The sequence below is a fragment of the Micrasema longulum genome, unplaced genomic scaffold (genome assembly GCF_059751315.1).
Source record: "Micrasema longulum isolate JH-2025_06_02 unplaced genomic scaffold, ASM5975131v1 h1tg002420l, whole genome shotgun sequence".
NCBI lineage: Eukaryota > Metazoa > Arthropoda > Insecta > Trichoptera > Brachycentridae > Micrasema > Micrasema longulum.
This window is the reverse complement of record NW_028279567.1, coordinates 14,129-158,307: the sequence shown is the minus strand read 5'-3', so window position 1 is coordinate 158,307 and position 144,179 is coordinate 14,129. Positions and strand designations below refer to the sequence as shown.

The following is a 144,179-nucleotide window of genomic DNA, read 5'->3' as shown; positions in this document are numbered from 1 at the left end:
TAAGAACTAAAAGCATACGTATATTTACACAAAATTTATATAATATTTGAGTTTGTCCAATGTTCGTAGACAAAAGACTGGATTTCAACATTTGGACAAACTCAAATATTGTAATGAAACCAACTGGTCCAAGAAGAAGTTTAAAAATTGAATAATTGTTTTCAGACGTTGCCTAGTATGCAAAAAAATTCAGTCCGGTGAATCTCTTCACAACGATAAAGGTTTCAGCTCTTTAACTGCATTAAAATCAACGAATGGAAGAATTGAAGAAATATAGATGTTCAAACATTGGCAAAATGGTGAATGTTACACAGTGTGTAAAATGGCCACTTAAACCAGCCAATGACAGATCATAAGCCCTGTAAATGCTAGACCGCCATATTCCCTTATTTAAGGTATTCTCTATCCCTGTTGTAATTTGTTTACAAAATTTATATACAAAAAATTAAATAGACGATTGATAACATAAAATAATAATCAATATAAAGCCTTGTTACATATGAGCCATTTAATTATTTTTTCCTTAAAAGTTTTGTACACATTTTCTTTTAATATCTGCTTAGGAATCTTATTGAAATTTTTAGTAATTGTATAATGAAGTGTTCTTTGGCCATACTTGTTTACATACCTCGGTACTGACAAGCTTTCACGTTGTGCTAGCCTTGTATTATGTGTATGTAATAATACAGTTCTTTGTGTGAAATAGTTAAAACCATGGCATTCTAGACGAGTATTTTCTACTCGATAGCTTCTCTCAGTTGAATACCGCGAAAATAAAAAACCGAGTCGAGATAAGTCCCTTCATTGTCTAGCGGTTGACGAGTTTGCTTTATGTATTTTTTTATTTTATTTATTTATTTTATTTAAGTCTACTATAAAAAATGGACACAGAATGCCATTATATACCTACAAGCTCCTGACGTCACTGCAACCTTCGAAGATCTATTGTGATGGGGTGAACAGTTCTCACCCTCCAAGCCCAGATCCGTATAAAAGCTTTTAAATTTCATAAATATAATTCAAAATCTCGCAACTCGGCGTATCAATTGGATATGAGCTTTCTATATAAATTTGTTAATAACCTAATCGATAGGCCAGAAATTGTTAGAAGCATTTCATATCGAGTCCCTGTTCGGAAAACTCGTCGATATTCCGAGCTCATCGACTAATTACATGAAGAATGGCACTCTTCGAAGAATACAGACTACCTATAATCACAGTTTTAGTAATTTTTTTACCTATACTTTTATATTCATCTACTACCTGTATCTAATTAATTATTGTTGGTTGTGATTTTTTTGGTAATAAATATAAATGTTCATGGAAGCTGAGAGAGAGGGAAGGAAGGTATAGTTGGAACTATACCATTTCTTCTCTCTTTTATGTACTCTTTATTCAAGTTTTATGTATCTTTTTTTTAGTATTTATTAAATTTTATTCCCCTCTCCTTCTGTATTCATAATAAATTAATGTGAAACCTGTAATTGGTCTTACTTTTTAAAATTGTTTTCTTGTGTCTTGATTTAATTAAAAGAATTAATGATTTCTGTAATATTGTTTTTGTTTTGTTATAGTTTCGGGCATAGAATTAAAAATAGTCCAGAAGGTGCATAGAGTCATATTTAAATACATCGGACTGTGTCCAATAATTCCACCACTATGCCCCACTTTCGCCACGCGCATTCGTGATGTTGCCGCGTAATGTTGCGTAATAAAAAATATAATTATAACACAAATGTACGGTAAAAAAAAAGCAATCTGTTAATTTCTCTAAAATGTTATTGTGCACGCGGAAATATTGATTGACACAACAGAGTAGATAAGTAAAGGGTCATTTAATAAAAGTAATTAAATTAATGAACTTTTAACTTTAAAGATAGAACAAATTTTATTTTACAAAAAAACAGCTATTTTTATATCATGTTAAATAATATTTGATGTTTGAAAGATAATGTCAGGCAAATGCCCACGATAGAGTTGTTTAATCCGAGATCCATTTATTAGTTCTCTCATTAGATGAGCAAATTAGGGTAATAAAATTTACAACCCTGGCAACACTAACGAAATGGTCATTTTGTTTCTTCGACAATCTGACAGATGGAAAAATAATTCAATTTTTAAGTAATGCATTTGCAACATACACATTCATTTGCTAATTACACATGGAATTTGATCACATCCTGTTTCTTTAAGATCCTAGCAGTATTTCTACACTTTAAAAGGACACAACACGGCATAGTTGAATTCAAATCAGGAGTTGCGTACTGAGCGACGTCTACAAATAAACTAATAGGTCAAAACGTAAACCTACTCATTTATGAGTAGTTTAGTCGCCTTCTGTTTGATGTGCGTATGCGGTTTCTAGGCTATTCTTAATTCTATGGTTTCGGGTAATAACCCGATACGTAAGAGGCGAGCTTTTTAATATCTTCAGGTTTAACCAGCGGTTCCCCGAGAATGAGGCTCCTTTTGTGATGTTAAGCATCACATTCACATATAATGTGTATTTGTGTTTCCTCATCTGCAATACAGAAACTTCATCTACATAGAAGCTTCGGAAAAGTTCATTCTAGCAAGGTGTTTGTTTAATTTTCAGTGCCCAGTAAGAGCGTTAGAGCAGTTAAAAATATAATTTATATTATATTTTATTTTATTTTATTAATTTTTCACGCCCATAAGGCTTTTACATACATGAAAGTTATATAAAATATGAGTATATAAACAACCTTAAATTTAAAAATACAATATAAAGCAACAAAAGATAGAACTGTGTTTAGAAGTAAAGTTGGTTTAAAAAAAAAAGATACGTGTATGATTCATATCATTAATTGTAGTGCTTTCACACTTATAGAATACGAAGACAGGGTATAGTCTAACCTTATAACCGAGTTACACAGTTTAAACCCGCGCTGTGCCAGCGGGTACCCTGCAAGACATCGAACCCTCCCAGATGAGTATATAAACAACATAAATTTATAAAAAAATACAATATAAAGAAATAAAAGATAGGAACAGTGTTAAGAAGTATAGTTGGTATAAAAATATAAATAAAAAGATGAGTGTATTAACAACATAAATTTAAAAACAAACAATATAAAGTATTAAAAAAAATTACAATAATATATTAATATGTATATTTTTTTTTTCGTTTTTTTTTTTTTTTTAAATAAGCTAAAGAAATGCAGTTAAAAGTTTAAAACAGCTAGGTACATAATGTTATAAAATACAATATGAACAAACTATTAGGTTCTATTTGATATGGAACATATACATTGATATTTAAAATTTACAAGATTCACGTTAAAGACATCGATGTTGTTAGCATATTGGTTCGCGAGTACATGCATCCGCATTACTGGTAAATTCGCGCTGTAATTGGTCGATGATGGACCGCAGTAGACCAGAGTATTACATCGGCGAACTCGACCAGGCACTCGCACATTAATCAAATTGGTAAGTTCACAACAATCGAACTCGAGATTATTATTTTAAACAAAAAAGCAAGTCATTTAACTTTCGTTTGTTTTCTAATGATGTTTAAATAATCATTTAAGTATGTGTTATTTATGTATTCAATCGGTGTACTTAATTTAAAATTGATAAAACGCAAAAATTTATGCTGAATTCTTTTGATGTCCTTAACATGAATCCTGTAATACGGTGACCATATAACTGAGTTATACTCGAGTTGACTTCGCATTGGGGCAATATACTATGGCAATATACTATATAATAGGGAATTTATAAATTCAATTGTTTAAATTGCCCAAATTTCTATATTGGAAAAACTTCACGTAAATTTAAAGTTAGAATCAAAGAACATATAAGATGTCTGAGCAATAATAATTTTTCAGAATTCGCAAATCATCTTATATCCGAAAACCATGAATTTAATCAAGAAACGTGTGTAGAAATTTTGCATGTCAATAAAAATGGTGTACGTTTAGATAATTTAGAACGATTAGAAATTAGTAAAGCCATTAATCAAAAACTTCAAATAATAAATAATCAATTCAATTTAACTTCGAGTCCTCTTTTAAAACTATTCCCGTTATGATTTATTTTATCTTCTTTCTCTCTCTTTCTTTCAATTTTCTGTCTCTTTCATACAATATTTTATTATATAAATAGCAACGCGTGTAATTATAAGTTAGTTAAATTCCCGACGATGAGGTAGTAACCTCGAAACCGGTCGAAGTGTAATTAAAAAAAAAAAATTAAGTGGTTTACACAAATTTATTAACAAATAAGTGTAAAATGTCATACCACAAAGTGAAAAATGTTTTTAATAACAATAATACAATATACAGTGGTGCCTCACACAACGAACTTAATTCGTTCCAGGAGCAAGTTCGTTATGCGAAAAGTTCGTTATGTAAAACGCGTTTTCCCATAACAATACATGTTAAAAAAAATAATTCGTTCTGTAGCATAAAATATGGTAAGATGACATAAAAAAAAGATAAATTTTTTGTTATTATTTTTATTTAGATACATCTAAAAACATAATGAAAAAAACACACATTTTTTTATTTTAAGAAATAATCGAATCTTGCACATCTTCATCCATTTTCCGCTTTTTGGCCGATGGTGCAGTGAAAAACCTGTCCAAAGTCGTTTGTTTCTCTCTTTTCTTCAACATCTGCCGGAAATAACGGACAAGAGTATCGGAGTACAGGTCGTTGATCCTGTTTGCTTCAGCGGAATCCGGATAGTGGGCATTGGTAAACTCCTGAACTGCTTTCCATTTGACCAGGATGTTCTTGATGTCAGCAGTTGGAATTGGTTGATTGTTTGATTGTTGCTCCTCGTTATCAGATGACGCTTCCCTTTGAGCATTGTCCTGTTGTTGGGCCAGAAGTGTTTGGAGCTCTTCAGTTGTCAGCTCTTCTTTGTGTTCCTCAATAAGCTCCTCTACATCCTCTTCAACGATTGCTGCGACACGTGCGTAAGTTAAGCGTACTGCTCAGTGACTAACGACTGCCTGCGCGGAAGGATGCAATAAATCGGCAGTGATCGTGTGAAGTGGGCGACTTCGTTGTGTGAAGCGAAGTTCGTTGTGTGAAGCGAAGTTCGTTGTATGAATCGTGAAATGAACGAAAAGGAAGTTCGTTGTGTGCAGCGTTCGCTGTGCGAGGCGTTCGTTATGCGAGGCACCACTGTACTATGTTTTCATTATGTTTATAGACTCAAAATCCCGTATCGTTCGCAGCAAAAATCCCAAGGTTCTCATCTTATTACGCCTAATAAGCAAATAAAACTTTTCCCAATTAAAAAAAGGTTTTTTTATTTTCTATAAAACTAGAAAATGAGATTAAAATAATAATAAGGCAGGGTTCGAACTTCGAAACTTTGAACCGTAAATCTGTGACTCTATCACGGAACCAAAGCGGTCACCGAATTAATAAATTGATTGCTTCCAACGCATACCAATTTTATTGATTGCTTGGTAATCAGTAAACATAAATAATTAAGTGGATTTTATTTAGACTACTTTTCGAATTTTAAATAATGTTTTAATTTATTTTGCATAAATAAATCAGTAAAAAATATGTCATAATATAACGCATGCCAATTATTCAAATTTATTCACAATCCAATGCTCGCATTATTTTGCTATCACAAATTAAGATATACTAATTTGAGGAACTACATTATAAAATTATTATGCACATTAAATAGTTGTAAAAATGAATGCTATTTTAAAAGTATTTATTAGCAAGACATGTTAAACGCTATTTCAAAAAATTAAATTTAATGACAGATAGTTTGCTATATTTTAATTGTGTATTTTCACAATTGTTTTTTTTTCTGTACCTTAATAATAATAATAATGTTTGGATAATTTATATAGCGCCATTTTTGTGAAAATCACCTCAAGGGCGCTGTACAATAAATAAATATCCCAACACGTCTTGCAGCTACAGAGCGCATGGACGGTTGGGATTCTAGTTCTTCGTCTCCAATTATGATATATTACAATTGTGATATATATGAGCTAGATAACAGAACGTCTTGCAGCTACAGAGCGCATGGACAGTAAGAAATCTAGCCCCTATTTAAATTTTTATTTTTCAATTTTTATTTGACAATAAAGTTTAGAGTTTAAGTGATATTTTAAAAACGAAATAAAAAGCAGATTTATAAAATTAGAATTTAGATAACAACAAGTCTTGCAGCTACTGAGCGCATGAACGGTCGAAATTCTAGACCCCATTTACTAAATTTAGATATTTGATAGCTACTTACATCATCATCATTTCGCTACCCGGCTTTAGAGGTGCGTAGGGCACTACATTGGGACTTCAGTTCCAGTGTATCTACATATTTTTTGTTGCATGTAAGATAAAGTAATCAGGATGTTCAGTGCTTTTTTCAAATAATAAAAATCGAACTGGAAAACATAGTTAAAAGGGTACAAAACTTTTGTTTTTGTAATTTTTTTATTAAAAATAGCTTTGCTCGAAACCCTGGAGTATCTTTTTCACGAAGCGTTTTCTTCTGTAGTTTTCAACTAAGAACAAAATTTTTTTTTGATAAATACATATGAAAAGCTATAGAACTTCGTATGGAAATTAGAAAATACCATTTTATAAAAAAAGTTCCGGTTTAAATGAAGACTTAAATTTTCAAGCAAAAAATCAAATGTTTTATTGTTAATCGATCAATCGCAAATTCCGTACGATCCCCCCCCACCCCCTCGGGAGTCATTAAGATTAACAAATTACAACAGGGATGGAGAATACCTTAAATAAGTTTATAAGCCTTGTTAATACCCAGACTTCCATAATCCCTTATTTAAGGTATTCTCCATCCCTGTTGTAATTTGTTAATCTTAATGACTCCCGAGGGGGTGAAATCCAGTCTTTTGTCTACGAACATTTGGACAAACTCAAATATTGTAATATTTTGCTAATGTTAATTATATTTCATTACAATTTCACACGCTAATGCTAATTACAACTGACTTGCCAACCCCCACTTAAAAGATAGCAAACTTCAGTTGTATAAAGACTCAGAATTCCCTTCGAAAGATTACAAGCAGTTTTCATCTTAGAAAAGGCTAGTGTAGAACAATCATGAACACTTTGGTGAGTACTCAAAGTGATAAGATTAACTATTTTTAAAACGAATATTTTACTATCAATGTAACTAACCTTTTTATATTAAAAGATTAAGTCGGTGGAAAAATGGCTGAATGATATTTATTTATATAGAAATTAAATTTTGAACGAGAGCAATTAAAAAATTTGATGGGCTCAGAAAAATCTGAATTTTACAAGCCTAATTCTTGTATCAGTAGATGCATTGAATGCTTGTGCAGATTTTTTTTTACCATAGCGTGTTAAAACAAAATAGTAAAATTTTTTTTCTCCAGACTTCTATGATATATCATATTTTGCCATCTAAAACAAAGACGGCAAAACAAGATGTGTTTGACACACCATATTTAGCCATCTTTCTACAGACATGACATACCATCTTTAGAAATAGAGTAATGGTTCACAAAACAAAATGTGTTTGACGTGTCATATTTTGGCATCTAAAACTAAGACGACAAAACAAGATGTGTTTGACATGTCATATTTAGCCATCTTTCAACTTACAAAACAAACTGTTTCTAGAAATAGAGTAATGGTTCACAAAACAAGATGTGATTGACATATCATATTTTGGTACCTAAAACAAAGGCAGCAAAACAAGATGGGTTTGACATACTATATTTAGCCATCTTTCAACTGACAAAACATACTGTCTATAGAAATATAGTAATGGTCCACAAGACAAGATGTGTTTGACATATCATATTTTGGCATCTAAAACAAAGACGACAAAACAAGATGCGTTTGACATACCATATTTAGCCATCTTTTAACTGACAAAACATACTGTCTTTAGAAATAGAGTAATGGTTCACAAAACAAGATGTGTTTGACATATCATAAATTTTTAATCATTACTCTATTCCAAAGATGTATTTCCCCATTAAAAATTAAAATTTATAAATATTTTTTTTTAAGTTGGCAAATAATAGTGCAAATTCCAAAAACTAAAAATTCAAGTAAAGAAAATTACAGAGATAAAAATAATGTGTAAATAAAATTAATACAAAGCAGACATTTAATGATGAATATTAAAGGCAGCATTAAATTCTTATTGTTAGAACCTCATCCAGCTGACTTTTACACACTCTTTTACTTCAACTGGGAATTTATTTTTGGAAGAATGAGTAATTTTTTATGTAGCTTATTATAGCATAATTATAAAAATAAAAATGAGTTTATAGTTTTATTTCACTTTTATTTATAATTTTTTACCAGTGACCGGGTTTTGTCGTGACCGACATCGTCAGACTGGTGGGAGACTAAACAAATTTATATGTTAGATGCAAGTGCAAGCAGGGGTTGTAAATCATGATTTTCTATAATTATGGAAATAAAAGAGTTTAAATTAAAATTATTTTAGTATAAATTAAAAACAGTTGTATTTATTAAAGTTTCGTTTGAATGTATATAATAAAAACCGGTGAAAATTAAGTAATTTTTCCACCAAGAAATGTCAGCAGAAAAACTATATCTATTATAATAGCATAGCTTCAAGTATCAAACTTACTGTGATTTCTACCCCAACTGTCTGTATAAATGAGCTTAAGCTGAAGGGCGCGTTGAAATTTTAATAGTACAGCGCCCTTAGGCGATTTTTTTGAAAATTGCGCTTTGTAAATCATCCAAAATAGTATTTATTTATTGAGTTCGATTTCTTATTTGCATTTAATTTAAAGCGAACTTAGCTCGTACACGAATTACAACATATCTTGATCACATAAATAAAATTTGCCGTAATAATTTTGTGATTTTCCATATCAAAAAACAAATGAGTATTAATTTTATTTAAAATTACAAAATGTATTTTATTTGCCGACCGGTTTCCCCACATAATTTTTTCTTCATCAAGGCATAAAATAAAAATAAAACTAGAATATTTTACTTCTACAAAAATGCATTTTTTTGTAAATGTATTACCTGTTTGTCATGTTTTGAAACCAGTCGAAAAATAAAATATATTTAGTGATTTCAAACGAAGTTAATATTTATTTTAATGCCTAAGTACTTTAATTTAATTAACACATTTTTTAATATTTACTTCTTCAAAAATTACATATATATTTATTTTCTTACGAAAACATAGTAATTCCAGTCAGAAGTTAAACTGGTTTGAATATTTTATGTTCTGATTATGTTAAACTTGAAATCGGTGTTTATATATTTATCAATGTTTAAAAAACTTCCCAAAAAGTAAATTCGATTCAACCTTTCTACAAATGTAAAGACATTCTTAAAATACTGTTAATAAATTAATCACACCTGAAATAAATTGTATGTTTTTTTTTTTATACAGGTATTCGCAACCCTCTTGTGCGTGGGAGTCGCCTCCGCCCACTACTATGGTGGTCACGATGATGGACAATGGAAGGGAGAAGGTCTAGCCGAGAGCCAGGACCATGGACAGTGGGACCATGGATACGGCGCTTACTCCGGAGCCTACGCTGGAGCTTACGCCCACGGAGCCGCCCCTCTGGGTCATGACGGTCGCGTTATAGACACCCCCGAGGTCGCCCACGCCAAGGCCGCCCATTTCGCTGCTATTTCCGGCGCTTCTCATGGTACCCATGGATACGCCGGTCCCCTAGCTCATGAAGGACACGCTCACGAAGGACTCGCCCATGCTGGGTACGCCCACCACTCTTATTCCCATGGATCCTATGCCCATGGCGCCGCTCCTCTGGGACACGACGGTCGCGTTATCGACACCCCTGAGGTCGCGCACGCCAAGGCCGCCCATTTCGCTGCCATTTCCGGTGCTTCCCACGGGGCTCACGGACTCTATGGTGTTCACGCTCACGGAATCCCTTCTGTCTACGCTTCCCATGGATCATACGCCCATGGCGCCGCCCCCCTAGGACATGACGGTCGCGTAGTAGACACCCCTGAAGTCGCTCACGCCAAAGCAGCCCATTTCGCCGCTAAAGCTCATGCTGGACACCATTATTAATGAAATAAATGTTATCTCATAAAAGTTGTGATGCCATAAATTCTGTTATTGTTGTTATTTTAGTGCAAACAAACAAAACATTTTTTTCTTTTCACGTTTATTTTTCACCTCTATATCTCTAAATATTTTATGTTACCAGAAGTATATGAAATAAACCGTAATCTTAATATTATGATTTGTTATTTACCCTAGTCGACATAATAGTCCTGCATATTAATAGAAATAAATAACTATAAGCCCGAAGGGTAGTCGGCAAACGGTCGGGATTTCGTGGGCAATGGTATAGGGGATTTTGGGACGTGATCTCTCCATAATCTATTTACTATGCACTGGGTACCGCGATTCCGTCTAACTTCTTGACTCTGGATTCTGCCTTCGGAGAGTTTCCTTGCCATTGCCTTTAGTACTTTCATCTCTGACGTTCTGAGCAGTTATTTGATTATTCTATTTAGTTTTTTGTATTTTTTGTTTTCTCTCTATCTATCCTCGCCTCTATTGTATGCACCATGATCGGTCTGACACACGTTTTGTAAATCCGAATTATGTTTCCAATAATCATGTGTTCATTGACTATACGAAATTTCTTAGGCATCCAGGTGTTTATTTACTGAGATGGATATGTTCTCATCATCACTATGGCTGCATCATCTGCATGGCATGTGATATTAATGACCTTATCTCCCTTAGTAGATTCACTACTTTTTTATTTATTCTTGAAGGCGTTTTTTTATATATTTATCCTGCTTGTGTAAGAAAAGGTTTTTGGCGTATGTATTGTTGTGTTATATTTAGTCATAAAGGTGGTAAACTTGCTTTGTCTTCTTGTTGTTCTTAATATGTGTTATTTTTTAAATGTTAATATTATTTATGTCCCAAATCCAGTTTTTACAACTCCTGCAAATGTAATTCAACGTATTATACTTGTAAAATATATAAAAAAATAATAAAACAATATTTTGAGTTTGTCGAAATTTTTGTAGATAAGGACTGGATTCAACTCCAAAAATTTGGACAAACTCAAAATATTGTTGATAAATTACCTGGTCCATGAAAAAGTATAGAAATTGAAAAAATAATATTTTCAGGAGTTGCCTAGTATGTAGGTGAAATAATTCAATTTGATGAATCTCACCCGCATAAATAAAGGTTTCAGCTCTTTAACTTCACAAACATCAACAGATGAAAGAATTGGAGGAATATAGATGTTCAAATATAGGCAGAATGGTGAATGTTACACAGTGTGTAAAGTGGCCACTTAAACCAGCCATTGACAGGTCATAAGCCCTGTAGATGCCTGGACTTCTATATTACCTTCTCTTAAATGTTCTTCATCTCTGTTGTAATATGTTAAAATAATAAATAGTCAAATATCTGGTTTAGGAGGATCTATCAACTTACAAAAGGAATCAAAAAAGAAAACAGCGTATGGACTAAAATTTTAGGATCAAGGACCTTTGTCCTAAGATTTTGAATACGAGTTCCATTTAAAAGAGTATACAGGATTTTAAAAAACATTATCATTTTAAGCAGGAAATAAAAACAAATTCTGTACGCAAGCAATTATGATCATATGACAACAGAGGTTGCTGCCTCCGTTTTTTAAGAACATTTTATTATATTTCATTTGGGATGTTTACAGTTATTGCATAAAAAATAAATAGAAATATATTGATAATACTAGAGCCAATTGAAAAAATCCACTGTTAATCTAATAATACATAATGTATAAGAATGGAAAGAAAGAAAAGAGGTCAAACACTCATATATAATAAAAAATAATTATTTCAAACTTGTATTTATATTGAAAAGGATACAGAAAGGGTGGAGTAAGAAGTTCGATTATTAAATATATATATATAGTTAATACCTACTGTCAAAACCTTTTTGAAAACACTTTAGTCAAGTAATATTATAATTGTATTTAAAAATAGTGTAATAAATTTTACAACCTTATTCTGAAATAATAAATTTATACACACTGAATTAATAATGGGCAACAAGTCCCATATAATACGGTAATCGAATTTACAAAAAAGATATCTTGTTTTATGTGTCAAATAAAATTGCACATTTCAATAGAAGTTTTGTTTTTATTGAAGTATTCGTAAATGCATATCACTAAACATTTTTTCTTATATAACATTTAAAAAAGTATTTTTAATTTAAAATTATATATTTTTAACATTTGCGGTCCACATTATTTTCAAACAAAATATTATGAACCGTAAATGACCAAATTTGTAAAAAAATACATGAGCCTACCATATTTCAAAATAAAATACGAAAAAAAAACTATTGTACATATTTTAAAAGTTATTTCCAATTGTTCTGAATAAATTTTAATCGGGCTGTGGTCCTGTGGCTAGTGTCTCGGACTCGCGGACCAAAGTTCCGTAGTTCGAATCCCACTTTACCCCAACTTGATTCCATTTTCTAATAGTGAGTTATTTACAACTCGTTGAAAATGGCCCTCAAAATGAAATATTTGGGTAAATCATAAGAACGCAAATATTTATTTAAAAAAATAAATAAATAAACAACCTTGGCCGTAGCGCGATAATGAGCGAATGAATGCAATGAAGTAATCACAAATATGTACGATTATATTTCTGGGTGCAATCATTAGTAAACGCATGAATTAGTAAAACCATTTGAGCATGCATTTTTCAAGCTGATTATCCTGAAATATTTTCACGACGTCATCGTCAAATTCTGAAGTGAATTTATGGCGTCTAGTTTGTATGAAGCTAAACAATGTCCGTCGTAAAAATTTAAAACTTCATTTATTTTTTTATTTTTTTTGTTTTTATACAATAAACATAAATGATAAAACAGAGAACTAAAAAAAAAAAGCATAATTACATAGCAATGAAATACATTTTAATAGTAAAAATAGTAAACAAAAAAATCCCACAAAGGCATGGTCTGTTCGTGGGTATACAAGAAAATGTTAATGAATTTTTGCTCTTATAATAAATAATGTACAGTTATAATATTTTTGTGGAACATAAGAAAGAAAGAATAAGATATTCTGTAAAAGAAAATATGGTATTTTTTTATAGTAATTAAAAAAGGAAATAAAAATTATTAAAAAAAACACAAAAATATTCCTAATTATTAAAGGGCAACTAAATAAATCATAGAAAAAAAGAGTTCATATCTTTAGTTTGAATCCAGGATAGAGCAGGTTTTTGAAAAGAAAGAAAATTTCGAAAATTTGAAAGAATAAAATATTATCAGTAAAAAAATAATTAAAAAAAATTGGGTTTATAAAATATGCATGTCTCTGTGCGTGCCTCGTTTTACAATGTGGTATTTCTAACACACGATTCCTTCTTTGACTTGATCTATTTGAATTAAAACTAAAAGTTTAGCTTCTTGGAACAATTGAAAAGAGGGAAAAGTGCGATTTTTGTGAAGCATTATTTTTAATATAAATTTTTGTACAGTTTCTAATGGTTTAATATGATTGTTGTAAGTTTCCCCCACCCAATTATTCCATAGGAAAGCGATGACTGTACAAGTGCATAATATACCATTTTAATTGTATTTAGCTGGGCGTAAATACTTAGTCGTTTTCTTCTGCTTATTGTGTGATGATATACGTCAGAAAAATACACCTTTCATTATTAAAAAACATTTTAATATCTCAGTAAGTAGTATCAAATGCTCTTGAATAGGAAATGGTATTTGTAAATAGGTGTGGATATCTTTGAACCTTACAAGGTTTTTACTGTCAATACCGCAAGAATTTTTAAAAGGTGCTTTACTATCGGTGCCTCGTCGTGGCGCAGTTCGATTCCCACCAGTTTAAGAAAAAAATACCGGAAAGTGTTTTTTTCAATGAAGAAGTTCGGTGCATGTTTTAAGGGCAAATTATTCTAATATTTTTCTTATGTATTTAGGTTTTGTGTCGTTGTTTGATTTGTTTGTATAACTAAGTTCTTCTTCCTTACCGATTCGGGATCTGGAGTATGCGGCTGCGGCCTCAATTTGGAATTTACGCTTTATTCCTTCACTGTTATACTGGGAAATTAGAAAAAGGTGTTTGTACTGACCATGTGTATTTGATTGATCACAAATTGACAATACTGCAGTGAAGGGTACAATGAAAGCTTTTAATGATACTTTATTTTGTTATTTCTGCGGTTTGATTTTTAAAAAAAATCACTTTATTAGCTTTTAAAAAATTGATACTGAATATGCAAAACTGAAAAAAGACACCAATCTTTTGAAATTGTAGGTCAAAAATGTTTTCATCCACGCGATAAAAATTAGAGCATTTTATTATAATGCGAATATTCACAAAAATGTTTGAACAAAATAATAAAAACTGTTTTAATACAAATGAAACGTTATATGTTCTTATGAACAGTAACCAACCAATAAAAGCGTTGTCATGTGTCGCGATTTCATAGTAATAACGCGCACAGTCGTAAATATGGCTTTTCGCTCTATTGCGTAGAACAAAAGTATTGCACTTTTAAAATTTACAACAAAAGTATAACGGACTGTTTTGGTTTGCGCTTGCGCTTGCGATTCTCGACCTGAGTACCGACGGCCCATTGTGTTTTGTGAAAATTATAGCTTACTTCGTGATTGATAATTGAAAGATGATTTTTGTCCGTATGGCCGGCTCTACAGCTGTAACGCCTTAATATTTTGAGGTCGTGGTAGGGATCCGGTTTGCAAATACTCATTTTTTTCGAATTTTAGTGTATATTTCAGTTAAGGATTATACTTATTATGCCACAGGTAAGATGAATAAATAATAAAATTTAAACTGTTATGTGCAACCACAAAATCTCTCGATTATTAATATTATTCGTATAAAGGAATTTTTATGCTGCTCTAAAAAGGAAACATAAAAAAGAGCATTGATACAGAATGTTCCATTTAGTAACAATATTATTTTTTAATATTAAAAGCATTTTCGTGCAACTGTTATTATTATGGATAACTTATATAGCGCCATTTTCGTAATATAATACCTCAAGGGCGCTTTACAAAGTGATTTTATAAAGATATTTATTTAATTTCTACTTTTTTAATTTAAGAAAAACAATGTACTTTGTCACCACATGCTACAGATTTATTCAAATGATTTAGAGAACAAGTGGGTTTTAAGTTTCTTCCGAAACATCACTTCACTCTCACAGTTTCGGACCTCTGCTGGGAGAGCATTCCATGCCGTAGGGCCTGCGACCGCAAATGCGCGTTCGCCGAATTTAGTCGGCTGTAGATGTAGCTGATCTAAGCGTAGGACGTCTGTCTGCTAGTTCATCCGGAATGCAGAGTTCCCTAGGATATTCTGGAGCAGAGTTGTGCAGTACTTATACAAAAGCCAACTGAGTTTGTATTCTACCCTCTGTGGAAAACGTAGCCAGTGTAATTCCCGAAGTAGTGGAGTGATATGACTGAACTTAGAGATTCCAAAATGTAGGATTTCTACGTCAGTGTAATTGATATCCTGACGTAGAGACGGGTACGTCTTGAAACTATTTACTAATGTTGTAAACTATTTGTTAATTTTGAACTTTGTTGTCAAACATTTCTATTAATGTTACTAAATATTTTTTAATAAAATTTAAAAACTTCAACAATCCGGATTATTGAGTGCCAGACTTTATTGGTTTTGAAATACTAAGAGGAATCGTAATCACATAAAAAACTTATTGTCCAGAAAAATTAATTGCACAATTGAATTTAAAAAAAAATTAATTCATAATTTTTTTTAATTTCCTAATAATAATCTGGATATTGGACTGGAGTTTGGACACACGGAGTTCTACTATGATTACTTACCGAGAAGCCGATGTCTATCGGCTTCGAAACGGACCCATCTCTTCTTCAGGCAAATTTTAAATTTATTTTATTTAATTATTTAAACTTTCTACTGAATATGCTGTATAATTTTTAGATTAATTTGAAAATAATTTTTAGGTTTATTTTTTTTTATAAATCTTGGGTAAAAGGAAATTTATGTTTAAAAAAAAAAAAATATTAAGCCAAATATGTTAGTATTAGTAAGTATTAGTAATATGTTAGTATTAGTAGTATTAGTAATGTTTGAAAAAGGCAGATTTGCCGTTTATGTTAATAAAATAAAATAATACCACCTTCGGACAAAGGGATTTTGAGTATTATGCAATTAAATCTTTGACCTATTTCCACTGTCCATGAAAACAATAAGTAACAAGAAAATGTTCAAAAAGGCTATAAAAAATGGATAGTTTAGCTGGGTAGAAGTAAAATTAATTGTCTAATTCGATTAAACCAGTATTAAATCACCTCACAAATGAAGATTTTGTTTATGTTATGATTTTGTTCTTTTACTGTGCGTTTTTTAATACAAATAATATAGGTAAACATCAATTTAGTATAAACATTAATATGTAGTGTTTAAAACTGTCGAAACATTTGTTTTTTCTCTCTGTATATTGAGTCTTCTTTGTAAATTCTCACATGTAAAAATATTTTTAAAAAAAGAATATTTTTAAGTGACCTTGGCACGGGTAGCCCCAGGACAAATCATATTATTATTATTTTTATCAGTAATCATTGTCAAAAAAAAAAAAGAACTCAACATGGTTCTCAGCACATCACCCTATAAAAATGACTTGGAATCTGCCTGCTGCCGACTGCAACACCGTACAAATTACTAGAACAGAACACATTTATTTTTCTAAAAAATATACAGTTATCCCTGAAGACGGCTCCTGCAATGGGTAGCCAAAACGTTGGAACAAATCCAACTTACAGGGGATCAGCCAAACAAAAATACATATTGATAGACCATCTACTTGATTTGTAACACGCTGTACATTCTTTCACTAAACATTTGATAGATGAAGGATAAATAATCAGAAAAAAATGAGTAGGCAGTAAATTGTACTATAACCGTAACAGCATGCTAATTTAATATAGAAAAAAGGAAGCGGTGCACCGAATCTGACCTTTAGTCTGGTAGAATAAGACCTTCGGTGAAGCTGTACTTACGCCAGGCATGCGGTATAGAGAGGCTGTTTCGTTTATAGGAACTGTGTAATTCCTCGGTTATTAATGATTGCTATTTGTAGTGAATTACTAGCCGCGTTGAATAATGGCTTAAACAATATCTTAATCAAATAGTACTCCGCGCCTTTAAAAGCATTTATTCTATGACGTGAATTATTAAATGTCATTACATCATTTTTAATGAAAATATTACACTCACGAGGTTTGTTAAAAAAATGTACATTTGAATTTCGAATTTTGAATTTACGTACGTAATTGGACGAATATATGCAGAAAAGATCCAATTGTCAAATTACAGTTTTGAGATATTAGAGGAAATATAAGATCGCTCTTATATAAAAATGCTAATTTCTAAATTTCAATGGCGTTTTACTCAAAAACTTTACGCGTCAATCACAGAATAATTATTATATAAATAAAAAACGAGTGATACTTTAATCCATACATTTGGAATATCCAGTAACCGGTTTCATCGCTTTCGCGACATCTTCGAGACTGGTATCTTTATTAAGAAGTTCAATGTGTTTATACAAAACAGAGGTAAGGATAGATAATTCAAAATTATATGAAAGTAAATTAAATAAAGTTATTTTTATCTTAAGGATCATTTTCGTTTTTTTTCGGGTTAACTAATGAGTTGATAAAACGCTATTTTTATGAGTTTAAGTATTTTATTTTCAGTCTCGAAGATGTCGGAAAGCGATGAAACCGGTCACTGGATATTCAAAATTTGTGGATTAAAGTACGAGTATTACTCGCCTTTTATTTCTATAATAAATATCCTTATTAAAAAGAACAAATTGTTGCTTAGTTCTGCAGGGGAGAAACGAGGGGGGCGCGGCCGCGTGGTTAACGGTGTGTCAGACTCCCCCTCCCCTCTCCTCGTTTCTCTCCTGCAGAAGTTAGCAACCATTTGTTTATTTTAATATTTTATTTTAAAAAATGTCATTCGTTCTAAAAATTTATTTTAATGTGCCAATATGTCTTCTTGCTCATATTGACTATCGTGGTTTTGGATGTGACAGGGTTTAAAGAACACCCTGTAAAATAAATAACAATGAACTTCCATTAAGAATTTTTACTTACAAACGATATTTGTTTTTTTAATTTTTAATACTGGCGGGTGAGAGAGAAGTAATATTATTTCATATATTGAGTTTCTCTGTTAGTGGTCAAAACGCATTATATAGTATTTTTTTAATCATTTTCATTAAACCTCTATCTTCATCAGATGTTGAAAGGGCTCTTTATTTTAACAACAAATTAAGCGTATAGTGATTCGCACCCTTTTCCGCACCCTAAAACTGGTCCTATTATTTTTTTTTAAATGAAAAGTACAAAAATAATATTTGCTGTATCGGTGCGTTTTCCGTTTTTTCAAATGATTTATCATATTTGTATGCCGTACGTCCGAAGACGGCAGGTAAAACCTTGCACTTTTTTGAGTTTTTGGATGGTTCTATCTCCCATAAGTAACAATTTATCAAAAAAGAAAAAAGAGTAGGGCCACGCTGATGGTAAATATATATAATGTGTAAAATAATCACTACACTGATGGCGTTATCCGCGGAGAAAATAGAGAAATACGTTTGTTTGAAGAAATATTAGACCGCTTTTCCTGTTAAACCACATTTAAAATAAATATTTCAGGTCAAACCTGCCAGAAATCGAGATTAGGATCTCAAGCATAGTAGGCGAACAAGCCACCACTACACTATGGACCTATTCTCACACGATATATTTAAGATTTAAAAACAAAATAATGAACGAGTATATTTTAATGATTTAAATAACAACAATATTTTGAATTTATCCAAATTTTTGTAGACAAGGACTGGATTCAACTCCCTGGGGAGATATTTGTTTATTTAATTATTTTTCCTTGTTTTATTTTTGCACCACAACAGGCCATGAGGCCTAATTACAGTGGTGAATTACATCACAGAACACCCAGGCTTGAGAAAAATCACATATTATTTTTTTGTTTTCTCACCGGGAATCAAACCCGGAACCGTCCGTCTGTGAGTCAAGCGTCTTGACCACTACACCACGGAAGCCGCCATGGCTGTTAGTTAGTTAGTTAGCTGTTAATATAAACCTATTACAACAGAGAAAAAAATATTTTAGAGGAGGTAATATAGAAGTCTAGGTATCTATAGGACTTATGACCTGTCATTGGCTGGTTTAAGTGGCAAATTTACACACTGTGTATTATTCACCATTCTGCCCATATTTAAACATCTATTTTCCTTTAATTCTTTCATTTGTTGATGATTGTGAAGTGACTTCTTACTACCTTTTCTTAAATGTTTTTCATCTCTGGTGTAATATGTTAATATTAACAGCTCCCTAATAAATTGAATCCAGTCCTTGTCTACAAAAATTTGGACAAATTCATAATATTGTTGATAAATCCACCCGGTCCATGAAAAAGAAAAGAAATTAAAAAATAAGATTTACAGGCGTTGCCTATCATGTAGGCGAAATAATTCAATTAGATGAATCTCACCTGCATAAATAAAGGTTTCAGCTCTTTAATTTCACAAACATCAACAAATGAAAGAATCAAAGGAATGTTTATGTTTAAATATGGGCAGAATGGTAAAAGTGTGTAGATTGGCCACTTAAACCAGCCAATGACAGTGCATAAGCCCTGTAGATGCCAAAACTTCTATATTACCTTTTCTTAAATGTTATTCATCTCTGTTGCAATATGTTAATGATTTATATAAAATTATCAATAAAACTAATTGGTTAAGTTTCACTTTTATTTCATTTTGACCAACGAGCGCTTTTGCCTCAGAAGGCTTCTTCAGGACTGAAGACTGACAGTATTACCTTAAACACTCGTTAGTCAACATAAAATAAAAGTGAAATTGAACCAAGAACTTTCATTCATCCTTTTATTTCTAATTCTATCTCAATCATTTACTATATTTATTTATTTATTTGTGACAAAATACAACGTTTATAAATTTGACATGTTATATTACATTACATATTTTGTTTGAACGAAATATCCCCAATCAGCAAAAGTGCTGGTACGGGGGATATTATATAAAATAACACAATAGTTTAAATAAAAAGTAGATGAAATAACATTACATATCACTCGTCACACGGGCTGTAAGAACTGTTTTATTTAGGTGTTTTTTTAAGTACGTAAATGATTTGTATATTTTTTAGGTCATTAGAAAGTGAATTGAATAATGTGTTTTTTAAAATAAATTATAATAAATAAATTTTACTAATGTAATGAAGCATTTTTCATTAATAAATTCAATCAAAAAACGAAATTACTCAAGGAAAAGCGTATTGAATACGTACAGAACCCATATTAGGAAAAAATAATACGTGTTACGAATAAATTCAATTTTAATTCAATTATGGAGTTTTATCAAGAAATATCTAAAATAAACATCATTCTTACGAATATATTTTGTTTTTATTATAATAATATTTGATTTGGGGGTGGACTGCAATATTTTTTTATTAAAAAACAATAGATAGTCAATAACATTCAAAACAGTGAAACGAGTAGGCTTGAATTTAATAATATGGAATTAAGTGTATCGCAATGCATTTTTAAACTCACCTCCCACTCCTGTGAACATTCAATAAGGCTTTCTGCTGGTATAAAACCTTCAAGTTGTTTCTTTTCTAACCACAAGCAGTTTTCACCTCAGAAAAGGCTCACACAAGATAATCATGAACGCCCTGGTAAGTTATAAAATATTACAAATTCAAAGAGATATCGTTTTAAAACAAATATTAATACTACAATGTCAGAGTATGTCCAAATGTTTACAGACTTGCTGGATTTCCTCACTAGGGAGTCATTTTTTATTTTTTTTATTTTTTATTTATTTATTTACACTCTTTATCAAAATACGATTTTAAGTTCACTTTGCGCTGCTAACAAGGGTACATACCCGTTCCAAGCTAGGCAATTACATTTTAATATATTATAACAGTTAACAAATTAATAGAGAGCACAGATAAATAAAATATAAACTTATTCGTATACTCATTTTGATACATATACATACACACATACACATATATACACATATATATACACAAATATATACACACATACATACATACACCCATGCGCATACACATACATACATGCATAAAAACATAGACAATTTATTTATGCGAAACTTCATGGTTGCCATCTACAAATATATTTTTTAAATTATTCCTTTTTTTTATATTTTATTTTCGACACCCAGTAAGAATCTCCAATCTGTGGCAAGCATCACCTTTTCTGACTCCCTACGACCAATGTCATGAAAGAGCATTTAGATCTTAATTTGTTGCAACAGAGAGGGAAAACATTAAAAAAAGTAAATACGGAAGTCTAAGAATTTACAGGGCTTATAACCTGTCATTGGCTGGTTTAAGTGGCTACTTTACACACTGTGAAACATTCACCATTCTGCCTATGTTTTATCCACATTTCCTTAACTCTACCAACTGTTGACTTTTGTGAAGTAAAGGAGCTGAAACCTTTATCATGTGGATGAGATTTATCCGGCTGAACCAATTCTCCTACTTGGCAATGCCTGAAAACAATTTTTTTTATTTCTTTTTTTACCAGTTAGTTAATTCAACATCAACATATAGAGGAGTGGAGGCAATGTGGATGTTTAAACATAGGCATAATGGTAAATGTATTACAGTTTGTAAAGCCTCCTCGGCGGCCTCCACAGTGTAGTGGTCAAGATGTTTGACTCAATCACAGAAGGTCCCGGGTTCGATTCCCGGTGAGAACCCAAAATTATATGTGATTTTCTCAAGCTCGGGTGTTCTGTGATGTAATTCACCAATGTAATTGGGCCTCCTGGCCTGTTGTGGTGCAAAAAAAAGTGGCCACTTAAACCAGCCAATGACAGGTCATTAGCACTGTAAATGCCTAGACTTCCATATTCCCTTCTTAAAAATGTTTTTTCTCTCTATTGCAACAAATTTAGATCGAAATATTAATATTTCACCATAATTCTCTTTTCACACCTAATGGCGCCTAGGGCACTGCATTGGTATACCAATCGCAGCGTATCTTGATATTTATTTTTTTTTTTCATTTTTTTCAATATGATCAGTCTTACGCTTGAGGTGCCAGTCTGGGAACTATGAAATATTGTAGTGTAAAATTACTTTTTTTAATAAATAAATCTCGAGACCTCTTGCATGGTAGGCAAGCGTGCTGACCAGTACACCGCGAGGGCAACATCAATATTTATTCTACCGTAACCCAAAAGAAAACGCTGAGACATGCATTATCGACAGAATCAAGAAAGGCGTGCCGCGTTGGTTTGGACATTTAGAGCGAACGGACAGCGAAAGAACGGCTAAAAAAGAATCTACGGTGCAAATGTTAATGGGTGCAGAAAACGTGGAAGACCGAGAAAGACATGGCACGATCAAATCCATCAAATACTTGAAGATAGACATGTCAAGAGTAGAAATAATTGGCGTGCGTGCATGAGAAGATGTATGAATGTAGAGGAAGCGAAGTCAGTATGCAAAGATAGAGATATGGCGTTTTATCCTTTCTGCCTACCTCTACGATTTTTTTGTTTGTAATCTTGAATTCCCGCAAAAACAGTCATTGCGTTGGCCACGCCCTTAATACGTCACAATTCATGTGTTAATTTTCAACTTTGTTCCTAGTATTTTAAATTTTTATAAAACATCGTCATGAATCTTGACGTCACAATTATCAATGCAAAATATGTCGCACTTTTTGGTCTATATTTTTTTTATAATTTCTTGTTTTGAGTTATATATGAAAACATTTATCCACAGTATCCATATTGATTTTGAAAATACAATTAACTATTCAAAATCAATTTCATATATTTTTATCGGTATTTGTAGTATGTGATTATCCCTTTTCTCTACCTGAGTACCAACGGCTCGTTTTATTGGTGTAAAGGAGAATGGTTTTTCTCCATATGGGCGACTGGTATTAGGTTATTACTCTAAGCGTATTCCCGTATTTTCGTACTATAGCAGTTATAATTTAAACCATTTTCGTGTCCCTGTCGTTTTGTATTTTAGGTAAATTGTTTCTTATGGAAGCTAAGACCATCTAAAAATCCATTAAAGCACACAGTTTCATATGTCGTCTTCGGACATACGTTTTCGGGTGTGGAAAACTGGACAAAACTGGCAATTTCAGTTAAGCATAATTAGTTCCACGTAGAGTTGTCTTTTTTGCACAATATCAGGGAGGCATTTACTGGAGAGTAAAAAAAAACAATGTTCAAATATCTATTCTTCAAAATTTTCGTCCATAGAATAATCCTCTTAAGGATGGTTGTTTGTTTAGTCGTGAAAAAAGTTGAATTAATTTTCATAAAGTACAAAAATATATATATTTGATTTACTGAGCGACGAGTGCTTTCACCTAAATAAGCATCTTCAAGTCATTACTAGTCTTAAGTTTGTCTACTAAGGTTGTCAAAAATAGTTAATCTTATGAGGTTAATCGATATTTCGTAAGAAAATGATTAACTATAGTGTTTTATCAACAAATACATACAAAGAACCTCAATATTACGTTATTTTGAAATGCTTAAATTTCTTGTAAATGCACCAAAACGTCTTTTTAAACGTGAAATACGTTTCACAGAGTTTAAAAAAAGTGTGCTAAAAATAAAAATGGCAAATAAGGATCCTAGTATAAAAACATCTCGGGATTCAAAAAAACATATTTCGAAATATATTGTAACTTAATTTTCCCAAAAATAAAACTTTACAAAAAAATCGTAAAAAAGATAACTCACTACCATCTTCCTTTGCGCAAACCTCTGCGCCCGGTCAGTAAAAGAGTTATGTAGGGTATTCCAAAAGCTAATGCTTAAAATGTTAAATCAATATTACGCATTGTTAATAACATATTATAAAAGATATGAAGAACATTTTAGAAAAGGTCTAGGCACATCTACATTCACCATTCTGCCCGTGTTTGAACTTCAGTCCTGTAGATGCCTAAACTTCTATATTACCTTCTCTAAAACGTTATTTGTGTCTGTTGTAATATGTTACTATAAACAGCGCCCCAGGGAGTGGAATCCAGTCCTTGTCTACAAAAATTTCGACAAACTTAAAAAATTGTTGACGCATTGTTAAATTTACTTTTAATCTTATTTAATTTCATTTTGGTATTGCGCTATTTCAAAATCATGTAAAAAAACCGTGTTTATAGGTGTTCGATTCTGAGGACATTAAAAAAATTATAATTCTCTTATTTCTCAATACAAGAAATTGTAAAATGATCTTTGACAATTAATTGTTTATTGGCAGTAGTTAATTACCTGTGCATTTATTGTATAACATTAAAAGAAAGTTACTGAGCAACGGCAAACGCAACATCAGAGCAGCTCAGATTTTTTTATTAGAAAGAGCAATTAGTCATTTCTCAAAATTTGAGAAGATATACGAACTTGACTTATTTAATGACTCAGCTCTCCGCTACAAGCGGAAGCAGAGTCTCATTGAGAATAATATTGTTTAGTATTTTTTTAAATACATATAGCCGCTTTAAAAAAAAAAAATAAAGATAAAAAATAAGAAAACCCTGTACATATAAAACAAGCACTACATTTACACTCATCACCCCATAAGCCACACTTTTATTCACAACAATGGAAAAACCCACACAGATAGAATCACGTGTTATACATATTCTCGTTGCATTTTGCTGTTCTGTCAAGAAATTATATTAAATATTGTGTTGTTTTTATTTTATTTATTTATTTTATTAGGGAAACAAACAGTATTTACACAAATATTGCCAATTTCTTTGTATGTGTAAGAAACTCATGCACACACCAAAAAAAAATTTTTACACTTAATACAATAATTTAAATTATGTTTAATATAATAAATATAAAAGAAACGAAATGAAAAAAAAAGTATATAATATCTGCTTCTCTCAAAATTTCTAAAATTTCCGACCTAAATTTACATACATTGTCACAAAAAGTATCAGCCTCGGTAGATATATTGTTATATTGGTCGCATATTCTGGGTATTGTAGATTGTTTAAAATAGTTTGTTGACGCGTTTTCAGTGTAAAACAGAAGATTTTGTCTTGTCGGTCTAGATGGCACACGGAATGGAAGTATTTTAAGTAGGTTAGGAGAACCAATTTTATTATTTATTATTTGACTAAAAATAACTGGTCTAACATTATTCTTAGATTTTTCAGAGAGTTTATTTCATGGTATTGCATACTTTCAGCATGGTTAGAGAAGTTAATGTTTAACCGGTGTTGTGAACGTAAATAGTGCTTAGTTAGGTTAATGTTTTTTTTGTAATCATCATCATCATCATCAGCCGTCTTTTGTCTAATGGTGAACACAGGCTTCCCTCCTTCAGTCTCCAATCTCCCTATCCTGAGCCAACCGCATCCAAACACTTTCTACAACTCGTCTTATGTCATCAGACTACCTTGTCTGAGGCCTGCCGACACTTCTTCTACCCGTTCTGGGTCGCCATTTCAGGACTTTTTTGGTCCATCTAGAGTCTGTGTTTCTGGCTTTATGACCAGCTCGGCTCCATTTCTGGTTGGCAGCCCTATGGACCACATCGGTGACCTCTGTTCTTGCTCTAATCCATGTATTGGTTTTTCTGTCTCTCAACAAAATACCCAGCATTCTCCTTTCCATGGCTCTCTGTGTCACTGATAATTTGTGTAAATTTGAGTATTGTGAGTACTTTGGAGATTTCAGGATATACGAGAGCCTACCAAAGGCAACCCATGTTACACCTCGTTTTCTTCCTTTTTCTACCCCATGATTATCTTTCCGAGGTTTATTTCGTGTCCTAGGTTTATATAACTATCAACATTTTTAATGATTTGTCTATTTACCAAGATGTTACATCATTTGTTTGCATCACTCATTTCTTTAGTTTTTGAAACCATCATTTTCAAGCCTATTTTTGTAATATTACTGTATTATACCAACGCAGTACCGTGTGCACAACAAAACATAAATAAATTATGATAAAACAAAAAAACATTTATAAGAAAAAAAAATTGCAATAGTTTATTAACCGTGCTCTTGATAACACAGTGCTCAAACGAACTACATGTCGATGGTGGAATGGCAAAAATTACTCTCCGACCTGTAGCCAACTTTACAGAAGATCCAATTAAAGTTTTTTTTGTTAATTTTTTAAAAAATACGTATTTTTTATTATGTTGGGGTGGTTCTCACGTTATTTAAATATAAATGTAAAATACCAGATTTTTTATTAGAAAAACACTTTCTTTAGATGTTCTGTAAAGTTGGCTTCATGTCACTTAGGAATTTTTGATTTTCCACCGTTGATATGTACACATTTTTAAATAAAATAAACTCATTTCATCGCTTGCCTGACTCGTAACGAATATTAAAAAAATAAAAACATTTTTATGACAATAATAGTATGTGGGCAAATTATGAATTTTTTGGTAAATTACAGTCTTTGTGTGTCATTGTTAATGCAAATAAATTGTCATTTTTAATTCAATACTATTTAGTAGAATAAAATATATTTGTAAACAATCATCGTCAACTTATCATAAAAATATGCTCAATGTTAAATATTTATAAAGTTTTATTTATTTTATGTTATTTTATAAGGTAATTAAATAAAGATACTAAATACATACTAGAAAACATTCAATTTGAAAGCATTTGTCAATACAATTTTACATGCATATATCTTCAATTATAAAATTACACAAAATGGATTTATACATTAAAATGTAATTTATATTTTTTAATATTTTTTTATATATATATACACGATACAATGCAATAAAAGATAAGTTGTACGTTTGTACTAATTAAATAACATTTATTCCTAAGTGATTATTCGCAAAAGTTGAGAGAGTATCATGAAAAATGACAATTTTATTGTTTCGGCTGTTATATTTTGGGCATTGAATCTATTGAAGTTTAATATTTTTTATTGTTCACGTTTCTCACTAATGAAACTGTTTGAAGCGATGCTCACTTGTTAATTGTTGTAATATGATTGAAATACCTGTATAATTTTTCAGTTTGTTGCATTCCTGTGCGTGGGAGTCGCCTCCGCCCACTACATCGGCGGTCACGAGGACGGGCAGTGGAAGGGAGAAGGTCTGGCTGAAAGCCAGGACAATGGACAGTACGACCATGGATACGGCGCTCACTCCGGAGCCTACGCTGGGGCTTACGCCCATGGCGCCGCCCCTCTGGGACATGACGGACAAGTTGTAGATACCCCCGAGGTCGCCCACGCCAAGGCCGCCCACTACGCCGCTAAGTCCGCCGCCGCCAGCGGCGCCCATGGCCACTACGCCCCAGCCGCCCATGCCTACGCCTACGGAGGACACGAAGACGGACAGTGGAAGGGAGAAGGTCTGGCCGAGAGCCAAGATAACGGAGATTACAACCACGGATACGGCGCTGAATCTTACTCCGGAGCCTACGCCGGAGCTTACGCTCATGGCGCCGCTCCTTTGGGACACGACGGTCGCGTTGTAGACACCCCTGAAGTCGCCCACGCCAAGGCCGCCCATTTGGCTGCCCTCGCTTCCGCTTCTCACGGGTCTCACGGTGCCTACGCCGCCCCTGCCTACTCCGCCTACGCCGCCCCCGCCTACGCCGCCTACGCCGCCCCCGCTCTCTCCTCCTACCACCACGCTGCCGCCCCCCTGGGACACGACGGACGCGTAGTAGACACCCCTGAAGTCGCACACGCCAAGGCCGCCCACTTGGCTGCCCTCGCTTCCGCTTCCCACGGAGCCCATGGCCACCATTATTAAATCCTCGCCTCCGACCGACGCCGTGGAAGACCTACAATATTGTACGTCGCAGCAACCTCGTAGTTTTTGTGATTGTAGTTGTTAATTTATCTTATTATATATGAATTATTTTTATCATTTTCCACCTTAATTGTTTATATTCCTAAATTTTGCTATGGTTGGCAATACAACATCAATGAAACGAATAAAATGATTAGAAAATTACCTTGTTTGTTTAAATCAATTACTTCTAAAATGAATTAGATTCTAAGGCAGATTTTAAAATATTATTATTGCACACTCTTATAAAGGTAAATATAAATTCATATTGCTTCTATTTTTTTTTAAAGATAGAATAAAAAAAATGGTCTAAGACCCTTGAAATATTACGTCCCGTTGGGGAAACAAGGTTCTATGTAGATTCATATTTTTTTTGAGACATGAAAGTTTCAAATGAATACTTTACTTAACTTAATAATTATAAAGAATTGATTTCGATTGTTTTTAAAATGTTGATGAAGATAGAACCAATATTTAAATAATAAAAGTAAAAAAAACAAATTTTGTTAGTTAGAACCTTGTTTCCCCAACGCAACGATTGGTTACCAATTATCACTCAAATTCTTATTCTAAGTTTTAGTGGTGCGGGTCAGTGCTAAGCAAGTTTCTGACGTCACTGAATAGTTCATACCCTCCAAGCGCAGGTCTATAAAGAGCCTGGCTACTGTGTGGAAGGCGAGAGTTTACATTTTGCTAAATCTCAGAATCGTTAAATATCGGGCTATATTCAGGCGTCTATAAATAAGGCTTATAGAAATCTGAGCTTTATTATGCGCACCATTTAACCATTCAAAACAACTGTATCCCTCAAAATCTTATATAATGCATACGTTCGCCGCCATCTTGAGTTAGCATCTTTTGTTTGGAATCCTCGATATACAATTTATATATCTCAACTAGATAGAATACAGAAAAGATTTCATAAACTTCTGGATCGTAAATCTCTTACATATTTTGACTCGTATGAAGACTCTTCTTCCTTTCACAGTTTAACTTCCCTTACTAAACGTAGAAGCATTTCTGATCTATCTTTCCTCTTTAAAATTAAAAACAATTTTATCGATAGTCCATATCTCTTGGAGCGTATTTCAATATTTTGTCCCGTAAAGTCAACACGACAAGTTCATTTTTTTCATAATTCATTTTCCAAGAAAAAATTATGTTCAAAACTCGTTTATTTATCGTAGCTGCTCCAAATTTAATTAACTTTATCCCTATTTAGATATTTTTAATACAAAATTTCGTGAATTAAAAAAAAACCTTTTTGAAACATTGTAAAATGAAACATTTGTCAGTGTGTAATAAGTTTATGTTCCTTTATATATGTTTATTTTATCATGATATCAAAATTTTGAATTAGTCAACTATATTATGAAAATCCCTCTCGTCCACTCCTCTACTCTATTTCCTCATCCTTTAACCATCTTACGAGCTTTTTTTTTTTTCTCATGTCTTATATAATATTTTATTTTTCTCTTTACTGTGTAACATGTTCTCTTACTATATTTGTAAAAAACTTCAACTGGATGTATGTACTATTTTTTATATTTTGTATTTTTGTATAACAACTGTTGTTTTTCCTTAATAAATAAAAATAAAATAAAATTAGGTAGGGGGCGAGTTCGTAAGCATCCTCAGATTAAGCCAGTGGTCCGCCGAGGAGGCTCCTTTTATAATGTAAAGCATCACATTCACATAGAATGTGCATAGGTGTTTTCTCATCTGCACTGCAGAACATACATCTAGAAGTTTTGGAAAGGTTCATTTTAGCAAGGTGTTTGTTCAATCTGCAGTGCCCTGTAAGGGCTCCAGTGATAACCCTCACTTGATTTAGGCTGTGTTTTGTTTAGGTCAAAGGCAAAACCTTGCGAGTACCCTTTTATCAGTTCCTTAGCTTGGTGCTGACCAGGTATTTTTTGCCAGAGCTTCACTCTTACTATCTATGAGTATATTGGTTCAACATTCTCATTTAGTTGTACATTGGCAAAAGGTACTACAACTATTACAACAATAACCAATGAACCAAAAATTAATCTTAATTTTATATTTGAAGCACTGACTTTGAAGCTACTCGTATCTTTATATATATAATTATTCTGTATGTGTGATGTTACTGAACTCCTCTTAAATGTCTTAACCGACTTACGTGCGGTTTTCAGAGAAATGTAGATCTTTGCACTGCGCGTGTTCATTGATATTAAAATCTTCAATCTAATACATTGCAATTCTTCTAATACATTGCAATCTAATACATTGCATTCAATCTAATACATTATCTAATATATTGCCTCTACTCAATATAACCTCCTGCCTATTCACTTTAAATCAATTTCTTACCAGTCTACGAATGGAAATCAACTAACACTAAAAAATCATTTCCTCAAATTATTTCTCGATAACCCTTGACCCATGTGATTTAATGTTAAATAATATATTATAATTTGTTTTTAAAAAGGTCTCCGAGATATGTCCATTTTTGTTTTAATTATGTTCAACAAAATGTATTTTTATTTTTATCTGATAATCTTTAATTGTATCAATCCCAGAATGAGTTTGCTAACTCATGGGAATACAATTTTGTTTTTGTACATTTTTGTATTTTAAAATAACAAATAAAAAAAATAAATACGTAAAAAAGAAGTTAGTAACATAAATGTTTTATTCATCGATCTATCAAGGTTGCATTTAAAGAGGTTGCATTTACAAAAACAATTGAAGGGTGTTGTTTTTTCGTGTATAAAAAAGTTTGTCTATAAATGTTTACAGACAGCATTCGTTTTTTGTGGATCTCAATCAGATTATTTCTTTAAATTCCTTATAATTTCTACCCATTCATTTCTTTTTTCTGAATTTTTGGTAATACTAAATTAATATTAACTGATATTTATTACCTTAAAAGAAATCGTATTACTACATAAGTGCACCCCTGTTGGTGAGAAGAGCAAAGCTAGACATTTAAAAAAAGAATTTCATGGTTAATTTTTTTTTTTTATGTTTTGCAATTCAACCATTGAAAAGTACCTAGGTACCCACTTTAATTCAATATTTGAATAATAATAATTCATCAAACAAAATTCACCAAACTAAACATTGGACAAACTCAAAATATTGTTGATAAATCCACCTGGTCCATTAAAAAGTATAGAAATTGAAAAAATAACATTTTCAGGCGTTACCTAGTATGTAGGTAAAATAATTCAATTAGCACCCGCATAAATAAAGGTTTCGGCTCTTTAACTTCACAAACATCAAAAGATGAAAGGACTGAGAGAATAAAGATGTTCAAATATGGGCAGAATTGTGAGTACAGTGAGTAAAGTGGCCACTTACACCAGCCATTGAGAGATCATAAGCCCTGTAGATGCCTAGACTTCTATATTACCTTCTCTTAAATGCTCTTCATACCTGTTGTAATACGTAAATATAAACAGCTCCCCAGGGAGTTGTCTCCAGTCCTTGTCTACAAAATTTGGACAAAAACAAAATATTGTTGATTTATGATCAGCTTTAAAAAAATGTGTGCTTATTAAGTAGTTTATGTATGTACTATGAGTTTTCGTGAAAAATAATAATGATTTTTAAAAATTTAGTCAGTTAAAAAATGTAAGTTAATAAATAAACAAATATTGTAAAAATATAAAAAAGTCTTATCAATGTCGACCCAAAATAAATTTTATTTTAATCTCATTTGGTATATACATAAATGTTTTACTTATTGGCTCCAAGCAATATTGTCCATATCAGAAGAAATGGATAAATATTGCATTTTCTGTCGAACACATTTTTAAATAAATACAACTACAATCACAAACAGATGGAGGTTCCAAAACACGCAAAGGAAGTTGAGGAATTAATAATGGTGAGCTCCGTGAGAAGCGGAAGCGAGGGCGGCCAAGTGGGCGGCCTTGGCGTGGGCGACTTCAGGGGTGTCTACTACGCGTCCGTCGTGTCCCAAGGGGGCGGCAGCGTGGTGGTAGGAAGAGAGAGCGGGGGCGGCGTACGCGGAGTAGGCGGGGGCGGCGTAGGCACCGTGAGACCCGTGAGAAGCGGAAGCGAGGGCAGCCAAATGGGCGGCCTTGGCGTGGGCGACTTCAGGGGTGTCTACAACGCGACCGTCGTGTCCCAAAGGAGCGGCGCCATGAGCGTAAGCTCCGGCATAGGCTCCGGAGTAAGATTCAGCGCCGTATCCGTGGTTGTAATCTCCGTTATCTTGGCTCTCGGCCAGACCTTCTCCCTTCCACTGTCCGTCTTCGTGTCCTCCGTAGGCGTAGGCGTGGGCGGCCGGGGCGTAGTGGCCATGGGCACCGCTGGCGGCGGCGGACTTAGCGGCGTAGTGGGCGGCTTTAGCGTGGGCGACCTCGGGGGTGTCTACAACTTGTCCGTCATGTCCCAGAGGGGCGGCTCCGTGGGCGTAAGCTCCAGCGTATCCTCCGGAGTATGCGCCGTATCCATGGTCGTGCTGTCCGTTGTCCTGGCTTTCAGCCAGACCTTCTCCCTTCCACTGCCCGTCCTCGTGACCGCCGATGTAATGGGCCGAGGCGCCTCCTACGCACAGGAATACAGCGACCAATAGAGCGTTCATGCTTGTCTTGTGTGAGCCTTTTCTGAACAGAAAACTGCTAATGGCCTGTAAAGGAACAAGCAGAAGGCTTTATACGGATAAGCAGCCTTCCTTTGATTTTGCACTAAGAGAAGGGGTCTATTATACATTATACGTAATACCACGTTATTAGAGTTATTGAACTTGAGAGCGTTTGCTTAATTTTGGAGCAAACTTTCTAAAAGGTCAGATTTGTATCAAAGAAAAAATATTTAACAATAGAATAAGGAAATACGAAACCACGTAGATTTAAAAAAATAAAAATAATTAAAACTCCACCCATTACTAATTAGTTTTATCTTGTTACATTTTCAAACTGCTCACACCTTTAACACTTTCATTGACTGATTTTTCAAATGATTTACGAAAACAAAAATCATTATTTGGTCTTTAAAATGTTTTTCACACCAAGACCTTTTATTCCTTTTTTAATGAATAATAAATAGCCTAAATAGGTTTTCCTATCTGTTGCAAAACAATTAGGTTATTTAGAAGGCGGCCTCCGTGGTGTAGTGGTCAAGACGCTTGACTCACAGACGGACAGTTCCGGGGCTGATTCCCGGTGAGAAAACAAAAAAATAATATGTGATTTTTCTCAAGCCTGGGTGTTCCGTGATGTAATTCACCACTGTAATTGGGCCTCCTGGCCTGTTGTGGTGCAAAAATAAAAAAAGAAAAAAGAAAAAAGAAAAAGTCGTTTTTAAGCCCTGACCGAGGAACAGAAAAGTTCTGAAAGGGGTCGGAATAATTATTGATTTTACTGTAGTGCACAAAATGAATACGTAAATACGTTATTCAAAATGAAAAATAACAAAAACGAAAAAAAAAAAAAAAAGTATGTATAAAAAAATAAAAATATGTGCACATAAACAAGTTTAATAACTACTCTTATATGAACCTTTGATCGAGTAGCCACTTTCTTAATTTGCTCTTGTTACATCGTGTGTTGAATTTAAGTTCTTTTGGCAATAAATAAAAAATTCTAGGTACTTAATAATTAAAAGTTCTATCACCATACTTATTTAATATTTTTAGTACTAAACCGCCATCATACGTAAAGCGTATATAATGGTTATATTTATACAAATGATCTATCCTTGCCCTTATTTGTATATAAAACTGAACTCCTTAATAAAGATACTAGTCTCGAAGCTGTCGCGAAAGCGATGAAACCGGTCACTGGGTATTCCAAATTTGTGGATTTAAGTATCACTCGTCTTTTATTTCTATAATAAAAATTGTATAATTTAATGATAATTAGACATTCATGAATTATTTACGTACAAGTTAAAAAAAAATAATTACTGCCTAAAAGAAGTAAAATAAATTGACCCATTCAAACTTTTCCAAACACCATTTTTTGTTGTGCTACTGACTACACGTTGCTTAATGAAGATGGAATTTAATTGTGATTGATATCTATTATTACCGTACAGGTATTTTCAAACAACTGAAATTATGCTCTACATGTACACTGTACACAACAATGATTGCACGAAATGTACCGCACGTGAGTAGGTTCTCACTGTGGGCTGGTACAATGACCTATTTTTGTTCAAATATTTTTATATATTCATTTAATTTCACACGACGCCCGAAAGGCAATAACAAAAATAACACGGGGAAGTACAAACAAAGTAGTTATAAATAAAATACATAAAATAAAATACAAACCTTACTATGTATATCGAGCCATAATCGGCAAAACAACGTAAGCGGCATTTTTGGCGAATCGCGTTTTTTTAAAGGAAAAGTATTTCTTATTGCCCCTTGCACAAGTTTTTTTTTGTTAATAAATAGCATAATTATACATTTTTACAATTTTAAAAAAAGTTCTCTTTTTATATTTTTACTAAAACTAAAATCCCACCAAGCCACTTTTCGTAGCTTGTTGGTGAAGATTATATTTATACTGACTTAATAATATTATTTACATTTATAAAAACAATGAATAACAGATAAAAATTAACAGCCGGAAAGATCAGAATACACATGTTTATACAAATAATAATATATAAATATTTTTTTTTAATACAAGAAAATGTTTGAAAAATTAAAATATTTACACCTAAGCTACTATTCATATATAAACTCTTGATCGAGTAGCTACTCTCTTATTTTGATCTTGTTAAGTTCTTCTGGTAATAAATTAAAAAATTCTAGGTCCAAATATTTGAGAGTTCTTTTTCCATATTTATTACATACTTTTGGTACTACCAAGCCATCATTAGACGTGAAATGTGTATTATGTTTATGTTTGAGAGTAAACTACACATCATAGCTCTATTAAATTCACTTGCTACATTTGAGGGTATTTATTTTTATTTATTAAAAGAAAACAACAGCCATTGTAAAAAAAATATATAATTTATTTATTTGTTTTTTATTTTATTTATTTAAAGAAAACAATAGCCATTACAACAAAAAATTAATATTTGTAAATAAACCATAATTATAGGCCAATTGTACTTTTCTATACATTACTAAATACAATGTCAAAAAAAAAAGAAAAAAAGCGTACATTAAAAAAGCCACTCCGCATCATTCCAATCCCAAATAAAAAACTCCAAGTAAAAAATAAATAAAATATTACAATAATAATATTTAAAAATAAACCAAAATTACATTTTAATAATAGTTTTCTTTGTATTACTCCGCATCATTCCACTCTTTAAAAAAAATAAAAAAATGTTAACATATTATTTTTAAGCTAAGCAAAACATGTCACCGTTTTCCTAGGAAACCACTCTCTAGTCACCGTTACGACGGCTGTCCACCGCATCACCGTTTACTACGGCCGATAAGATACGGGCACTGCTGTCCTAGGAAACCCTAGCTTTACGCTAGCTCACACCACTGTCAGAGTTATGGGCAAAACAGCGTGACCGCCACTATCTTAAAAGCGGAAAGTATTTAAACAATTTGGCCGTCATTTCAGTATTGGCATTAACTAACCATTATAAATCCCATTTACAGAATTACTAAAAGATATATACATGGAACAAAAATTTTTAAAAAACCTTCTCCTGCACAATTAACTATTTGTCGCTTACGTTGTTCTGTCGATTATTGCTCGATATTTTTTACTTTGCATTTTACAATAAGGTGCAAATACAAAACAATAAAAGCACAAAAGCATGTCCTATGTGTGGGTTTTATTTTAAATTTCTAAAAAGGATACTGAAAAAATACGATAGATATATTTTTGTTTTTTTACAGTATACATAAGAGGTAAAACAGAGTACTCAGTCTTTTGTCTACGAACATTTGGATAAACTCAAATATTGTAATGAAACCAACTGGTCCAAGAAGAAGTTTAAAAATTGAAAAAATTGACTTGAGGAAGTTTAGTGGTATTTTAACATTATTTTTTTGTTAATAGACTATCAAACTAAATCAAAATATATATTTTTTCGTTTTATACGTCGTTTTATCATCGCCATTATTTTTTTATTTTGAAATTACTCCGTCCGCGACGTCACGAGTTGTCGTCGATAAGTTGTGTTGACATTTAAAAATATAACCCCGTGGTTGTCAAAATACACTTAAAGTTTTTAAAAAAAAGCTCCTCGGAAACCATAAATCTTTTACAACACAAAAAAAATGAAAAATTGTTTTCAGGCGTTGCCTAGTATGTGAAATAATTCAGTCAGATGAATCTCTTCACAACAATAAAGGTTTCAGCTCTTTAACTTCACTAAAATCAACAGATGGAAGAATTGAAGAAATATGGATGTTCAACATATACACAGATAGTAGAGTTAAGGAAATGTGGATAAAACATAAGCAAAATGGTGAATGTTACACAGTGTGTAAAGTGGCCACTTAAACCAGCCAATGACAGGTCATAAGCCCTGTAAATGCCTTGACTTCCATATTCCCCTTTTTAAGGTATTCTCCATCCCTGTTGTAATTTGTTCATCTTAATGACCCCCGAGGGGGTGAAATCCAGTCTTTTGTCTACGAACATTTGGACAAACTCAAATATTGTAATTAAAATATTCCTTATTATTAAAGGGCAACAAAATATATCATAAAAAAAGAGTTCATATCTTTAGTTTGAATCCAGGGTAGTGCGTGTTTTTTAAAAGGAGGAAAAATTTGAAAGTTTGGAATCAATGAAATATTATCAGTAAAAAAAGAATTAAAAATTTTTGGGCCCATAAATTTATGCATGTCTCTGTGCTAGCCTCGTTTTACAATGTGGTATTTCTAACACACGATTCCTGCTTTGACTTGATCTATTTGAATTACTTGTAAATAATTTTTGATTCTTAAATATTTATTTTAAACAAACTTAATGAATAATAAATGCTTCTTAAAAACTTAGAACACAATTATAAAGTAGGTATATGCTATATTTAATATTTAAAACATTAACTTTTTGGTCAAACATTTTACTAAATGTAATTGAATATTAATTTGTATACGAGTATAACCACTTATCGACTGCTACGTATAACGCGTATGCTATTCATTAAAAAAGGAAGCTATTGAAATCGAGTTTTATATCGATAATTTCAACGACAAATTAAATCGAAACAAATTCAAATAATTCATCTCCATCATATTCTCCTTCAGAAATGCATTGAACAGTTTTGAAGCTATGAAAAATGAGTGTCTTTGCTCAAGTCTAGAGATACAATAAGCGATTTCAAGTTAACTATTCAATCTAGCAAGAATGTTTTAAGTCTGTCAAAACTTTTTTAGACAAGGACTGGATTCAACCCCCGTGGGAGCTGTTAATATTAACATATTACAACATAGATTCAACGATGGAAGAATCGAAAGAATATAAATTTTCAAAAATAGGCAGAATGGTGATTTTTTTTATTGAAAGAAATATTTGCATTCTTATGTTACCCAAAAATTGAATTTTGAGGGCCATTTTCAATGAGTTGTAAATAACTCACTATTAGAAAGTGGGATCCGAACCACGGACCTTTGAGCTGTGAGTCCGAGACACTAGCCACGGGATTATAACACGATCAAATGTTACACAGTATATAAAGTGGCCTATTAAACCAGCCAATTTTTTTATTTTATTTTATTTCAAAATACAAAAATGTACAAAAACACAATTGTATTCCCATGAGTTAAAAAACTCATTCTGGGATTGATACAATTAAAGATTATCAGATAAAAATAAAAATTTATTTAGTTGAACATAATTAAAACAAAAATGGACATATCTCGGAGACCTTTTTAAAAACAAATTATAATATATTATAAAACATTAAATCACATGGGTCAAGGGTTATCGAGAAATAATTTGAGGAAATGATTTTTTAGTGTTATTTGATTTCCATTCGTAGACTGGTAAGTAATGACATAATGAAGTAATGACATAGCATAAGCCCTATAAATGCCTAGACTTCCATATTCCCTTCTTTGAAAATGTCTTTATCTCTGTTGTAATATGTTAAAATTAAATCGACTAGATCTTTGAATTTTTTTTAGGAAATAAATGTTGGCGCATTAAATCATATTTAAGACTCTGCTGGCAAGAGATTTCTTGTGGCTTCAAAAGTTCAGCTTCCTGAAAAAAATGGTTAGAGGGAAAATTAAAATTTCTACGATATAATATTTATTAATGAATTAGTTTTTGTACAGTTTCTAAAGGCAAAAAAATTCAAAACACATAACACTTTATTGATCACTAGTTCGACCCCATCTAGAATATGCTTCTACAATTTAGTATCATCCTAAAGAAATCATATTGACCATATCGCATGGGCGAACCGTGTATAGAAGCCCCTAGAATTATATTTGACTAACCATAATAATGTTTTAGGGTAACTTTATTTACAGAAAAACAAATAAATAATTAACATTTATTTTAAATCATTTCTACCATTTGTATTTTTATCCTAATAAAATGTAAGTACGCGACCTAGAACAGGTGGTAATATCTTAATTCCTAAATTAAAAACAACCACTGCACAACATCATTATACTTACAGAAGAATATTTTTCTTTAATGAAATGAACAAGGATACAAAAAAGTACAGTGAGGAATACAATATATTTAAGAAAGAAATTAAAAATTACATCTATAATTCTTCTTTATGATACACTGATTATAAACATCGTTTATATCTTTTTTGTAATTTATTTATATTATCCTAAAAATATTATGAATTAAAATAAAATAAACTATTGTAAGACGTCACTCCCCATTATGTACACAAGAATTGTTTATTTATTTTACGTAATGGGAAACGTTAATGTATATATATGTATTTGATAAATGTAAAAAATTGTATTTAGTTGTTTTATTGTATTTTAATTTGTTATTGATAAAGAAAAACTAAAAATATAAATTTTAATAAAGCGCGCCCAGCGCCTGCGGTGAGCTAACAACTAGCCGATTATTCCGGCTTATTTTTTCATACAAATAAGTATACTATATTTTGAATGTATTAACCCCACCCCAGTGCGGGTTTTTTCTCCTAGATTAAACTTGCAGAAAACACAAATTATTTGAAGATTCTTGATTTGGAAAACAGTATTTCAAATATTGTTTCTTAAGGACTATTTTTCTTTCAAATGGTACTTTTGACATAAGACTATAATTACTTTCATGCGTCATATTGCAGGACATATAACACTTCACGCGGCCTTTTTCAACATTATGAATTACTAAAACAATGCGGCCAGTTGACATTTCAATTGAATACCTAATATCGACTGAATTCTTAGTGGTATTTTTTAATGAATTATATATTAAAGTAATGCATAATATATCTATATAATATAACATATCACAAAGTTACATCGTTTGAGTTAATTTCATGGATGAGAGTTGTTGTATCATACAAAACCACAGAAAAATATCAATTTATAGTACATATTACTTTCATTATATTATGGACCTCCTGTGCAGGTACAAATATATGATATTTTTTTAAAGCTTACCTGTAAATAAAATCACCATTCGCCACTTCCATATCGAGTCAGTCCAACTCCGTTTTCTAAAGCTAGGGTTTCCTAGGACAGCGGTGCCCGTATTTTAACGGCCGTAGTGAACGGTGATGCAGTGGACAGCCGTCGTAACGTCGACTAGAGAGTGGTTTCCGAGGTAAACGGTGTTAAATGGTGTCGATAATACCGTTTTCCTAGGAAACCACACTCTAGTCACCGTTACGACGGCTGTCCACTGCATCACCGTTCACTACGGCAGTTAAACTACGGGCACCGCTGTCCTAGGAAACCCTAGCTTAAGAAAATTCGCATGATTGCTCGGTTTGCAAAGGAATAACTAATACTATTTTGAAATAGATTAATCTCTAAATCTGCTTTTATTGGAGAAACGTTGAACGGAGATAGACCTAACATTCATTTTGAAAATACTTAATGCTATAAGTGATGTCCCATCTCTGTTGCAATACTTTTTTTATGGTTCACAACCACGTCAGAAGAATTAAAATTTTACTATTTATTAAGTCTTCAAGAGTAATTTTTGTTTTTATGCCCCAGTGTCCAGAATGTGTAGATTAATCAATTTGTCCCACGACTTGGAATTCTTTGGGATAAATATTCCCGCCTTTGGTAGATCTCTTCGCCGTTAACACAGTGTGGGACAAATATGGATTGGCATGGCTCATCTCAAAATCTTGGGTGTTAATCATGTATGTATCATTGTTGTTGGTCATGTATTTTTTATACGTGTATGATTCATATCATTGCTTGTAGTGCTTTCACACTTGTAGATTACGCAGACAGGGTATAGTCTAAGCTTATAAACGAGTTACACAGTTTTAACCCGCGCTGTGCCAGCGGGTACCCTGCAAGACATCGGACCCTCTGTATTTGACATGTATGCACCTTGTCAAATAAAACTGTCCTTTAGTGACATTAAAAGACAATTTGAAACCTGAATTCACATGGGGCAGGGCATAACAATTAAAATATTTTATGGAATTTGATAAATGCAACGTAAAAAAATATTATAAAAAATTTCAAATAATATTTAATAAAGTCTCATTTGGTAAAGGTATTTTCATAAATGTTTCATGTAATATTTTGACTGATGACAACACAACATATTAACAGGTGAAGGAGTGTCCCATAGCATTGCAGGGAAGGCATGTTATTAAATTAATAGTGGTGAGCATAAGCTCCATGGGAAACGGCGGCTACCGCAGCAAGGTGGGCGGACTTAGCATGGGCGACTTCAGGGGTGTCTACAACACGACCGTCATGTCCCAGGGGGGCGGGAGCGGCGTAGGCGGAGTAGATAGGGGCGGCGTAGATGGAGTGGATGGGGGCAGCGGAAGCAATGTAGGCAGGAGCGGCATAGGAACCATGAGCTCCATGAGAAGCGGAGGCTACAGCGGCGAAATGGGCGGCCTTGGCGTGAGCTACTTCAGGGGTGTCTACGACGCGACCATCATGTCCAATAGGGGCAGCACTATGGGCATAAGCTCCAGCGTAGGCTCCAGAGTAAGATTCAACACCATATCCATTGTTGTAATGTCCATTGTCCTGGCTCTCGACTAGGCCTTCTCCCTTCCATTGTCCGTCTTCGTGTCCAGCGTAGTAAGAAGGAGCGACGTAGGCGTTGATGGAGGATCCATACACTCCGTGGTTGTGTTCTCCGTTATCTTGGCTTTCGACCAAACCTTCTCCATTCCACTGTCCGTCCTCGTGTCCAGCATAGTAGGAAGGAGCTGCGTAAGCCTGGATGGAGGATCCATACACTCCGTGGTTGTATTCAACGTTATCTTGGCTCTCGACCAAACCTTCTCCTCTCCATTGTCCGTCCCCGTGTCCTCCATAGGCGTAGGCGTTGATGGCTGGGGCGTAGTGGCCATGGGCACCGCTGGCGGCGGTGGCCTTAGCGGCGTAGTGGGCGGCCTTGGCGTGGGCGACCTCAGGAGTGTCTACAACTTGTCCGTCATGTCCCAGAGGGGCGGCTCCATGGGCGTAAGCTCCAGCGTAGCCTCCGGTGTAAGCGCCATATCCATGGTCATACTGTCCATGGTCCTGGCTCTCAGCCAGACCTTCTCCTTTCCACTGCCCGTCCTCGTGTCCACCGATGTAGTGCGCGGAGGCGGCTCCAACACACAGGAATACTGCGACCAATAGAGAGTTCATGATTGTCTTGTGTGAGCCTTTTCTGAGTAGAAAACTGCTAGTGACGAAAGAAGAAACTGGGAGAAGGCTTTATACTGTCAGAAATGTTTTGTAGAGGGGAAAAAGTCAATTCTTGATTAATAAAGTATTATAATATTATCGATGAACTTGATTTAGATACGAAAATGAATAATTACTTTCTAATTGGAGAGTATACAGTACAATGTCAGTAACATGTTTATCATTGTGAGCGTATTTTAATATTTGTCTAAATATACTGAATCAATTTATTACGTCATGTTTTTATTCGTGGTCTATTAGAGTGAAATAAATTATTTTATGCTGCTCAATCATTACTTCAAACTAGCGCAAGCATTTTTTAATGACTTATTTGAAATTCACACAAAATATAATATTTTTAGAAGATACAATTACACAATACAACAACAACGCCGTGTTGAATGACATTATCTTTAAAACATCAAATATTATTTAACATGATATAAAAATATCCATTTCATGTAAAATAAAATTTGTTTTATATTTTAAGTTCAAAGTTCATAAATTCAATTACTCTTATTAAATGACCCTTTACTTATCTGCTCTGTTGTGTCAATCTATGTTTCCGCGTACACAATAAAATTTTAGAGAAATTAACAGATTGCTTTTTTTGTACCTTACATTTGTGAAATGATTATTTTTTTCCCATCAAGCAACATTACCCGGTGACTTCACGAATGCGCGTTGCAAAAAATAGGCATAGTGGGGGAATTTTTGGACACAGTCTCATGTATTTAAATATGATTCTAAGTTCCTTCCAGATTATTCTTAATTATATGAAAAAATGTCATTCTGAAGTTTCAGGGTGCGGCCCTGAAAACGATGTATGTATTGAAGCTGGAAAGGAAAACGTTTCAATGTCAGCAATTTTACACAAGAGCCAATTGAAGTATTTTCTTTTTTTTTAATGATAAAAAAATCTCATATCTACGCATTCTTCTGGCGTGATTCCTACATAAATTGAATAATAAATGAAAATACGAGATTCTTTATTAATTAAAAACAAAAATCCTTAATTGGCTTTTCTGTAATGTTGCTACATGTCGTAAATTTTTCATTTCCAGCATCGATATCATTCTTTTTAAAATTGTGGATAGTTTATGTAGCGCCCCAAGGGTATATAATATATTATAAAATGTACAAAATGAGAAAAAATTGGTGAATGTGGCAAAGAATGTCGGAGTGTCAAATATAAGAAAAAAGATAGACGTCTTATTTTTATTGGTTTACGTTTAAAACGAACCTTGAATTTTAAGGGTTTTGAACCGTCAGTAGGGCCACAATGAGTCACATCTTGCTGGAGGGTGTGATTCTAAAAAATGCTGCGAACGTGGGCGTTGCATTGGGGTGCAACCCCAACTGGGGTTGCATTCCACCGGCAACACTGCTGACTAGTCCAACTCGTTACCGTCTATGTCACAAACCCTGGGCAATAGGATCACTCTCATCTTTTCCTAGAATTCCAAATAATTAAAACACGTTTTTTTTACTGAAATCGATATCTATTTTCTCACTTTAATCAAATTCAAAGAAAATGCCAGAACCCTTATTGAAAATAATCATTATAATATAATCTAACTGTACCTACCTAATATTTAACTTTTTTGTACACTTAATTATTTTTTCTAGTTTAAAAAAAGAAGGAAGGAGGAAAGGCTGATATGGGGTTATTTAGTATGGATCCGCCGGCGAAAGGATTTTTATGTCAGAGTAAACAAAAAACTTTTTCTTTTATTTTTTAATTATTTTATTATTTCATTATTTTATTCATTTTGTTTTTTTAACACAAACTGCAAATTTATCTTTAACAAAAATTTATATAACTAACATATTTGGTATATTTATTTTTTTATTATTTTAAACTTCCTTTTACCCAAGATTTATAAAAAAAATTAACCTAAAAATTATACACGATTTATAAAAAAAAATAACCTAAAAATTATACAATATATGCAGTTGAAAGTTTAAACAATTTAAGAATAAATGTAAAAAACAAATTATATAATCAAATATTTTAAAGTAATATAACAAGAAAATCGTTAGTACTGTTTCATTCAGCTGGGCAAAGTGAACGAAAAATTGTATATATGATAAAATGTATAAATAAATAAATATAATTTCCATTCACCATCATTAAAAAAGTTCAAAAGGTTTGTTTGATTTATTATTGTAATATACTTTTTTTACGATTGGATGATGCGGAGTAACTTTTTAAAGGTACCCTTTTTTTTTTTTTTGACGTTTTATTTGGTAATGTATAAAAAACTCAAATTGGCCTATAATTTTGGTTTATATGTAAATATTTTTTTGTGTCATGATGGCTGTTGTTTTCTTTTAATAAATAAATAACGATGTGATCACAGCAGATAACGAGGAGATGAAAAGCGAGTTTCTGGCGTCTCCAAACCAGAACTAACCAGCTAAGGGAAGGTGACCCCGACAGAAAAGTCCACCAAAGAAGGCAACGAGAAACTACTCTGGTTATCTTTTCCCAGGAATCACTATGGCGAGTACATCTAATAAGCCATTGTCCTGCTGCGGAGTAGCGCAGGACCGAGATGCTTTCGTTGTAGTGATCGCCAACGTCGAGAGGACCTGATAAGGCACTGGAAGAAGAAGAAGGTGTAAAAAATATCCTTGTGATATATTTACCAAGACTTAAATATATTTTTATTTTATTTTACAATTATTTTCTGAAGTTTGTATACTTAAAAAGTTAAATTATACATTTATTGCATGTATTGTGTATAAAGACATCATTAATCAGTTGAAATAAATAAATTGGTTCTGGAATTTTTAATGAATGTTTTTTTTAAGGCAATTTAACAGAGATACATACCAAAAAACATACGATTAGTCATTATTAGTCGATACAATTCCACATGCATATATAGCTTCAATTATAGAATTACACAAAACTGTCGTAAGTAAATTTGTTGGTTGTATGAAAAACGAATTTTATTTTTTATTTATTTATTTATTCACACTCTTTATCAAAATACAATTCCATATTCACTTTGTCCAGCTAACAAGGGTACGTACCCCGTTCCAAGCTAGGCAATTACATTTTTATATATTATAATAGTTAACAAATTAATATAGAGCACAGACAAACAAAATATAAACTTATTCGGATACACATTTTGATTCATATACATACAGACATACACACATATACACACATGTATATAAATATACACATATATACACATGTACATACACGCACACGTACATACACCCATGCGCATACACATACATACATTCATAAAAACATAGACAATTTATTTATGCGAAACTTCATGGTTGTCATCTATAAATATATATTTTTTTAATTATTCCTTATTTTTTATATTTTATTTTTGACATCCAGTAAGGTTCTCCAATCCGTGGCATGCATCAACTTTTCTGACTCCCTACGACCAATGTCATGAAAGAGCGAGGTCAACACCTTCCGTAACTTGACAACACTCCTGTCTTTCCACGATTCTGGCAAAAGGTTATGGACCTTTTTGCCTACGTTATAGTGTTGTCTCGATGCCAGAACAGCGTTGACCCCTTCACTTAGTATCAGATCCCTATTAGAGTATCTTGTATTATGGTTGTGGTTGACGCTTGGGTAAATGTCTCTCTTTATGTGTGTAACCACTACCGTTCTCAATATATACTGTTGAATAATATTCAGTACTCTGAATTCTTTGAAGAGCAAGTCACTTGGATAGCGAAATGTTTTTTTTAAGATGACTCGGATTAAAGATTTCTGTGCAATTGCTACAGGTTAAAAATATAGTTTTTAAATTTAATCTAAGATAAATTTTGCAAAAGTTGGGTGAGTGTCATGAAACAAGTCGATATTCGATTTAGTTATTTCAGCTGTATGTGTTATATCCATGGCACATGCGGGCAAAGGTGGGTAGCATGCAGCATTTCTTGAAAACAAAGGGCGTTTAAATCCGTGCCGATATCTGAGTGATCTTAATCCTGCATTTATTTGTATTTCATTGATAAGGTTAGTGTCTACTTCATGGAGAAATTTCATATCGAAAACAACCCGGCGTGTCAGGGAATCAAAATGAATAAAAGTTTGAAGTTCCTCGTAATTTAAATATGAACATAGGTTTGAAATTCGGGACTTATTTAAAATGCACTTAATGAGTTTATTTTAATAGATCATATCGCGTTTTTATGATTTCGGTATTGCGACATACTTGATTTTGATATTGCTGAGCCGAGAATTGAATCCGAGACCTCTTGCGTGGTAAACGTAATGTAAATGCAATAGCTATTTAAAAATATATTTTGGTTTTTTCAAAATTTTAACATGAAAGTAGGACATTGAATCAAAAACACTCGTCTAGGGCCCTTGTTCTATGTTGTAGGACAATACAAAGCCTTTTTTTGTTACATAAGCGTTTTACGAATTCACCTGCTTCCTGTCAGTAACAACTTGATCAGTGTACAGCATTGTTAGAACTAGCTGACCTCATAGAAAGTTCGCAAAAAATAATTTGGAAATATTTCAAGTTCATTAACTTTAATACCATGTGTCAGACAAGTGTATGATAGTTTGCAAGTATCCGCTCCCACCAACTGCAGAAATATGAAGGATTTATTTTAGTATAAATACATCTCTTTGATTATTATCAAGTCACAAGCAGTTTTCTCGTAAGAAAAGGCTCACACAAGACAATCATGAACTCTCTATTGGTCGCAGTATTCCTGTGTGTTGGAGCAGCCTCCGCCCACTACATCGGTGGACACGAGGACGGGCAGTGGAAGGGAGAAGGTCTGGCTGAGAGCCAGGACCATGGACAGTATGACCATGGATATGGCGCTTACACCGGAGGCTACGCTGGAGCTTACGCGCACGGAGCCGCCCCTCTGGGACATGACGGACAAGTTGTAGACACCCCCGAGGTCGCCCACGCCAAGGCCGCCCACTACGCCGCTAAAGCCGCCGCCGCCAGCGGAGCCCATGGTCACTACGCCCCAGCCATCAACGCCTACGCCTATGGAGGACACGGGGACGGACAATGGAGAGGAGAAGGTTTGGTCGAGAGTCAAGATAACGGTGAATACAACCACGGAGTGTATGGATCCTCCATCCAGGCTTACGCCGCTCCTTCCTACTACGCTGGACACGAGGACGGACAGTGGAATGGAGAAGGTTTGGTCGAAAGCCAAGATAACGGAGAATACAATCATGGAGTGTATGGATCCTCCATCAACGCCTACGTCGCTCCTTCTTACTACGCTAGACACGAAGACGGACAATGGAAGGGAGAAGGCCTAGTCGAGAGCCAGGACAATGGACATTACAACAATGGATATGGTGTTGAATCTTACTCTGGAGCCTACGCTGGAGCTTATGCCCATAGTGCTGCCCCTATTGGACATGATGGTCGCGTCGTAGACACCCCTGAAGTAGCCCACGCCAAGGCTGCCCATTTCGCCGCTGTAGCCTCCGCTTCTCATGGAGCTCATGGTTCCTATGCCGCTCCTGCCTACATTGCTTCCGCCGCCCCCATCCTTTCCATCTATGCCGCCCCTATTCACTCCGTTTACTCCGCTCCTGCCCCCCTGGGACATGACGGTCGTGTTGTAGACACCCCTGAAGTCGCCCATGCCAAGTCCGCCCACCTTGCTGCGGTAGCCGCCGCTTTCCATGGAGCTTATGCCCACCACTATTAATTTAATATCAACCTCTTCCTGCTATGTTATGGGACACACTTTCACCTCTTCGTGAATGTAGTTGTATTTTGTAACTATTAAATGGTGTACCAAACCGACTGAAACTATATGTGAACATATGTATATTAGTTATTTATAAAAACATGTTTAATAAATATCTTTTGACATAATACTAAAACATTATTTTTCTTTTTTTATATGCTTGAAGTCCCGGGTTCGATTTCTGACAGGGTGGACATGAAATATACAGCTCCCCAGGGAGTTAAATCCAGTCCTTGTCTACAAAAATTTTAACAAATTAAAAATATTGTTGCTTAGCAAATATTACAATTTTCAAAAACTTAAAAGACTTGAGTTCTGACCAGTCTCACCGTTTTCGCTTAGGATAACTTTAGAAACAAGAAGAAAAGTAAATGACTTGTTATATTTATATAATATTGCAAATGGAAGATTGGAAAGCTCAAGCTGTTTAAGTACGATAAAAAAATTGTGTTCCTAATGGTCATTTCTTAAGGAACCCAAAAACATTTCACATAGATTCATTTAAGAATAATGTGTCTTTCTTCAATCCGGTGTCAAGATTGTGCAGATTATACAACACCATTGAAAACGTAGAGATCGACATTTTTGACGCTGGATTGTTTAAGTTTAAGAAATGTATACAAAATGCGTTTTTATATCGATATATTATTTTGGTACATTTATTTTTTATGGATTACTTTACTGGTTTTGTTTCGATGCATATTTTGTTTCTTGTTTTTATTAGTATTTTATAAATTGTTTTTATTAGTTTTATGTTAATAAATGATTTTTTTAAATAATTTAATTTTTATAATTTTTATTGTTAATTTTATTTAAATACGTATTTTATTCATGTTTATTTTATTATTAATTCTTACAATTTATGCATTTTTATTCAAATTTTTAAAATAATTAAAATTCAATTAAAAAAATTTTTTGCTCATTTTATATAAAAATGTATTAAGTTAGTTTTTATATGTAATTGATTTTAAAAAATAGTGTTTTTTTTTATTGTTTCTATATTTATGTGAAATATGTATGATTTTTTCATTGTTTGTAAAACAAATAAATAAATAAATATAATATGCTTCTGTCCTTTTATATCTTTTCAAGCTTGCCATTGCGTTTTTCGCCATCCCGGGATCGCAGTTAATATTTTAACACTTTGAGTATTGGCCTAATACTCCTAAAACTTACCCTGTGCCTGGCCAATTTTTGTGAAATTTTATGTTTTGTGAAGGGTTTCTTAAAAGTGTTATAATTATAAAAATGCTGGGTTAAATCAACTGAAACATAATCTGAATCTCAATTTTTAAAAGTAAACGTCAACTGCAAGCGAAACTGAGCGAAACCATAATGGCGAATAGCGATATGGCAAATGGCTACGATAAGCTGTGAAGAAAAAAAATATTACAATCGATAAAGAAGATCCCTATATTTATCGATATTGCGAATCAGATGACAGTTTTGAAATGGTTCGAGTATTTGCTATTCATAGATCTACGAAAAAAGTTATAATAGAAGTCACTTTTTGTCAATAAAATGCACATACGAGTATTTAGATGGCTGGTAAACCACGTGAAAACACAGGACCAGGGGCTCAATCACAAATGACTATTGACGTGCTAAAAAACGTGCTAAGTATTTGAGCGATCACAACGAACAATTATGAACACGCTGAAGTTATCGCGGTCGCGTTGCAAAACGCCAAACGCCTTCAACAAATGTTTAGCTTAATAGCTTTCTCAATTTGATTCAAAACAAATAAATAGCATGATAAATTGTGAGCAAAAAAATAAGACTAAATTATTTTACTTACAGTTTAGGAATATTCTCCATATTTACACCGGTAAAATTCCAATATGTGATTGATTATGCGTTGCGAAACGTAAATATTTTGAATTTTGACATTTAATATTAGGTGTTGCCTAGCATCAAGTTGAAGTGTGACAATATTGAAAAAATATAATAATCCCGATCGATAACTTTCACGGATGTTTCATTGTGACCGCGCATACGATAAACAACCACGGTGAAAAATTGTTATCACGCCGCTAATTAGCACGTCGATAGTCATTTGTGATTGTGCTGCTGGATACAACGCGTGGTTATACAATCACGTGTTTACAAAATCACGTGTACAATGTGTTAATATCAGCCTCACAGCTTCCATTGTCCATTATCCAAGAAATATTCTAATTATTTACTAAATGTTTTAAAAGTCAAGTAATTCGCTTTTTATCTTGTACACAAAAATATGTTGAATCAATTAGATATCACTAAAGCCTAGAAACTATAGGTGGTGTATTTAAACCCTTGACATTCAGAAACGTCCGGGTCCCGATTAAATTAGTATTTTCGTAATAAGCTTGATATAGACCGAAAGTACCGCTGTGCCAAATCCATCAATTCTATAATTTCTCGTTTAAAAATAATTATTGTGAACGCGTCTCTCTTTTAATAAATACCGTTCGATATATTAGTCACCAACAAGGACCCGAATTGCGCCTTTCGCAAGGGTCGCTGAAGGTAATAAAAGTCCGTTCGCCCAGGCAATCGGGAGCCTATTGTTCTTGCCGAGAAGGTACCCCCAAGAACCGGCCACATGTCAATACTTGTGAAGCTCAGGACACTTTTAAAAACGCGAATAATAATAGTTTAAAATAATATTTATATTTTGAAATCCAAATCACTTTATTTCCATGAATAACATATTTATATTTTACATGAAAATTATAGCAGCAACCATCACGCCGTTCCCCCGTAAAAGTAGGTAGAGAGGATGGAACGCCACGTCACTCTATCTCAGCATATAGACTTCGCTTCTTCTACCTTCATACCTATTCTCGTGCACGCTCGCCGATTATTCCGATTCTTATCATAAGTTAATTATAAGACTAGGTTAATTTAATATTTAAGTAGTAGAATAAGTTTTAAGAACACCATTTGGCGGGAAAGACGGGATTCGGCGGGAAAAGAAGACCGCCCCAACCGAAGCGTGCGCCCGCCAATGAGAGCGACGAGACCAACCGGGAAGAGGGGACGTCAAAAAGATGATAAAAACCGTGACGCCCGTTTCCCGGACTCTCTTCCTTGTTAGACTCTCTTCCACTTAGACTCTCTTCCACTTAAACTCTCTTCTACGGACTCTCTTCTACTACGTCAGTTGACCTCAAGGGTCACGGGCGGGTGCCTTGCCATCCCCGTGGCCCAGTCAGCAGCCCAGTCAGCAACCCAGTCAGCAGCCCAGTCAGCAGCCACTAGAAAAGCCACCACGCTGGCTAACCAGCCCTGAAGCCGCAGCCTCGACGCTGCCGCCTACGACGTAACTCGTGCGCTCACGTCGCCGCACCACGGTGACGCAGCCCACGCGCCAACGCGCCCACGCGCCCACGCCGCTGCGCTCATGACGAGCCGCCCACGTCGTGCGTCCCTCTACGCACCCGACGTCACTTCTCATGCCCCGCCATGGGACAGGAAGCCACGCCGCCGCTCATGACGAGCCGTCCTCGCGGCATACCTCACCGCAGCTGGACGCCGCCGTCCCAGCTACCCCTGTCGCCGCAGCCAGATGCCGCCTCCCCCTACGATGCACCACGCCGCCGCCCCCATCGCGTCCTGTGCCCACGCCGCACGCCAGGGACCCACGCCGCCTTCGCGTCACCACGCCGCGCGCCGCATCAGGGCGTCAGGTTATTTTTAAGTTTATGGTTTAAGTAGGTTAAGTCTAATTCTAAGTTAGGTTAGATTTTGTTTATAATTTAATTTAAACACATTTAATATCCACAATTATTATCTTTATTCCTTTCTTACCCCTCCACATTGACATAATTAAACTGAATGCAACTTTAATCTAATTGTTATTCTTTACGGATAACTGGCGCCCGACTAAACCAAACGTCTCTCACTCACTTACTTAATATTTTTTTTTTTACTCAAATTTTATTTAAATTTATAATTTTTTAATTTTAATTCTTTTTCGAGGTTGTCAAGCTGTATTGACGAATTATGCATTCACCTTCACATTATTTTTAATAGGGCTCTATGACAAATTTTATTTTTGTTTTATCCCACCTTTTAAATTAGCTATATTTGTTAGACGTGGTCTTATTACATTAATTAACTCTAAAAGGACTGTGGTAAATAATCCCTATGCGCACACTGATGCAACATCGTGTTACCACTAGTAAAAAACAGAATATTATTTAGTTCAGACTATCGAAAAAAAAATTATGGATACATACTTTTTAATAGTTCCTTTTTTCATAATTTATGCAAATAAATATATAATTTAGCCCTATCATAGCAAAATAAATAAAAAATCATAAATACGCCGCTTATATCGTAGGACTTTTTCAGTGTACAATTCAAAATTTAAAGACACAGATTACACAAACATCACTCTGTCAGATTTAAAGTAACTTAGTAGACATTATAATAATAAATGTGTACATCTCCTTTCCCCTCCTCATCCTTTTTTCAAGCATCCATGTCCTAATCTCGCCCAATTTACAATAACTTACTGTTCTTAAAAATAAAAATAAACTTTGATTATTGAAAAATATTTACTAGTACATGAAAATAACAGATATATTTAAACTTATATGTATTTATTTAATTTGTAATATATTTTCTTTACTAACTTTGTATGCTTTGTGAAAATCTGTTAATAGTTTTGAGTTTATACGCTATATCTGTTTGTTTACTATAAATATGTAAATAGAACTTTTTTTTTCCCAAATAAAATAAAATATCATGCGAGTGCATCACCCATCATTGTCATTAACCGACTAAAGACTGACTCTGTTTTAATCAACACCAGCCACAGAACAGCTTCTCTGTCTCCTTTGTTTTGATTTATATCTGCGTGCTCTCTCTTATTCAGATGTGTTGCTAAATTAGCGGACATTCATTATTCGCATAGCAATTGTAATTATTTTTTGTAATAACATCCAGCATAGTTTTAAAATTTTTAATTGAAGTCCGGTGTAAAAATGACCATTTGAAGATTACAAAAAATACGAGTTTATCATTTTTTAAATAAGAGAGAAATATCATCATCGCCCCCACACAAGAGTTAAAAAGACAAAAAATGGTCCTGGGCTTGAAGAAGGTACAGGAAGTTCATTTAACTTTTCAATGATACCCTTATTTTGTTTTTTTTTTTTAATTATACTATATTTAAGTATTATTTTGTCGATTTTAATGATACAATTATTTTGTATATTTGATTATGTGTGATTCTTAATTTGTTTAATTTATATTTTAAGAATGATTTTAGATTATCTTTTTTGCATTATATTCTTTGGAATTTTATTATTTATTGTTATTCTATGTCATTATAATTTGATCTAATTAAATTTACCATATATTTTTACTGTTATTTTTTGTGGCTTGACACGGGCATGGCCTAAAAAGCCTTAATAAGTTCATTAATATTTAAACTAGTGTAATTTTAAATGAATAAATAAATGAATGAATAAATTATTACTAAGGAATACAAACTATTCATTCATTATATATTTATTCAAAATTACACGCGTTTACATATTCATGAATAAGACTTTTTAGGCTGTGGCCGAGTTAAGCCGTAATAATTAAGAATAAAAAAAATAGTGAAATGAATTATAAAGTTTATATTTGAAGCACTAACTTTGTGGTTATTCATTATAATAAAATAAATAAAACAACTTTTTTTTTAATCACTAATTTTTATTTTTCACCGACCGGTTTCAAAGCAAACAAGCTTCTTTGTCAAGGTTTACGTAACTAATGAATTGATTCTTTTTTTTATTATTTCTATCATGTTCACTAAATACTACACGTGGACCCAATAAATCAAGTGTTTTTTTTCTCTTACACGGGTGGTAATCTGATATCATTATTTTCGAAGTAAGCCAGGAGAGGACTAAAAGAAATATTGTTTATTTGGTTATTAATTATTGTTTTCTTATTATGAATAGCTTTTTTAATTTCTAAGATTTCTAAGTTGTCTAATTTTAATATTTTATTTTCAACATGAAGTACTTTTAATCCAGTGTCTTTATTGAAGTTCGAAAATCACAAAGACAAAGTCCATAAATATAATAAATCTGGAATATACCAATTAAATTGTAATGATTGCGGTTCAATCTACATTGGAAAAACTAAAAGAAACTTTAATATTATAGTAAAAGAACACTTAAGATGCTAAATAATAATAATTTTTCTGAATCCGTAAATCATCTGATAGAAAATAATCATAACTTCAATAAAGATACTGAATTAAAGGAATTCACGTTGAAAAGAAAATATTAAAATTAGACAACTTAGAAATCTTAGATCAACCAAAATATTAAGTCTGGTCATGTCAAAAGCAGACAGAACCGAAGGGCATGTATGAATGCGGAAGAATCTAGGAATGTATGCCAGGATAGATGTGTGTTTGGCGGTCCATTCTCTCTGCCTACCCCTACGGGGAAATGGCTTGATGGTTGTAGTAGTAGTAGTAGCATAATTAAATAAAAAATAAAAAAATATCATTGAAATCAATAGAAAATAATACAAAAACATAATTGAAATGAAAATTGAGATATGGTTTCTATTATTTCACTCTATACTGTAGTTAGAAATGAGAGTAATAAATAATGTGCCAAATAACAGTGTGTATTAAATTAAATAATACTCAAATATATCATGGAAAAACATGAAAATATAAAGATACATAAAAAGCAAATAAAAGTGTGGAAGGAAAGCAGATTAGTAAATTTTCGCTAATCTCGAACTTAAAAAAGATTGACAACATCATTTCTATCGATGTGCAGCAGCCAATTGCAAACATTTTTCTTTATTCATGTGTGGAGTTTTTTTTGGCTGCCGGAAGTTGATAAAAAAAAAATATTGTTGAGGGTGGATCGAAGTGTGTTGACAGAGGCCAACACGTTGTCCCTACCCCTCGGCACCCTTGAACGTCTATGTCCTTTGTACTCAAAAATAATAATCTATGCAAATTTAGAAACAGCTTGCCCACCACATACCGTACACCGCATCTCAAGATATAAAATATAGATACGTATTACATTAAAAACAATAATAATGACAGATCCCTAACTCTATGAGGCCAAGAGCCCTAAGGTGAGTTATGATGCAACATAATGGAAAGTGGAAGCATGCGTATAATAAAGAACACTAAAAATAAACGTTATTTCGTACATTTGAAGCATGCTACCAAACAATATTAGGAAAGTATTAATTTTTTTTTTACTGATAATATTTCATTGATTCCAAACATTCAAAATTTTCTTTCTTTTAAAAAACATGCACTATCCTGGATTCAAACTAAAGATATGAACTCTTTTTTTCTATGATTTATTTTGTTGCTCTTTAATAATAAGGAATATTTTTGTGTTTTTTTAAATCTTTTTTATTTCCTTTTTAATTACTATAAAACAACCATATTATAGAATATTTTATTTTTTCTTTCTTATGTTACACAAAAATATTTAAGTGTCCATTATCTCCAAATTTAAATGCTTAAATAATACTTTGTTGTTTTATATTGTATACCTTTTACTAACTTATATCTGTATTCCTTATTATTTTTTTCTACATTATTCTTATTTTAAAATTCTTTTAATATAACCGATGGAAAAAAATGAACTTCTGTTCTCTCTACTGGAATATATGTATGTATGTACTATATGTAACATAAGTTTTATATATTTTTATTTTCTTTTTCTTATTACATCTTTTTCAATTTTTTGCAAGTTTTGTGTAAAATATGTCTGTTCATTAAATATAAATATATGTAAAACATGTAAAAGCCTACAAGGCGTTTAAATAAAAAAATAAATACATTTATTATAGGAGCGAAAATTCATTAACATTTATTTGCATACCCACGAACAGGTCATGCCTTTGCGGGATTTTTTATTTACTATTTTTACTATTAATATGTATTTAATTGCTATGTAATTATACTTTTTTTTTTTAATACTCTTTTATCACTTACGTTTATTGTAAAAAAACAAAAAAAAATAAAGAAAAAAAAGTGAATTAAAACTAAGAGTGAGAGGTATTATTTGTTTATTTTACAAAAACAAAAAGTCGACAATAACATAAAAAAGATACGGTTTAAAGACAGACCAGCGTAGTTTCTAAATAAAAATCATACATATTAAATTGTGGTACAACAAAAGGGTGTGTTTATGTGTATTTGTATGAAGGTAAGTGTTTACATTTAGGGCAGATCCTTAAGCCCACCATCCATCCGCAGCTGTTATAGAGTCCTGGGGGACTCTCTGTCAGCTGCGCATAGAGGAAGATATAAATATTCCTAAGAAATACAAACTCTATGCAGATTAAGGAAGGTGGAGGAGGATGTATGGACAGAGGCCGACACGTTGTCCCCACTCCTCAGAATCCCCTCAATGCCTCTGTTTTTTTTTAATTCAAAAATATGTATTTACACAAACAATTTGATTAAATAAACGTATCCAAATATACAAAAACAATTTCTTAAAACTATAGTAACACAACAAACATAACTTAAACAACAGATATAAGTAAAAACACGGATATTTACAATAAGAGAAGGGCCTTGAATGAAGAAATACTACCTGGGTGGTCAGAGGCAGAGGATCCGAATACCACCACCGTAAGGGGAGGACAAAACAAAAGAACGTGTGCGTTCCGCTCGGAAGGAAGCAAAGTGCCAACTGAATGAGCACCCACAGGAACATTTGCCTGTAATATGGTGAGAGTAAGTGTATAGATGTGTTCTTGTGTGTTTGTGTGGGAGTAAGTATTCATGTGTGTAAGTGTGAGCATCATTAAATAGCAAGTGGGATCGTATTGCAGCCAGAAAGGATGAGTCTTAATTTATTTTTAAATAAATTTATTTATTTATTTAGTATTTCACAGTTTTAAAATGTACAGAGTTTATTTGTTTCAGGTCCCGACTAGCTAGGAAATTCCTGTGTTTAGGAAGGACCTTATTTTTTTCATGTGTTTTTTAATATTTTTAATTTCATTAAATGATGCTTAACAAGTTCAAAGAATAATAATAACATTATAAAAAATCAATATAAATTTAAATTAGAAAACATGCAAGTAATAATAATAAAAATTAAATCATAAAAATAGATTAGAAAATATGCCATTAATAGTAAATAAATGAGACACAATTATTATAAATTATAAAACATACCGATAATAATAAAAATTGAACCACAAATACACATTATAATATATAAAATGAGTAATTAAGAAATTAAACAAAAATATAAATTGGAAAACATACCGATGATAATAAAAATTGAAGAACAAAAATAAATTACAGAATATACCATTTATAATTTTTTTTAAAAATAAGATACGGTTAAAATACTAGTATTAGAAAGAAAAAAAAAACATATGTAAATGAATAAACATAAAAAGTAAAAATGAAATATACATAAAACAATAAGAGATTTTTTTCAATTAAAAGCAACACAATTTTTAGTCATTAAAATAATTACAGGATGTAAAAAGGTCTACTCCTAATCCACTTGCTCACCTTCTTCTTATAAACATTGCAACTGACAGACGCCTTTGTGTCAGGGTCCAACACGTTAAAAAACCTAGGGCCCAATACTGCAAAATGCCTCTGAAAAAAGGCAGTTCTACTTAGAGGTACCCCAAAGTTTATGCTCATAAATTAAGGGGCGTGTTTAAATATATCAATAGATACTTTAATTATGAATAATGGAAATATTTTTTTTGTATTAATGATAGTTTTAATTTGTATTAATATAATTAAATATGAAACATGAGGTACTATGCAATGTTTTTTAAATAAAATTACTATTGACGTAGTTTAAGTATGAAACAATCAAAGCAATACACGAGAACTTGACGACAAGTTGTATGCTTACGATTTAGCGAGACTTTAATTTTTAGATAATTTTTTTAATATTTTTGAAAAGTAATATTTAAAAAAACATCAATTTTAATGAACATCTGGACAACACGCTTAAAAGTACTGCCTCGCAGCAGTTTCCTGCAATGGTCTCTTCCCTTAGCCAAAATCCAAACTTGTGCACTTCTCCTGAAAATGGCTTTCGTTTCGGAGAACTCAATTTGTTCATCCAGGACATTGAGCACTTTTGGGGACGCAAAAAGGAAATTTCTCTGAGCGAAATTGGTACGTGTTTTTGGTATTAAATAATTGAAGTTACAGAAACACCTCGTAGGAGCATTCTGCTGAGATCTTCTCTTGTAACCGCGTGACCAATAAGCATTTAGGGTACTTCAAAATCGAATTGACGATGAATAAGGGAAAAGGGAAATTTTTCATACTACGAATACCGATAAAAATATATGAAATGGTTAAGAATAATTAATTGTATTTTCAAAATCATTACGGATATTGTAAAGAAATTATTTCATACATAAATGTAAAAAAGAAATTTAATAAAATATGTAGCAAGAAAAACGCGACGTGTTTGGGCTTTGTTGTTGTGACGTAAAATTTTGTGATAATGTTCTGAACGAATTTCAATAGCCCGAAACAAATAAACATGAGTCGTGACGTATTAGGGCGTGCCAAATGGAATGACTGTTTTTTCGGGAATTCGAAATTACATTTTTAAATATATTTTTAATCCTACTATGAGCGAAAATGTTTTTTTTACTCGAAAGTATTTTATAAGCCTTTAGTACTTTAAAAATTAAAAAAGAAGTGATATTTCCCTATTCTGTAGCTGAATCTCAAATTACTTTCGACCTGCTTAAAAACACGCATAGCATTTGAGCGATCACAATGAACAATAATCAATATGCTTACGTTATCGCAGTCATAAGTCAACGCGTGTGTAATCTCTAAGTCAACGCTCGTGTCGGTTTGTTTTTAACCTTCCTCGTAAATAAATACAGTTCACTGGCGAAAAATCGGCGTTTACTTTTAAAAAAATTAAAAAATAATACAATATATTGCATTTGCAAAATAGTAAGAAGTATCTAATACAAAAAAATTAAAATTAAATTACAATTACCATGGTGACTGCTTTTCTTGACATTTGACTTGCCAACCGCCGCGCCGGTTAAATGCAATAATTAGCACGATAAATAACGAATAAATAAATAAAAATAGTAGTTGTGGAATATTTTTTATATTTATACCGATGAAATTAAAATATGTGATTGCGCAGAAGGATTGCACGTTGCAAAACGTACATATTTTGACATTTAATATTAGGTGGTTACGGATGTTGCTTTGTGATCGCGAATACGTTAAACAACCATGGTGAGAAATTGTTATCACGTCGCTTATTAGCGGGTCGATAGTTATTTGTGATTAAGCTACTGCTCGTTTATTTATGTACCACTGGTGGCGTCCCGTAAAGGGTTAAACCAGCCAATGAGTGATCATAAGCCCTGGAACGGATGAATTTTTATATTACCTTCTCTGAAATGTTCTCCATCAGGGTTGTGATGTATTAATAAATATTATCAATAAATTAAAACAATACCAGTTACGTAAACACTAAATCGGTTTTTTTTATTTTGTCATTAATTTTGGAATTAGCATTTCATCAATTTGTTTTATTTGTTCATAGATAGATACATTAGTTTTTTACACTGTGGAATTTAGAAGTAAAAACTTATAAAACCGGTTACACAATTTCAAATATTTTAGACCTGCGGCACCCACTAGAATCTCTTAATAAAAAAATGTCATTGACCATGGCGGAATTAGTAATTGTAACTGCAGTGGGGTAATTACTGTATTCAAGATCATATTAGCTGGTAACGATAGTTGAACAACCCATGGTGGTTCTTGTACATTTCCCCTTCCATCAGCTTTAGGAGAATTCTCGAGCTGGTATAAAACCTTCGTCAATACTTCCCTAAAGTTACAAGCAGTTTTCACTTCAGAAAAGGCTCACACAAGACAATCATGAACGCCCTGGTGAGTAAACAAATCAATAATTATATCATTTCAATCGGTCAGCTAATAAAAATCATAAATAGACTAGTGTAACATCCTGTAAACGTTTAACGACAAACCTGTTTGAACTGTTTATACGTTCTACATAGAATCGTGTAAGAAAATTTTTGACTATCGCTGCCATAATTATGCTAAGCCGTGTATGTAAAAGTGCGATTTACTGCATTCCAATAACGAATATTATAACTTTGTTCCTGTTAAGCATTGTTTTATCAATGTTTTTAATTTGATTTCTGTGCAGTGTTATTTTAAAACTGTAAAAAAACGTGTAAAACGAGGTTCCGTGTGCATTATTCCTTGAATCAAAACACTGCCAACGGTACATTATACCGCTTTTATTGGAAGTATACCGTCATACTCCTGTGTTCCTTTTTAAGTGTTGTGGAAAACATTTGTTTTATTTGAAATAATTAGTCGGTTTGTGGTCCAGTAGCTAGAATGTGGATCAGGAAATTTGATGTTCAAACCCCGCTTTACCACAACTTGTTTCCTATTGTATACCACGGATAAGTACGACTTGAAGAAAATGGACACGAAAATTAAAATAGTTGTAAATTTAATGAACACCAAATTTAAGCGCGCTATTTACGGTCAATTCATAATTTATAGTTTGTTTGTGAGTTTTTTTATCACTAAAAATCATGAATAGTTTTGTTAAATGTGTTCAAAGACTGCTAAATATGATATGTCGGCATTTAAGCATTGTGTAAACATGCTATGCTGAAAAAAAAACCTGGATTAACAAATATTTTATGCATATAACAAGGTAATACCACCGCATGACATAATCAATACCATTTTAAATATCATCAACATTTCTGCTCACTCAAATTTAAAACACACATTTGGTCATAATATTCATAATTACAATACGCGTTATTCAAGGAATCTTCATGTGTCTATGTTTCGCTCAACAAAGTTTGGCAGTAGGTCCTTGGAAAATATTGGCCATTCCGAATATAATAAACTGCCTGATGAGCTAAGACACGAAAAACTTAATAAAAAATCCAGAAATGTCGCAATTAAAAATATTTTTAAAATCTTTTTGATATTGATAATTATTAATGTCATTTATATAAGATGGTGTTTTATGTTTCTTATACAAAAATGTTTTCTTTTTATTTCGGATGTATTAATTTGTATGATATTATGTATTGTCAAAAAAATGTTTTTTCTTATTTACTGTCCCAAATGAGTTTCTAATAACTCCTGGAATTTAATATGTAATTTTTGTATTATATGTTTTATTAATAATTTTAAAAAAATATTGAAAAAATAAAAATATTCTGCCACTAGAGTAATTAGACTTGAAAACTAAAATTCAGATTTTTCAGAGTCTATCAAATTTTAAAGTAGTTCTTCTTCAAAATTTGAATTATTTGATATGTCATGTTTTGCCATCTTTCAACAGAAATATTATTACTAATATAATGTTGACGCGAATGTCCAACTAAATAAAACAATGAAAGAAAGACTGTAATTTTTCTGTTCTTCTAAACTTCTAAAGCGCACATTATTAACTACTCATGTGAACTTATACATTTACTTCGTTAAACGCAAAAAAAATAATTAAGAGGAAACATATTAGATAAACGAAAGGGTGTTTTAATACCTACTTGGAAAGAGTGTCATTGGAAAGCGTCTGGATTTCATAACAATGTTTTGTTTTTGAAATTATTTTTGTGTGTATATTGTTTATTAGTTAAGGTGTTCAACTTTTGTTTGTACCACTATCTCCAAATAAATACATTACTTTAAATAATATTCATTAAGTACGCACTCTACAAGCCGCAAAATATATAAAAAAACGACTCCTGTTTGCATGTAATCATAATTTATAACTCTCTATTTCCGTATTGTAAGACTCGATTTGATCGATGAATTCTTGTTTTAAAACTCCACTTTTATTAATAAACATTTTTCTTTTTTAGTTTGTTGTATTCCTGTGCGTGGGAGCCGCCTCCGCCCACTACATCGGTGGACACGAGGATGGACAATGGAAGGGAGAAGGTCTGGCCGAAAGCCAGGACCATGGACAGTACGACCACGGATATGGCGCTTACACCGGAGGCTACGCTGGAGCTTACGCCCACGGAGCCGCCCCTCTGGGACATGACGGCCGCGTTGTAGACACCCCCGAGGTCGCCCACGCCAAGGCCGCCCACTACGCCGCCAAGGCCGCCGCCGCCGGCGGTGCCCATGGCAACTACGGCCCAGCCATCAACGCCTACGCCTACGGAGGACACGAGGACGGACAGTGGAAGGGAGAAGGTCTGGCCGAGAGCCAAGATAACGGAGATTACAACCACGGAGTGTATGGATCCGCCATCCACGCTTACTCCGCTCCTTCTTATTACGCCGGACACGAAGATGGACAATGGAAGGGAGAAGGTCTCGCCGAGAGCCAGGACAATGGACAGTACACCCACGGTTATGGCGCTGGAGCCTACGGAGGCTACTCTGGATACGCTGGAGCTTACCACCATGGAGCCGCCCCTCTGGGTCATGACGGACGTGTTGTAGACACCCCCGAAGTCGCCCACGCCAAGGCCGCCCATTTCGCCGCTGTCGCCTCAGCTTCCCACGGAGGTTATGGCCATCACTATTGAGCATCCCCTAATACGACCGAGCGAATCATGTTATTGTAGTTGTCAAGTATTATTATTTATTTATGTACATATATACTATTATATTATTATATTTTACCAACGAAATCCATATCCTAGAAAGCTTTAACACCAATTTTCGTCTTCCTGTATAAGACACGCAAAGCTTTTTAGATGTTAGTACCTTATCTATATATTATTGCATTGTAAAATAAAATAAAAAAGTATTTTTTAAACATTTTTTTCATTATATTTGATATTTAATGAATTAGTAATTGAATGAATGAATTAACTTTACAAATTTTAAAGATACTGGACTTAAATGCGAATTCCGTAGCGACCTAAAGCTAACTTTTCTCCGAACTCTGTAGGCACCCATAATTTTTTTTTTTATTTTTTTTATTTGATACTTTATATACATATACAATATAAAAACATATAAGGACGGGCATATTGCCTTCAGACAATTTCTTCCTACCTACCCAAACCGTTCAGTTTAAGAAAATTATAAATATACGGACATATTGAATCTTTCAATTTTATACAAAAAATAAAAGCAAAGATCAACAAAAATAAATACATGTAAAAAAAAATAACACTATACTATGAAGAGAGGAGAGGGAATGGGAAGGAAATAAGAAGGATAAAGGAACAATTTAAATATTTAGATAGTGACATTTCAATCTTGACCTAAATGTAAATAAAGAAGGGGCGTCTCAAACAATAGTGGGTAGATTATTCCACAATCGAGCGGCTACTACTGTGAAAGAGGAGGCAAGAAAATTAGAGCGTTGACAGGGTATTAAAGGGGTTCTCTCGTTACTAGAACGAAGAGATAGTCCGAGTTGTGAAAGAGGTTGGATGAGCTCTCTCAGATAAACAGGCGAAGTGGGATTATTTAAAAGATTTCAGGACACTAGGCGAGGCAAAATGATAGCAGGTGGACGCCCAGAATAATAAAGTGGAGACCATGGGCAAACAAAAAAAGTTTTTAAAGGCCACAGAAAAGATGGGTCGACGACATTGACTCTATTGCCGGTCAAACTGGATGATGAAAGCGGGTGATAGGAAGGAATGGAGACGTTTGGAAGAGGCCTTTATCCAGCAGTGGAGAGAATAAGACTGAAGAAGAAGAATAAAATAAAATATTTTTTTAAGTAAGAAATGTAAGTAATTCAGAAACTGCAGATAAAATATGTTCATGTAACAAACAATATGAAATACCTACAATACCTCGGATCTGTAGTAACGCTTGATGCATCCCTGGATGCAAATGTACAGTACCCGGTAGTTAGAAAATAACATCGGGCTTAAGAAAGAGTCTGCCGACATTGTAGAGGCCATCTCTGTCACTCGGCTCCGGTTTGTGTATTGATATATCAAGTTAGCCGATTAAGCCAGCAGTCTCTTTCTTGATCCCGATGTACTTTATTTCAGTTTCAGTGCTGCTGAGCAGCGTTTATTTAATAATTAAAAAATACATATAAGAATTTGTTACCCACTAAGTCTAAAGACTTTTCGGTGGGACACATTTTTTTATATTTTTATGACAGGTTTATTTTACATTTATTTTACAAATTTATTTATAAACAGGCAATATAAAGTGTCCATAAGATATTTCTTCAGTTCTTTTTTTTTTCATTTGAAGATCTTTCATGTTAATGATGGTTTGTGGGAGATCATTGAACAATCTTGGAACAACGCGATTTAATGTTCGCTCTCCGAAGTAAATTGTAATTAGGGGAACAAACAGGTAGCCCTTAGCCGGGTACTGTAGTACACTGAGTCATTACGGGTCAGATAAAATGGAGATTCTTGTCAGGGGTTATGTGCTACCCAAAAATGCCGATTAAAACCAAGGGCTAAATAAACAAGATGGCTGTTCGTCCGGTCATGCTTTACGGATCAGAATGCTGGACCACGAAGAAAAAGCATGAGCAGAAATTTTAAACTGCAAAAATGAAGATGCTCAGATGGTTTGCAGGTGATACCAGGACTGACAAGATAACATCTATAATTATATTTTTTGAATGAAGTTGTTAAAATGAATATGTGCGTATTAGTGATAGAAGGAAATTTCAGACTAAGTGCTGCTTTTTAAGTTATTAAATAATGTTTTGACAGTTCCGAACTTATAAATTGTGTGAATTTTTATGTGAAACAGCGTGGAACGAGACAAAATTACACTTTTTCTGTTGATGTGCATAGTTCAAACTACGCTAAATACTCACCTATTCCACGGCTCTACATGTTAGCAAACAAGCATAGAAATTAAAATTTATTTCATTTATCTTAATACAAAATAAAATCATTACTTTTTAATCACTTCTTTTCTAAATGATAAAAATGTGCTAAGAGTTATACTTGTTTTACTGTTTATAACTATGATACATCACCTCTGTTACTTCAATTACTTTAAATACTTTTAAAATTGAAACTGTTTGTTTATTGTTAATTTGCTGCATACTAATACTATAATATCTTGTTTATTTTTTTTTACATATTACAACAGACACGTAGAACATTTAACAGAAGATAATATAGAAGTCTGGGCATCCACAAAACTAATGACCTGTCATTGGCTAGTTTAAGTGGCAATTTTACACATTGTGTAACATTAACCATTCTGCCTATATATACCCAAAAAGTTGGCAGAGTTTATGATCGTGCAATAATTTACTAATGCTTTCACGTACGCATATTTTACTCATTCGTTTAGTTTATTCATTTTTGTTAGTTTTCCGAAAGCTTAATCAGATAATGTAAAATCGACGCTTGTATTATTTGCGTCTTTTTTTGTTTTAATATTAAAATATTTGAAAATATAAAAACAAAAACAAGGAAAATATTTTTTTGTTATTTTCACGATTACAAATAAAAAAATGGGCAAATAGCTTTAAGAATACTCCAATAATCGAACTAAAATCGGTCGAAGGAGTATTTGAATCATCCCTTCAGTCCGGCTAGGTTAAATAAATAAATAAATTTAATTTAAAAAAATTAACGCTTTAGCCAAAAATGTTTAAATAAATATTTTATGTCAACCATGTTGGAAGTCGAACCTGAGACCTCTTGCGTAGTAGGCAAACGCGCTGATTATTAGACCACTAGGCAGACAAACATTCAACATTATTTTATTTATTTTAATAAATATTTTTTTGTTTTCTTGAAGTAGGAAGCGATACGTGAAATATAATACGCAGGTTAAAAATACAATAGATTCTACATTCTATGGTCTATAATTAAACCACAATCTTTTTTGTTAGTGATATTTTAAGTGGTGAGTTTTCAGAATCGCTTTTACTCCTTAGATTACGCACAATCAAACCGATTCTAATTCGTTTTCTCAGTCTGAAACGGACGTCAGAAACTCAATCACAAATAACCATCGACATGCTAGTAAGCGACGGGATAACAATTTCTTATCATGGTTGTTCATCGTGTTAGCGATCACAATAGAACATCCGTGAACACCTAATATTAAACGTCAAAATATTTACGTTTCGCGACGTACTATCCTACTGCGCAATCACATTTTTAAATTTCACCGGCGTAAATATTGAAAATATTCCAAAACTGCTATTTTTTTTATTGTATTTATTATTTATCATGCTATTTATTGCATTTAGACGGCGCGGCAGTTGGCAAGCCAAATGTCAAGAAAAGCAGTCGCCATAGTAATTGTAATTTAATTTTCACTTTTTTGTATGAGATACTCCTTCCTATTTTGCAAATGCAATATATTGTAATATTTTTTACAGTAAACGCCGATTTTTCGCCAGTGAACTGTATTTATTTACGAGCAAAACAAAAAACAAACCGACACGAGCGTTGACTTAGAGATTGCACAAGCGTTGACTTATGACTGCGATAACTTAAGCACGTTCATTATTGTTCATTGTGATCGCTCAAATGCTTAGCATGTTTTTAAGCGGGTCGAAAGTTATATATTATTAAGCTACTGACCACGAATTAGTGAATGTTAATTTGTGCACAAACAATAGAAACTTTATAAAATAAATTATTTTTACTTTACTTACAGTTTTGGAGTATTTTACATCTTTAATGAACATGATAATTCACCGGTGCCCAATCATCTTTATCATTCCCTTTAAGCACCAAATGGTGCATAGAGCACTGTATTGGTACACCAATCGCAGTGTATCTTGATCATTTTTTATACACGAAGGTAAGATGATCAGTCTTACGCTTCACATACCAGTCCAGAGACTATAAAATATTTTAGTGTAAAAACACCCTTTTAAATAAATATATATACATGACAACCATGTCGGGAATCGAACTAAAAACCTCTTGCATGGTAGGCAAACGCGCTGACCACTTATATTCAATAATAACCACTAACATAATGACCGGTGCGCAATAATATTTAAATACGGTATTTACTTCATTCATATGGAATACATCTTATATACACACGAAAACACGAATTAAATAAGAATTAAAATCAAATCAACAATTCAAATTATTAATATTAAAATATCGTAAAAAAAACTTTACATCATTAAAATAAAACCAATAGTTAAAATAAGCGTCGAAGTAAAACTAGCAACGTGAGTAATAAAAATTAAATAATTGTAAAAATAAATATTAAGCTCTGTGGAAGCAGTTCTTACAAACCAATCCATATTTATTTTTCAAATATTGTGACTGTTTTGAAACAAATTTAGCACTTAAATCGGTTAACACAATTAAAAACAAACTATGAAATATTGCTGTTTTATGCTGAAATTATGACACAAAATTACTTTTTAGTTTATTTCACAGAACTTAATTTGAAATACAGTTTTGGTAAAAGGTTCATATTTACCGAGTGACAGCTTCCCTAATCGAGAACCTCACTGCACGCCCTTGGTATATACCTACAATTCCAGATTCCCTTTTCGAAACTGTTTTTCTCTCTGCCGCAATAAATCAATCCTAATAACTCCTTTGGGAGTGAAATCCAGTTATTTTCTCAAACATTTGGACATACACAAATTATTATTGGTAATAAAATATTCATTGAATACTTGACTCTTAAGATCTATAAATATAAGAAGTTTTATGCTTGTGCACACTTTATCTGCAATTGAAAAAAAATGCATATCACGATTAAAGTTTCAAGTACATCTAGATTTAATATAAAATTAATACTAAAAGTGATATCGAGTTTTTTCAGACTTCTCCCACTTGCCAGTGACAATAACGCTTTCGGGCAGTATAAAACTTCCATTTTGTTTCCTACCTAATCATTAGCAGTTTTCAATTCAGAAAAGGCTCACAACAAAATCATCATGAACGCCCTGGTAAGTGCAAAAGTATTTTTAAAATTTTAATTTGTTGCAACAGAGAGGGAAAACATTTTCAAGAAAGGAATATGGGAGTCTGAGCATTTACACACCTTATAACCTGTCATTGGCTGGTTTAAGTGGCCACTTTACACACTGTGTAACATTCATCATTCTGCCTATGAGTGAACATCCACATTTTCTCAACTCTTTCATCTATTGACTTTTATGAAGCAAAAGAGCTAAAACCTTAATCATGTGGGTGAGATTCATTCGGCTGAACTAATTCATCTACTAGACAACGCCTGATAACCACTTTACAATTTTTTATACTTATTCTTTTACCAGGTAGTTAATTCTTAGTTGAAGGTAAAAGAAGAAGTATAAAAAAATGGAAAATTGTTTTCAATGTTGCAAATTATTGTCAATGGCAGTTTCTAAGTCCTGTATGCGTCGACTTCCATATTCCGTTCTCAAAAATGTTTTCCCTCTCTGTTGCAACAAATTTAAATATGAACAACTCCCTAGGGAGAAAATCCAGCCAGTCTGCAAGCATTTGAACATACTCAAAACATTGTTGTATTTTTCCATGTTATTTTAAGGTATTTCAACCAAAATCCAAACACATGTATTTATTTATTTTTTAAACGGCCTAAGCCAATTACATTAAGAAACAAAACGAGAATGAAAATGCTGGGTATTTTATTAAGAGACAAAAGATCTAGCACTTGGATAAAAGCAAGACCCACTGGTATTGATGTGGTCCACAGGGTTGCCAACCCGAAATGAAGCTAGGCCGGTCATACAGTCAGAACAACAGACTCTTGATAGATTAAAAAAGCCCTGGAATGGCAAACCAGAACAAGCAGAAGAAGTGCCGCCAGAGCTCAGGCAAGTTGGTTTGATGACATAAGACAGGTTGCAGAAAGTGGTTGGGTGCGGTTCACTCTGGATAGGGAGATGTGAAGATCTAACGGGAAAGTCTGTGTTCACCATTGGACACAAGATGGCTAATGATCTGACTATGAAATGGTTTAGAGAGAAAACACCCATCAACTAAATATTTTACAATGGTCTTGCCGGGAATTCACCCTTCGAACCTTAAAATGTTGATCGGACAAAATTTATTACACAGTTCTTAATTTATTTGATTTGATGTAATGATAAAATAATCGGGTTAAATCATCATTTTTTATCAACATCTGACGGTGCATAGGATACTTGTATACATCATTTACACGCGGGAAAGAATAAAAAGCCCTAGACACTAGACTAGACTATAACGCGGGCAAAAGTTTTTTTTTTGTAAAAATGAAGTACTTGCGTTCTTATTGAAAAACTCAACATTAGAAAATGGAAACCCTCGGACCTCTGATGCGTAAGTCCGCGACGCATGAAACCACAACCCAGTAGCACATTCAATTGAATATATTAACATTGTGTTTGTTTTTTTTTTCTTATTAAGAATCCTTGAGTTATTTCTTACACTTCCGCGTTTCTATTCTGTAAAAAAAACAGTCTGTTGATACGGAAAAAGGAGGCGCAATTCTTTTCAATACCCACGAATTATTCCATTGTTTATTTAAATATGCAAATAATTTAATCATACGTACACAGTACATAGCTTTATATCAACATTCAGCACGTGTGTTTCTGTTATTTTCATTGTTTTAAATCTCTTATTTTGTTTAACTTTCTGACTATTAAAAAATAATGATTCAATAGTTAGAACTAAGTAATGGGAAATTTTTGTGTCTTTTTTATATTTTTTTTATTTGTTCATAGAATATCAAGTTTTTAAAAAAAAAATATTTCGCATTAACAGCGCTTAGATTTTTTAAAGTTTCGCATTTCTAAAATAACTCCGTGTGTGACGTCAGGGGTTGTTTTTTGACTATTCTTCCGATTGGTTCGTTTACGGTGACCAAACCGGATATCTTTCAATGCTCTAATATCATTGGATGGTTCATATGAAGCAGTGACGTCATTCAAAGTAGTGCGTTTTCATTAAAATATTTATTTTAATTTTTTTCGTTAACTTTTAAATAATTTCACAGTACAATTTAATGCTATAATTTTTACCACGCACAAGAAAACATTTTTTGTATCCAATTTCCCGTAGGATTGAAGTTCCTCATTGGAAAAAATCACATACTAGAATACCAATTATAATATATGAAATTGATTTAGAATAATTAATTGTATTTTCAAAATCAATGTGGATATTAAGGAAAAATGTTAAATACATAAATGAAATTCAATAAAAATACGTTGCCAGAAAAACGCGATGTGTTTAATGGCCAGGAACAAATAAATATGAAGCGTGACGTATTAGGGGCGTGGCCGATAGAATGACCATTTTTGCGGGAACTCAAGATTACAAATTTAAAAATATTTTTTTGCTACTAATAATTATTTTGTCAGCCTCGTGGTGCTATGGTCAGCGCATTTGCCTACCATGCGAGAGGTCTCGGGTTCGGTTCCCGACATGGTTAATATGAAATATTTATTTGAAAGGGTGTTTTCACACCAGAATATTTTATAGTCCCTGGACTGGTACCTGTTGCGTAAGACTGATCATCTTGCCATCGTGTAACAAAAAATGATCTATATACGCTGCCATTGGTGTACCAATGCATTGCCCTATGCACCATTAGGTGTAGAAAGGGAATGATGATGAATAATTAGAACACTTTTTTTTTTTACTGGACAGTATTTCATTGACTTTTATTACTAAAAACCTGATATTTATCTTTTGTGTCAACCAAGGCGAAACCATGGATATTATTTATATCCAAAGACTAATTAAAGGAAAACAATATCCTTAAACTGGCCGAAATAATGATATTAAAGATGGGTAATTATCATTATAATCATCATTCCTCTTTTTAACACCCAGTGATGCATAGAGCACTGCATTGGTAAGCTAAAATCAGTGTATTTTAATCACCTCTTACCTAAAGATAAGGTGATCCTACTGACGCTTCCGGCTCCCGTCCAAGAACAATAAAATATTACAGCTCAAACCACTTTTATAATCAACATTTTACGTTGTCTCTACTGGAATCTTATGGCATTGTTGATCAAATGATAGATTTTTGCTTGATTTTATCCCTTGATGGTATTTTTATTTTAAAAAAAACTCAAAAATAAATAATCCGCTAAGCCTCTATAGAGTCTTGTCGCAAGTAGGAATGAAAAGAAAATTTTAAAAATCTTTCTCTTTTTTTTTCGATTTTTTTTCTCGCAACCGATGGAAATCTAACCCGTGACTCCAGTTTCACAATTGGCCTTTGCTTAGTGAATAAAAACAGCAAAACATTATCATTCGAATAAATAAAATATAAACAGCAAAACATTATTGTTCGAAAGCCAATTTATAGTGCATTCTTTCATAATTTATTTCACTGTTCGATAATGTATAGACGTATGTTCCAGGGGCGAACCATGTATAGAAGCGATTATGCGCACCTTACCATTATATTTGACTAACCATAATAATGTTTTATCATAACTTTATTTACAAAAAAATGAATAAATAATTAACACTTATTTTTAATCATTTCCTTCATTAAATCATCCTACTATAAATATAAATTTTAATAAAGCTCGCCAAGCGCCTGCTGTGAGCCAAGAAACTAGCCGATTATTCCAGCTTATTTTTTCATCAAAATAAGTATACTATATTTTGAATGTATTAAACCCCAGTGCGGGTTTTTCTCCTAAATAAAACATGCAGATTACACAAATTATTTGAAGATTCTTGATTTGGAAAACAGTATTTCAAACATTGTTCCTTAAGGACTATTTTTCTTGGAGATGGTACTTTTGACATATGACCATAATTACTTTCATGCGTCATATTGCAGGACATAAAGCGCTTCACGCGGCCGTTTTTAGCACTATTAATTACTAGAACAATGCGGTCAGATGACATTTCAATTGAATACCTACATAGTGGTATTATTCATTTATTTTTTTAATGAATTATATATTAAAGTAATGGATAATAATATATCACTATAATATAGTATATCACGAAGTTGCATCGTTTGAGTTGATTTCATGGATGAGAGTTGTTGTATCACACAGAACCACAGAAAAATATCAATTTATAGTATATATTACTTACATTATATCTCCTATGTAGGTACAAAAATATATGATATTTTTTTATAGCTTTCCTGTTAATAAAATCACCATTCACCACTGGTATGTTCATTGTTTCAGTCACAACTAACTAGGTTATTCCTGTATTTAATCAGGACTTTTTTGCTACATGCGTTTTGTCAATAAATTTATATTAAAAATAGAAAACTTGTTGTTGGCGGTGTATCAGACTCCCCCTCTCCTTCCTCCTCTCCTTCCGCCACTCTTCGTTTCGTCCCTGCAGAAGTAAGCAACCGTTTGTTTTTTTAAATATATATATATTTTTTAAATATTTGTTCTAAAAACTTATTTTAATCTGCCAATATGTCTTCTTGATCATACTGATCATCGTGGTTTCGGGTGTGACAGGGTCTAAAAAACACTCTGTATTAACAAGAAAATATAACATGACCATAAACAAAGAAAAAACTTAATGTTTGGCTTTAACTTTTACGGCGAAAAAAGCGAGAAACACTTTTCAACAATTAGGAAAAGCATGCGAACATAACTCGTTGAGAAAGCGAAGAATGGCGCGGAGGAGTGACTTCATGTAAAAAAGCAGTACCTCAAATCTTTATCTAAGGAAAAAAATACATTTTCAAAACAAAGTAATCTTTCACTCACGTCATCAACAAACTTTTATATGAAAAAGGTTTTATTTTCAGTTTTTCGTCACTTTCCTCTGCGTTGGAGCCTTGGTGTCCGCCAACTACGGCGCTGAGGAGGACGGCCAATGGAGAGGAGAGGGTCTGGCCGAGAGCCAGGATCATGGACAGTACGACCAGAGCGGTGCTTACGGCGGAGTATCAGGCCACGGAGCTTACGCTCCTGCCCCCCTCGGCCACGACGGAAGAGTGGTAGACACCCCTGAAGTCGCTCAAGCCAAGGCCGCCCATTACGCCGCCGTCGCCGCCTCCAACGGAGACCACGGAGGAATCAACTCTTACGCTGCTTCCGCTGGACAGGCTGGCTATGCCGCCCCCGCTTCCCATGGAGCCTACGCCCACAGACCCGCGCCCCTTGGACACGACGGTCGCGTCGTGGACACCCCTGAAGTTGCCCAGGCTAAAGCTGCCCATTTCGCCGCTTTTAACGGAGTAGGAAACGGTGCTCATCATTACTAAGCTTTACACCCCGTACAAAAAATGACTCGAGGAAGTTTAGTGGTATTTTAGCATAATTTATTTGTTAATAGACTATCAAACTAAATCAAAATATATATTTTTTCGTTTTGTTCGTCGTTTTATCATCGCCATTATTTTTTTATTTTGAAATTACTCCGTCCGCGACGTCACGAGTTGTCGTCGATAAGTTGTGTTGACATTTAAAAGTATAACCTCGTGAAATGAAAATAAATTGAAAAATTGTTTTCAGGCGTTGCCTAGTATGTGAAATAATTCAGTCAGATGAATCTCTTCACAACATTAAAGGTTTAGCTCTTTAACTTCACTAAAATCAACAAATGGAAGAATTGAAGAAATATGGATGATCTAACATAGGCAAAATGGTGAATGTTACACAGTGTGTAAAGTAGCCACTTAAACCAGCCAATGACAGGTCATAAGCCCTGTAAATGCCTAGACTTCCATATTCCCTTATTTAAGGTATTCTCCATCCCTGTTGTAATTTGTTACAAAAAAAAGGATATAATTTATTGGTTTTAGTTCACATGAACCTATGACGTTTCAAAATAATTCGTTTTTATTATTTTTTTCATAAATTTTAGAGAATCTTCGCCGTATAATTAAATCCTCTAATTTTTACCGCGTGTAAGAAAACATTTTAAATTCTATTTTCCCGTAGCACTGAACTTCCTCACATATTATACAACCAATAACTTTACTGAAATGTATAAATTTTACTTATATATTCAATGAATATGACCTCTCAGATTTTAAAAATCCAATATGTACTGCCTATGTATTTAATGATATAATAAACAATATTAAATAATTTAAATCACAACGTTTATTAACATATTACAACAGAGATGAAAAACATTTTAGAGAAGGTAATAAAGAAGTCTAGGCATCTACAGGGCTTATGACCTGTAATTGGCTGGTTTAAGTGGCCACTTTACACTGTGTAACATTCACCATTCTGCCCATATTTGAACATCTATATGCCTTCAATTCTTTCATCTCTTGATGTTTGCGAAGTTAAAGAGCTGAAACTTTTATGTATGTGAGTGAGATTCATCTTATTTTTTTATTTCACCTACAAACTAGGCAACGCCTGAATATTTAATTTTTTTCAATTTCTATACTTCTTCATGGACCAGGTGGATTTATCAACAATATTTTGTAGACAAGTACTGGACTGGACTCCCAGGGGAGCTGTTAATATTAACATATTACAACAGAGATGAAGAACATTTTAGATTAGGTAATATAGAAGTCTAGGCATCTACAGGGCTTATGACCTGTCATTGGCTGGTTTTAGTAGAAAAATTTGGCCAAACTCAAAATAAAGTTCATAACGTTTATTTAAAAACATTGTTTATTTATTTCTAAACGCCCGCAGGGCTTTTATATAGACTGCACGACATGCCCAAATTGTATGAGTAAGTGACACTATCCTCTGGATCATAAAATGATTCTTGGTTTGAATATGACAATCCCATGCATTCTTTGAGTACGAGATTTGCCTTTTATATTTTGGGGTGTTAGTAAAAAAAAATCCTATCAAAAATGGCTTAAGTGTTTTTCGAAATATTCTCCACGATGATTAATACACTTTTGCATCCGTTTAAATCCATTTTCAAAGCATCTTTGCCGCTAAGACTAAGGTACCTCTAAAACATACATTTTGAACGCATCAACTGCTTCTTCAGCCACCAAAAAATTATGACCTCGCAATTTTTTTTTTGTGTTCTTTGTGCCCAGTGAGATGAGATAAGAAAAAAGAAAAGTATTACGTGAAATAAATTAAATTAATGTAACAATATGTGTATTTAATTAGATACAACATAGACAAGCCTTTGTCACATACCTTATGAAATGAATGCATATAAAATGGACAGTGTTCCCAAGGTTGAAATCAAAAAAACTTATTTTAACCTACGTGGTGCGATTTGATTGGTCAGTCTAACGTTATCATATTACCTGTACTTACCTGCCTAATTTGTATGTTTAACTCAATTACATTTAAATACAAAGATTTAAAGATAATTTAACGTAGTTATATAGAAAGCAGACAGTTTAAAGTCTTATAAAAAGTAAGGAAATCGTTCATTCAAGATTCAGACATTTTAAAAACCTTTTTTTTTTAAATCGCACAACTAAAAATTACGTAAACATGCATAAAACAAAACAGTTTATTTTAAGGTATTTCTGTTTAAAATATTGTTAAAAGTTTAGCATAACGAAAATATTATTACTTTTCGACCGGCAGATTACGCCTCTTAAAATTAAGACCAAGTTTTGGTACATCGGTCCTCATATAAAGACACACAAAATTTACTTAATTTAAAATGCTTCTTTTCAAAAGAGAAAAAATAAGATTTTGCTGTCACAGTTTAATTGTTCCATTTATTATATTTAAACCATTGAACCAACTTTACTTTATTTATTTTATTGATTCATATTTTTTCTCTTAAAAATAATGCGAACTTACTGGGGTTACCCGTGCCGAGGACACTTAACAATAAATTTATTTTTAAATATGTTTACATTTGAGAATAAACAAAGAAGACTAACTTAATAAACAGAGATTATTAACAAAATTTTCAGACCGTTTTAAACACTACGTATTTATTATAATTTATTTATTTCGGCGGCTTACGCCTCTGACAAAGTATAAAATAATATTGGAAAATAATTATAATGAAACAAAACACCTGAACACAGTATAAAAAATATAGATACATGATATGAAATCAGCTGTATGTACATCTATATTATTTATTTATCAGAAATATGTACTTCTATATTATTTATATTACAAAACGCACAATGAAAATAACAAAAACCTAACATAAACTATACATTTGTGGAGCAGTTAATTCAATATTGGTTTGGGCGAATGAGACAATCCATTTTACTTCTACCTAGCTCCACTATCCATTTTTTTATAGCCTTTTTGAACATTTTCTCGTTACTAATTGTTTACATAGACAGTGGAAGTAGGTTATTGATTTTAATTTAATACTATTAAAAATTCCTTTGTCTGAAATTGGTATTAGTTTGTAATTGTTTAAGTTGTTTTTGTGTTGAGGATCTAATACTCAGTCTTTATACTTATGAAAATCAATGTACCAAAATTTAGTCCAAATTTTGACAGGCGAACTTCTGCCGGTCAAAAAGTCATAATATTTTAGTTACATAAAACTTTTAAGTATCTTTTTCAACAGAAGTACGTTTAAAAAATATTATTTTTATCTAATGCATTTTAACAAATTACAACAGGGATGGAGAATACCTTAAATAAGGGAATATGGAAGTCTAGGCGTTTACAGGGTCTATGAACTGCCATTGGCTGGTTTAAGTGTAAAGTGGCCACTGAACTTCATTGGTAAGTGAGTGATACCTGGATCTTCTTCCCTACACTCCATACGTCACAACAAGCTTTTCGAGGCTGTCCGGTTCTCTCCTGGCAATGTGTCCAAAATATTGTAGAATTCGCCTGTACCATATGAATGACCCCAATATTCAATTTGGACACATTTGTAAGCCTCCTCGTCGATGAAATCCGGAGCATTCTTCTCCTGCACTGCATTTCGAATGTACAATATTTTTATCTCAGACTCTGTCAATGTCCATGTTTCTACTCCATATGGGAATATGAAGAAAATCAGAGTTTTGACAAGATGAACCTACATCTCAGGTATTATTATGTCTCCGTGAATACATTACGAAATATTTATTTATATCTCAGAATCAATTAAACAATATGCTATAACTTCTTGGGGGTTATCAAGTGAAACTAACATTAAAGAATTGACTCTGCACTATTAAGCCATTTTACTGGAATCATTTTACTATACTGTCCATTATTATTATTGTTATATTGTCGTTTATTCTTCGTATATTGATAGATTGTGAATAGTTATTGTTATATTGTCCTTTAAACTAGGCAGTTGAAAATAGAACGTGCCAAAGGTTTACAATATCTACTAATACTTATCGTGTTTTATCTTTGTCCGTGCTGGTAACGGTGGATGCGATAAAGATAAGAAATACGACCGACGTACGTTATAAAATTTGCGGGGACAATCGAACAAATATTTTTTTTTCTATTTTTCGTGTTCTTTCTCTGATGCTTTGCTCCGAAAATTTTCACAAAAAATATAAAAAGGGGCTAGATTTCTTATTGTACATGCGCTCTGTAGCTGCAAGACGTGCTGTAATCTAGCTCCTGTATATCATAATTGGAGACGAGGAACAAGAATTTCAACCGTCCATGCGCTCTGTAGCTGCAAGACGTGGTGGGATATTTATTTATTGTACAGCGCCCTTGAGGTGATTTTCACAAAAACGGCGCTATAAAAATTATCCATATATATATATAAATATATAGTTAGGGTGAGTATATATATTTAGGGTGTGTGAGGGTGTGTGCATATGGGTATGGGTGTGTGAGTATTTTGTGCATGCGAGAGTGTGTAGTGAATATAAGTGGACTTATTGATCAATGATCATAAAAAAATATCTGTTTTTTTTTTTAAAACCTTGATGAGTAAACGAAGAAAAAAACTTAATTAGAATAAGATATACTCAAACCATTGTTTAATTTTACTGTATTATCAAATAGCTCAGCTATCACTCCAAATATTCACAAAAAACTATTCAGGGAAAAAAAAATTAATTAATTAGTACAATTTTTAAAATTACTTGTTGCTTGTTAGTAGCAAGGTTATTCGGAAATAATTGTCGGAAACAAGTGGTCACACCTTTGCACGGTGGCTCTAAAATCAAGGTATGCTTTCGTTGAATTCCCGCAAATGCATTATTTCAAATAAGCATAACCAATAATTTAATCCTCATCCATACCCGATTGTGCATAGGGCACTGCACTGGTAAAATAAATACAGCGTATCTTGATCATTGGTTACAGAAAGATAAGGTGATCAGTCGTACGCTTCGGGTACCAGTCCAGCTACCGTGACATATTTCAGTGTGATTGATAATGATTTTAAAATACATAATGTCTAATCTTTTACAACTTTGATAAATGAACTTCATTACCTTTTTTTGCGAATAATCTCATTGGAATAAATTAAAATTAACAGTATTCTGTTAGTACACGTGTATAAATTATTTTGTAAAGGATTTATTTTTAAATCCACGTGTTGATTATACCAACCAGACGAGACTTAACATGACTTGACTTTATAATATGTATAATCCCAAAAGACCTATTTTAATATTTTTTTCATTGTTTTATAAGAAATATTTTTGTTCTTATGATTTGCCCAAATATTTTATTGTAAAGGTCATTTTTAACGAGTTGTAAATTAGTTACTATTAGAAAATAGGAATCAAGTAAGGATGGAGTGGGGTTCGAACCGCGGACCTTTGCTCCTTAAGTTCTAGACACTAGCTACAGGAACACACCCCGAAAAAAAAAACAAAGACGTATTAATATATATTTTTATAATATGGAATTAATATGTGGAAAAATTATTTCTATAATTTTAAAATAAGTTTGTCTGTAGCATTGATTTAATTTTTCGAATGAGGAAGTTCAGTGGTACAGAAAATTGGATATAAAAATATTTTTTGCACGTAGTGAAAATTAAAGCATTCAGTTGTACCGCTGAGTTTTTCGAAAATGTATGCACAAATTAAGATAAACGATTTTATTTAAAAAAAAACTACTTAAAACTACGTCTCAATTCTTACTAATCAACCAATGAACTATGGCGTTATACTACAGATTTTCGGTTTCCAAGAAGCCAGCATGCCAGTCAGGACAACACACAGAAGACAAGTAGTGACGTCACGGGCGGGGTAGTTTTAAAATTCCAAAACTTTGAAAAACCATAGCGTTGATAAAATTTTACTTAGTTTAATAGTCTATAACTGCAACTAGATAACTTTTTAAGCAAACTTAGCAATTAAATATAACTAAACTCTTTTAACCAGAATCATTAAAAATTATCCATAAATTAGCCAGTAGACGAAGAACTAAAACTTGTAAAAAATTGTAGTCAACATGGACATAATACGATAATATCAGAAAAATATCATCTACAACTTTCTAAAACAAGACAAGGACAATCGAGACTAATAAACCAGGGACGGAAATTATACAATAAACTACCAGACAAAACTAAACAAAAGACTCAGACAAACTTTTCAAAATATGAAAAAATCTTAGTTTGAACAACAGAGTATGAATGAAAAATGTTTATATTATTTTTGTAAAATAAATGTAATAATCCGTAAGGGGTAATAAATAAATTTGCAAATGAAAAAATAAATAAAATATTGAAAATAAATCACTGAACGAACTCATTGTGACAATAATAAAATAAATACATTCATAAGCTCAGTATACCAAGAAATCGCAGTGCAGAAACACCTTTTTAATATTTATTTCATATTGATCTTCTTAGGAATTAAACCCAAGAACATTAAGCATAGTAAGCGAACGCGTCAATCACTACAGTACGAGGATAAATTATTTCACTCGATTACTTGTTTCAGGATTTTTACCTAAGAGCAGCTTATCTACCAGAAAGCACCCGTCGAGTGTTCTCATTGAAAATCTCCTAATTCTTTACTTGGCCAAACACGGGGAATAAAATATACAAAAACACCTTTATTTTTGTCACACGGTGTAGCTGCAGACAACATTTTTGCAGTACAATATTTAATAGTCATAAATTAAAAGATTTCAACAAGCGTGGTGTTTTAATTAGGCCTGTAAATTTGCATATGGTGGGCTATACGGTCAAGAACTCGACAACTTGGTGATGTCACACATATCCTACGAATACCGATAAAAATATGTGAAATGGATTGGGAATAATAATCGTATTATCAAGATCAATAAAGATATTTAGAGAAATGTTTTCACATATAATTTTTAAAAATGGTTAAAAAATATGTTTACAATAAACGCGACATATTAGGCCTCGATAAATGTGACGCCAAGATTCGTGACGATGTTCTATTTAAATTTGAACGGTCACAAACAAAGTTCAAAATTTAACCGAATCATGACGTATTAGAGGCGTAGCCAGTGAAATGGACCTTGTTGGCAGGAATTCGAATCTATAAATATAAAAGTATTTTTAATGATACTAATAAGTAGGATTACAAATGGTTACGCAAACACTGTTCTAGTCCATAGGTATAATATGCATGTAGCCATAGAGTTAAGAATAGTCCAGAAACCGCATACGCACATCAAACAGAAGGCGAATCAACTACTCATAAATGAATAGGTTTACGTTTTGACCCATTAGTTTCTTTGTAGATGTCGCTCAGTACGCAACTTCTAATTTGAATTCAACTATGCCGTGTTGTGTCCTTTTAAAGTGTAAATATACTGCTAGGATATTAAAGAAACAGGATGCAATCACATTTCATGTGTAATTATCAAATTACATTAATGTGTTTGTCACAAATGCATTACTTAAAAATTGAAACATTTTTCCATCTGTCAGATTGTCGAAGAAACAAAATAGTAATTTCGTTAGTGTTGCCAGGGTAGTAATTTTTTTCACCCTACTTTGCTCATTTAATGAAAGAATTAATGAAAATCGGATCATGGATTAAACAACTCTGTGGTGGACATTTGACTGACATTATCTTCAAAACATAAAATATGATTTAACATGATATAAAAATATCCGTTTTATGTAAAATAAAATTTGTTTTGTATTTAAAGTTTAAAGTTCATTAATTCAATTATTCATATTAAATGACCCATTACTTATCTAGTCTGTTGTGTCAATCAATATTTCCGCGTGCACAATAAAATTTTAGAGAAATCAACAGATTGCTTTTTTTTACCTTATATTTCTGTAATGATTTTTTTTTCACCTCAAGCAACTTTACGCTGCGACCTCACGAATGCGCGCGGCAAAAGTAGATCATAGTGGAGGAATTATTGGACACAGTCCAATGTATTCAAATATGATTCTACGCTCCTCCTGGACTATTCTTAATTCTATGCCTGTAGCATTATCAGTATGAAAAAAAACTTAGTAAACACTTTGTATCCCGGAGCCGTGTAAACACGTGATTATATAACAATGCGTTGTGTACCGGTCCCGTGTTTTCACGGGGTTTACCAGCTGTCTAAAAAAGTGCATTTTATTGACATCTAGTGACTTTTATTAGTACTTTTTCGCTGCTGGAAAACCACGTGAAAACACGGGACTGGGGCACAACGAATGGTTATTATAATCACGTTTTTACACAGCTTCGGGATACAAAGCACAAAAAAAATATATTTAATTTTAATTTTTATTTTTAATTTTTATTTTTTTTTTCTTAATTTTAACTTTTAATTTAAACTTTTAACTTAATTTTAATTTAAACTTTTAATTTTAACTTTTATTTTTAATTTTAATCATTTGATTTCAACTCTTAATTTATACTTACCTACATCTACTACCTGCATCGAATAATTTATTGATAGTTGTGTTTTTTTTTACAATTAAATTGAAATGTTCATGGAAGCAGAGAGAGAGGGAGGAAAGTAGAGTAGCTTTACAATGTCATCTCCTTTTTATGAACTTTTTATGTAATATTTTTATTTTTACTTTTTTAGAATTAAATTATTTTTCCCCTCTTCTCCTGCATTCATTAGTGTGAAATCTATAATTGGTCTTACTTTTTAAAATTGTTATTTTGTACCTTGTTTTATATAAAGACTGTATGATTTCATTAATAAATAAATAAATAAATAAAAAAGGAGTGAGGCCCCGTATATGTGCGATCATTGCAATGCGCAATGTGGCTCTCCAAAAAAGTCGATATTGGCAAACTGTAATACAAAAATGACTTATTAAATTGTTTCAAATAAATATGAGAAGTTTTAATTGATTTAACCCAGTATTTTCATAATTATGACGCTTTAAGAAACCCTTCACAAAGCATGAAATTTCACAATAACGGGCCGGGCACTGGGTAAATTCTATTAATTTATTTTATTCTGATATTTATAACATTACAGAAAAAAGACCCAATGCATTCTAAATAAAATAATAGATCACAAATTACAGTAGATAGTTATGTTATTAAAATAATATAACAAAATGTGTAAAAGAAAAATTAAAAGTTAGAAAGTGCTTTCCTAAGGGAAGGCCCACTGTCGTGAAATATGTCGACATCCGAGGCGATGCGATTAAGTAGCAAGATCGCTCTGCCAACCGGCATAACCATTTGCAGGTTAGTTCTGCATCGCGGTAGGTAAAACAATCGATGCTGTCTTTGTCGAAGATAGTTATCAGGTACGAACAGACCTACATCCATCAGAATTTCTGAGTTATGTATGCGACCAACGATCACCTGGAAAAGGTGAACACCCAAATTAACGTCCCTCCTCCTCCATAACGACTGATAGCCTAACATCCCCAGTAAAAAGTCGGTTGGGAAGAGCCAAGGATAATATCCACACTCTTTTACGTACAGATAGCGCAGAAAATTTTTCTGCACTCTCTTCACCATCACTATCCACCAAGAGTATAGAGCCTCATGTGGCGACCAAATAATGGAACTAAACTCCAAACGACTTCTTACCAAGGAATTATACAATGTCCTCATAATCTGAGTGTTAGAAAAGATCTTGGCATTTCTAAGAACTAAACCAAGCATTTTAAGGGAGTCATTACATAGATTAACCATATCAAGATTAAAAGATAACTGAGCATCATACAACACCCCGAGATCTCTGGACGTTGAAGCCCTTTCAAGCCTTACTCCGTCCATGAGATAACGATAGTATATTGTTTTGGATGCTCTTGTGTATGCCATTACAAAACATGTGGAAACATTGAAGAATAATTTGTTTTGTTTGCTCCATTGAATTATATTTTGAATGTCACACTGAAGTTTAATACAATCTGAAGAAGTCAGTATTTAACAAAAAGTTATGTGTATTCGGCCGGTGCTTAAAGTGTTAAATAAGAAAGAGAAGTTTGTTAATGAAAAGTGAAAGAAGGAAAGCATTCTTAGCAAAGTTTGCCTTGGAAATTCTATCGAAGTATTTGAATATACGCAGCACGCAGTGTACCTTGTCATAAAAATGATAAGTAAAAATAAACATTTCAAATACCAGGTGGTGACTGAAGAAGGACACGAAATGCCGAACACTTTCTTAGCGGAACGGAAGGTCTGTTGATGTCTGAAACGGGTTGTGGCCCCGTCGCTTACGTCACGGATACGCGTATCAAATGTCCAACAGAATAGTAAATTATTTAAAACTAATGGAAAATGATCCCAAAATTGAAATGCTTGGGTTTATCATAAAAACAAAATTTTTTTTTTTACTTTCAAAAAATTGTGGATGATCAGTCCTACGAGTCAGGTGCCAGTCCAGGAAAAATGAAGTATTCTAGTGAAATGAAAATTTGATAAAATATTTTATTTCAATAATTTTATTTATTTATTTATTTAACACTTTATATACATATAAGGGTGGGCATATTGCCTTGAGGCAATTTTTTCCTACCTACCCAAACCGTTCAGTTTGAGAAAATTATAAATACATGGACATATTGAATCAAACAATTTTATACAAAAATTAAAAGCAAAGATTAACAAAATTAAAAATATGTAAAAAAAATAACACAATACTATGAAGAGTGGAGAGGGGGTGGGAAGGAAAGAAGAAGGATAAAGGAACGATTTAAATATTTAGATAGTGACATTTCAATCTTGACTTAAATGTAAATAAAGAAGGGGCGTCTCTAACATCAGTGAAGAGATTATTCCACAATCGAGCGGCTACTACTGTGAAAGAGGAGGCAAGAAAATTAGAGCGATGACAGGGTATTAAAAGGGTTCTTTCGTTTCTAGAACGAAGAGATAGTCCGTGTTGTGAAAGAGGTTGGATGAGCTCTCTCAGATAAACAGGCGAAGTGGGAATCGTGTCGGGAATCGAACCCGAGTCCTTTTGCATGGCAAACAAACAGTCAGAACAGTTGTTCCAATAAATGAAGATGCTAGATATGAGACAACGGTACCTAAAAGAAGCACTTACACATTTCTGGTTGATTAATAAGGAGATATCTTAGCAAAATGTTCGTGCGAGGTTATCCTAGAGCACAAATTATGCCATACCAAAAGCCCGAGCGAATTTTACTCAAAGACATCTCTCCTTTATCGCACCGAGTGTTTAAAAGAAGAAAGACAAACTAATTTCAAGAGAGGAGTTAAGGACTGGATTTTCCTTAGTGGGAGGGATAAGATTGGGAAACTCCTTGATGTTTTTCCAAATGTTTGAGTTTACTGTTAACAATATTGAAATGCCATAAATTGTTTTTTTTACTGTAATTATAATTATTGTTGTGTTTCTGATCATATAAAATATTTGTGATCATATATATGGTAATGAACATTAGAACAGATATCCAGAAGCTAAGATGCAGACACCACGACGTGTACATCGGCTGGATACGGGGACACTGCGGAATCCTTGGCAACGAAAAGGCTGACGAAAAGGCTCGGGAACTACGCTCGAGAAGACAGCCCCCGATTTAACCGATTTCCCGCTCAGCTTTGCCAAAAGGAAAATAAGAAGCAGGACCTTTCAACTCGGAAACGATCGTTATTTGAGTGAACCTACCGGAAGTATTTCTAAAATGTTTTTCCCTACAATTTTTCATGCCTATGATTTCGGGAGAATGCAGGAAACTGGCTACGAGCTCACCCAGATTCTCACGGGTCATGGTGGGTTCATGAGCTACCTGCATCGCTTCAAGCTCTCCGAGTTCGACAGCTGCTTATGCGACCGTGAAACTCCTCGAGATGTCCCTTACCCGTTGATGCATTGCCCCTTTTTCAGCTTTCAAAGACAACAGTTGGAGGCGCGATACAGAAGCCTGGGTGACGATCTTTGCGACATCCCATCGGTGATGGGTAGTAAAGAACTAACACGAGAGGTAGTATCATACATGATCAATATGGTGCAGGCAATTAGTAAAATAAACCAAAGTAGGGAATTATGTAGAGTAATGCCATGGTTGACCAACAGGCCGGCTTCTCCTGAAGAGTTTAATGTGGTTTCCTCTACACATGAGCAAATGCTGAAAAGTACCTGGTTGGCCCACATTAGAATATTATTCCTGATTCCAACAGTTTAGCTAAAATAATGTAATACAATAGCAGAAAAATCCTCATTTTGAAATATAAACCTTTTATATTATAAGCAAGGTAAAAAAAAATGCAACTCTCATATAAAAATTAATAAATTTTTAAATGTGTCTGTGTCAACTAATTGCTCGTCCCAACTCAATGCAGGACTTTTAGTCCCATGGAGTTGGGACTTATGTCTCAAATAATAGGTAATAAACTGTCTTAAAGTAAATAAATAAATACTTAAAAGCATCACTTGAATGTTACTTTTACGTTTTCATACGAGGGTGTTATTTTAAATAATATATATCCTATTTAAATCTGCTCAGTAATTACAATGAAAATAATGGCGTGATTTTTATTTTATGTACTATAAAATAAATAATTTAAATATAAAAACCTTTTTCTTTTTACACAATAACAGTATATATAAACCTTTGTCAAATCACAGTCTTTATGTTGATTTAACCTTTGAAGCAAATTTAATATAAATCACCCAACATTTCTGCTTGACCACCAAATACGCCTTGTTCGTATTTGGCTGCAAGAAAAAAATTAAAACACCTTTAAAAAACAAAATCGTTGAATGAACTAGAAATCGCGACCTTGTCATTATGCCAATTAACAAATATGTTATATCATTCGCAAGAGGAAGAATATGGTAACTTAACTTTTAATACGCATAACTTAATTTAAAATAAAGAAAATATGTCGTTCGTCCCATTCGAGGGCAGATTTAAGCATTATTAATAAAATATTATCCTTTAATGAATGAATATATATGTAAAGTTTATATTTGAAGCATTCACTTTTTTGTTATTCATTTTCATAAAATAAATAAAACAACTTTGTTTTTAACCACGAATTTGCGATTTATAATAAGAAAACAATAATTAAAAACCAAATAAACAATATTTCTTTCAGTCCTCTCCTGTCTAACTTCGAAAATAATGATATCAAATTACCACCCGTTTAAGGGAAAAACGACTTGATTTATTGGGTCCACGTGTAGTATTAGTGAACACGATAAAAATAAAAAAGGAATCAATTCATTAGTTACGTAAACCTTGACGAAGAAGCTTGTTTGCTTTGAAACCGGTCGGTGGAAAATAAAATGTAGTGGATAAAAAGTTGTTTTGTATTTATTTTATTATTTTTAATATATATGTATTTAGAACACAATGTCAAACTTGGTAAAGATAACCAGATAGCGGAATTACCAAGAAGAATAGGGGTAAGTTGGGCTGCTTTCGGCAAACTTAAATATATTCTTGAAAATAAAGAAGTCCCTATATGCTTGAAAAGACAAGTATATGAATCGTGCATATTGCCGGTGACAACATACAGACTAGAAACCATGTCTATAACACAAAAAAGTAGCCAGAAATGAAAATGCTCGCAACAATCCATGGAAAGACAGATGCTCGGTGTATGTCAAAGAGACAGAGTAGGAAATGAAGAAATAAGGCACCAAACCGGAATCATGGATATCATGGATCGTGCAGCAAAATTAAAATGGCAGTGGGCAGGACACTTGGCGAGACAAAATGATGGCAGGTGGACACCCAGAATGATAGAGCGGAGACTATGGGCAAACAAAAGAAGTTTTGGAAGGCCACAGAAAAAATAGGTCGACGACATTGCCTCTGTTGCCGGTAAAACGTGGATGATGAAAGCTTGGTGATAGGGAGGAATGGAAACGTTTGGAAGAGGCCTTTATCCAGCAGTGGAGAGAATAAGGCTGAAGAAGAAGAAGAAAAATATCCTTAAATACAAAATAGAAATAAAACAAACCATCACGTAGTTTCCCCGTAGAGATAGGCAGAGAGGATAGAATGCCACATCACATTGTATTTTCATTCAGACCTCGCTTCCTCTACATTCATACATTTTCTCATGCACGCACGCCGATAATTCCTACTCTTGACATGTCCATCTTCAAGTATTTGATGGACTTGATCGCGCAATGTCTTTCTCGGTCTTCCTCGTTTTCTAAATCCATCAACATTCGCATCGTAGATTATTTTGGCCGTTCTTTCACTGTCCATTCGCTTTACACGTCAAAGCCAACGCAGCACCCCCTTCTTGATTCTGTCAATATTTCATGTCTCGGCCTTACACAGTTCACAGATCTCGACATTTGTGCACCTATCATACATCGTCTTACCACACATTCGCCTGAGGGATCGCATTTTGACAGCACTTAATCTTCTTTCATCATTATTTTTTCAATTACATGCTTTGCTTTAATACATGAGAGTTGGCACTAGAACTCCATTGTGAACCGCTAGTTTTGCCTTCACCAAGATCCAACTCTCTTGTTAGGCTGTTCAAGTGTACAATCATTATCCCCACAGGTATCATCAATAATAAATTTGTCCTGCATTCCGGAAGAACAAATGGTCTGTGTTGCCTAGCTCCAGATGCTAACTCTGAATTGCTTAATAAGTTGAAACGATTGTAGAATGTTTGTATACGTCATATCTTTAATCTTCGCAAATTCGACCACATAACCGAATATCGCACGCAACTACACTGGCTCAGTATCAGGCATAGAAGAAACATTCACATTCTATCACTTCTTCACAATATTTTAAATAATCCCACTTCGCCTGTTTATCTGAGAGAGCTCATCCAACCTATATCACAACATGGACTGTATCTTCGTTCTAGTAACGAGAGACCTCTTTTAATAACCTTTCATCGCTCTAATTTTCTTACCTCCTTTTTCACAGTAGTAGCTGCTCGATTGTGGAATAATTTACCCACTTATGTCAGAGACGCCCCTTTTTATTTACATTTAAGTCAAGAAGATAATTATATAACTACTTCTCTCAATATTTCGATGATTTTTTACCTAAATTTACATACATTGTCATAAAAAATATCAGCCTCGGTAAATCTATTGTTATATTGGTCGCATATTCTAGGTATTGTAGATTGTTTTAAATAGTTTGTTGACGCGTTGTCTGTGTAAAACGGAAGATTTTGTCTTGTTGGTCTACATGGCACACGGAATGGAAGTCTTTCAAGAAGATTAGGGAAATATTTTTATTTTTTTAAAATTAACTGGTCTAACATTATTTTTTGACTTTAAAAGAGTTTATTAAGAATTTGGATCCAAAACTAGTTGTGTAAATTAGTGTTATAAATAAACAGAACAAATACAAAGTGATTTTTATAACTATAAGGTCGGGTTGTGGTCTTGCGGCTAGTGTTGCGGACTCACGGATCAGGGATCCAAGGTTCGAACCCAACTCTACTCCAACGTGGTTTCCATTTTTTAATAGTGGATTATTTACAACCCATTGAAAATGGCCCAAAATCGAAATATTTGTGCAAAAGAATGACTAGACAGGTGCCACCGTTTTGTAGCAACAATTCACGGACAGTTTATACTTGTAATGCCGTATTAAATAGACTTCATGAACTCGGCAATAGTTATTCCCACGTATCTGATATATTAAGTTTAGGGTATTGTTCCTATAAAACAAACCTTTTAAACTTTTTCAAAGATGGTGAATGGTAATTATATTTATTTATTCATGAATTTCATAATGTATATATATATTTATTTATTTTATTAGGTAAACAAAGAGTATGTACACATATATTGCCAATTTCTTTGTTTATTAGTGTAAGAAACTCATGCACACACCAAAAAAAATGCTCACACTTCATACAATAATTTAAATTATGTTCAATATAATAACTGTAAAAGAAACGAAATGAAAAAATATTTATAGAATAATAATGTTAAATGTCTCCTTCTCTCAAAATTTCTTTAATTTTTGACCTAAATTTACATTCATTGTCACAAAAAATTGTCAGTTTTATAACTGTTTATATATATATACATATATATATAAACAGTTTTTTGTTCACTTTGCCTAGCTGTGTGAAACAGTACCTATGATTTTCTTGTTGTTTTACTGTAGAATGTTTTATTATTTAAACTTTCTACTGAATATGTTGTATATTTTTTTAAATATAAATCTTGTTTAATTTTTGGTTTAATTTTTTTTTTTATAAATCTTGGGTACAAGGAAATTCATATTTTAAAAAAAAATATTAAGCCAAATATGTTAATATTAAAAATGTTTGTAAAAAGCAGATTTGCCGTTTATGTTAATAAAATAAATAAAAATAAAATAAATCTAAGGAAGGCTAGTATTTTTTTGTTAAGTGAATGTTCTGAATGATTTTTTATTTAATTCTTAAACCATGTTTCTTCGAAACCGTGTTAAACAAAGTATAAACAAAAGAAACACCTATAAAACAATGCCAAATGCGAAAATTCCTAAACCATATACTTTTAACAATGTAAAATTTTCTAGGGAAATTTCAAATTTGTATTGCAATTTTTGACCTAAATTTACATTCATTGTCACAAAAAATTGTCAGTTTTATAACTGTTTATATATATATACATATATATATAAACAGTTTTTTGTTCACTTTGCCTAGCTGTGTGAAACAGTACCTATGATTTTCTTGTTGTTTTACTGTAGAATGTTTTATTATTTAAACTTTCTACTGAATATGTTGTATATTTTTTTTAATATAAATCTTGTTTAATTTTTGGTTTAATTTTTTTTTTATAAATCTTGGGTACAAGGAAATTCATATTTTAAAAAAAAATATTAAGCCAAATATGTTAATATTAAAAATGTTTGTAAAAAGCAGATTTGCCGTTTATGTCAATGAAATAAATAAAAATAAAATAAATCTTAAGAATGCAAGTATTTTTTTGTTAAGTGAATGTTCTGAATGATTTTTTATTTAATTCTTGAACCATGTTTTTTCGAAACCTTGTAAAACAAAGTATAAACAAAAGAAACACCTATAAAACAACGCCAAACGCGAAAATTCCTAAACCATATACTTTTAACAATGTAAAATTTTCTAGGGAAATTTCAAATTTGTATTGCAATTTGATAAAAATGCTATGAAACTAAAATTATTTATACGCAAGTAAAGTTTCCAATGGCGATTCATTTGGGTTTTAATTAAAATAATGCATGTTTACATTTTTTTTATTTATTTATTTACAATTTTAAAAAACCCGTTAGGGTTACATTAGAAATTTAATATTGTCTAGTCATTTTATGTCTCGTCTAGTCTAGTTAGTTCAGTCATCATGTGCTTTTTCAGATTGATTTTGAATTTGTCTCCATTAAAAGTTTTCAAATAGTAAGGTAGGTCGTTGTAGTGTTTAAGCCCATTATGTAGTATTAGTCACTGCTAGTAAATATTTAGTTTAATTATGTCCCTTTTCTACGGTAGAAGATTTTACTTATCAGGGCGTTCATGATTGAGCCTTTTCTGAAGAGAAAACTGCTTGTGGTCTGATGGAAACTGACCGACGCCTTTATATTTTTCTGTCTCTATGAAGGACATCTATTTTATGTCCTTTTTTTCTAGATTCAAAATTCATAATATTATAATATTAAATTGTCATTTTGGAGTTACTGTCTTTTACCTCCGTGTTTCAGTTAAACAGGTATTTGTTGGTTATTTTTGATGCTACTGAATAATAATTAATATCACCCCTCCATAGAGACAGAAGGATATAAAGGCGTCGGTCAGTTTCCATCAGACCACAAGCAGTTTTCTCTTCAGAAAAGGCTCACTCAAGACAATCATGAACGCCCTGGTGAGTAAAATCATCTACCGTAGAAAAAGGACATAATTAAACTAAATATTTGCTGGCGGTGACTCAAATGTAAACATACATTATTTTAACTAAAACCCTAAAGAATCGCCATCGGAAAAATTGACTTGCGTATGAATAATTTTATTTTCGTCGCATTTATATCGAAATGCTACACAAATTTAAAATTTCACTAGAAAATTTTACATTGTTAAAAGTATATGGTTTAGGAATTGTCGCTTTTGGGGTTGTTTTAGTATGTGTTTTTTGTGTTTTTATTTTTTTGTATAACTTTGTTTTACCCGGTTTTAAAATAACATGGTCCAAAAATAAACTGAAAAATCATTCAGAACAGTCACTTAACAAAAAAATACCGGCTTTCTTGAGATTTGCCCAAATATTTCGATTTTGGGCCATTTTCAACGGGTTGTAAATAACTCATTATTAAAAAATGGAAATTACGTTGGGATAGAATGGGGTTCGAACCTTGGATCCTTGATCCGTGAGTTTGCAACACTAGCCAAGAGACCACAACCCAAATTTATAATTATAAAAATCACTTTGTATTTGTTCTGTTTATTTATAACACTAATTTACACAACTAGTTTTGGATACAGCTCTTAATAAACTCTCTTAAAGTCCAAGAATAATGTTAGACCTGTTATCTTAATACAAATTAATAAATTATAAAATTGATTTCCCCTAATCTTCTTGAAACACTTTTATTCCGTGTGCCATGAGGACCGACAAGACAAAATCTTCCGTTTTACACAGACAACGCGTCAACAAACTATTTGAAACAATCTACAATACCTAGAATATGCGACCAATATAACAATAGATTTACCGAGGCTGATATTTTTTATGACAATGTTTGTAAATTTAGGAAAAAGTCATCGAAATATTGAGAGAAGCAGATATAGAAGCAAACTTTAATTTAACGTTTATATATTTTTCATTTCTTATCTTTTACATTTGTTATATTTAACATTATTTAAATTACTGTTTTAAGTGTACATTTTTTTTATGTGTGCAAAATTGTCCTACAATAATATATTAAATTATCTTAGTTTGATTGGTTTTTAATATATTCATGTATCGTATTAACAGCGCCGTGATTTATCAAAGTTTTTTAATTTTGAAATTACTCCGCAAGTTCTTTTCAGTGAGTTCCGCTAATTGGAGAATTGGCTTCCCATAAATTGGAAATGTTTCACAACACTATCATTGATTGATTCGGAAGAACAAGTGACGTCCTTCAACGTAGTTTGTTGTTATTAAAATCCTTTTTATAATTTTATATTACACATTTTCAAGAAACTTCGTCGTACAATTTGATGCTCTCAGTTTTACCGCACTTTCGAAAAATTCAATTAAAATTTCAAATCCAATTTCGAGTCTTTATCTAAATATACTCCTGTAAGATTTAAATTGTCTTTATTCACCCTCATTTTTTAATTATTATTTTTTCGATAAACTTAGTTTGATGACACTGTGATAACCTCAAAACCGATCGACGCATATCTAAAAATATTAAGTTAGTTTATTCACATTCAATAAATATGTGTTAAATGTCATAGAAAAAACTGAAAAATAATAAAATTACGTTAAAAGACAATAATTATTCAAATACTTTTTTTTTCTTCTTAATTTGTGATTCGTTTCAAATAAAACTGATGGCGTATTAAGTCCAACGATATTACTGTGATTTTTTCACTGTAGCACTAGACTTGATCTAGTCTATAATGCATTGATTGATATTGATTCCATTTTGATATCATTGATCTAAATATTTATAAATAATTATTCTGTGAGTAAGGTCGGAAATATTTCTTAACAATTTCTTATGTAGCCTTGGAATTGATAATGTACGCGTTGAAAACAAACCACATTAACAAGATTGTTTCTGAGTAATGGTTAATTGAATTTATTCGTGTCTACTTTGGGTTCCTATTAAATGCAAATTTAAAGACTGTAAAGATAAAATTATGAATCATAGTTTTATCGGATTCAAATACGATTATTATTAGTTACAATTAATGTTTATTTTATGCTTGCTTATGATTTATATATAAAAAAATATTAGCTTCTAACCTACCTGTTTTTAAATTAAAAGACAAAATTTTTTGAATAAGTGTAAATTTTTCCTAGATAAAAAAAAATAGGGGACCCATATTATTTCCCTGGAGTACACCTTAATAACAGTGCGTTTTATTTCAGTTATTCGCTACCCTTCTGTGCCTGGGAGCCGCGTCCGCTAATTACTATGGACACGATGACGGCCAATACAGGGGCGAGGGTCTGGCTGAAAGCCAAGACATTGGACAATACGACCATGGATACGGCTCTTACGGAGTCCTCCCTTATGCCGCAGTCAGCTATGCTCCAGCTCTGACCTACGCCGTCGCTCCTGCTATCTACTCCGGCCACTATGCTGGAGCTTACGCCCACGGAGCCGCTCCTCTGGGACACGACGGACAGGTGATCGATACCCCCGAGGTCGCCCACGCCAAAGCCGCCCACTTCGCCGCTAAAGCCGCCGCCACCCACGGATCTTACGGCTCTCCCGCTCTGTACTCCGCCCTCGCCGTCCCCTCCGTCTACGGCGCCCACTATGCCGGAGCTTACGCCCATGGTGCCGCTCCTCTGGGACATGACGGACAAGTAATCGACACCCCTGAGGTCGCCCACGCCAAGGCCGCCCACTTCGCCGCCAAGGCCGCTGCCACCCACGGTGCCCATGGAGTGTACGCCCCTCTCGCTTACTCCAGCCCCATATATGGCGCCTACGCCGCTCCCGCTTACTACGGCGCTTACGCTCATGGTGCCGCTCCCTTAGGCCACGATGGACAAGTGATCGATACCCCCGAGGTCGCCCACGCCAAGGCCGCCCACTTTGCCGCTAAAGCCGCCGCTTCCCACGGATCTCACGGAATTTATGGTGCTCTGGCTTATGGAGGATCCTACGGAGCTTACTCCCACGGAGGCGCCCCTATCGGACATGACGGACGCGTGGTAGACACCCCCGAGGTCGCTCACGCCAAGGCTGCCCACTTCGCCGCCAAGGCCGCCGCTTCCCACGGAGAGTACGCCCATTACTATTAAACAACCACTATGTGTTTGGACTCCGTACCTCAGCTTGTGATGACCCCGCAGTTCGTGTTATTGTAGTTGTAATTCCTATGTAAATACTCATATTTTCTTCATTCTATCACCTTGTTTCGCTCTTCTCCTTGTTATTAACATTATTTTCCAACGAAAACTTTTCGACTATGAGAACCTCATCGACCTATCTTGGTGAACAAACACCATAAGTCATTATGCATTTGTTTTATATTATTTTATATTTAACACTTGGCATCTCGAAATAAATCGAAACATAAAAATACTTCTACTGTATTTACTTTTCTTCTTTCAATTATTATGATTGGACGTAGTTATGCAGAAAGCGTCCAACCCTCAAAATGCTAAAAATTATTTTAATGCCGATTTAAAAAAAAAAAAAAAAAACATTTTTACTAAAGAAGGTAAAAACACGAACAGAAAATATAAAAGGAAAAATAATGAAACCCACTAAACCGCGAAACTGGCTTGTCAGCAGGTTTCTTATTTTTATTTATTTAACTGTTTGTACATCATGTTATTTGTACATTGGTGGGCTTATTGCCAAATGGCAATTTCTTCCAATCAACCAATAAAATAAAAGTTTTATTTTTAAAATTCAAGTTACAGAACATATTCAATAGAAAAAAAAGATTAAAAAGCTAAAAGTATATAAAAATAGAAGTAAACGTATTTGTTTATAAATAACCCTAAATCAAAAGTATTACTCAATGGGAAAAAGGAAAAAAGAGGAAAGAGGAAAAAGGAAAGGAGGAGAGATTAAGAAAGAGAAAGGAGATGTTTCTTCAGACGTGATTTAAACAGAGATAATGTAGTAACATCTTTGATGGTGGGTGGGAGATGATTCCACAGTCGAGCCGCATGGACACTATATGAGTTAGAGAAGAAAGAGGATTGTGGATGGGTATTAAGATTATAATATTTTTCCTTTACAAAGAAAAACGTTGAAGAAATTTTATAAATTTAAAAAGTAATACAAACATTATTAAGAACTAAAAGCATACCTAATTTTTACACAAAATTTATTTATAAAAATTAAAATAGATGAAATTAAATGATAATTAATATAAAGCTTTGTTACCCATTAACCGTTTAATTATTTTTTCTAAAAAGCTTTGTCAACATTTTCTTTTAAAAACATCTTAGGAATCTTATTAAAATTGTTTATAATATTATAATGAAGTGTTATTTGGCCATACTTGCTTACAAACCTCGGTACTGACAAGCATTTCAATAGCATAGTATAATATCTTTATGTGCTGAGGACGTCCAAGGTCCAAGTGCTATACTTTTTTGCCAATTAAAGAAATAAAAAAAATTTTAAAAAAAGATCTGCAGAAAACAGTCAAACCACTGGGACGTTTTTAAAGTTAGTATAGCAGAGATAGCCGTGATGTGGGTTAGAAATTTCTTTGATTGGCAAAAAAAGTATAGCACTTGGACCTTGGACGTCCTCAGCACATAAAGATATCGTAGTATGCTATCAAAACCGCCATTTTTAATTTTTAGCATTTTGAGGGTTGGACGCTATCTGCATAACTTCGTCTAATTTATATAATATTTATTATACATATGTCCTAAATCAATAACAAGAGGTATTTTTAAAAAAAGACACTCGTATATACAAACAATTGAACAAAATAACATAAGACAATAAAATAATGGTAACAAATACAAAACGTCGGCCTCGAGGTGTAATGGTCAGCGCGTTTGGCTACCATGCTAGAGGTCTCGGGTTCGATTCCCGACATGGTTGATATAAAATATTTATTTATGAGGGGGTTTTTGCACTAGAATTTTTCATAGTCTCTGGACTGGTATCTGAAGCGCAGGACTGATCATCTTGCCTTCATGTAACAAAAATGGTCAAGATACGCTGTGATTGGTGTACCGATGGAGTGCCCTATGCTTCATTAGGTGCAGAAAGGGAATAATGATGTTGATGAAACAATATATTCATAAATTAAACTAAGAGCCAAAATCCATCCTCATCCAACACTGTGTTAATGGCGAAGAGATCTACGAAGAGCCGGAAGATCTATCTTAAAGAATTCCAAGTCGCGTGACGAATGGACAAATGTACACATTCTGGACATTGGGGCATATAAACAAAAGTTGCTCTTAGAAGATTTAATATATAGCAGATTTTGACTTCTGGTGACCCGGTTTGGAACATTTAAAGAAATTGATTGCAATAGAAATGGGACGTTTCTAATAGAATTAATTATTTTTAAAATGCAAATGAGGTCCATCTTAATTATACGTTTTCTCCAAGGAAGACAGATTAAGAGATTGCTCTATTTCAAAATATGGATCAAAATTACCCCTTGGAATCTGAGCATCCATGCCACTTTTTTTAGAAAACGGTGTTGGACAGACTCGATATGGTCAATATTTATTTATTTATTTTGTTCATTAACGCCCAAAAGGCATTTACAAAAAATAAAAATGAATTACATGCTAACATACTAAATAATAAACAGAATATACAGAAAAAATATGTGAAATTAGTTAGAGAGAATATGATAAAAAGTTTTACAAAGTAAAAAAAAAACAATAATAACAAAGGTATGCAAGAAAAAACAGTAAGCATATAAACAAAAAATGCAAAGATATAAGCTTATGAAATAAATTCTGTAAGGCAAACAATAAATAAAGTGTTACGGTAAGCAAGAAAGACATTTTTAAGTTAAATTAATAAACAAGCAAGCATATATTATTACGAAAAAATAAGAAATAAAAATATGTATCTATGAAATGCGTATTTGCCAATACTACAGTGCAATTTGATATAATGGTAAAAAAAAAAAAAAACAAGTATAAGGTAATAAAAATAAACAAGTAAGTATTTTTTTTTTATTATAAAATTGAATTGTCAATAATGGTTTGACGAGCAGCTACAAATAAACTTGATATTTTGGACTTATAAGATGGTAAAGAATTGGACAGAATGTCTGCAGCCGTTCCATAAGTGTTACCTAACCTATGCAGTCTCGGTATCAATGAATTGTTTTGTTGGTTGGAAGAAGTACTGGAGCAATGAAACAATAAAGTACTCCTAGTGTTGACAGCAGGTACTCTAAAATTAATCAATTCAAGTATTTTTGGTGCGTCAAAAAGAGAGTTTACAATTTTATACAGTACAATGAGATCATTAATAGTTCTTCTTTCAGAAAGTGTTAGGTTAAGCAGTGTTGTTAGGTCAATATGAGTACTATAGAATGGAGACCAAATAAAAGAAGATTAAATATATTTTATTTTCATTATTTTATTTGCAAGGAACAAATAAATGATTGATCCGCAATCGTGCCCCTTTTGTGAAGGCAAGGTAAGTTTAGATTATTAAAGCCAGAGCATTTATTACAATATTTGAGTTTGTCCGAATGTTTGTAAACAAAAGACTGGATTTCACCCCCTCTGGAGTCATTAGGATTAACAAATTACAACACGGATAGATAATACAAAAAAGAAGGGAATATGAAAGTTTAGACATTTACAGGGTGTGTGACTTGTCATTGGCTGGTTTGAGTGTGCCGCTTTACTCACTGTGTAACATTTACCATTTTGCCTATGTTTAAACAACTATATTTCTTCAATTTTTTCATTTGTCAATTTTTGTGAAGCTAAAGAGCTGAAACTGGCTTCGAGACGTTTCATCCTTAAAAGGGCAAAGTAATTACTTTAGAATTTGAATTTTAAATGTTATATTTTAAAATACTTACTGCCTACACAAATTAAATTCGATAAAAAAAATGAATAATATTTTTTAGATTTTCAAAAAAACTAAATTTTTCATCGGTTAATTTGTTGACCAATGGTTGTAGTCGTGTTAGAAAATAAATTTATACAATAAAAATACACGGATATTCTTTCCAAATTTTATTATAGAATTTAAACTATTGTAAATACAAGTATTAATATCAATAATTACATTGTTTTACAACCGTTTTCTCAAAGGCATAAAGCCATGGATTTCTAGGCGATTGCGCCAACTTCACGCGGTTGGAACAATACCAAACCAACGACCATTCTAGACAACGTATTGAAGTAATATACATAGTTGAAATTTCAATTGGCGGTATCCTCTCTTATTCATACTGACTGATTTAACTAAAATAAACTAAACTTAAGAATAACTATGATTATTAATTATTATATAAACGATTAAAAAACTGAAAAAGCTAAAGAGGAAAAACTAAAACGAACTAAACTTAAGAAAAACTACGGTTAATATAAACTATTAAAACGCTAAAGAAAAAAACAAACAAACTAAACTTAAGATTAATATTATGTAAAGTATTGAAAATAAACTGAACTACGAAAGAATTACTATGGATAAATCAAACTAAACGCTATAAAAAGTTAACTTAATTATTGACTCTAATCTTAAATAACGAATAAAATACTGAGATATATCTAAAACTTATAAAAACTAACCGAATAACTAAAGAATTGACGAAGTTGCTGAGAATTAAGGACGCGTGGGTAAGCATGTTTTGACAGATAAGCGATTGATTTTTGTCCATAGATTTTTGCATTCCGGCATTTCGCGCTGTGTTGTCAGACGAATGTCTTGATTAACTAGTCGGAAGATTGATTTAGCATTATTTTGATGGTGAAATCGGTTCGTTGCAAACATCGTTTAAATCGGGTTGCAAATTTTAACTTACATTTAGTTAATCAGGATTTACAAGTAGATGGTGAAATACCCCCTTAAAGCGACTGGTTAATATTTAAACCCATTTTTGCCCTATAAAGGGTTAAGGCTTGGCATTCTCTTGACAGTATACCAAGTTAAATATTTGAATGGACTGTACAGAGACACAGCTTTTAGTTACACAACCAGAAATAAATTTAAGTATTGCGCGTCATACCGGAACTACGTAGTAAATAATTTATGTAAGAGCTATGGACATACATTTCGAGGAAGAACGCGTAATCGCGCTAAGAAAAACAAGTTTCTTTAGAAAATAGGATGTAAAATATAAGCCAACAGGTAACCAAATACATCCGCCGAAGATTACCAGCTGTAGTTATCATTTATTTAACTATTTTATTTCACTTTTATTTATTTATTCATTTAAAGAAGCATATTCTAAAAAATGTGTATAACGTATCCTTGACTTTATTGGGCCAAAAGCCCTGTTAGTAGAAGACTAACTAGGAATCCGATAAAGCTGAGAATATTACGTGATGTAATTTTTTTTATTTTTTCCATTTTAAATACAGATTAATTATAAAAATAATGTGACCTCACTGCTGGGGTGACCCGTGCCATAGACACTTAACAATACACTTCTTAAAATATTTTTACTTATGAGAATAAACAGAGAAGACTTAATATACAGACATAATTTACAAAATATTCAGACAGTTTTAAACACTACGTATGTAAGTTTTTATTTAATTTATGTAAACATTTATTATTTATATTGTATAACGTACAATAAAAGAACGAAAACATAACATAAGCATTAAATTTGTGGAGCAGTTTATTCAATATTGGTTTGGGCAAATAAGATAATCCATTTTACTTCTACCTAGCTCCCATATTTACGACGTCCTCCACCTACTTATCCGAATCTTTTTTAACGGTCTTGTGGCCATTTTTCAGATCCGCACATTCCAAAAACATTTTTTTTTAGCTGTTATGGACGGTAATTATTTTTTTCCAATAAATTCTTTTTATGTGTCTCCACTCGTTTCCGAGTGATTTTGGCTATTAAAAACTATAATAAGAAAGTTGAAGAATATACGTCCCTGTGGTACGACAAAAAAAACCTTTACAAAAGATTCGCGTTATTTTCACGCTTACGCTTCGCCGCCACTGTGGGTTATTAAGGACGCGATATGCGTGAAACAGCTTCGCAACATACCACTCCACAACACGCCATAATGTAATCCTACTTTTATTATTTTCAAGAAAACTGTCAACGATTCTAAAATAAAATATTGGTTAATATTCAAGCGGTTTCAAACTGTTAATAAAAAACAATAATAAAATTATGCATTATATAGAAAACTAGCTGACCCGACAGACGTTGTCCTGCCCGAATGTTAGTTTGCCTTGAAAAAAGACTTTTTATTGATACGTGTACTTACCTAGGTACTTGTTTGTGATTGAATTCCAAATATTAAAATTATTAATATTTAAATATTAAATTTAAGTAGGTACTTGTTTATGGTTGAATTCCAAAACATAAAATAAATATTTTTTCAAATATGGCATTCTTTTTGCAAACGTCAAACTTGGGTTCTCACCAACAGAGGGGTTTAGTTATATATGAATACGATTTTGTAAAATTTAATGTGTTTTTAGTATTACCAAAAATCCAGTAAAAAGAAATAGATGAGTAGAAATTATATAGAATTTAAGAAAAGAATCTGATTGAGATCCACAAAACACAAATGCGGTTTGTAAACATTCAAAAACAAACTTTTTTTATACACAAAAAAACGACATCTTTAATTTTTTTTGTAAATGCATTCTCCTCGAATGCAACCGTGGTAGATCGATGAATAAAGCATTTATGCTCCTAACTTTTTTTTACATATTCTTTTGAAGATTTTAATATCTACGAACAAGCACAGCGCAAAGATACATATTTCTCTGAAAACCGCACGTAAATTGGTTAAGCAGTTTTTTTTTTATTCATTCAAAATTACACTAGTTTAAATATTAATGAACTTATTAAGGCTTTTTAGGCCATGCCCGTGTCAAGCCACAATAAATAACAATAAAAATACATAGTAAAATTAATTAGATCAAATTATAATGACATAGAATAACAATCTAGAAAAAAAGGTAAATACAATTCAAAAAAGATAATAAGAAATAATTTTTAAAATATAAATTATACAAATTAAGAATCACACATAATCAAATATACAAAATAATGGTATCATTAAAATCAACAAAATAATACGAGTATTAAAATAAAGTTGTAAAAAAAAACAAAATAAGAGTATCATTGAAAAATTAAATGAACTTTCCTGTACCTTATCAAGCCCAGGACCATTTTTTGTTTTGTTAACTCTTGTGTGGGGGTGATGATGATATTTTTCTCTTATTTTAAAAAATGATAAACTCGTATTTTTTGTAATCTTCAAATGGAAATTTTTACACCGGATTTAAATTAAAATTTGTAAAACTATGCTGAATGTTATTACAAAAACATTTATCATTGCTATGCAAAGAATAAATGTCCGCTAATTCAGCAACAAGTATCATTGAAATCAACAGAAAAAGAATATATATATATATATTAACATAATTGAAATGATAATTGAGATATGATTAGAAGGAGTACGGTGACATCACACGTACAGAAGAATTATATATATAAAGATAATACACCTTGGCAATGATATTGGCTTTCTTAGTATAGAGTTGTTAATTTCAATTGTTTAAGTATTATAATTGATTGACGTTTGCTGGGGGTTCTATGAATGAATGAAAAAATATTTGAAAAAAAATAAATTGACGCGAAGTGAAAAATGTGGTAAATTCCAAATATTAATATTTATTGCTGCCCGAGCGATGGAGTCATCTCTCAGGACGTCCTCCATATATTACACGCCTGTCCTTTGTTTACAGCAAAATACGGTAAAATTTTTGAGAAGCCGGAGGAAGTTATATAAAATGAAGCCACTGCAAAAAGAAACATTGGCTTTCTGAAGATCTTTGTAATAAAAAATTAAAAAAAATAATGAAGGAACGGACCCAGACCCGTGAAAAATAACTGTTGTACAATATATAATTAAAAAACTTTAAGGTTTTAGATATAAAATTGCTATATAAAAAGAATTGTTTGCTTCAAACACATAAAGATAAAATAAAAAGTAGTATTTCTAGGTCACAAAACGTAAGTAAATTAAGATATTACCACCTTGAACAGGTGGTAATATCTTAATTCCTAAATTAAAAACAACTACTGCACAACATCATTATACTTCCAGAGGAATATTTTTCTTTAATGAAATGAACAAGGATAATAAAAAATACAGTCGGGAATACAATATATTTAAGAAAGAAGTGAAAAATTACATCTATAATTCTTCTTTATGTAACACTGATTGAAAACATCGTTTATATCTTTTTTGTAATTTATTTATATTATCCTAAAAATATTATTAATTAAAATAAACAAACTATTGTAAGACGTCACTCCCCATTATGTACACAATAATTGTTTATTTCTTTTTCGTAATGGGAAACGTTAATGTAAATATATGTATTTTATAAATGTTAAAAATTGTATCTAGTTGTAATATTGTATTTTTATTTGTTATTAATAAATAAAAATAAAAAATAAAAATATCTATCTTCAATCCGTGCCTCATTTCTGAGGATGGTGATTACGCCTGACTCCTCCATCCAGGCATGGCTCGTCTGTGGACAGTCTCCCTCCATCTGGAACTGTCTTGTGCTGTTCTATATTCATTCGTCAGTGATGATACTGATAAGTGACTAGGCCGCTCCATCTTGTCGGTTGACGTCCGCGCGACCTTGTCCCTTCGACACTTCCCAGGAGAATAGTTTTCTCCAAACTATCAAAGTTCCCCTTGGAAATACGTCCAAAGAACTGCAGGATCCTTTTCTTGCGCATGGATGTAATTTTTTTTTCCTATGTCCAGTTCCTGGAGTATATATACATTTGTACGTCTGGCCGTCCACGGAATCCGCAGCATTCGCCGCCAACACCACATCTCGAAAGCTTTGATTTTTTTTCTTTTTAGATTTTCTCTGTGTCCAACACTCCACACCGTACATGAACACTGAGAAAACCAAGGTCTTCACCGGTCTCTTTTTGGTTATAATGGTTAGACTGCTATTCTTCCAAATCTATAGAGAATATATTTACAGGACCTCGACTCACATGTTTTATACGTGTATGATTCATATCATTAATTGTAGTGTATACACTTATAAATTACGCAGACAGGGTATAGTCTAAGCTTATAACTGAGTTACACAGTTTAAACCCGCGCTGTGCCAGCAGGTACCCTGCAAGACATCGGACCCTCCCAAAGGAAGGTCAAGTCGCCTCGCAGTGTTTAATTTTTTGTCTTGGTATTTTTACATACAAAAAAAAAAGGTTTGTCTGCATAAGTGAACCAATAAATTACCGGAACAAGAGGACAAAACTACTTATTTACTTCTGACTAAATTCTTAAAGATAAATAATATAAATAAGTATTTAAATTTTATATTTGAAGCACAATTTTTGTGCTTACTCAATATAATGAAATAAATAAAACAACTTTGTTTTAACCACTAATTTTTTATTTTAAAAAAAATATAAATTGGCTTAATATCTACACTGTACTGTGAAGAGTAAAAAGGGGGAGGGAAAGAAATAAGGGAAGAAAGAAAAAAATCACCATTTTGCCTATGCTTAAACATCCACACTTCCCTAACTCTTCCATCTGTTTACTTTTTTTAATTAAAAGAGATGAAACCTTCATTATGTGGGTGAGATTCACGCGGCTGAACCATTTCACCTGCTAGGCAGTCCTTAAATTATTTTTTTTCATTTTTTATACTTCTCATACCAGTCCAGTAGCTCAATCATAAATAACTATCGACGTGCTTAAAAACATGCTAAGCATTTGAGCGATCATAAGGAACTATAATGAACATGCTTAAGTTATCGCAGTCATAAGTCAATGCGTGTGCAATCTCTATGCCAACGCTCGTGTCGGTTTGTTTTTTGTTTTCCTCATAAATAAATACAGTTCACTGCCAAAAATTGGCGTTTACTATAAAAAATAATGCAACTATATTGCATTTGTAAAATAGTAAGGAGTATCTAATACAAAAAAGTGAAAATTAAATTACAATTACTATGGCGACTGCTTTTCTTGACATTTAACTTGCCAATTGCCGGCTAAATGGAATAAATAGCATGATAAATAATAAATGAATAAATAAAAATAGCAATTTTGAAATATTTTCCATATTTTGGTGAGATTCGAATATGTGATTGCGCAGCAGGATTATACGTCGCAAAAAGTAAATATTTTGACATTTAATATAAGGTGTTCACGGATGTTGCATTGTGATCACGAATACAATAAACAAGCATGGTGAGATATTGTTACAATGTTTTGAGCATGTCCAAATGTTTATAGACAGGCTGGATTTCCTCCCTTGGGAGTTATTTCGATTTGTTTGTTTTGTACTTGAAGTTTTTAAATAAATAAAAAAAAATATTTGCATTTATTTCAACAGAGAGGGAAAAAATTTTTGAGAAGGGAATACGGAAGTCTAGGCATTTACAGGGCTTATGACCTGTCATTGGCAAATGCCTAGACTTCCATATTCCCTTCTCAAAAATGTTTTCCCTCTGTGTTGAAATAAATTTAAATATGAACAACTCCGTAGGGAGGAAATCCAGCCAGTCTGCAAGCATTTGGACATAATCAAACATTGTTAAAAATATTTGCCTTTATTTCCATATTTCTTTCTCTAAAATTTTCTCCATCTCAGTTGTAATTTGTTAATATTCATGATTATTAACGCAGTTATGTATTTTTATAAAACTTTTCATATAAATCTTATAAAATTTTACATTCAATCGACTTTTTAAATTGACATTGAAAATCAGTGAGAGTAATTTGAAACATGCGTTCATATCATATTATACTGATTTATGGACCAATAAATTAAGTACAGAAATACTGAAGGCTGTTTTTAAGTGGGTGTTATGCTCATATATCAAAAACAATGCGTCAGGTGAGTTTCACAGCGATTTTAAATAGCAGTTATTAAAATAAAGAAAACTAGGAAACATTCAAATTAAAATAAAACACATTGTTTTTAGCCACCTTATATTTACATCAACGGAGATGAATTACATTTAAGAGAAGGTAATATGAAAGTCTAGGCATCTACAGGGCTTATAACCTGTCATTGGCTTGTTAAAGTGAGCAATTTACCCACTGTGTAACATTTTTATTTATTTATTTAACTTTTTGTACATAATGTTATCTGTACATTGGCGGGCTTATTGCCAAATGGCAATTTCTTCCAACCAACCAATAAAATAAAAATTTTATTTTTATAATTCAAGTTACAGAACATATTCAATAGAGAAAAAAAAAGATGAAAAAGTGAAAAATATATAAAAATAGAAATAAACGTATTTGTTTATAAATTACCTTAAATCAAAACTATTACTCAATAGGAAAAAGGAAAAAAGCGGAAAGAGGAAAAAGGAAAGGAGGAGAGATTAATAAAGAGAACATTCACCGTTCTGCCCATATTTTAATTCCTTCAATTATTTTATCTGTTGATGTTTGTGAGGTTAAAGAGCTGAAACCTTTATTTATGCGAGTGAGATTCATCTAATTGAATTATATCACCTACATACTAGGCAACGCCTGAAAACGCTTTTTTTTTATTTCTATTTTTCTTAATCGACCAGGTGGATTTATCTACAATATTTTAAGTTTGTCAAAATTTGTGTAGATGTGGACTGGATTCAACTCCCTGGGGACCTGTTAATATTGATTTATTACAACAGAGATGAAGAAAGTTTTAGAGAAGGTAATATAGAAGTCTAGGCATCTACAGGGCTTATGACTTGTCATTGGCTAGTTAAAGTGGCCACTTTACCCACTGAGTAACATTCACCATTCTGCCCATATTTGAATGTATTTATTATTTCAATTCTTTCATCTGTTGATGTTTATGAAGGTAAAGAGCTGAAACCTTTATTTATGCGGGTGAGATTCATCAGACTGAATTATTTCACATACTAGGCAACGCCCAAAAACAATTTTTCGATTTGTAAACTTCTTCTTGGACCAGTTGATTTCATTACAATATTTGAGTTTGTCCAAATGTTCATAAACTAAAGACTGGTCTGTAAATGCCTAGACTTCCATATTCCCTTCTTCACAACAATAAATGTTTCAGCTCTTTATTTATTTATTTATTTATTTTATTTATTCATTCACACTCTTTATCGAAATACAATTCCATGTTCACTTTGCCCAGCTAACAAGGGTACATACCCCGTTCCAAGCTAGGCAATTACATTTTAATATATTATAATAGTTAACAAATTAATATAGAGCACAGACAAACAAAATATAAACTTATTCGGATACACATTTTGATTCATATACATTCATACAATTGATTCATAACATACACATATATACACACATATATATAAATATACACATATATACACATGTACATACACACACACGTACATACACCCATGCGCATACACATACATACATTCATAAAAACATAGACAATTTATTAATGCGAAACTTCATGGTTGTCATCTAAAATCAACAAATGGAAGAATTGAAGAAATATGGATGTTCAAACATAGGCAAATGGTGAATGTTAAACAGTGTGTAAAGTGGCCACTTAAACTAGTCAATGACAGGTCAAAAGCCGTGTAAATACCTTGACTTCCATATTCCCTTATTTAAGGAATTCTCCATCCCTGTTGTGATTTGTTAACCATATTTATTAGTTTATTATTATTTATATGTAACGCTGCCATCTAGCGATATGTGATAAAACCATTTGTTGCAATTATTTGTAATGAATTTTAACTATGCGGTCATTTAAACTTACAAGGCCTTTTAATATATCGATTGGTCAAACGCAGGTGTTTAACCTAAATCAATCAGCCAATATATACCGGATACAATGTTACCTATTCTTTACCTCATTTCTTTGTACAAACTAGTAATTTATTATTTACATTTTAGCATTCATTTTTTTGTCTAAAAATAAGACAAATATACCCGGATACGGAAATAAACATGAAAGAAACATATTACAAAATATGTATTGGTTAAAAAGTACGACAAAATTTTCAAAAATGTATTCCTTTTTATTATTTTACAACAAATTAGTCAATATCGTATTGTCCTTCATTATTTTACAATAAATTAGTCAATGATTCATTGCATCCCTTCCGTACACTTCACAAATATCGCGAGCTCTATTCCCTCGATTGAACTCGGACAGTAAGAGGTGTCGAAAATGCTGACTTTTGTTTACTTGACATTACATTTTGAAGGCTAATAGTCAAATAAAATTATACATGTAACTTAAAAGAAAATATAATGCCTTGTAGAGCAGAAAACTTTCTTTCGTATGACGAATCATTACAGAAAATTTAACAAAACGGCTGATTTTTAATTTTATTGGAAATTTTTTAAATTTTATTTTTTGTTAAATTATACCGCATTTTGCGGACGATAAGACACAACGAACACCCCATAATTTATCTATCAATCTTTGAAAAAAAATGTTTTGGACGATAAGACGCATCAGACCATAAGACGCAACCCAATTTTTCTGTCAATATTCAGAGTAAAAAAGTGCGTCTTATGGTCCGAAAAATACTGTAAAATTGTATTACAATTTTTTAAAATTGTTTCATTTTCGTATTTCTGAAATATTTGTAAATAATTTAACTGGAAGTATTTATTTAATTTTAAATTTCATTTTATATTTATAACTAAACACTAATTTCTTTTATGAATATTTTTTTTTTAAATCACCTGATATTTAAAAAGCACTAAGTGCTGTATGTTTAAATAAAATAAAAATTAATATTTTGATCAATAATATTTTTAATTGTTCAAATGTTTGTAGACAAGGGTGGATTTCAGTAGAATAGTGAATGTTACGCAACTTGTAAAGTGGCAACGTAAAATGGCGAAGAGATCTACGAAAAGCCGGAAGATCTATCCCTAAGAAATCTAAGTTGTGTGACGAATTGAATAATCACACATTATAAACATAGAGGCATAAATGTTTTTGCTATCATTTGTGTTTGCAATTTGGTAATTTTTTTATTCTTTATTTGGATAACCAACCGCTATATTTATCTTATGTATAAAACAATACAAATTACAAATAAGCCAATTACAGGTTTTCACAAGTAGCATCACAATAAGTTGAAAAATAATCTTGAACATAAAATGAACAGTAATCAAATGTAAAGCCAAAAAAAAAGAAAAAACACTACGAATAATATAGTAATGAAGAAAACTGACAATATACGACAAAGGCCCTTAGAAAGCAGTAAAGTTAAATTAAATTTGAATCGCGACAAATTAAATCGGAAATTTAAAAGTGTAACTCGTTCATTGACAAAGTAACACTATTTTATTTATGATTGAAACATTAACACTTTAAGTACCGGCCGAATACACATAGAATTTACCTTGTGCCCGGCCCATTTTTGTGAAATTTCACGCTTTGTGAAGGGCTTCTTAAAGTGTCATAATTATGAAAATACTGGGTTCAATCAATCGAAACTTCTTATATTTATTTTATTTTTTAAACTTTTTAATTGGTCATTTTTGTATGATAGTTTAGGCAACATTGGCCTTTATGGAGAGCCATATTGCAACGTTGGCACAATTGGTTATGTTTTTTATGATTATTTTAGTGTATATTGCTTATTTAGGTTAAATGGATGAATTACGTTTTTATTTTATTTTTATGTTAATCCTCACGAGACCACTGGTTAAACCAGGGGTGCTATTCTGAACCACTCTCGTATAACGAGAAAACAGTTTTTCTCGTGTATTTTGCATGTAAATATACTAAATAATACGGCCGCGAGAGCGTTTGGAATACCAGCCCAGGAAAAGTATTCTGAATGCAAAAACGTGCATAGAAAACGCATTTTAAACGCGTATTTACGTACTAAATACACGCTAACAAATTAATCTCTTCCGCATGCTATACCGTTTAGAATACGAGCCCTGGGCTGGTATTCCGAACGCGTTTACAGCGCGCTATAATGGATATTTAGTACGTAAAAACGCGCTATAATTTCGTTTGGAATAGCAGCCCTGAGGGTGTTAAAGAGCCCACCTCCTATCTAATAGCCCGATACTTTACTGATCTGGGCTTGGAGGGGGAGATTTAGCAAAATGTAAACTCTCGCTTTCCACACAGTAGCCAGGCTCTTTATAGACCTGGGCTTGGAGGGCGAGAACTATTCGCGGGTACCCGTCACAATACATCTTTACAAGTCGCAGTGACGTCAGGAGCTTGCACAGCACTGACCTCCACCACTGAGAATAAGAATAAGAATAGACAACCAGAACTTGTTTTTAAAAACAATGAATAAATAAATTAAAATGAACAATATAGCTGTAAAGCTTATGTTAGGTTTTTGTTATTTTTATTGTGCGTTTTGTAATATAAATAATAAAGATGTACATATATACTTAGTTTTTAAAACTGTGAATATTTTAATTTTAATAATTAAGATACTTTATAGTTTTATTCCACTTTTATTTATAATTATTTTATACTTTTTTTACCAGTGACCAGTGACAGAATCAGAATCGTCAGACTGGTCCAGTCTGACGATGTCGGTCACGACGAAACCCGGTCACTGGTCACTGGTAAAAAAATTATAAAATAATTATAAATAAAAGTGGAATAAAACTATAAAGTATTTTTAGTATTATAATTGAAATGCTGTTCCACCAAGAAATGTTAGTAGAAAAACTCAATATATTGTGAATATTTTGTTAATTATCTCTGTTTATTAAGTGAGTCTTCATTGTTTATTCTCTAATGTAAAAACATTTCAAAAAATATACTGTTAAGTGTCCTCGGCACGAGTAACCCCGGTGAGGTCACATTGTTTTTATTATTAATTATAGTATGTAAGATTAAAATATAAATAAATGAAATAAACTATCTCTTTTGTAAGAGTTATTATTGTTAGACTCAATTAAATTCTAAATTCACCTGTAAAAAATAATTAAGGTATCATTTTTCGCCATAGTTTATTGTTATTGACCAAATAAATACACAACATAAATATAATTTAACGACATAAATATTTTAATTTTATAATTTTATCCATGTTTTAACAATTTTGATCATTAAATTAACCGGTTTTCGGACGGCCGACACGCGACTATCACTTGTATTGAAGATTAATTACTCTATTAATTTACACGTTTTTAATTTACAATTACGTTAAACATGATAATATTCATTTTTATCCATATTTATTGTACCCTGACACTTTGTATCATCACCACCATTACCCTATCCGCGCCAGATATTCGATTAGTAGGAACGGCAAATTAAGCGTATTTCGATCATTGGTTCGATGAAAAACATTTGATTAAATTATTACGAAAATAAAAATTTGAAATCAGTGTTTTAAAATTTTATTATTTTACGAGAACACTAGTAGAGTTTTGGAAGAACACTCCTCCCATCGACAAGTGTAAAAGTAATATTTTATATTTATATATTTTTTTTATTTATTTATATTTTAAAATAAAAATTACTGCACATATAAATAGTGTAGCGGGAGATTTTAAAAAAAAATATATGTAAATCAAAAAACGTAGTACTTTATATAATTGGGACACATATTATTTATATTTTTATGTATTGCATTGCTTTATATTTGTTTTATTATTTATGTTTAAGTAACATGTATTCTTGGCACTTATATATACTTTATATTTGTATAATAAGGATTTTTAATTTCTTACATTTGATAAGCTAGGCATTTATAATTAAGTAGTCTTAGTTTTTTTTTTTTTATGTTATTGTTTTATTTGTATAGGACTACTTATGCTCTAAAGATAGAAAATCTCCATCTTAGAACAAGCTGTGCCATGTTAGATGGAGACTATCATAAACAGAGAACACTCCGATTTCATTTTACATTAATTGGTTTTATATAGATTCCCTGTTATTAAGTATGTATACATTTTTTTTGTAATAAATTTATAAATAATAAATAAAAGTACACAAAGTACACCCTAGGATTTGTTATCAGAACAACAAGAGAGTTTAAGTCTGTTGATGCATTAAAAATATTATACACGACCCTAGGCCAGTTAGAATATGGGTCCTCATTATGTTATCCATATAAACAGTGTGGTGAAGGTCCAACACAAGTTTTTAAGATTTATAAATTTCAAATAAAACATTCCAATTTAAGAGCTTAACTATAAATATTTAATGAAGCAGTTGAAATTAATATGTTTTAGTGATAGAAGATAAATTTCAGATTTAGTGCTGCTTTTCAAGTTATTAAATAATGTTCTCAACAGCCCCGAACTTTTAAATTGTGTTAATTTCTATGTAAGACAGCGTGGGGACGAGGCAAAATACTTCTTTCGCTAAAGATTTTCATAGTTCAAACTATGCCAAATACTCACCTATTCCACGATTCCACATGTTAGCAAACAAACATGGAAACTTAGATTTATTTAATTTATCTTTATACTAATTAAAATTTCTACTTTTTAATCACTTCCTTTCTAAACTATAAAAATGCACTAAGTGTTACTCTTGTTTTACTGTTTATGCTATGATACATTGCCTCTGTTGCTTCAATACTTTTTTATTTTTTGATTTAAGGTAATTTATATATATAGTTTTGATTTAAGGTAATTTATAAACAAATACGTTTATTTCTATTTTTATTTATTTTTAACTTTTTAACCTTTTTTTTTCTATTGAATATGTTCTGTACATTTCAATGGACCATCCGTGAACACCTAATATAAAACGTCAAAATATTTACGTTTCGCGACGTATAATCCTGCTGCGCAATCACATATTTGAATATCACCGGTGTAAATATGGAAAATATTCCAAATCTGCTATTTTTATTTATTATTTATCATGCTATTTATGCATTTAACCGGCGCGGCGGTTGGCAAGCCAAATGTCAAGAAAAGCAGTGGCCATAGTAATTGTAATTTAATTTTATTTTTTTGTACAAGTTACTCCTTGCGTTTTTGCAAATGAAATAAATTGTATTATTTTTAATTGTAAACGCCGATTTTTCGCCAATGCACTGTATTTATGTGAAATATTTAACAAAAAATTTAATAGTCTTGATATATTTAACACTCCATACAATATGTACAGAAGAGAATTAATAGGCTTGATTCATGCTCTTCATTCATAATTCGTTTAATCAATAAATCAAATGCAATTTTCCACTCTCACTTTCCTTCAATCATCCTTTACCACTCCTTATCAATTTCCTTCTTTTCCTTTCCACTATCTCCTTGTTTTGTCCATATTTATCTTATTTTAATATATAGTATATTTATTATTTATATAGTTTAAACTTCAAACCGTCGTCGCTTTATTACAGTATTATTTAGTGAATACATATAATTGGATGGCAGGCCCTACTATGTTTACATTTTATTTATATATATATTTTTTTTAATATTCATTTAACCTGTACATCTGTTTGTATTCGAAATAAATAAAATGAAAATTTATTTACGAGGAAAACAAAAAACAAACCGACACGAGCGCTGACTTAGAGGTTACACACGCGTTGACTTGCGATAACTTAAGCATGTTCATTATTGTTCATTGTGGTCGCTCAAATGCTTAGCATGTTTTTAAGCACGTCGATAGTTATTTGTGATTAAGCTACAGGTGTAATATGTTAACACGTGTGTGTGTCATCGATCATGGACTATGAACCCCACGGGTATATGATTAAATTGCAAGCACATCGCTTTATATCTAATTTAATAATTCTTTTTAATTGATTCAAACGTGTCTACTACTCGTGGGTGCACATCGGTAGTTAAAATTTCAGATGGCACATTTCAAACTATAAACCACGCCTTTTTACAAGACAGCTACGCGAATTAATTGATTGTTCATCTATTGTGGCTCAACGATTTCGCCATCTTCGACAATTAATCAAACAATGAACCAACCTTCAAAATAGCGGAAATATTTTACATCTAAATTAAATATGAAATATGAAACCCACATTCGTAGCGTTAATATTAAATAACATTTAATGATCTCTATTGTTTTGAGATAGACATAAATACATATAAATAACGCGACCTTAGTTTAGGCGAACACAGGTACTCACGCAAATGTACAGAAAATACTTATTAATTTATTATTTTTATATTTTTGTATTTCTCTTTTAATCAAAAATAGTGATCGGTCACTGGAGTGTCCCGCGCCAGGGGAATTTATTAAAATCATTTTCCTAAATATATATTTAACAAAATTTTGCTTTATACATTTATCCCATTAGAACTAATCAAAACACTATTTTTTTCCTATTTTGCGCAACCCCCCTCCATTATACAATTCTTAATAGCAATTATATAGTGTGAATACTTACAAATTGTCCTTATGGACAATGGAAGCAGGTTGTACGCTTTATTTGTGAAGCCAAAAGCGTGTTATTTTATTTACTGTATTGTTTTTTAATCTGTTTTTTTTTTTAATATGTTATATCCTGCATTAAAAAGAAATCGTATTGAATTACTTTGGGTTGTATTTTATCTTTTAATATATTACTTTTATTTATTTATTAAAAATCACCCTTAACCCATTCAGACCTGAATTAATTCTTGTGTGAATAAAGTACATTTTTAATTTTGTGTGTAATTAGGAATTATTTAATTAATTTTCGTAGTTTTAATGTTTTTTTTTTATCTTTCGTGCTTTAGAAATTATTTTGCGTTTATTTTTTTATTAATAATTGGTCTCAAACTGATAATCAACCTACAAAGTTCATTTAAAATGTATTTTAATCTTACAATGTCTGCCTTAAAACAGGTTGTATTTAGTTAGGCAGACTAGACATGATACAGAGAAATCTGTTACCTAAAACATGTAGTAGACAAAGTAATTTTAATTTTATTTTTTTTTAACATAGAGGAAAAACATTATTGAGAAAGGAATATGGATGTTTAGGCATTTACAGGGCTAATGACCTGTCATTGGCTGGTTGGCCACTTTACACACTGTGTAACATTCACCATTCAGCCCATGTTTAAACATCCACATTTCCATCTGTTGACTTTTGTGAAGTAAAGGAGCTGAAACCTTTATTATGTGGGTCTTACAAGAGAACAAATCATTTTTTTTTTATTTTAAAAATGTTTGCTGTTTCATGCAAAATAACTTTACATCTGCATAGCCTTATTGAAAATGATTTCATAGTGATGTGAAAAAGTTAACTTTGTCAAAAGTAACGCCTAGGTTTTAAGTAGAATAAACTTATTCAATTGATAAATTATTAATAAAATGTTTTTAGACCTTGGGTTTTCTAGATAGATAAAAAGAGATGTGGTAGCATTTTTTTACATTTTAAAATAATTTATTTCATTCCTTATTTTGCCGCCGCTCAGGAAAAGTCACTAACCTTGAAAATAACAGTTTTGAGTTAAATTTATTACTACCCAATAAAAACTGCGTAGTGCAGTAATCGGAGACAACCCAAGAAAATTTTAAGCGCTGGCAGATTAAAGGAAAAAAAGAAGGTAATCCTCCCTAAGGGGGCAGATTCCCATCGCTATTGCCAAGCATCAAAAAAAGCATTTGAATACATTTTTTATATCCGATAGTTACATTCCTTCAGGACGCCACCAATAACAAAGAAACGCTATCTTTTCAAGTGGAAATTTAAGGAACGTCGCTGGACTTCCAGATTAAAAGGAAATAGCAAGGACTTATATTACCTTTTTATACTCTTTTGGATTGTATAAGTATAAACTGATATTATGTATTATCAAAAAAAGTTTTCCCTTTTATATACCGTCCCAAATGAGTTTTTTAAAATTATATTTGAAAATTAAAAAATAAAAATAAAACGAATAATAGAGCATTGTTATTGATTTTCTGTTTCCGGGAAGCCAACTGACAAATCGGCCGAACTGATGGACGCGAACTCAATACGTCATAGGCAGAGTAATTTCAAGAATGCGAACTTACGATACGACACATAAAAAAATTGGCTTAGTTTGATAGCCTGTTAATAAATAAAGAAATAAAAAAAACTGCTGATGGAATATAAAATAAGCAGTTAAAAACAATGTAGTTTTATTCATACATTAATTTTATGAAAAATGACAAAGTAAGTGCTTAAAACATAAATTTTATGCTTTGTTTTCATATATTTTTTACCTCAACGGGAGGAATAAAAAACATTACCTTTCATTAATAGGTGGGATGAACTATTCTTTATAAAACCACGCAGTAATGAAACATAAATTGGTGAGAAAACAATAACAACCTTAAACCTCTTAATACCCCTTCACCGCGCTTATTTTCTTGCCTACTCTTTCACAGAAATAGCTGCTCGATTGTGTAATAATCTACCCACTAATGTTAGAGATGCCCCTTATTTATTTTCAATCAAGATTTAAATATCACTATTAAAATGTTTGAGTTCTTCCTTTCTCCTTTTTTTTCTTTCTATCGCCTCTCCTCTCTTTATAGTATAGTGTTGGTTTTTTTTTTAAAGTTAATTTTTGTTTTTAATTTTGTATGAAATCATAAGATTCTGCATAATTACCGAGAATATTTCCATGTACATGTAATTTTCTCAAACTTAACGGTTTGAGTAGGTAGGAAAAAATTGCTTTAAGGCAATATATGTTTATAAAGTGTTGAAAAAAACATAAAAACTAAGTGTTTTAACAGCACAAAACGTATGTTCGTGACCTACAACAATTAGTAACATCATAATTAAAAAAGTAAAAACAACTACAGCACATCATTATACTTACAGAGTTTTTTTTTTAATGAAGTTAATAATTTATTTTTTTTAAAGAAGTTTTTTAATGAACAAAGGAAATAAAAGGTGCAGACAGGAATACAACATATTTAAGAAAGATGTGAAAAGTTATATTCATAATTCCTTTTTGTGTAGCACCGATTAAAAACACCGTTTATATATTTATTTTTTTTGTAATTTATATGTTTTACTGAAAATATTTACTAATTAAAAATAGAATAAACAAATTATTGTAAGACGTCACTTACGTACACAAAAATTGTTTCATTCTTTTACGAAATGGGAAACGTTAATGTAAATATACAGGGTGTTCTTTAAACCCTGTCACATCCGAAATCACTATGATCAGTATAAGCAAGAAGGCACATTGGCACATGAAAATAAATTTTTAGAACGAATAAAATTTAAAAAAATAAAATATTTAAAAAAACAAATGGTGGCTAACTTCTGCAGGAGAGAAACGAGGAGGAGAGAAGAGGGAGTCTGACACACCGTTAACCACGCGGCCGCGCCCCCCTTGCTTCTCCCCTGCAGAAGTAAAAAATCATTTGTCATTTTGATTATTTTATTTTTACAAATTTTATTCGTTCTAAATATTTTTTGAAATATGCCAATATGTCTTTTTGCCCATACTGATAATCGTGGTTTCGGATGTGACAGGGTTTAAAGAACACCTGTATATATTAAATTTATATTAAACCTGTATTTAATTGTAATGTTACATACTCATATCTTTAATCTGAATAAACTATAAAAAAAATATATGTAAAATTTAATTTAAAGTAGTTAAAAAAATTATATTTACGGTACCTATTTTACGAACACATTTTTTGTAAGCACGCAGTCACCGGTACAAGAGTTTGAACGAAATTGTTGATAAGAACAAATCTAGAAACCTTAATCCCATGATAAATTAATCTTCAATCATTTGATAATTAAGTGGAGCACTATCAAAACAAACTTCTGAATTAAAACGTTTAGATTGTTGTAACAAACGCACGCGCAATGCAAAACCGACACAATAAACCTTTTCGCATCAACCAAAACTACTTTCGATTTCTATAGATGCTTTCCATAAACATGTGCATTGTATTATAATATCTAGCAAGTGGGGACAATTTAACATTGTGTGGATGCAGAGACTTGGTAGAAATGCACTGTCTTTTCTTCAACGGTGTTAACGTGTCTTACGAATGAAACGAGCTTTTTGTTGTTTGAACCTGGTTTTCAATATGTTGATTAGGTGTTGTAAGGTTTTCGGAGTGTCCTTATCCCCTCCACTTTATCTCCTAATTGAATATAAAAGCTGGTTGTGGATTTTGAAAATTATAAGCAGTTTTCTCTTCTGAAAAGGCTAACGTATCACAGACAAGATGAATCCTATCGTAAGTGTCCAATTTTCTCATATATTTTTACTACAAAAGGTTTTTCGTTTAAAAAAAATATTTATGTAAATATAAGAGAGTGGAAATTTTTATGATAAGTTTTTTCATTTAATTTTGTGTTATTATTAATTACACAAAATTAAATGAATTATTAACACTTATTTTATTAGAGTTATGTGAAACTTTTTTCATGCAAACGTATTTCCGCATTTTCTTCCTAGATTACGGCACTAGAACGATGATTTTTTTCACACCATAGATTTTTACCATCAATGTATACATATAATTTTGTTTTTTGATAAATTGATTTATTATGGTTATTATGATAACTAAAACAATCCAAAAACCTTTAAAAACGTCAAGTTTTATTTGCTGTCTTCGGACGTACGGTTTAAAAATACTGTAAAACTCCGATTATTTGGATTAATTAGAGCCAGATTTAATTGCTTTTGAAATAATACTGCGAATTGTAATCACATTAAAAACATATTTAAACGTGTCCAGCAAAGTTAATTGCATCATTTAATTAAAATTAAAAACATCTCTATTTGTTATTTCCTGATAAATATAATGATATTATTATTAGATAACTGAGTTTTACGGTGTGATAACTATTTTTGAAAAACGAACAACCCGACACGGAAAATTTCTTTCAGAAACTATTTCTAAAAAAATAAATACAATCAATTTTAGTTAGGCTTAATCAGTCCGACGTGCAGTTGTTGCATTTGCGAGAAAGTGACAAAAAATTAATGTTGAAATACCTGTTCATCAAAATTAACTGGCACCATATTCATTATATTTTATAAATTTACTGCAAAAAATTAGTATGCATATTTAAAAACAGTGAATCTATATAAAACTAATTAATGTAAAATGAAAACGGAGTATTTGCTGTTTATGATAGTCTCCATTTAACATGGCTCAGCCTGTTCTAAGATGGAGATTTTTTATCTTTAGAGCATAAGTAGTCCTATAATAATAAAACAATAACATAAAAAAGAAAAACTAAAACTACTTAATTGTAAATGTCTAGCTATTCAAATGTAAGAAATTAAAATTTTTATTATACAGATATAAAGTATATATATGTGCCAAGAATACATGTTGCTTAAAGATAAATAATAAAGTATAATATATAATAAAAAACAGTATCTTAAGGTTCTGGATTTAAACGTTTCTAACACTATAAACAAATAAATTATTTTACAATAATAAATCATAAAGTTTTTACGAAGTGAAGGCGTGTTCAAATTAAATACTTTATCTTTTAACAAATTGCAACAGGGATGGAGAATACCTCAATGAAGGGAATATAAAAGTCTAGGCATTTACAGGGCTTATGACATGTCATTGGCTGGTTTAAGTGGTCACTTTACACACTATGTAACATTCACCATTTTGCCTCTGTTTGAACATCCATATTTCTTTAATTCTTCCATTTGTTGATTTTTCTGCTTAAACGTTAAACCGTTGTTCAGCTTAAAGTCGTCAAAGATTAGCGCATTTGCCAACGGTGTTAAACGTCTTATGTTCGATTACTGTGCCACCAGAAGTAAAAATTTGCTATTTATTAAATCTTCTAAGAGCAACTTTTGTTTTTATGCTCCAAGGTCCAGAAAGTGTAGATTATTAAATTCGTGACACAACTTAGATTTCTTAGGGATAGATCTTCCGGGTTTCGTAGATCTCTTTGCCATAAACAAAGCGTGGGATGAAGATAGATTGACATGGGTTAGCTCTAAATTTTGTATGTTGATCATGTTCTTGATTAAACATTTAACTTGCGAACTACCTAGGGCTAGAAAAAAAAATTGTGTATACAGCGAAAAAGTTTTACAATTCACTTTCAAATAACTTAAAATATATAGAAAATATTAATATCGTGGTTATACAAGGAAAAGTGACCATTTTCAAAAATGTCGAAATTGAGACTATTGACTTTTTGACATTGTTTTAGTATGATGCTTGAATGGTAAAAATGCCAAGTCGATCATACACTCAAGAAAAAAATAGTTTTTAAAATATGTGACCATTTGATAGAAGCTCACAGATTTTTAAAAAGTAAAACTGACCAACACACATAGTCACTTTTATAAGTAAATTTAAGATCCAGAGAATTGGCCAAGTAACAGTTAGTAAATTTTACTTGTAGGTGATGTTACCAGTGAAGAGTTAGTTAGAGTTAGTAGTTTGTAAGTTAGTATACGTTTTGTATATGACAGATGTGGTTTTTATTTTAAGGGCAATTAATTAAATTTATTCTTTAGATTGTTACGTAACACTTCTTAATTATTTGTTATTTTTCATTTATTTTGTATTTCTGTATTTATTGAACCTTTATAAATATTTTAAAATCCCAAAAACATAATTTCTAGTTATAAAATAAAATACTATCTCCCTCAATGAACGATACAAAAATGATTATCTGCAAAATTTCATGACATATTTTACAGGCAAAATTTAAGTTTTTCAATTTTTTTATTTATTTAAAAGTGACAATGTTTTTAAAATACGTTAATGCTTTACATTTAAGTTGAAAGTACCGTACAAATTATGTAAAATTACCAACCACCTACTTGAAAAGTCTGATCTTTGAGAAACAATTGAACTCTAGAAAAACACTAAAATGGCTCCCTTGAACATTATTGATTTTTTCACTTGTTTAATTTCTCTTGTATGTCCACGATATACATACTTACACACTGTGTAACATTCACCATTTTGCCTATGTTTGAACATCCATATTTCTTCAATTCTTCCATCTGTTGATTTGAAATTGAAAAATGGTTTTCAGGCGTTGCCTGGTATGTGAAATAATTCAGTCAGATGAATCTCTTCACAACAATAAAGGTTTCAGCTCTTTAACTTTACTAAAATCAACAGATGGAAGAATTGAAGAAATATGGATGTTCAAACATAGGCAAAATGGTGAATGTTACACAGTGTGTAAAGTGGCCACTTAAACCAGCCAATGACAGGTCATAAGCCCTGTAAATTCCTTGACTTCCATATTCCCTTATTTAAGGTATTCTCCACCCCTGTTGTAATTTGTTAATCTTGTACAAACGTTTCTTCATATAATTGTTGTTATTATCATAAATACTGATAGGAGGAAAGTGGAATAATGACTTTTAAGATGGTTCAGCAGATCTGCAGTTCCTCGGTCATCATAAAACTTGTTATGGCATTCAGTCTCTTTTCTCCAAATTGATCAGCATAGTGAATATATTTCACATTTTTAATTATACACGGATTCATTAGGTCGACAGTACTACACTGGTTACGCCACATTTACTATATGTGTGTTACATGTTAAATTTATTTGCTGCCTACTGGGCCCTGGTTCAGATGTTGCGATTCTTACTGTGAGGAGGTACCGTATTTCTGTCTCCGGCCCAACATAACAATACTTTATTCAAATGCATACAACAAAAAAAGAACAAAAAAATGAAATAGCAACCTAACTGTCATCGTATGCGCATGCGCCTTTGATATTCTCACCGCAATAGCAAATAAGATATTTTTGCGATCAATAATTCACTCAATCTACAGTGTCGTAAAATCGCATTAATACAAAGTTACTTTCATTTAATGAAAAAAAATGTAATGTAATAAATTTTAAATCTAGAAAAAAATTACATAAAATAGATGCCTACATAAACAAAGAACAACTAATTGAAATTGAACATGTTCAATATTTAGGACTAAAAATAGACAAACAATTTATATGGACAACTCACATCTATAATTTAATTAGCGAAACAGTAAAACTATCGAGTCATTTTACAAAAATAAAAAAGTTGTTCAAAAAACGGAAAAAATATTATGTATGAAGCCTATGTCAAATCTAAAATATGTTAAATGCAACAACTATGGGGAACAGGAAACCAAAAGGATATAAACAGACTACAACGATAGCAAAATAAAATATTGAAGCTAGTACATGACCTCCCATATCTAAAACCAACTAAAGAACTCTTTTAAAAAATTTAACAGTTAAATGCTCATGAACTTTTTTAACTAGAACCTTTTAAACTTATTTATAAGTTAGCCACTGATATCATTGTAGACAAAAAACTACATTTTGAAAAAAAATGTAATAAAAATATCAGAACAATATCACATACAACATTCCAAAACAAGACAAGAACAATCGATACTTATAAATTAAGGACTGAAATTATACAATAAACTACCAGACATGTGTGAAGTAAAAATTCAAAAATTCAATTTTGCTTTTTGTTTTTTCTTCTAATCAAAAAGCTGATCTATTTTATTTTACTTCGGATCGACACAAATTGAACTGCGTATATTGATAAATAAACTAATTAAAATCGTTAACAAATCTAGTCAAATCAAAATATATTATTCGTAAATGTATTTGCATTTCAAATTCCGTAATATTAATTAAATTTCCTATGTTAAGTAGCGGATTGAAGGAGCGGTTACTTTAAACCAGTTGATAGTATTATGAAATGGTTTATATAGACATTGCTATAAATCACAGCTTGCATTCCAAACCATTTTATCTCTCCTCCAGTATTATTTGAAGTGCAATTTCAATATACAGAAAGCTATGTCAATATTTTTCTAAATTAAAAATGACAAATTTGAACAACGATTAAATCTTTGTAAAATGTATTTAATATGTGTTTTATCCATTCAGTATGCTCCTATATAACAATAGTGTTAATATGGTGAACCCTTTTAGTAAAACTAAAATTCGCCGCCGATCAGACAAAAGTCACTAACCCGAAAAATGACAGATTTGAATTGTATTGAGTTGTTGCTCGATCCGTGAAATTATATTCTTTAAGAAACATAAGTCACCAAGTTACTTAGTTAGATAAAAACAACATAAATTTAAATTTTGTTGTTAGTGAAAAACATTGATGTGACTTTAATTAAAATTTTTATAAACTTAAATTACTAAAGGTAGGTCGAATTTATTTATAGTGTGAGAAGATTTTTATCATTTTTTAAGTATGACAGTTTTCTTCCTAAGAACAATTTTCTTTTTGTGTTTAGGTATTTTAACATATTACAACAGAGATGAAGAACATTAAGAGAAGGTAAGATAGAAGTCCAGGCATCTACAGGGCTTATGACCTGTCAATGGCTGGTTTAAGTGGACACTTTACACACTGTGTAACATTCACCATTCTGCCTATATTTGAACATCTATATTCCTTCAATTCTTTCATCTGTTGATGTTCGTGAAGTTAAAGAGCTGAAACCTTTATTTATGCGGGTGAGATTCATCTAATTGAATTATTTCACCTACATACTAGGAAACGCCTGAAAATATTATTTTTTCAATTTCTACTTTCACAGCCTCGCACCTCTGTTGGGTAGTGTGTTTTTGAACAATACGTTGAGTATTTAAATTCTCATTAACAAATGCGTGTCAACTAAATTTATCCCTCGTCGATAATTTTATCAAAGTTGATAGAATTCTCTATAATATAAATGAAACCCCAAAAATGTACATTCAATAAAGTTTTTGCTGCTCGATGTACAATAATGATAAAATAACATCTAATTTAGATACCTCAGAAAAGTTCTACTATCGTTGTTAATAATAAATAAATAAAATGAAATGAAAAATATTAACTAAATGTTTTAAAATATTTGTGTATAACCACTTACCGACTTTTCTTTCATTGCATTGCAACTGTAAAAAAAGTATAATTTCATTATTAAATACAATCCAGTATACGGAAAAAATAATTGAGATATAATATATATAGTGAAGACACTATCCAAATCCGAGCTAAAAAGTCGTCCCAAAGGACGGGGATTGACCAGCGGAGATAGCAAATATTGTCATGTCGACTTTGAAAAGCAAAACAAGTAGTACAGAAAAAAGCACGGAATGTTAACATCGGTCTATTGTAAGTTCTATTCAGTATGTCGCTTCCTTCCGCATACGCGTCACCTTTGTTTGTCGTTTTGCTTTACGCCCGACTAACTGAGAAGGACGGAGACAGAAGATGATTCGCGAATTGTAACATATTAATAAGACGTTTTTTGACATTAAAATAGCTATTTTAAAGAAGTATTGATTAAGATAAGAACAATTCTCGCCTGTGAAAGGTTATACTATCGCTTTACCAGATCGATTTACGCAGCATTTTAGCGTGCATATAGGCATTTTAGTAATTTCGAGGAGAAAAGTATCTGGCGAACGCTCGCAACAGACTTAAGTCCGTTCTATCAAGCATATACCAATTGGCCGCAGATTGCGGGAACATATTTCGAACGTTTATGTTTACTCTAGTTATATACGTCAATCAGAAAAAAAGGTAATTAGCATTGATATATGAAATGCAATACATACAAAAATTATAATATGTTTACACGTTAGGCAGCGAGTAAAAGATTTTTTTGAGTTAAAGTGAGTCAGATCTACTCAAGCCATAAACTTGGAAAATCTCCGGACTGTAATATGAGTTATAGCTCCATTCAATATATTTTGGGCGTATTTATTTATAAAACTTCAAAAATAATAAAAGAAAATTCGACCAACACAAATCTTACTCACAATTTTTACGTATTTATTTTATTTTATTTTTATTAACATACACGGCATAATTGCCTTTTACAAATTTATAATATAAACATATTAGGTTTGATATTTTTTAAACTACATATTTGCACTCAAAACTAAGGAACAATAATCAAGCCTACAAATTATATAACATAATATTAAAAAAAAAAAAAAAAAAGTTTAAATAAAACAAAAGTTTGAAATAAAAAGTATACGAGAACTTTAAAAATTAATATTAAAAGTAAATCAAATTTTAAACATAATAAGGTTTATAATAAAAATATATATAAAAGAAAAAAAAAAACAGAAAATCATATATGAAGTAACTACATTAAATATGATTACTGCTCATCTTTGAAAAAGTTTATAAGGTTTGTTCTATAAGAACAATACCCCACATTAAATATATCCGATATGTGGGAACAACTATTGCCGAGTTCATGAAGTCGGCTTATTACGGCATTACAATTATACACTGTGCGTGAGTTGTTACTGCAAAACGGTGGCACCCGCCTAGTTATCCTTCCAGGCACCCTGAAGTTGACGAGTGACAAAAGTTCTGGGCAATCCCATATAGAATGCACAATTTTATACAAATTTAACAGGTCTATAATTTTTCTTCTATCGTATTGTTAACTATTCTCCGACGTATAAAGCATTATGCATAATTAAAACCATTTTTCTATTATATTGTCATGGAAAATGTTATAATATTTTACCTAGGAGTATATACATCCATTAATTATTGAGCTTGACATGAATTCCATGATATGTTGTTGTATTTTTGATAAAATTGAACAAATTACTGGTGCTTTGTAATATTTAAAGTTTTTTTCACTACCGCATATCAATTTCTGTATTCACTAAACATACAATCTCAAATAAGCCTCACATATGGTTTTTGTTTAATAATAAAACAACACTTTTACATCACTTTAAAGTCAACCGAAACAATGCACACAGAAATAGTATTGTTGACAAATTTGTCCATAGAACGAAAAACTGTCACAATAAATTCATAGACATTCAGAAACCATTTTTTTCGAACCATAGATTTATTGTATTCATTACTCATAAAAATATTTTGCGTATTGCATTATTATTTTGCGTTGTTAAACTCTATGCTAGAGAATTGGAATAAAAAACTACTATTATTTTTTATCAAATATCGAGGCTTTACTGACAGAATGCATTTAGTCTCTCTTCTTGAATATGCCTCCGTGGTCTGGTCTCCATTCTATGTCAATCGCATAAATCACATTAAATCAGTCCAACATCGTTTATTTCGAAAAGTAGCGTGGATGCTTGGACTAGAGAGAAGTAATTATTCTTATGCTTAGAGTCAATGTTAAATATTTCTAGTCTACAAAAACGTAGAACTAATATTGATTCCATATATGTTCGGTATACTAAATGGTATAATCGATGTTCCATCATTACTGGGACAAGTAAAATTCAATATTCCGACTCGTAGGTTGTGAAACGATGAAATACTGTTAATCGATCAGCATAGAACAAACTATGGCCTTAATTCTCCAATCACCCGTCTTTATCGTATTGTTAACTCAAGACAATATCTGAACTTTTTTGGTTTAAGTTTACAGCGATTTGAACGAGCACTAAATAAAATTATGTTCCTACGAATTTTAATTTAATTGGATTACTATTCTACCTTAGATAAGAGAAATACTTGAAACGTTTTTTTAAATTTTATTAAATAACTAATTATTTTTTTTATTGTATCATTCTATTGAGTCATAGATCATGATCTCAACTTTGCTACACCATGTATTATTAAATAACTTCCCTGTATTGTGTTTTTTGACATGACGTCGCTTTAGTTCGTTTTTGTCCAACAGACATTTTTAACGAAATTGAATTTAGTGCACTGGAGTTATGAAAAAACGTTTATTTATGAAATTCAGATAAAAAAATGCATTTTATAAATTGTTTAAGGGGTTTATGTATAAAATATTTTACTACGGCGCGAGAGCGTTTGGAATATCACCCCTGTACGGCAATGAATCGTGTCGGTGACTTAAGAAGAAACGCTGTCTGAATTTTCTTCATTTTTATTTTATTAACAAAACGTACAGTCGTAAATAATAGGTATTAAAAACAACAATTTTTTAACATAAAAAGACCAATTAAGATTTCATAAATTATGCAAAAGATATAAACATTAAATGTGACAAAAAAAATAAATAAATAAGAAATTCAAGTGAGAAAAGAATAATTGTTAACATTTGCGTTTTCCATGGAGGTTATCGTTGGTAATAAATTAGAATAAATAAAAATACCGAATGCACACTCCGAGTCATCCACGCACACACACATGAACGCACATATGAAACATATACATTACATGCGGCATATATACATAGCATGAACCACTCAAGATGCACATTCAGCAACTATCCCAAATAATCGACCCCATGAAGAAATTTTCTGTATAAATGCAACGTTCATTCAAAAATGTCTACATCAATACTGAGTCCATTATAATTTCCACAGGTACGTCTAATGAATGAATTCGATTTATAATTGTTTTTACAAGTTGGTTTATAAAATACCAACATATAAACGTCTCTCCGAAATTTCTTCATCAATTATGGCAGAAGAGCAATATTGTTTGTACGTTGTAGACATTTACCATTAGCTTGCTCTGGTAGTTTTGATTTTTTAAAAATTGTTTCTTGTGGGAGCTGGACCATCTAAAAACCCTTAAAAGCGCCCAGTTTTATCTGCTGTCCTAGAACTTACAGTATACATACATGATACTTATTTTTAAAAACGTACCGACACAGAAAATTTATTCTGATACACTTTCTTAAAAAAAAAAATCAGTTCAGCTTTGGGGTGCGGTAATCAGGAATACGAGACCGTGATTTTGTCGATTTTAGTTAGGCATCAGTCTGACGCGCAATTGTCTTTTTCACACAGTACCGGGGAAACAACTGCCAGAGAGTGACGAAAAAATAACTATGATCAAATACCTTTTCATTGAATTGCTCTGCCACGCATATCTTTTTAAGTGGTAATGACCAACGTATAAGGTATGGAAATATTAAATTTATTATGTTTGCTGGTGTGTTGTTTAATATAAATCTTTTGCGACAAAATTTAATACGCAAATTTATTATTTGTCATAGATTAACGTGCATAAATTTATCATAAAATATTTGAATAAGGAACTACAAGGATAAAATTTGAAATGCCATAAATTAATCTAGCTTTTTCTCGTAACTGATAGAACATAGTACGTTTAGTATATTTTATCTATGATCTTGATTAAATGCAGTTATTTGAATTGTTATTTTGGGAACATAATTTGATTCAAATAGAGGTTAATAAATGAATTAGATACCTATCAAGAAATCCGTAGGAGTTAAAATCCAGTGTTTTTATACAAACATTTGGATAAACTCAAAATATTGTTGACAAATTCTACTTAATATTAGTGATAAACACAATCCAATTTACAAAATAATACAATTTGGAAATTTGAAGAAAATATGACAAATGCCCAATTGTAGTAATAATTCAGATGATGGACATCATTAATCTTATTCTTATTCTTAAAGGTGGGAGTCAGTGCTATACAAGCTCCTGACGTCACTGCGACCTGTGAAGATCTATTATGACGGGTCTTTTTGAATAGTTCTCGCCCTCCAAGCCCAAGTCTTTAAAGAGCTTGGCTACTGTGTAAAAGACGAGAGTTCTCATTTCGGTAAATCTCCCGCTTCTAGCCCAGATCCGTAAAGTATTAGGCTATTAGATATGGGGCGAGCTCATCCTCGGGTTTGACCAGTGGTTTCCCGAGGATGAGGCTTATTTTATGATGTAAAGCATTTTATTTACATAAAATGTGTACAGGTGTTTCTTCGTCTGCACTGCAGAACCTACGTCTAGAAGTTTTGGAAAGGTTCATTCTAGCAAAGCGGTTGTTCAATCTGCAGTGTCCTGTAAAGACTTTAGTGATAAGCCTCACTTGATTTCGGCTGAATTTTATTAGGTCAAAAGCAAACTTTTGCCCGTACCCTTTTATCAGTTTGTTTGCATGGTGGTGGTCAGGTACTTTTTGCCAGAGAATTACGCTCTGCTTCCTGGCCCATGACCTAAACTCGTGACGAGGAGCACATTTAGGCAACCCACAGTAGAGCTTAGGGCCTGTTGGAGCTGTCTCAGCTCCCAACTTTGCCAATTGATCAGCTGCCTCGTTGCCGTCAATGTTTGAGTGCGCAAGTACCAAAATTAATGTCTCACTGTAACACTCACTGACACAATTAAACGCCCATAGGCATTCCAAGGTTAATTTAAAATTGATCTCGATAGAGCTCAGTGCTTTTATAGCAGCCTGACTGTCTGAGAGAATGAAAATTGTTTAGAATTTATTTGTCTGCTAAAATTTTCACATGCACAAACGTAAATGGCATAGACTTTCATTTGAAAGACAGCGGGATAGAGCCCTAGGCTAATGGAAAATCTTTTAGAGGGTCTAACTTCGTATATCTCAGCACCTGTTTGCCCGTATTTCTTGGAGCCATCGATGTACCGTTGCCTCCAAAGTACAAATTGTTAATGTTATTAATTATTTGCATACAACCACTTGCCGACTTTTCTGTGTCTACCAGTTAAGAAACATATCCGTCTCTTCATCAGGACACCAATTAAACTAACATACAAAGTCCACTATACATCTTCACAATTGTTGTTTCATAAAAATATAAAACCAACATGCCGATTGGAAAAAACGTGATTTAAATAGACAAACCTCACATGCACATATTAGTTTATGAAAATGTTTAACGTTGTGGGAGAAATAGTTGAAAAAAGTGAGGTTAAGATGAAAGACGGGGCGTGAGCTATAGAGTAACAATTACAATGGAGCATCGCATAATAGGCTATATTGAAAGGTTGTTTAATTATTTATTTAAGGGACATTATTTTTAAAGCCTTCCTCATGTGAAATATTTCCAAAATATTGACATTTAATCCATTTTTACGTAAGATTTTAACTCCTGTATCTTTACTAAAGTCATGAATGAAGTTAATTACGTGATTTGCGAATTCGGAAAAATTGTTAAAACACCTCATGTGATCTTTGACACGAATATCAACATTTTTGGATGTTTTTCCAACATAAACTGAAGGACGAGAATTGCATTTTTATTTGTACACCCCAGAATAATATAAACTTAAAAGTTATGAAATAACAATGTTTACGTTATTAAATAATCAAAAAAATTTTTTTTTGGATATTATAAATATCAAACATTGATTTGAGTTTTCTTTATTTGTTTTTTTATCTTCTAAAAATCGAACGATTGATCTGTTTAAAAACACACTTACAACTGTTGTCCGATTTTCTTAGTAAATATAAATTATACGATATTATTAGACTTAAATCAGAAATTGTAAATTAATTTAAAAAATCAACCAACTCGATAAATAAATTCAAATAATATAGCATTTAAATTATTATTACAGTATTTCACTACTTTCCTGTGCATGAGCGCCCTGGTGACTGCCAACCCATGGATAAGTAACGACGACGGACAGAGGAAGGGAGAGGGTCTGGCCGAGAGCCAGGACTGGGGCCAGTGGAACGGAGGCCACGCCGCGTGGGCCGCCCCCCCTGCCTGGGCGGCTGGGCCCACGGCGCCGCCCCCCTGGGCCCCGACGGCCGCGTGGTGGACACCCCCGAGGTCGCCCAAGCCAAGGCCGCGCACCTGGCCGCCCAGGCCGCCGCCGGCGCGCACGCCGCCTGGGCGCCCGCGCCCTGGGCGCCCGCCCCCTGGGTCGCCCCCGTCGTGGCGGCCGCCTGGACCCACGGCGCCGCCCCCCTGGGCCCGGACGGCCGCGTCGTGGACACCCCCGAGGTCGCGCACGCCAAGGCCGCCCATCTGGCCGCCGCCGCCGCCGCCGGAGCCCACGGGGCGTGGTAACCTCCCTGACTGACTGATCTTGCCAAATGCACCGACCCGAGTCGCCGCCTTTATCCTTGTCTACGATATATTTTCCGCGTTTATACAGTATTATTTTATGTTTGTAATTATTATTTGTTTATTTAGTTTGTGATACAGCAGAAAAATATAAAAAAAAGAGTTAATTTATTTTGCTGTTTTTTTTTATGTTCCTTGTAATGCAGTGGTAAAGTGGCAAAGGACCATCATACAAAGCATAATTGCTAGGATAATTCTTCCTGAGCAATAGGTCCCTCTAACCATAAATATTGAGAATAAAGAAAGTAAAAAAATAAATCTATGACAATTAAAGTGTTACTTTCCAAAAGATAATATTTCCTAATTATCTATAAGAAAAAAAAGGTTGTCGGCCTCGTGGTGTAATGGATAGCGCGTTTGCTTACCATGCAAGAGATCTCGGGTTCAATTTCCGACATGGTTGGTATGAAATATTTATTTATAAGGGTGTTTTTGCACTTGAAAATATTTCAAATTTCCTGGACTGTCGCCTGAAGCCCAGGATTGATCATCTAACCTTCACGCCACAAAAATAATAATATACGCTGCAATTGAAATATCATTGTAGTGCCCCATAAACCATTAGGGGTGGAAAAATAAAGTGTGTGCGTACGTGCGTTAGAAGAGATTGTAAGTAAAAATCCAGGTGAGCACACTTCATCCATTCTCTACTGTCACATTCGGTTGAAACTAGATACATACAATGCTTTTCAATCAAATAATGAAAAAAACATAAGTTATAATATATTAATACACGAAGACATGTCCTGGGCCCTAAAAAAATGCCCAAACGTTCAGTGATGTAAAATACACAGTGTGTAAAATGGTAACTTAAACCAGCCAATGGCAGGTCATAATTTATTTAATGTTAGTCAAAATTAGTATTTTACCACTTACTGACTTTTTATTGATTTTAAAGAAACAAACAGTCGACAAGGATATCCTTCTTCACAATATTTTAAATAATCCCACTTCGCCTGTTTATCTGAGAGAGCTCATCCAACCTCTTTCACAACACGGACTATCTTTTCGTTCTAGTAACGAGAGAACCCTTTTAATACCCTGTCATCGCTCTAATTTTCTTGTCTCCTCTTTCACAGTAGTAGCCGCTCGATTGTGGAATAATCTACCCACTAATGTTACAGACGCCCCCTTCTTTATTTACATTTAAGTCAATATTGAAATGTCACTATCTAAATATTTAAATTGTTCCTTTATCCTTCTTCTTTCCTTCCCATCCCCTCTTCTCTCTTCATAGTATAGTATTATATATTTTTTAAATTATATTTTTTTTGTTAATCTTTGCTTTTATTTTTTGTATAAAATTGTAAGATTCAACATGTCCATGTATTTATAACTTTCTCAAACTGAACGGTTTGGGTGGGTAAGAAGAAATTGCCTTTAGCCAATATGCCCGCCCTTATATATATATATATATATATATATATATTATATATATATATATATATATATATATTATATATATATATAAATATTATATGTATATAAAGTGTCAAATAAATAAATAACATTAAAAAAAATACAGTTTAAAGACAGACTAGCAAAGTTTCTAAATAAGAATCATACATATTATTAAATTGTGTTACAACAAAAGGGTGTGTTTATGTGCATTTGTATGAGAGTAAGTGTAGATATGTGTTTATGTGTATTAGTGTAGGAGTAAGTGTTCAGGTGTGTGTAAGTGTGAGCATCATTAAAAAGGAAGTGGGATCGTATGGCAGCCAGAATTAATGAGTCTTAATTTATTTTTAAAATATATTAATAGATGAAATAAATGCATTATAGTTAGAGCAAGAACAAAAGAGGAAAGAGTGGTCTGCATAGTTAGTGCTATGTCTAACGGTTTCGAGACGTACCCGTCTCTTTGTCAGGACACTCACTACACCAACATTCAAATACTAAAATACACTATCACCTTTACCTTCACCATAGTATACATAGTGTTTACGAAAAAAAAAAATATATATTACATGGGATGCAGACACCACCATGTCCGAACATGCATTAAAATTAGGTTAATAATATTCGGCGATATGTTGCAGAATTTTTGGTGGTGGGGATTAGAAAAGGGAGGGGCTAAAGGATTGAACGTTACACGGTTGGTTAATTTTTAAATGAAAAAGTGGTATGGTTGGTAAATAAATATTTGTTGCAAGAGGCAAAATTAGCAGTTCACAGTAGAGCAAAGTGTGGAATTGGAAAGATAATTATAAAAGTAGGTTAAATGCTCTAGAAATGCGATGTTAGACTGAGGCATTATTGACAAAATCAAGAAAGGGGAGCTGTGTTGGTTTGAACATGCAGATGCAGAAAACGGGGAAGATCGTTTGACTCGTGCATGAGAAGATGTATTAATGTAGAGGAAGCAAGATATGTATGCAAAGAAATAGTGATATGGTGTTCTATCTTCTCTGCCTACCCTTATGGAGAAACGACGTGATTCTTTGCTTGTGAATAATTTTATTCTATTTTTATTTTTTTATTTTTTCTGTACTAGTCTGACGTCGCGATGGTTACATCGAAACCCGGCCACTAGTAAAAAATATTAATAAAAATGGAATAAAATTAAATACGTATTCAGATTATTATAATTAAAATGCAGTTTTACCAAGCTGTCAGTAGAAAAACTCAATCTAATTATTGAGTAAACAAATGACTTTAAAAATAAAAACCTTTTCTTACTATGATTTTTTATCTTTTCTGCATTTTATTAAGTGATAGTATTAATTTAACCACATATTTTCTTCAAAGGTTTTTTTTCTGTATAAAATGCGCTTTAATATTCTTCACTGAAATACATTTTAAGTATACCTGTATATTTTGAACTCATATGTTAACATGGTTTTTATTTTTCTTCTTCTTCTCTATTTATTATTATTTTTGCATTTAAGTAAAATCATAGAATTTTGAAAGATTCCAAAAAGTACATTTTATAAAATTTAAACTTAAAGCACTTACTTTGAGGTTATTCATTATAGTAAAATAAATATAAAACCAGAAAATAAAACACATAAATTAGACCACTTGAGAATCTTAAAAATTAAAAAAGGGATTTATAATAAGAGAAAAAAAGTAACAAAATGAACAATATTTCCTTTAGTCCACTCCTGTCTAGTTTTAAAGATCGTATCCATCTTAACCCTGTAATCCCATGGGTGCGGAAATGGAAGTTTTAATGGAATGGAAATTAAATATTTGACTGATGAGATTTCTTAAAAATATTTAACTTTCGATTGGAAAATTTGGATTTTTTTTTACACATAATATCTTTTACATATTTTTTCCTTATTGATGTAGGTAGAAGAAGTAAAAAAATAACTTTATTATTTTGAGCATATAATTCTATAAAACAGAATTTCGTTTGAAAATACTTTATTTTGTTTACATTCAAAAATATTTTTGAACAGTATTAGAAACACTGCGCAATAAAAAGAGACATACATATTAAGAAAAGAATGATAGACTTAAATCAAGTTAATTTACAGACAGATAGTATTTATATTTACAAATTATATTAAGGTATTGTAGAATATTCTAGATTCAGTCAGGGTATTTGTATGAGGGTGCGTTTACCACGCTCCAGCGGCGGACTTAGCGGCCAAGTGGGCGGCCTTAGCGTGGGCGACTTCGGGGGTGTCCACTACGCGACCGTCGGGTCCCAGGGGGGCAGCGCCATGGGCCCAGGATCCAGCCCACGCCACGGAGGGAGCGGCCCACGCGGAGGGAGCGGCCCAGGCGGAGTTAGCGGCCCATGCGGAGTTAGCGCCCCAGCTGCCGGCGGCGGCCTTGGCGGCCAGGTGGGCGGCCTTCGCGTGGGCGACCTCAGGGGTGTCCACTACGCGCCCGTCGGGCCCTAGGGGGGCGGCGCCGTGGGCCCAGCCTCCCCAGGCCGCGGCGGGAGCAGCCCAGGCGGACTGTGCCCCGTTCCACTGCCCCCAGTCCTGGCTCTCGGACAGACCTTCTCCCCTCCATTGTCCATCATCGCCACCTACCCAAGAGTTGGCGGAGGCCACGGCGACCACGCACAGGAAAGTTACGAACTGAAAATTATTTATTCAAAATTATTTTTTGTGTGATTAAACCAATTTGATAAACATGTATGCATTACATGACTTCAAGTATGGAGCATTTTTGAATGGGAGAAACAGTGGTCAAGAAGCCATTCAGATGTTGTCCTACCGAAGCATGCTTATTTTTTTGGAGTTACAATCATGGAAAGACACATTACCCGTGATGAAGTATTATACTTTTAAGACTGAAAAAGCACACATAATGATAAAAGTGTAATTACTTTTGAATATTATTATAAAATACAAAATTTATTGCCTTAGAACGGGGAAGTTATCCCTAGTTAGGCAGTTTAGATGAACCAACAGCAAAAATAAAAAATATGTATGTTTACTTTTACTACATAATTTATTTGTTGTATAAATAATTACTTGTTAATTGCTGTAATAAATATGTGAAAAATAAATAAAAAAATTTTTTTTAAAAGAGCTGAAACCTTTATCACGTTGGTGAGATTCATCCGACTGAACCATTACATTAATTTTTTTAAACAATTTTATAATAAAGCATGTTTTTCTAGCCTGATCTATTGTAATACGGGCCCAAAAAGATAAGAAATATGTTTTTATATGAAGGGAAGCTTCAGGTCTACGTATATATAATATTTTTTTGCGTTTCTTAAACTTGGCCAAGAAACGTAATTTTTTAAAAAATGATAGGAAGCTCATTTTAAAATCTGGCACCCGTAAAAGATACGAAAAAAAGTGTTCTCTCCTGAAAAGAGCGAGGTAAAAGACCATGATCAGGAATAGAAAAATATTTTGGTGCGCAAGGGTTCTGAAGAATCTCAAAAAGAAGTGAGAGAGATTGAAAGCTTATGCGCTGATTAAATCAAGCCACTTAAGTTCAATGCAGAAGGGTGAAATTATAATACAGAATAACTGAACATTAGTATTAAACTTGCTAAGCCCCGTATGAAAAGGCTGTGCTAATTGGATTAGCCACATTCATATAAACAAAAAAAATACTCGCCAATCTTTGTACGGGGTGGCCCTTCATGATGAAATTTCAAAACGAGAAAAAATAATTCATTTAAATGGTTTTCTTTGTCTAAGCGGATTAAAAATACGGACAAATTTATAAGTTTTCATTTAAGCTAATTTAAATTGATTAAATAATTTTAATACTCACAGAAGGATTCATTGTTGTTGAATGTATGTAGTTGCCTTTTCGGTGACGAAAACTGCTTGTGATTTCCTCAAGTTGTGGCAGGCTTTATATACGTAAGCTCGAGGGGAGGGGAGAGTTTTACGGAAATATTAAGCTGCCATAGATCAACGGAAAAAGCTCAGTATACTTGCATAGAAATTTGACAACTAAATTACCACAGATTATTTAGATCACAAACTCATTAATCACCTAGGCCGATTTAAATATAGCTGCAGTTTAGTTAAAATAATTAATTTATATCATAAAAAATAATATTTTGACAATAGATAAACATTTTTTTTATTTGATTCTATAATGTATTACAAGGTTATATTCTTGGGATCCTGGGTTTGATTCCTGACAGAAAGGATGAGGAATATTTATTTGATCAAACCACAATGCTTTATTGTTCCTGGACTAGTACCAGAGAAGTGGGACTGATCACCTCAAATTCATATTATAGATGACCGAAACACGCTGCATTTGGTTCGCAAATTCAGTGTCCTATGCACCATCAGATACAGAAAGAAGGACAATGACGATTTATTTATTTTTAGGCAGAATTTCGAATGTTCAAAGTCTGTAAAGTGGATAAATTTTAGACAAAAAATTTATTTTATAGTAATTTTTTAAAATTATTTTACTAAATCGTGTCATCTATTAACAAATATTTTTTATTAAAAAACTGAAAAAACCTTTGTGTTTGCTTGTTTGCTTATCTCAAATAAACTCCCGTGAAACGGTAAGTCGTAGAGACGTGAAATTTGGACACGTCATTCTAGATTGAATTTCCAAATCAACAGAGCTATCATTGAGCCATTTTTTTTTTACCTTCCTGGGTATAGAATTTAACTTTTTAAGGGTGAGTCATAAGGACGTGAATCAAGACGAATTAAGATAGGCACAGCCAGGCTTAGTACGGGGATTCCTGTAGAGAGGATAAGGAAGGGAAGGGAGAATACAAAAAAAAAATCTTACTGTACCTACCCGTGAAGCTACAAACTGAAAGCTTAATGCTAATTTCTATTCCGTGTGTTATTTGAATGGTATGGGTCTTTCAATTAAGTATCGTAACACTAACAAGACCTACGGATTTTAGCATCATATAATATTTTACTTATTGGTATATGAAATAAACAATACTGTCTGGAACTGCAATTCTTGGTAACAAAGGTCTACGATGCATGCGAGGGAAGCGATTTGCAGATGAATGTCGATACATCGAATGTGATGGTTTTTGAAAGAAATGTAAGTGTGACGAAATGTGGAATCACTGTGAACGAAGTTATACTAAAACAAGTAGAGAAATTTGTGTATCTGGGAAAAATGTTTACTCGGGATGGAATGACTGAAAGATGTTGAAAGGAGGGTGAGTGCCGGGAACAGAGTGAACGGATCACTTAAATCAACCTTGGCAAATAAATGTTTGTCGCAAGAGGCAAAATTAGCAGTTCACAGCGGAGTCCTGGTCCCGACCCTGATGCATGGGAGCGAAGTATGGACTTGGAAAAACAGGGATGAAAGTAGGCTGAATGCGGTCGAAATGCGATCTCTCGGGCGAATGTGTGGTAAAACTATGTACGATAGATACACAAATGTCGAGATCCGTACCTTGTGTGAGGCTGAGACAAAATCAAGAAAGGAGCTCCGCGCTGGTTCGGACATGTAGAACGAATGGACAGCGAAAGAACGGCTAAGAACATTTCCAATGCGAACGTTGATGGATGCAGAAATAGAGATAGACCGAGAAAGGCATGGCATAACCGAATCTAACAAATAATTGAAGATGGAAATCGGAATAATCGGCGCGCGTGCATGAGAAGATGTATGAATGTAGAAGAAGCGAGATCTGTATGCAAATATAGAGACTGATGTGGCGTTCTATCCTCTCTGCCTACCCTTACGGGGAAACGGCGTGATGGTTTGTTGTTGTTGTTTTTGTTGTTGTCTACACATCCTTGTATAAACCTTTATCGTTTACAAACTTAATAACTTGGTTTTTTCAGCAGCTAATTCTGTATTAGTCCAATTAAAAAATACATTTATTTATAATTGTTGATTCCCTTTCGTGCTGCTACGGATATTCTAATCCATCTTCTCAACACATCCTGTGGTCTTGTCGCTTTCCCTCTCTTTGTGAATGTCGAATGGAGCTTCTCGCTACTATCCGTGGCCTTTTTAAAGGTCCTGTCAAATTTACAGATCTGGCGGCTTCCAAAAAGAATGTCAAGGCTTTAAAACAGTTTTTTAATCATTTCAGCAATTGATCATGTCCAATAAATTTAATCGCAGTCAGTGAAGAGTTTGCTTCCTTCTTCTCTCAATCCAATGAAGTAAATATTATGTACTTCTGAATTACCTTCTTTCAGCACAAAAATACTAGCGAAAGTATATTCCTTCACATACCCGAAACCGTTTTAAAGACTGTGGGTCTTCCTATCTGTTTCATTCGTGCAAGAAACAATGTTTTTTTGTCAATAAACGAGTTACTCTTTTCAGATTTTCTATTTCATATATCGCGATATTAATTGTATTCAATTCTACTATTTTCACTGTGAGTTTGAAAAATTACATATTTCAAACACAAATTATTATTTGTGTTTGAAATATGTTATTGCATAAAACTGTATTTATTTGTATCACAATAGCCTCTGCCTATCATAGTAATTCAATTAATTTATTAACTCTAGATTAAATTATGATTATGACATATTTTTAATTTTTCTAACTTCGGCGCCCTGCATATAAGTCACCAAAAGATAAAACATTTTAATCATGCACGTAGCACCGCTTATTTATGTAAAGGTTTTTAACGACATAAATTTTATCAAGTCACATTGAAAGGATTATAAGTAGGTACGTACTACCTTTGTCTACAATGTTAGGTCTGTAACACAGAAAAGTGTTCAGAAACTAAAATACACGCAACGATCCATGGAAAGACAGATGCTCGGTGTATGTCTAAGAGACAGAATAAGAAATGAAGAAATCAGGCGCCGAACCGGAGTCATGGATATTGTGGATCATTCTTCAAAATTAAAATGGCAGAGGGCAGGACACGCGAAGCTAAATGATGGCAGACGGACACTTGGAATAATAAAGTGGAGACCTCGGGCAAACAAAAGAAGTGTTGCAAGGCTACAGAAAAGATGGGTCGATGACATTGCCTCTATAGCCGGTAAAACATGGATGATGAAAGCGGGTGATAAGAAGGAATGGAAGAAGCCTTTATCCAGCAGTGGAAATAATAAGGCTAAAGAAGAAGGTACTGCGTTTGACAATTTCAACACCAAGGGTTGACAACACTACTTCTTCTTCTTCTTCTAGTGCTTTGCCGGGTCCCCCCGACGTTGGCGATCACTACAGCGAAAGCAAATGTATCTGTCCTGGGCTAATTTTACATTTCGCAGCCAGGACGACTGCTTATTGATGTACTCCCCGTAGTGATTCCTGGGAAAAGATGACCAGAGTGGTTTCCCGTTTCCTTCTCTACTTTCTTCAATGAAAAAGAAAAAAATACCAAAGCAAGGCTACCAGATGACAGAGACCTCATTCGGAAAGCTTTTCTCGTTTGGCAAAAAGCAACAAAACTTAAGTCCTCGCCACACAATCTGCCATTTTGTGTCCTTCGTTTTGGTTGAGATATCGGTCTTAACATATAACCTCAAACACGTGAACCCCGGGAAATGAATTCAATCAATATAGATCAATATAAATATTTGCATTGTTTGATTATAATGAATAATTCATTATGTTGCGCTATCGTCGGTTATAGTACAATATGTTCCACTCACATTCACCCAATTTTACAGGAGACGGTAAAAACATTTTCTCTCCTATCTTAACTAGTAATTGACCCTAATTTAATTATTGTCACCGTTGTTTTAATTAGGTAGGGACAAGTTGTGGTCCCGCGGGACTCCGAATCGGGAGGTCCAAAATTCGAATCCCGCTATTCCACGGCTTGTTTCCTATTTTTAATCACAGTTATTTTAGACTTAAAGAAAACTGTGCTCAAATTAAAATATTTAAGATGTTCATAGAAACACAAACATTTTTTTTAAATTCCTTAAATTAATGGAAAAAATTGTTTTCCCATTACCGATAATGAATAACTGGCATAGAAAAAACATTCACATTCGATCACTTCTTCACAATATTTTAAATAATCTCACTTCGCCTGTTTATCTGAGAGAGCTCTTCCAACCTCTATCACAACATGGACGATTTCTTCGTTCTAGTAACGAAAGAACCCTTTAATACCCTTTCATCCCTCTAATTTTCTCGCCTACTCTTTCACAGTAGTAGCTGGTCGATTGTGGAATAATCTACCCACTAATGACAGAGGCTTCTTTATTTAAATTTAAGTCAAGATTGAAATGTCACTATCTAATTATTTAAGTTGTTCCTTTATCCTTCTTCTTTCCTTCCCATCCCCTCTCCTCTCTTCATAGTAGAGTGTTTATTTTTTATATTCATAGTATAGTGTTGATTTTTATTTTGTTAATTTTTGTTTTTGATTTTGTATAAAATTGTAAGATTCAATATGTCCATGTACTTGTAATTTTCTCAAACGGAACAGTTTGGGTAGGTAGGAAGAAATTGCCTTAAAGCAATATGCCCGCTCTTATATGCATATAATATGTATATGTATATAAATTGTTAAATAAATAAATATAATAAATGGTACATGTTTTTTTAAGCGTAATTGGATATACTTGTGTGCTAATTTTTAGAGCACTGATTTAATGCCAAATTGCTAATAGTTTATTTACGACATTTTCCCAGTTCACGAAAAAAAACTTTTGCATTCTCAAGTAATTTTTGTATTTTTGTGGGTTACGACATATTGCTTTATAACCGTCGATATGTGTTTTATATGGCTTATAATACAATCATTGTTACATTTGATTAATTATTCAAACTAACAAGAACATGACAAAGCTTTTGTCACCTTGTCTACAAAAGATAATCATTGAGATTCCTGCACCAAATAAATACTTCAGTACGTCATCAAAATAAACTCGTCGAAAAATATGTCAAGGTTGTAACTGTTCTATGCAACAAATAAACAGACTATCACTCCGTTTTCCCGAAGGGTCGGTGAGAGGATAGAACGCCATACCTCTTAGTGTTTCCATACAGGTTTAGCTTCTTCTTTGTTCATGCACGTGCGCCAATTATTCCTACTTTTAACATGTTTTTTTTCAATTATTTGTTGAATTTGGTCATGCCATCCATATCTTATTCGGTCTTTCTGGTCTCCTGGATCCAATAACATTCACATCGTCAATCTTGTAGCAATTTTTTGCCGTCCATTTCTCTACATGCTTAAACCAACGCAGAACTCCTTTCATGATTTTGTCAATAATGGTAAACACACATAAGTAACCATAAATAATATTTGTCGGGTTGTGGTCCTGTGGCTAGTGTCTCAGACTCACAGACCAAAGGTCGGTGGTTCAAATCCCACTCTACCCCAACTCGATTCCATTTTCTAATAGCAAGTTGTTTACAACTTGTTGAAAATAGCCCTCAAAATTAAATATTTGGGTAAATCATAAGAACGCAAATATTTCTTTAAAAAAATAAATAATAATAATAATGAAAAAGCATTATAAGAAAATAAACTTTATAGTAAGAGAAAAAAAGAAATCAGACCAGTTTTACAATTATCAAGTCCAGAACCAAATATATCACTCTTGTCCTCATACTGATTACCATATCTGTGATCCTAGGGATTGGCGAGTGCATGTGAAAGTCGGTCCTAGAACTTGCAGAACAAAAAGGAGATCTGGAAATACACGGAAACACACCAACTCCAGCAAATCTGGACAGTCAATGAATGAATTGATCACTGTATAAAGTAATATTAGGTCTGTTAGGATTTTTCTATCGGAATGTTTTAAAAGATTTGCTAAAGCTAACAATTGATTATAATTAAATAAAGCTACAATCTTTTGAGAATGTCCAAATGCTTTCAGACTGTCTGGATTTTCTCCTTACGGAGTTGATCGTATTTTAATTTGTTATCTCCCATATTCCCTTCTCAAAAATGTGTTTTCCCTCTCTGTTGCAACAAATTTAAATAAAGCAGCTGGAATTTGTAGTTTTAAATTAATATATTTTAGAAATTACTTCTGGATGCGCTTGGATAATTTAGAATAAACACTTAAATGGGGCGACCAGACTAATTTTTACCCCGTGTAAGAAAACATTTTTTGTATCCAATTTCTCGTAGGGCTGAAGTTCCTCATTCAATGCCCGTTGGGAAAATATTTTGTTCGTATTTTTCCTTAATTTATAAACTTAATTTACAAAAAATATTTTTATTTTAGAATACATTTAAAACGAACAAACAAACCGTCACGCCGTTTCCTCTGCCTTTGCATACAGATCTCGCTTTCTCCGCATTCATACATCTTCTCGTGCACGCACGCCGATTATTCAGACTTTTGACACATCCTCAAGTATTACTTAGATTTGGTCATGTCACGTCTTTATCGCTCTTCTTCGTATTCTGCACCCATGATACATTCGCATCGTAAATATTTTTAGCCGTTCTTTCCCTGTCCATTTGCTCAACATGTCTAAACCAACTCAGCACCCCTTTTTTAAATTTGTTTATAATGCTTATCTCGGCCTTACTTAATGTGCGGATCTCGATATTTGTGCACCTATCGTACATAGTTTTACCACACATCCGCGTGAGAGATCGCATTTCGACAGCATTCACCCTAGTTTTTTTTTATTCCATACTTCGCTCCCATACATAATGTTCAGCACCAGGACTCCTTTGTGAACTGCTAATTTTGCCTCCTGTGACAAACGAGTTATAAATTACACATCGATAGAAAATGAGAATCAAGTTGAGGTAGAGTGGAATTCTGACCTTGGAGCCTACTATTGGAATTTCATTATCTAATAAAGAAATGATATCAAATGGAATTTGTGATGCAATTACTAAAATAATTTCAAATTCATTATTATTGGTACCTACGTAACCAGACACATTTTTTTATTTTTTTTATTTATAAATACATTAATCTTCGATAAAATAAATATAAACGACTTTTTTTTCAACAACTTTTTTTTTTTACCAACCTTTTTCAAAGCTATACGAGCTTCTTTATCAAGGTATTCTTAACCTATGATCTCTATCCTATTTTATTTTATCAATGTTTATTAAATATTATGCTGCGTATGGAGCCAATAAATCAAGTGTTTGTCTTGTAAGGATGAGAAGCGTATTGTGAGATGGATACGATCTTTAAAATTAGACAGGAGTGGACTAAAGTAAATATTTTTGATTTGTTTTTTTTTATTTTTATAAATCGCCTTTTTTAATTTTTAAGATTTATAATCACTAAAAAAAATAGCATAAAATATTTTGGCATTGTAATATTGATAAAAATATAAAATGGAAGGAGCAAATCAAAAATATTGTAAACAGAATGAGAAAACTTTCATATGTATTTATTAGATTAAGGAATATATTTTTAACCATCGAAAAATTAAAATTAATTTACTTTGCATTAGCCCAATCCATATAATAGTACGGAATAATCGGATGGGATGGTGCTTTAAAACAAAATATTTTACCGGACGAAAAAATACAAAAATTAATTATAAAAGTTATTGTAAAAAAACCAAATAATTTTTCCACTGTTTAATTATTTTAAAAAAATAAGGTTATAGATATAAAATTGGTATATTAAAAGAGTTGTTTGCTTCAAATACATAAAGACAAAATAAATAGTAGTGTTTCTAGGTCACAAAATGTAAGTAATTGGTTAACTAAAACAGGTGGTAATATATCTTAATTCCCAAATTAAAAACAACTACAGCACAACATCATAATTCTTACAAAGAATTTTTTTCTTTATTGAAATGAACAAAGATAATAAAAAGTACAGTTAGGAATACAATTTATCTTAGAAAGAAGTGAAAAGTTACAATTATAATTCTTCTTTACGTAGCACTAATTAAAAACACCGTTTTTATTTTTTTTGTAATTAATATATGTTATCCTAAAAACATTAATAATTAAAAATAAAAAAAACAAACTATTGTAATACGTCACTCCTCATGATATACATAAGAATTGTTTATTTTTTTACGTAATGGGAAACGTTAATGTAAATATATGTATTTAATTTATGTAAAAATTCTATTTAGTAGTAATATTGTATTTAGTAATAATATTGTATTTTTATTTGTTATCTTAATAAAATAAAAACATTTTTAATTATGCAGGTTATGTGCAGTTCTGTATGTAGGCTCTAACGATCACATTATAACCGCCACAGACAATATAATCAGGCGACCAATCTTCGGATTTTGTTTTCTATGCCGAATACCTATCTACGAATCGGCGAATCTTAGCTTTTCTGTCATTGACAGAATGTAGACAAAAATGGTTCGCTCGCTGGTGTAATTTTCAAAAAAGGGCCGCCTTTTGGCGTAAGTGACTTTTATTTCTTTTATGTAGCAAGATTCACTGTCTCTAAACTTCCCATTAATCTTTGGTTGAAATTTACAGTGCCATTTTTATTGTATATTTGTATTTTATATTATTTTATATAGATTTTAACTTATAAATATTTTCACACTCGAAATTTTGACCATCATTTAAATGTTAAATTGTTATGCGAACTACGTTGTTGTGATAGTCCGATGGATTTATTTTAAAGAGATCATGACTGAAAATCTTTATCCAAAACTATAATCACATGGAACCGTCGTAATCTTCTGATTTTGTCCGAGAAGCTGCTGACGTTGAGGTTATGGCTTGATGCTGGAGCCTTCATTGTAGGTCCTCATACAAACTACACCAGATGACCCAGAACTTCAACGGGAAAACTCAAAATCATTGATGAAGCGGGCCTAGATAACATTTTTCAAGATTTCATCTTCGACGCGTCGCCATGTTGTTTTAATTGTCACCTGTTTTCGTTAAACCTGCAACTTCTAATATTTTAAACATAATATGGTTGATTTATATTTTATACTTATATGTTTATAAATTTGTAAGAACCACTTAAATTTTGAGTTATACTTCGACCGATTTCGAGGTTACTACCTCATCGTCAGGAATTAAAGTAACTTATAATTACTCGCGTTGCTTTTTATTTTATAAAATATTGTATGAAAGAAATAGAAAAATGAAAGCAAGAGAGGAAAAGAAGATAAAATGAATCATAACGGGAATATTTTAAAAAGAGAACATGAAGTTAAATTTAATTGATTATTTATTATTTCAAGTTTTTGATTTATGGCTTTACTAATATCTAATAGTACTAAATTGTCTCAACGAAAACCATTTTTATTGACATGCAAAGTTAGAATTGAGACGAGTGTTTATTTGCCAATTTAGATAGTTTGAAAATCTTGTAAATCTGTAGAAAAACGTAGTTTATTCAAGATATTTTAAGAAATTTAGGAATTAGGTACTAGTATTAAACATGTTAACTTTATGAATACTGCAAAGCAAGTGTTTTATTTCAGATATTTTGTCTCGAATATATTTATGTGTTTTATGTTAAACTTTGAGCCTACGTATTCTCGTCATGCTCTAACGTTGCGGCCTAGCCGGTGGCGGTTGGTTTTGTGATCGAAGGATCGCAGGTTTGTGAAGGCGTTTTTTTATTTTGACAAACGCTACAAATGTTTAAATTAAGTTTTGTTTATCGATCCTTCCCAAACTTACCGTCACGAGGCACATAATAAATGTAAACTAGTGTCAACTATCGTTGTAATAATATATATATATTACAATGTGAAACTGTGTGACCAATATTCAAAAGTAGATTTTTTTTTACGTTTACATTTTTGGTAATATTATAAATTGTGAATGATTAGTCATTTTATGTTATGTATATTTTTTTTGTGACAAAATTTGCAATAACAATATTTTTAAAAAAAAAACCTTTATTTGGACTTTATTTATTTATTATAAATTCCAATTAAAGGTTTTTTTAAACAGTATCATCCAAAAAAGAAACATATTGATAAATTAATCTATATTGTGTAATTTATAATTGA

At 32.4% G+C, this 144,179-nt stretch overlaps 10 protein-coding genes and 1 long non-coding RNA gene across 11 annotated transcripts in view; 8 read left to right on the top strand and 3 right to left on the bottom strand.

Annotated features, from left to right (window-relative positions):
* The first annotated feature begins 7,037 nt into the window (after positions 1–7,037).
* Positions 7,038–10,225, top strand: LOC148272245 (uncharacterized). Its single transcript, XM_088240307.1, has 2 exons — positions 7,038–7,091; positions 9,400–10,225. The coding sequence occupies exons 1-2, from the start codon at positions 7,080–7,082 to the stop codon at positions 10,051–10,053; spliced, it is 666 nt and encodes a 221-aa protein (XP_088096433.1). The 5' UTR covers positions 7,038–7,079; the 3' UTR covers positions 10,054–10,225.
* Positions 10,226–20,741: 10,516 nt separating this feature from the next.
* Positions 20,742–28,087, top strand: LOC148272244 (uncharacterized). Its single transcript, XM_088240303.1, has 2 exons — positions 20,742–20,790; positions 27,137–28,087. Exons 1-2 carry the CDS (start codon positions 20,779–20,781, stop codon positions 27,881–27,883), a joined length of 759 nt encoding a protein of 252 aa, XP_088096429.1. The 5' UTR covers positions 20,742–20,778; the 3' UTR covers positions 27,884–28,087.
* A 3,501-nt stretch (positions 28,088–31,588) lies between these two features.
* LOC148272243 (uncharacterized) lies at positions 31,589–32,526 on the bottom strand. Its single transcript, XM_088240304.1, has one exon. The coding sequence runs from the start codon at positions 32,502–32,504 to the stop codon at positions 31,773–31,775; it is 732 nt and encodes a 243-aa protein (XP_088096430.1). The 5' UTR covers positions 32,505–32,526; the 3' UTR covers positions 31,589–31,772.
* An 8,096-nt stretch (positions 32,527–40,622) lies between these two features.
* Positions 40,623–41,621, bottom strand: LOC148272242 (uncharacterized). Its single transcript, XM_088240310.1, has 3 exons — positions 41,528–41,621; positions 41,329–41,467; positions 40,623–40,953 (listed from the first exon to the last, which is right to left on the bottom strand). Exons 1-3 carry the CDS (start codon positions 41,619–41,621, stop codon positions 40,623–40,625), a joined length of 564 nt encoding a protein of 187 aa, XP_088096436.1.
* Positions 41,622–46,328: 4,707 nt separating this feature from the next.
* Positions 46,329–47,348, top strand: LOC148272241 (uncharacterized). Its single transcript, XM_088240301.1, has one exon. It carries the CDS (start codon positions 46,350–46,352, stop codon positions 47,346–47,348), a length of 999 nt encoding a protein of 332 aa, XP_088096427.1. The 5' UTR covers positions 46,329–46,349.
* Positions 47,349–59,259: 11,911 nt separating this feature from the next.
* On the top strand, positions 59,260–62,179 carry LOC148272240 (cuticle protein 5-like). Its single transcript, XM_088240305.1, has 2 exons — positions 59,260–59,298; positions 61,269–62,179. The coding sequence occupies exons 1-2, from the start codon at positions 59,287–59,289 to the stop codon at positions 61,944–61,946; spliced, it is 690 nt and encodes a 229-aa protein (XP_088096431.1). The 5' UTR covers positions 59,260–59,286; the 3' UTR covers positions 61,947–62,179.
* A 5,038-nt stretch (positions 62,180–67,217) lies between these two features.
* Positions 67,218–73,714, top strand: LOC148272239 (uncharacterized). The gene is made up of 2 exons (XM_088240313.1): positions 67,218–67,252; positions 72,049–73,714. Exons 1-2 carry the CDS (start codon positions 67,241–67,243, stop codon positions 72,505–72,507), a joined length of 471 nt encoding a protein of 156 aa, XP_088096439.1. The 5' UTR covers positions 67,218–67,240; the 3' UTR covers positions 72,508–73,714.
* Positions 73,715–90,216: 16,502 nt separating this feature from the next.
* Positions 90,217–93,677, top strand: LOC148272238 (uncharacterized). Its single transcript, XM_088240302.1, has 2 exons — positions 90,217–90,292; positions 92,510–93,677. Exons 1-2 carry the CDS (start codon positions 90,281–90,283, stop codon positions 93,392–93,394), a joined length of 897 nt encoding a protein of 298 aa, XP_088096428.1. The 5' UTR covers positions 90,217–90,280; the 3' UTR covers positions 93,395–93,677.
* A 22,640-nt stretch (positions 93,678–116,317) lies between these two features.
* LOC148272237 (uncharacterized) lies at positions 116,318–129,168 on the top strand. Its single transcript, XM_088240312.1, is given in 3 exon segments — positions 116,318–116,360; positions 128,404–128,554; positions 128,557–129,168. Coding segments are annotated over 3 exon segments (468 nt in total). The 5' UTR covers positions 116,318–116,348; the 3' UTR covers positions 128,862–129,168.
* Positions 129,169–132,237: 3,069 nt separating this feature from the next.
* Positions 132,238–134,171, bottom strand: LOC148272236 (uncharacterized). Its single transcript, XM_088240311.1, has 2 exons — positions 134,118–134,171; positions 132,238–132,958 (listed from the first exon to the last, which is right to left on the bottom strand). Exons 1-2 carry the CDS (start codon positions 134,127–134,129, stop codon positions 132,488–132,490), a joined length of 483 nt encoding a protein of 160 aa, XP_088096437.1. The 5' UTR covers positions 134,130–134,171; the 3' UTR covers positions 132,238–132,487.
* An 8,200-nt stretch (positions 134,172–142,371) lies between these two features.
* LOC148272234 (uncharacterized) overlaps positions 142,372–144,179 on the top strand; it is an 11,693-nt gene continuing 9,885 nt past the window's right edge. The window contains exon 1 of the long non-coding RNA XR_015824896.1: positions 142,372–142,598. This is a non-coding gene — a long non-coding RNA (uncharacterized LOC148272234). The remainder of the gene's footprint in view (positions 142,599–144,179) is intronic.

Bases quoted from the DNA above. Each gene is read 5' to 3' on its own strand.
- LOC148272241 (XM_088240301.1), top strand. From the start codon at position 46,350: ATGAACTCTCTATTGGTCGCAGTATTCCTGTGTGTTGGAGCAGCCTCC.
- LOC148272242 (XM_088240310.1), bottom strand. From the start codon at position 41,621: ATGAACTCTCTATTGGTCGCAGTATTCCTGTGTGTTGGAGCCGCCTCC. The intron at 41,468-41,527 runs GTCTGGCTGAGA...CTTACACCGGAG, and splicing joins CGGGCAGTGGAAAGGAGAAG to GCTACGCTGGAGCTTACGCC. The intron at 40,954-41,328 runs CGCCCCAGCCAT...TGGAGCCTACGC, and splicing joins AGCGGTGCCCATGGCCACTA to TGGAGCTTATGCCCATAGTG.
- LOC148272243 (XM_088240304.1), bottom strand. From the start codon at position 32,504: ATGAACGCTCTATTGGTCGCTGTATTCCTGTGCGTAGGAGGCGCCTCG.